At 44.2% G+C, this 127,434-nt stretch overlaps 2 protein-coding genes and 1 long non-coding RNA gene across 7 annotated transcripts in view; 2 read left to right on the plus strand and 1 right to left on the minus strand.

Moving 5' to 3' along the window:
• Positions 1 to 24,359, plus strand: part of LOC139569802 (kinesin light chain 1-like) — a 126,965-nt gene extending 102,606 nt beyond the window's left edge. Inside the window, exons 8-13 of the mRNA XM_071391160.1 lie at positions 16,058 to 16,231; positions 21,229 to 21,322; positions 22,047 to 22,099; positions 22,264 to 22,331; positions 22,675 to 22,794; positions 24,074 to 24,359. Coding sequence (XP_071247261.1) covers positions 16,058 to 16,231; positions 21,229 to 21,322; positions 22,047 to 22,099; positions 22,264 to 22,331; positions 22,675 to 22,794; positions 24,074 to 24,272 — 708 coding nt within the window. The 3' untranslated portion in view covers positions 24,273 to 24,359. The remainder of the gene's footprint in view (positions 1 to 16,057; positions 16,232 to 21,228; positions 21,323 to 22,046; positions 22,100 to 22,263; positions 22,332 to 22,674; positions 22,795 to 24,073) is intronic.
• Positions 24,360 to 42,275: 17,916 nt separating this feature from the next.
• Positions 42,276 to 43,643, minus strand: LOC139570606 (uncharacterized). The gene is made up of 2 exons (XR_011674126.1): positions 43,502 to 43,643; positions 42,276 to 43,268 (listed from the first exon to the last, which is right to left on the minus strand). It is a non-coding gene; the product is annotated as an uncharacterized lncRNA (long non-coding RNA).
• A 12,936-nt stretch (positions 43,644 to 56,579) lies between these two features.
• Positions 56,580 to 121,178, plus strand: LOC139570607 (serum response factor-like). Of its 5 annotated transcripts, none has more exons than XM_071392610.1 (8): positions 56,580 to 57,699; positions 82,875 to 83,141; positions 110,424 to 110,667; positions 113,419 to 113,571; positions 114,192 to 114,293; positions 114,557 to 114,778; positions 115,180 to 115,281; positions 116,170 to 121,178. In XM_071392610.1, exons 1-8 carry the CDS (start codon positions 56,989 to 56,991, stop codon positions 116,178 to 116,180), a joined length of 1,812 nt encoding a protein of 603 aa, XP_071248711.1. In that variant the 5' UTR covers positions 56,580 to 56,988; the 3' UTR covers positions 116,181 to 121,178. The 5 variants fall into 5 exon arrangements, with proteins under 5 accessions (XP_071248711.1, XP_071248708.1, XP_071248712.1 ...); XM_071392607.1 differs by having other exon boundaries at positions 115,180 to 115,256; XM_071392611.1 differs by having other exon boundaries at positions 114,557 to 114,736.
• Positions 121,179 to 127,434: the final 6,256 nt, after the last annotated feature.

The raw sequence follows: 127,434 nt of genomic DNA on the forward strand, positions 1-127,434 counted from the left end.
GAGAGAGAGAGGTAGGGGTAGAGAGAGAGGTAGGGGGTAGAGAGAGAGAGAGAGAGGGGGTAGGGGGTAGAGAGAGAGAGAGAGAGGTAGGGGGTAGAGAGAGGTAGGAGGTAGAGAGAGAGAGAGGTAGGGGGTAGAGAGAGAGAGGTAGGGGTAGAGAGAGAGAGAGAGAGGTAGGGGGTAGAGAGAGAGAGAGGTAGGGGGTAGAGAGAGAGAGAGAGAGAGAGGTAGGGGGTAGAGAGAGAGTGAGAGAGAAAGGTAGGGGGTAGAGGGAGAGTGAGAGAGAGAGGTAGGGGGTAGAGAGAGAGAGAGAGGTAGGGGGTAGAGAGAGTGAGAGAGGTAGGGGGTAGAGAGAGAGAGAGAGAGGGGTAGGGGGTAGAGAGAGAGAGAGGTAGGGGGTAGAGAGAGAGAGAGAGAGAGAGAGAGAGGAGGTAGGAGGTAGAGAGAGAGAGAGGTAGGAGGTAGAGAGAGAGGTAGGGGGTAGAGGTAGAGAGAGAGGTAGGGGGTAGAGAGAGAGAGATAGAGGTAGGGGGTAGAGAGAGAGAGGTAGGGGGTAGAGAGAGAGAGAGGTAGGGGGTAGAGAGAGAGAGAGAGAGAGAGGTAGGGGGTAGAGAGAGAGAGAGAGGTAGGGGGTAGAGAGAGAGAGAGCGAGAGAGAGAGAGAGAGAGGTAGGGGGTAGAGAGAGAGAGAGAGGTAGCGGGTAGAGAGAGAGAGAGAGGTAGGAGGTAGAGAGAGAGAGGTAGGGGTAGAGAGAGAGAGGTAGAGAGAGAGAGGTAGGGGGTAGAGAGAGAGAGAGAGAGAGGTAGGGGGTAGAGAGAGAGAGAGAGGTAGGGGTAGAGAGAGAGAGAGAGAGAGGTAGGGGGTAGAGAGAGAGAGGTAGGTGGTAGAGAGAGGTAGGGGGTAGAGAGAGAGAGAGAGAGAGGTAGGGGGTAGAGAGAGAGAGAGGTAGGGGGTAGAGAGAGAGAGAGAGGTAGGGGGTAGAGAGAGAGGTAGGGGGTAGAGAGAGAGAGAGAGGGTAGAGAGAGAGGGGGTAGAGAGAGAGAGAGAGGGTAGAGAGAGAGAGAGAGGTAGGGGGTAGAGAGAGAGAGAGGTAGGGGGTAGAGAGAGAGAGAGATAGGGAGTAGAGAGAGAGGTAGGGGGTAGAGAGAGAGAGAGAGAGAGGTAGGGGGTAGAGAGAGAGAGGTAGGGGGTAGAGAGAGAGAGGGAGAGGTAGGGGGTAGAGAGAGAGAGGTAGGGGGTAGAGAGAGGTAGGGGGTAGAGAGAGAGAGAGAGAGAGTAGGGGGTAGAGAGAGAGAGAGAGGTAGGGGGTAGAGAGAGAGAGAGAGAGAGGTAGGGGGTAGAGAAAGAGAGAGAGAGGTAGGGGGTAGAGAGAGAGAGAGAGAGGTAGGGGGTAGAGAGAGAGAGAGAGGTAGGGGGTAGAGAGAGAGAGAGAGAGGTAGGGGTAGAGAGAGAGAGAGGTAGGGGGTAGAGAGAGAGAGAGAGAGAGAGGTAGGGGGTAGAGAGAGAGAGAGAGGTAGGGGGTAGAGAGAGAGAGATAGGGGTAGAGAGAGAGAGGTAGGGGGTAGAGAGAGAGGAAGGGGGTAGAGAGAGAGTGAGAGAGGTAGGGGGTAGAGAGAGAGAGAGAGAGAGAGGTAGGGGGTAGAGAGAGAGAGAGAGGTAGGGGGTAGAGAGAGTGAGAGAGGTAGGGGGTAGAGAGAGAGAGAGAGAGGGGTAGGGGGTAGAGAGAGAGAGAGGTAGGGGGTAGAGAGAGAGAGAGAGAGAGAGAGAGAGAGAGAGAGGTAGGAGGTAGAGAGAGAGAGAGAGGTAGGAGGTAGAGAGAGAGGTAGGGGGTAGAGGTAGAGAGAGAGAGGTAGGGGGTAGAGAGAGAGAGATAGAGGTAGGGGGTAGAGAGAGAGAGAGGTAGGGGGTAGAGAGAGAGAGAGGTAGGGGGTAGAGAGAGAGAGAGAGAGAGAGAGGTAGGGGGTAGAGAGAGAGAGAGAGCTAGGGGGTAGAGAGAGAGAGAGCAGAGAGAGAGAGAGAGAGGTAGGGGGTAGAGAGAGAGAGAGAGGTAGCGGGTAGAGAGAGAGAGAGAGAGGTAGGAGGTAGAGAGAGAGAGGTAGGGGGTAGAGAGAGAGAGGTAGAGAGAGAGAGGTAGGGGGTAGAGAGAGAGAGGTAGGGGGTAGAGAGAGAGAGAGAGGTAGGGGGTAGAGAGAGAGGTAGGGGGTAGAGAGAGAGAGAGAGGGTAGAGAGAGAGAGAGGGTAGAGAGAGAGAGAGAGGGGGGTAGAGAGAGAGAGAGAGGTAGGGGGTAGAGAGAGAGAGAGGTAGGGGGTAGAGAGAGAGAGAGATAGGGAGTAGAGAGAGAGAGGTAGGGGGTAGAGAGAGAGAGAGAGGTAGGGGGTAGAGAGAGAGAGGTAGGGGGTAGAGAGAGAGGGAGAGGTAGGGGGTAGAGAGAGAGAGGTAGGGGGTAGAGAGAGGTAGGGGGTAGAGAGAGAGAGAGAGAGAGAGGTAGGGGGTAGAGAGAGAGAGAGAGGTAGGGGGTAGAGAGAGAGAGAGAGAGGTAGGGGGTAGAGAAAGAGAGAGAGAGGTAGGGGGTAGAGAGAGAGAGAGAGAGGTAGGGGGTAGAGAGAGAGAGAGAGAGGTAGGGGGTAGAGAGAGAGAGAGAGAGGTATAAATAAATATTCCTCACCAAGAGATTCATTATTCACAGAAATGACTACATTTATTCCAAATTTTAACTTATTAAACCCAGAGGAAAAACTAAAAATACTCATGGGCGAAGGAGCAATGGCTCCTCTTGCAGCCAAATATGTATTTGCCTGCCATAGCCTGAGGGACACTGAATAATAACATCTGCATAGTAAGCAGTAACTTACTTATTATGACTGTTATTGTTTTTACTGTTATTGTTATTAGTATTATTATTGTTGTTTATCATTCCAAATAGTAATGGTATGGGTGGTAATGGTAATGATAGCAGTTTAATGATGGTGGTGGTGGTAGTGGTGCATTACACCATACATAACATTCGACTATTGACTGTTACCATTTTATTGTTACTATTTTTATATTTAATTTTGTATTATTATTTACTGCCATTCTATATTATTATTTGTCATTGTTTTAATTGTATTACAATGTATATTGTATACATTGTTGCTTTGGCAATATTGACACAATGTTTTTCATGCCAATAAAGCAGCTTGAATTTGAATTTGAATTTGAGAGGTAGGGGTAGAGAGAGAGAGAGGTAGGGGGTAGAGAGAGAGAGAGAGAGAGAGAGAGAGATAGGGGTAGAGAGAGAGAGGTAGGGGGTAGAGAGAGAGAGGAAGGGGGTAGAGAGAGAGAGAGAGAGGTAGGGGGTAGAGAGAGAGAGAGAGAGAGAGGTAGGGGGTATAGAGAGAGAGAGAGAGAGAGAGAGGTAGGGGGTAGAGAGAGAGAGAGAGAGAGAGAGAGAGAGGTAGGGGGTAGAGAGAGAGGGAGAGGTAGGGGGTAGAGAGAGAGAGGTAGGGGGTAGAGAGAGAGAGAGGTAGGGGGTAGAGAGAGAGAGAGGTAGGGGTAGAGAGAGAGAGAGAGAGGTAGGGGTAGAGAGAGAGAGGTAGGGGGTAGAGAGAGAGAGAGAGAGGTAGGGGGTAGAGAGAGAGAGAGAGGTAGGGGGTAGAGAGAGAGAGAGAGAGGTAGGGGGTAGAGAGAGGGAGAGGTAGGGGGTAGAGAGAGAGAGGGGTAGGGGGTAGAGAAAGAGAGAGGTAGGGGGTAGAGAGAGAGAGAGAGAGAGAGGTAGGGGTAGAGAGAGAGAGAGAGAGGTAGGGGTAGAGAGAGAGAGAGAGAGAGAGGTAGGGGTAGAGAGTGAGAGAGAGAGAGAGGTAGGGGTAGAGAGTGAGAGGTAGGGGGTAGAGAGAGAGAGGTAGGGGGTAGAGAGAGAGAGAGGTAGGGGGTAGAGAGAGAGAGAGGTAGGGGGTAGAGAGAGAGAGAGGTAGGGGGTAGAGAGAGGGAGAGGTAGGGGGTAGAGAGAGAGAGAGGGGTAGGGGGTAGAGAGAGAGGTAGGGGGTAGAGAGAGGGGTAGGGGGTAGAGAGAGAGGTAGGGGGTAGAGAGAGAGAGAGGAAGGGGGTAGAGAGAGAGGTTGGGGGTAGAGAGAGAGAGAGAGGTAGGGGGTAGAGAGAGAGAGGTAGGGGGTAGAGAGAGAGAGAGGTAGGGGTAGATAGAGAGAGAGGTAGGGGGTAGAGAGAGAGAGGGGTAGGGGGTAGAGAGAGAGAGAGAGAGAGAGGTAGGGTGTAGAGAGAGAGAGAGAGAGGTAGGGGGAAGAGAGAGAGGTAGGGGGTAGAGAGAGAGAGAGAGAGAGGTAGGGGGTAGAGAGAGAGAGAGAGGTAGGGGGTAGAGAGAGAGAGAGAGGTAGGGGGTAGAGAGAGAGAGAGAGAGGTAGGGGGTAGAGAGAGAGAGGTAGGGGGTAGAGAGAGAGGTAGGAGGTAGAGAGAGAGGTAGGGGGTAGAGAGAGAGGTAGGAGGTAGAGAGAGAGGTAGGGGGTAGAGAGAGATGTAGGAGGTAGAGAGAGAGGTAGGGGGTAGAGAGAGAGAGACAGAGAGAGGTAGGGGGTAGAGAGAGAGAGACAGAGAGAGGTAGGGGGTAGAGAGAGAGGTAGGGGGTAGAGAGAGAGAGGTAGGGGGTAGAGAGAGAGAGGTAGGGGGTAGAGAGAGAGAGGTAGGGGGTAGAGAGAGAGAGGTAGGGGGTAGAGAGAGAGAGGTAGGGGGTAGAGAGAGAGAGGTAGGGGGTAGAGAGAGAGAGAGGTAGGGGGTAGAGAGAGAGAGGGGTAGGGGGTAGAGAGAGAGAGGTAGGGGGTAGAGAGAGGTAGGGGGTAGAGAGAGAGAGAGGGTAGAGAGAGAGAGAGAGAGGGGGGTAGAGAGAGAGAGAGAGGGGGTAGAGAGAGAGAGAGAGGGGGTAGAGAGAGATAGAGAGAGGGGGTAGAGAGAGAGAGAGAGGTAGGGGGTAGAGGTAGAGAGAGAGAGAGGTAGGGGGTAGAGGTAGAGAGAGAGAGAGAGGTAGGGGGTAGAGAGAGAGAGAGAGAGAGGGAGAGAGAGGTAGGGGGTAGAGAGAGAGAGAGAGAGAGGTAGGGGGTGAGAGAGAGAGAGAGAGGTAGGGGGTAGAGAGAGAGAGAGAGAGAGGTAGGGAGAGAGAGAGAGAGAGAGGTAGGGGGTAGAGAGAGAGAGAGAGAGGTAGGGGGTAGAGAGAGAGAGAGAGAGGTAGGGGGTAGAGAGAGAGAGAGGTAGAGAGAGAGAGAGAGAGGTAGGGGGTAGAGAGAGAGAGAGAGGTAGGGGGTAGAGAGAGAGAGGGGTAGGGGGTAGAGAGAGAGAGAGGTAGGGGGTAGAGAGAGAGAGGTAGGGGGTAGAGAGAGAGAGTAGAGAGAGAGGTAGGGGGTAGAGAGAGAGAGAGAGAGAGGTAGGGGGTAGAGAGAGAGAGAGAGAGAGAGGTAGGGGTAGAGAGTTAGAGAGAGAGAGAGGTAGGGGTAGAGAGTGAGAGGTAGGGGGTAGAGAGAGAGAGGTAGGGGGTAGAGAGAGAGAGAGGTAGGGGGTAGAGAGAGAGAGAGGTAGGGGGTAGAGAGAGAGAGAGGTAGGGGGTAGAGAGAGGTAGGGGTAGAGAGAGAGAGGTAGAGAGAGAGAGAGGTAGGGGGTAGAGAGAGAGAGGTAGGGGGTAGAGAGAGGTAGGGGTAGAGAGAGAGAGGTAGAGAGAGAGGTAGGGGGTAGAGAGAGGTAGGGGGTAGAGAGAGGTAGGAGAGAGAGAGAGGGGTAGGGGGTAGGGGAGAGAGAGAGAGGGGTAGGGGGTAGAGAGAGAGGTAGGGGGTAGAGAGAGAGGTAGGGGGTAGAGAAAGAGAGAGGTAGGGGGTAGAGAGAGAGACAGAGGTAGGGGGTAGAGAGAGAGAGGTAGGGGGTAGAGAGAGAGAGAGAGGTAGGGGGTAGAGAGAGAGAGAGAGAGAGAGAGAGGTAGGGGGTAGAGAGAGAGGTAGGAGGTAGAGAGAGAGGTAGGGGGTAGAGAGAGAGGTAGGGGGTAGAGAGGGAGAGAGGTAGGGGGTAGAGAGAGAGAGGTAGGGGGTAGAGAGAGAGGTAGGGGGTAGAGAGAGAGAGGGGTAGGGGGTAGAGAGAGAGAGAGGTAGGGGTAGAGAGAGAGAGAGAGAGAGGTAGGGGGTAAAGAGAGAGAGAGAGAGGTAGGGGGTAAAGAGAGAGAGAGAGGTAGGGGGTAGAGAGAGGGAGGTAGGGGGTAGAGAGAGAGAGGTAGGGGGTAGAGAGAGAGAGAGGTAGGGGGTAGAGAGAGAGAGAGGTAGGGGGTAGAGAGAGGTAGGGGGTAGAGAGAGAGAGGTAGAGAGAGAGAGGTAGGGGGTAGAGAGAGGTAGGGGGTAGAGAGAGAGAGAGAGGTAGGGGGTAGAGAGAGAGGGGTAGGGGGTAGAGAGAGAGAGAAGTAGGGGGTAGAGAGAGAGAGAGGGGTAGGGGGTAGAGAGAGAGGTAGGGGGTAGAGAGAGAGAGAGGTAGGGGGTAGAGAGAGAGGTAGGGGGTAGAGAGAGAGAGAGGTAGGGGGTAGAGAGAGAGAGAGGTAGGGGGTAGAGAGAGAGAGAGGTAGGGGTAGAGAGAGAGAGGTAGGGGGTAGAGAGAGAGAGGGGTAGGGGGTAGAGAGAGAGAGAGAGAGGTAGGGGGAAGAGAGAGAGGTAGGGGGTAGAGAGAGAGAGAGAGAGGTAGGGGGTAGAGAGAGAGAGAGAGAGGTAGGGGTAGAGAGAGAGAGAGAGGTAGGGGGTAGAGAGAGAGAGAGAGGTAGGGGGTAGAGAGAGAGAGAGGTAGGGGGTAGAGAGAGAGAGAGAGGTAGGGGGTAGAGAGAGAGAGAGAGAGAGTAGGGGGTAGAGAGAGAGAGAGAGGGGGGGTAGAGAGAGAGAGAGGTAGGGGGTAGAGAGAGAGAGAGGTATGGGGTAGAGAGAGAGAGAGAGAGGTAGGGGGTAGAGAGAGAGAGAGAGGTAGGGGGTAGAGAGAGAGAGAGAGAGAGGTAGGGGGTAGAGAGAGAGAGAGAGAGAGAGAGAGAGAGAGGTAGGGGGTAGAGAGAGAGGTAGGGGGTAGAGAGAGAGAGAGAGAGAGTAGGGGGTAGAGAGAGAGAGGTAGGGGGTAGAGAGAGAGAGAGAGGTAGGGGGTAGAGAGAGAGAGAGAGGTAGGGGGTAGAGAGAGAGAGAGAGGTAGGGGGTAGAGAGAGAGAGAGAGGTAGGGGGTAGAGAGAGAGAGAGAGGTAGGGGGTAGAGAGAGAGAGAGAGAGAGAGAGAGTAGGGGGTAGAGAGAGAGGTAGGAGGTAGAGAGAGAGGTAGGGGGTAGAGAGAGAGGTATGAGGTAGAGAGAGAGGTAGGGGGTAGAGAGAGATGTAGGAGGTAGAGAGAGAGGTAGGGGGTAGAGAGAGAGAGACAGAGAGAGGTAGGGGGTAGAGAGAGAGAGACAGAGAGAGGTAGGGGGTAGAGAGAGAGGTAGGGGGTAGAGAGAGAGAGGTAGGGGGTAGAGAGAGAGAGGTAGGGGGTAGAGAGAGAGAGGTAGGGGGTAGAGAGAGAGAGGTAGGGGGTAGAGAGAGAGAGAGGTAGGGGGTAGAGAGAGAGAGGGGTAGGGGGTAGAGAGAGAGAGGTAGGGGGTAGAGAGAGGTAGGGGGTAGAGAGAGAGAGAGGTAGAGAGAGAGAGAGGGGGGTAGAGAGAGAGAGAGAGGGGGTAGAGAGAGAGAGAGAGGGGTAGAGAGAGATAGAGAGAGGGGGTAGAGAGAGAGAGAGAGGTAGGGGGTAGAGGTAGAGAGAGAGAGAGGTAGGGGGTAGAGGTAGAGAGAGAGAGAGGTAGGGGGTAGAGGTAGAGAGAGAGAGAGGTAGGGGATAGAGGTAGAGAGAGAGAGAGAGAGGTAGGGGGTAGAGAGAGAGAGAGAGAGAGGTAGGGGGTAGAGAGAGAGAGAGAGAGAGGTAGGGGGTAGAGAGAGAGAGAGAGAGAGGTAGGGGGTAGAGAGAGAGAGAGAGAGAGGTAGGGGGTAGAGAGAAAGAGAGAGAGAGGTAGGGGGTAGAGAGAGAGAGAGAGGTAGGGGGTAGAGAGAGAGAGAGAGAGGTAGGGGGTAGAGAAAGAGAGAGAGAGGTAGGGGGTAGAGAGAGAGAGAGAGAGGTAGGGGGTAGAGAGAGAGAGAGAGAGGTAGGGGGTAGAGAGAGAGAGAGAGAGGTAGGGGTAGAGAGAGAGAGAGGTAGGGGTTAGAGAGAGAGAGAGAGAGAGGTAGAGGTAGAGAGGTAGAGAGAGGTAGGGGGTAGAGAGGTAGAAAGGTAGAGAGAGGTAGGGGGTAGAGAGAGAGAGAGAGAGAGGTAGGGGGTAGAGAGAGAGGTAGGGGGTAGAGAGAGAGAGAGGTAGGGGGTAGAGAGAGAGAGAGGTAGAGGTAGAGAGGTAGAGGTAGAGAGGTAGAGAGAGGTAGGGGGTAGAGAGAGGTAGGGGGTAGAGAGAGGTAGGGGGTAGAGAGAAAGAGAGGTAGGGGGTAGAGAGAGAGAGAGGTAGGGGGTAGAGAGACAGAGAGGTAGGGGGTAGAGAGAGAGGAGAGAGGTAGAGAGAGAGAGAGAGGTAGGGGGTAGAGAGAGAGGTAGGGGGTAGAGAGAGAGAGAGAGAGAGAGGTAGGGGGTAGAGAGAGAGAGAGAGAGGTAGGGGGTAGAGAGAGGTAGGAGGTAGAGAGAGAGAGAGGTAGGGGGTAGAGAGAGAGAGGTAGGGGGTAGAGAGAGAGAGAGAGAGGTAGGGGGTAGAGAGAGAGAGAGGTAGGGGGTAGAGAGAGAGTGAGAGAGAGAGGTAGGGGGTAGAGAGAGAGTGAGAGAGAAAGGTAGGGGGTAGAGAGAGAGTGAGAGAGAGAGGTAGGGGGTAGAGAGAGAGAGAGAGGTAGGGGGTAGAGAGAGTGAGAGAGGTAGGGGGTAGAGAGAGAGAGAGAGAGGGGTAGGGGGTAGAGAGAGAGAGAGAGAGAGGGGTAGGGGGTAGAGAGAGAGAGAGGTAGTGGGTAGAGAGAGAGAGCGGTAGGGGGTAGAGAGAGAGAGATGTAGGGGGTAGAGAGAGAGAGAGAGACAAGGCAAGAAGGGCCTTCTATGCCATCAAAAGGAACATAAATTTCAACATACCAATTAGGATCTGGCTAAAAATACTTGAATCAGTCATAGAGCCCATTGCCCTTTATGGTTGTGAGGTCTGGGGTCCGCTCACCAACCAAGATTTCACAAAATGGGACAAACACCAAATTGAGACTCTGCATGCAGAATTCTGCAAAAATATCCTCCGTGTACAACGTAGAACACCAAATAATGCATGCAGAGCAGAATTAGGCCGATACCCACTAATTATCAAAATCCAGAAAAGAGCCGTTAAATTCTACAACCACCTAAAAGGAAGCGATTCCCAAACCTTCCATAACAAAGCCATCACCTACAGAGAGATGAACCTGGAGAAGAGTCCCATAAGCAAGCTGGTCCTAGGGCTCTGTTCACAAACACAAACACACCCCACAGAGCCCCAGGACAACAGCACAATTAGACCCAACCAAATCATGAGAAAACAAAAAGATAATTACTTGACACATTGGAAAGAATTAACAAAAAAACAGAGCAAACTAGAATGCTATTTGGCCCTAAACAGAGAGTATACAGTGGCAGAATACCTGACCACTGTGACTGACCCAAACTTAAGGAAAGCTTTGACTATGTACAGACTCAGTGAGCATAGCCTTGCTATTGAGAAAGGCCGCCGTAGGCAGACATGGCTCTCAAGAGAAGACAGGCTATGTGCACACTGCCCACAAAATGAGGTGGAAACTGAGCTGCACTTCCTAACCTCCTGCCCAATGTATGACCATATTAGAGAGACATATTTCCCTCAGATTACACAGATCCACAAAGAATTTGAAAACAAATCCAATTTTGATAAACTCCCATATCTACTGGGAGAAATTCCACAGTGTGCCATCACAGCAGCAAGATTTGTGACCTGTTGCCACAAGAAAAGGGCAACCAGTGAAGAACAAACACCATTGTAAATACAACCCATATTTATGCTTGTTTATTTTAACTTGTGTGCTTTAACCATTTGTACATTGTTACAACACTGTATATATATAATATAACATTTGTAATGTCTTTATTGTTTTGAAACTTCTGTATGTGTAATGTTTACTGTTAATTTGTATTGTTTATTTCACTTTTGTATAATATCTACCTCACTTGCTTTGGCAATGTTAACACATGTTTCCCATGCCAATAAAGCCCCTTGAATTGAATTGAATTTAATAGAGAGAGAGGTAGGGGGTAGAGAGAGTAGAGGTAGGGGGTAGAGAGAGAGAGAGAGGTAGGGGGTAGAGAGAGAGAGAGAGGTAGGGGGTAGAGAGAGAGAGAGAGGTAGGGGGTAGAGAGAGAGAGAGAGAGAGAGGTAGGGGGTAGAGAGAGAGAGAGGTAGGGGTAGAGAGAGAGAGGTAGGGGGTAGAGAGAGAGAGAGAGGTAGGGGGTAGAGAGAGAGAGAGAGGTAGGGGGTAGAGAGAGAGAGAGAGGTAGGGGGTAGAGAGAGAGGTAGAGGGGTAGAGAGGTAGGGGGTAGAGAGAGAGAGAGGTAGGGGGTAGAGAGAGAGAGAGGTAGGGGGTAGAGAGAGAGAGAGGTAGGGGGTAGAGAGAGAGAGGTAGGGGGTAGAGAGAGAGAGAGAGATAGAGGTAGGGGGTAGAGAGAGAGAGAGAGAGAGAGGTAGGGGGTAGAGAGAGAGAGAGAGAGGTAGGGGTAGAGAGAGAGAGAGAGAGGTAGGGGGTAGAGAGAGAGAGGTAGGGGTAGAGAGAGAGAGAGAGAGAGGTAGGGGTAGAGAGAGAGAGAGAGGTAGGGGGTAGAGAGAGAGAGAGGTAGGGGGTAGAGAGAGAGAGAGATGTAGGGGGTAGAGAGAGAGAGAGAGAGAGAGATGTAGGGGGTAGAGAGAGAGAGAGAGAGAGATGTAGGGGGTAGAGAGAGAGAGAGAGGTAGGGGGTAGAGAGAGAGAGAGAGGTAGGGGGTAGAGAGAGAGAGAGAGAGGTAGGGGTAGAGAGAGAGAGAGAGAGGTAGAGAGAGAGAGGTAGGGGTAGAGAGAGAGAGGTAGGGGTAGAGAGAGAGAGGTAGGGGGTAGAGAGAGAGAGGTAGGGGTAGAGAGAGAGAGGTAGGGGGTAGAGAGAGAGAGAGAGGTAGGGGGTAGAGAGAGAGAGAGGTAGGGGGTAGAGAGAGAGAGAGAGGTAGGGGGTAGAGAGAGAGAGGTAAGGGGTAGAGAGAGAGAGAGAGAGAGAGAGGTAGGGGGTAGAGAGAGAGAGAGGTAGGGGGTAGAGAGAGAGAGGTAGGGGGGTAGAGAGAGAGAGGTAGGGGGGTAGAGAGAGAGAGGTAGGGGGGGAGAGAGAGAGATGGAGGGGAGGGAGGGGGCAGAGAGGTAGCGAGGGAGGGGGCAGAGAGAGAGGGGTAGCGAGGGGGGAGAGAGAGGTGGAGAGAGGTAGCGAGGGGGGATGTAGGGGGCAGAGAGAGAGGTAGGTAGGGGGCAGAGAGAGAGGTAGGTAGGGGGCAGAGAGAGATGTAGGTAGGAGGCAGAGAGAGAGAGAGAGGTAGGTAGGGAGGAGAGAGAGAGAGGGAGGGGGCAGAGAGAGAGAGAGAGGTAGGGAGGGAGGGGGCAGAGAGAGAAAGGTAGGGAGGGGGCAGAGAGAGAGGTAGAGAGGGAGGGGAGAGAGGGAAGGGGCAGAGAGAGAGGTAGGGAGGGGGAGAGAGAGAGAGAGAGAGAGTTAGGGAGGGGGGAGGGAGAGAGAGGTAGGGAGCGGTAGGGGGCAGAGAGAGAGAGGTAGGGAGGGGCAGAGAGAGAGAGGTAGGGAGGGGCAGAGAGAGATGGGGGGAGAGGGAGGGAGGGGGCAGAGAGAGATAGGGGGGACAGAGAGATTGGGGGAGAGGGAGAGAGAGGTGGGAGAGAGATAGGGGGGGAGAGAGAGATAGGGGGGGAGAGGGAGGGAGGGGGCAGAGAGAGGTAGCGAGGGAGGGGGCAGAGAGAGAGGGGTAGCGAGGGGGGAGAGGTAGCGAGTGGAGAGAGGTAGGGGGCAGAGAGAGAGGTAGGTAGGGGGCAGAGAGAGAGGTAGGTAGGGGGCAGAGAGAGAGAGGTAGGTAGGGGGCAGAGAGAGAGAGAGAGAGGTAGGGAGGGGGCAGAGAGAGAGAGAGAGAGGTAGGGAGGGGGCAGAGAGAGAGAGAGAGAGAGGTAGGGAGGGGGCAGAGAGAGAGAGAGGGAGGGTGGGGGCAGAGAGAGAGAGGGAGGGGGCAGAGAGAGAGAGGGAGGGAGGGGGCAGAGAGAGAGGGAGGGAGGGGGCAGAGAGAGAGGGAAGGAGGGCGCAGAGAGAGAGGGAGGGAGGGGGCAGAGAGAGAGAGAGAGAGAGGTAGGGAGGGGGAGAGAGAGAGAGAGAGGTAGGGAGGGGGGAGAGAGAGAGAGAGGTAGGGAGGGGGGAGGGAGGGGGCAGAGAGAGAGAGAGGTAGCGAGGGGAGAGAGAGGTAGGGAGGGGGGAGAGAGAGAGGTAGGGAGCGGTAGGGGGCAGAGAGAGAGCGGTAGGGGGCAGAGAGAGAGAGGTAGGGAGGGGCAGAGAGAGAGAGGTAGGGAGGGGCAGAGAGAGAGGGGGGTGAGGGAGGGAGGGGGCAGAGAGAGACAGGGGGGACAGAGAGATTGGGGGAGAGGGAGAGAGAGATAGGGGGGGAGAGAGAGTGATAGGGTGGGAGAGGGAGGGAGGGGGGAGAGGTAGCGAGTTGAGAAAGGTAGCGAGTGGAGAGAGGTAGGGGGCAGAGAGAGAGGTAGGTAGGGGGCAGAGAGAGAGGTAGGTAGGGGGCAGAGAGAGAGAGGTAGGTAGGGGGCCTAGAGAGAGAGAGAGGTAGGTAGGTAGGTAGGTAGGTAGGGAGGAGAGAGAGAGAGAGAGAGAGAGAGAGAGAGAGAGGTAGGGAGGGAGGGGGCAGAGAGAGAGAGAGGTAGGAAGGGGGAGAGAGAGAGAGAGAGAGAGAGAGAGAGAGAGAGAGAGAGAGAGAGAGAGAGAGAGAGAGAGAGAGAGGTGGGGAGGGAGGGGGCAGAGAGAGAGAGAGGTAGCGAGGGGAGAGAGAGAGAGGTAGGGAGCGGTAGGGGGCAGAGAGAGAGAGAGGTAGGAAGGGGGAGAGAGAGAGAGAGAGAGAGGGAGGGAGGGGGCAGAGAGAGATAGGGGGGACAGAGAGATTGGGGGAGAGGGAGAGAGAGATAGGGGGGAGAGAGAGTGATAGGGTGGGAGAGGGAGGGAGGGGTCAGAGAGAGGTAGCGAGGGAGGCGGCAGAGAGAGAGGGGTAGCGAGGGGGGAGAGGTAGCGAGTGGTGAAAGGTAGCGAGTGGAGAGAGGTAGGGGGCAGAGAGAGAGAGGTAGGTAGGGGGCAGAGAGAGAGGTAGGTAGGGGGCAGAGAGAGAGAGAGGTAGGTAGGTAGGTAGGTAGGTAGGTAGGTAGGTAGGTAGGTAGGTAGGTAGGTAGGTAGGTAGGTAGGTAGGTAGGTAGGTAGGTAGGTAGGTAGGTAGGTAGGTAGGTAGGTAGGGAGGGAGGAGAGAGAGAGAGAGGTAGGGAGGGGGGGGAGAGAGAGAGAGAGAGGTGGGGCGGGAGGGAGGGGGCAGAGAGAGAGAGAGGTAGCGAGGGGAGAGAGAGAGGTAGGGAGCGGTAGGGGGCAGAGAGAGAGAGGTAGGGAGGGGCAGAGAGAGAGAGGTAGGGAGGGGCAGAAAGAGAGAGAGGTAGGGAGGGGCAGAGAGAGAGAGGTAGGGAGGGGGGAGAGAGAGAGAGGTAGGGAGGGGGCAGAGAGAGAGGTAGGGAGGGAGGGGCAGAGAGAGAGGTAGGGAGGGAGGTAGGAGAGAGAGGTATGGAGGGGGGAGAGAGGGAGGGTGGGAGGGGGCAGAGAGAGAGGGAGGGAGGGAGGGAGGGAGGGAGGGAGGGAGGGAGGGAGGGAGGGAGGGAGGGAGGGAGGGAGGGAGGGATGGGGCAGAGAGAGAGAGCGGTAGGGGGCAGAGAGAGAGAGCGGTAGGGGGCAGAGAGAGAGAGGTAGGGAGGGGGGAGAGAGAGAGAGGTAGGGAGGGGGCAGAGAGAGAGGTAGGGAGGGAGGGGCAGAGAGAGAGGTAGGGAGGGAGGTAGGAGAGAGAGGTATGGAGGGGGGAGAGAGGGAGGGTGGGAGGGGGCAGAGAGAGAGGGAGGGAGGGAGGGAGGGAGGGAGGGAGGGAGGGAGGGAGGGAGGGAGGGAGGGAGGGAGGGAGGGAGGGAGGGAGGGGGCAGAGAGAGAGAGGTAGGGAGGGATGGGGCAGAGAGAGAGAGCGGTAGGGGGCAGAGAGAGAGAGGGGTAGGGGGAGAGAGGTCATAAGGGCGTTCCTTCTTGCTGACAAGCTCTCTGACCTCACTCGGGGAGTGGCTACTTAATGTGCAAAGGACATGATTAGAAGTTTTCTCTTATGACTCCTAAAATCACATTACTAGGACATCTACTTTGTGCATGACACAAGTAATTTTCCCAACAATTGTTTAAAGACCGATTATTTAACTTATACGTCACTGTATCACAATTCCAGTGGGTCAGAAGTTACATACACTAAGTTGACTGTGTCTTTAAACAGCTTGGACAAGTCCAGAAAATTATGTCATGACGTTAGAAGCTTCTGATAGGCTAATTGACACCATTTGAGTCAATTGGAGGTGTACCTGTGTATGTATTTCAAGGCCTACCTTCAAACTCAGTGCCTCTTTGCTTGACATCATGGGAAAATCAAAAGAAATCAGCCAAGACCTCTGAAAAAAAATTGTAGACCTCCACAAGTCTGGTTCATCCTTGGGAGCAATTTCCAAACGCCTGAAGGTACCACGTTTATCTGTACAAACAATAGTACGCAAGTATAAACACCATGGGACCACGCAGCTGTCATACCGTTCAGGAAGGAGACACGTTCTGTCTCCCTAGAGATGAACGTACTTTGGTGCGAAAAGTGCAAATCAATCCCAGAACAACAGCAAAGGACCTTGTGAAGATGCTGGAGGAAACAGGTACAAAAGTATCTATTTCCACAGTAAAACAAGTCCTATATCGACATAACCTGAAAGGCCGCTCAGCAAGGAAGAAGCCACTGCTCCAAAACCGCCATAAAAAAGCCAGACTACGGTTTGCAACTGCACATTGGGACAAAGATTGTACTTTTTGGAGAAATGTCCTCTGGTCTGATGAAACAAAAAGGGAACTGTTTGGCCATAATGACCATCGTTATATTTGGAGGATGAAAGGGGAGGCTTGCAAGCCGAAGAACACCATCCCAGCCATGAAGCCCGGGGGTGGCAGCATCATGTTGTGGGGGTGCTTTGCTGCAGGAGGGACTGGTGCACTTCACAAAATAGATGGCTTCATGAGGTAGGAAAATTATGTGGCTATATTGAAGCAACATTTCAAGACATCAGTCAGGAAGTTAAGCTTGGTCACAAATGGGTCTTCCAAATGGACAATGACCCAAAGCATACTTCCAAAGTTGTGGCAAAATGGCTTATGGACAACAAAGTCAAGGTATTGGAGTGGCCATCACAAAGCCCTGACCTCAATCCTATAGAACATTTGTGTGCAGAACTGAAAAAAGTGTGCGAGGAAGGTGGCCTACAAACCTGACTCAGTTACACCAGCTCTGTCAGGAGGAATGGGCCAAAAGTCACCCAACTTATTGTGGGAAGCTTGTGGAAGGCTACCCGAAACGTTTTACCCAAGTTAAACAATTTAAAGGAAATGTTACCAAATACTAATTGAGTATGTGAACTTCTGACCCACTGTCAATGTAATGAAAGAAATAAAAGCTGAAATAAATAATTATCTCTACTATTATTCTGACATTTCACATTCTTAAAATAAAGTGGTGATCCTAACTGACCTAAGACAGGGGATTTTTACTAGGATTAAATGTCAGGAATTGTGAAAAACTGAGTTTAAATGTATTTGGCTAAGGTGTTTGTAAACTTCTGACTTCAACTGTACATTTAATACTGTATTGACATTTGTGTTTGCAAAACAACATAGAAATACAGATATGTGTTTGTCCCTCTCAGGTACTGGGCAAGGACCACCCAGATGTTGCCAAGCAGCTGAACAACCTGGCCCTGCTGTGTCAGAACCAGGGCAAGTACGGAGAGGTGGAGTACTACTACTGCCGCGCCCTGGAGATCTACGAGTGCAGACTTGGTCCCGACGACCCCAACGTGGCAAAGACAAAGAACAACCTGGTGAGAACTACTGGGCAACACCTGGGTGGTGTTCATTAGGCACCAAACGTTTATTCTATTGTGTGTCCCAATGAGAACAGCCCTGCTTTCATACTAACTCACTCTGTGGGGGTAATGTCCTGTGTTGTGTTCAGAACAGAATTATCTACGTTTAGCTTGTGAGAATAGCTACTGTGCCTTGTGTGCATAGTAATTCACCTATAAAAAAACACCCACATAAGCCATGTGTGGATTAGTTTGAACTTGCATGTTTGGTTAGTCAGGATTTCTGTGTCACTACATTAGTTCAAAATGAAATACACATGCGCTGAATACGACAGCTGTATACTTTACCGTGAAATGCTTACTTACGAACCCTTTGCCAACAATGCAAAGTTAAAAAATAAGAACAGTTTTCAAGAAAGGAAATATTAACACAAGTAACATAATGAGACTATATACAAGGAATACCGGTACCGAGTCAATGTGCAGGGTTACGAGATAGTTGAGGTAATCAAATCAAGTTTATTTTATATAGCCCTTCGTACATCAGCTAATATCTCGAAGTGCTGTACAGAAACCCAGCCTAAAACCCCAAACAGCAAGCAATGCAGGTGTAGAAGCACGGTGGCTAGGAAAAACTCCCTAGAAAGGCCAAAACCTAGGAAGAAACCTAGAGAGGAACCAGGCTATGAGGGGTGGCCAGTCCTCTTCTGGCTGTGCCGGGTGGAGATTATAACAGAACTATGCCAAGATGTTCAAAATGTTCATAAGTGACAAGCATGGTCAAATAATAATCATGAATAATTTTCAGTTGTCTTTTCATAGCCGATCATTAAGAGTTGAAAATAGCAGGTCTGGGACAGGTGGCGGTTCCATAACCGCAGGCAGAACAGTTGAAACTGGAATAGCAGCAAGGCCAGGCGGACTGGGGACAGCAAGGAGTCATTACATTTACATTTACATTTACATTTAAGTCATTTAGCAGACGCTCTTATCCAGAGCGACTTACAAATTGGTGCATTCACCTTATGATATCCAGTGGAACAACCACTTTACAATAGTGCATCTAACTCTTTTAAGGGGGGGGGGGTTAGAAGGATTACTTTATCCTATCCTAGGTATTCCTTAAAGAGGTGGGGTTTCAGGTGTCTCCGAAAGGTGGTGATTGACTCCGCTGACCTGGCGTCGTGAGGGAGTTTGTTCCACCATTGGGGTGCCAGAGCAGCGAACAGTTTTGACTGGGCTGAGCGGGAACTGTACTTCCTCAGAGGTAGGGAGGCGAGCAGGCCAGAGGTGGATGAACGCAGTGCCCTTGTTTGGATGTAGGGCCTGATCAGAGCCTGAAGGTACGGAGGTGCCGTTCCCCTCACAGCTCCGTAGGCAAGCACCATGGTCTTGTAACGGATGCGAGCTTCAACTGGAAGCCAGTGGAGAGAGCGGAGGAGCGGGGTGACGTGAGAGAACTTGGGAAAGTTGAACACCAGACGGGCTGCGGCGTTCTGGATGAGTTGTAGGGGTTTAATGGCACAGGCAGGGAGCCCAGCCAACAGCGAGTTGCAGTAATCCAGACGGGAGATGACAAGTGCCTGGATTAGGACCTGCGCCGCTTCCTGCGTGAGGCAGGGTCGTACTCTGCGAATGTTGTAGAGCATGAACCTACAGGAACGGGTCACCGCCTTGATGTTAGTTGAGAACGACAGGGTGTTGTCCAGGATCACGCCAAGGTTCTTAGCACTCTGGGAGGAGGACACAATGGAGTTGTCAACCGTGATGGCGAGATCATGGAACGGGCAGTCCTTCCCCGGGAGGAAGAGCAGCTCCGTCTTGCCGAGGTTCAGCTTGAGGTGGTGATCCGTCATCCACACTGATATGTCTGCCAGACATGCAGAGATGCGATTCACCACCTGGTTATCAGAGGGGGGAAAGGAGAAGATTAATTGTGTGTCGTCTGCATAGCAATGATAGGAGAGACCATGTGAGGATATGACAGAGCCAAGTGACTTGGTGTATAGCGAGAATAGGAGAGGGCCTAGAACAGAGCCCTGGGGGACACCAGTGGTGAGAGCACGTGGTGCGGAGACAGATTCTCGCCACGCCACCTGGTAGGAGCGACCTGTCAGGTAGGACGCAATCCAAGCGTGGGCCGCGCCGGAGATGCCCAGCTCGGAGAGGGTGGAGAGGAGGATCTGATGGTTCACAGTATCAAAGGCAGCCGATAGGTCTAGAAGGATGAGAGCAGAGGAGAGAGAGTTAGCTTTAGCAGTGCGGAGCGCCTCCGTGACACAGAGAAGAGCAGTCTCAGTTGAATGACTAGTCTTGAAACCTGACTGATTTGGATCAAGAAGGTCATTCTGAGAGAGATAGCAGGAGAGCTGGCCAAGGACGGCACGTTCAAGAGTTTTGGAGAGAAAAGAAAGAAGGGATACTGGTCTGTAGTTGTTGACATCGGAGGGATCGAGTGTAGGTTTTTTCAGAAGGGGTGCAACTCTCGCTCTCTTGAAGACGGAAGGGACGTAGCCAGCGGTCAAGGATGAGTTGATGAGCGAGGTGAGGTAAGGGAGAAGGTCTCCGGAAATGGTCTGGAGAAGAGAGGAGGGGATAGGGTCAAGCGGGCAGGTTGTTGGGTGGCCGGCCGTCACAAGACGCGAGATTTCATCTGGAGAGAGAGGGGAGAAAGAGGTCAAAGCACAGGGTAGGGCAGTGTGAGCAGAACCAGCGGTGTCGTTTGACTTAGCAAACGAGGATCGGATGTCGTCGACCTTCTTTTCAAAATGGTTGACGAAGTCATCAGCAGAGAGGGAGGAGGGGGGAGGAGGGGGAGGAGGATTCAGGAGGGAGGAGAAGGTGGCAAAGAGCTTCCTAGGGTTAGAGGCAGATTCTTGGAATTTAGAGTGGTAGAAATTGGCTTTAGCAGCAGAGACAGAAGAGGAGAATGTAGAGAGGAGGGAGTGAAAGGATGCCAGGTCCGCAGGGAGGCGAGTTTTCCTCCATTTCCGCTCGGCTGCCCGGAGCCCTGTTCTGAGTCATCATGTCCGGTTTGCCGTGACGTATGGTCCTAGGGCTCAGGTTCTCCGAGAGAGAGAAAGAAAGAGAGAACGAGAGAATTAGAGAGAGCATACTTAAATTCACACAGGACACTGGATAAGATAGGAGAAGTACTCCAGGTATAACCAACTTACCTGAATATTTTCCTTGGTGCCCCGACTTCCTAGTTAATTACAGTTACATGATTAAGTAGTTTAATCACGTAATAATAATTACAGAGAATTTTTGATAAAGATTAATCTTCAGTTTAATGATACCAAAGACACGACTGTACTCAGTAATGTGTTGTCTTGGATTTGCCCCAATCATAACACTTTGTATTCAAGACAAAAAGTGAATTGCTAAGCCACATTTTTTGCAGTATTACTTTAGTGCCTTGTCGCAAACAAGATGCATGTTTAGGAATATTTTTATTCTGTACAAGCTTCCTTCTTTTCACTGTCAATTAGTTTAGTATTATGGAGTAACTCAAATGTTGTTGATCCATCCTCCGTGTTCTCCTATCGCAACTCTTAACTGTTTTATAGTCACCATTGGGCTCATGGTGAAATTCCTGATTGGTTTCCTTCCTTTCCAGCAACTGAGTTAGGAAGGACACCTGTATCTTTGTAGTGACTGAATGTATTGATACACCATCTAAAGTGTAATTAATTAATTAATAACTTCACCATGCTCAAAGGGATATTCAATGTCTGCTTGAAAAAAAATAATGTATCTACCAATAGGTGCCCTTTGTGAGGCATTGGAAAACCTCCCTGGTCTTTGTGGTTGAATCTGTGTTTGAAATTCACTGCTCAACTCAGGGACCTTAAAGATAATTGTATGTGTGGGGTACTGATATGAGGTAGTCATTCAAAAATCATGTTAAACACGATTATTGCACACAGAGTGAGTCCATGCAACTTATTATGTGACTTGTTTAAGCACATTTTAACCCAGACCATGTTTTGGCTTGCCATAGCAAAGGGGTTGAATACTTATTGACTCAAAACATTTCAACTTCTAAAAACATAATTATGCTTATGGAGTATAGGCTATTGACACACAATCTCAATTTAATCAATGTTAAATTCAGGCTGCAACGCAACAAAATATGGAAAATGTCAAGGGGTGTGAATACTTTTTGAAGGCATTTGGAGTATTCAGACCCCTTTTTCCATATTTTGTTACGTTACTGCCTTATTCTAAAATGGATTAAATAAAACAAATTTGTCATCTATCTACATGCAATACCTGATAATGACAAAGCAAAAACTGTTTTATAGAAATGTAAGCAAATGTATTAAAATTAAAAAACAGATACCTTGTTTCCATAAGTATTCAGACCCTTTGCTTTGAGACTCGAAATTGAGCTCAGGGTGCATCCTGTTTCCATTTATTATCCTTGAGATGTTTCTACAACTTGATTGGAGTCCACCTGTAGTAAATTCAATTGATTGGGCATGATTTGGAAAGGCACACACCTGTCTATATAAGTTCCCACAGTTGACAGAGCAAAAACAAAGCCATGAGGTCGAAGGTATTATCTGTACTGTTCCGTGACAGGATTATGTCGAGGCACAGATCTGGGGAAGGGTACCAAAAAATGTCTGCAGCATTGAAGGTCCTCAAGAACACCGTGGCCTCCATCATTCTTAAATGGAAGAAGTTTGGAACCACCAATACTTTTCCTAGAGCTGGCCGCCCGGCCAAACTGAGCAATCAAGGGAGAAGGGCCTTGGTCAGGGTGTTGACCAAGAACCCAATGGTCACTCTGACAGAGCTCCAGAGTTCCTCTGTGGAGATGGGATAACCTTCCAGAAGGACAACCATTTCTGCAGCACTCCGCCAATCAGGCCTTTATGATAGAGTGGCCAGACGGAAGCCACTCCTCAGTAAAAGGCACATAACAGCCCGCTTTGAGTTTGCCAAAAGGCACCTAAAGGACTCTGACCATGAGAAACAACATTCTCTGGTCTGATGAAACCAAGATTGATCAATTTGGCCTGAAATCCAAGCATCACGTCTGGAGGAAACCTGGCGTGATGCTGACGTCTGGAGGAAACCATGATGCTGCCACCACCGGTGAAGCATGGTGGTGGCAGCATCATGTTGTGGGGATGTTTTTCAGCGGCAGGGACTGGGAGACTAGTCAGGATTGAGGGAAAGATGAAAGGAGGAAAGTACAGAGAGATCCTTAATGAAAACCTGCTCCAGAGCACTCAGGACCTCAGACTGGGGCGAAGTTTCATCTTCCAACAGGACAACGACCCTAAGAACACAGCCAAGACAATGAAGAAGTGGCTGAATGTCCTTGAGTAGCACACCCAGAGCCCGGACTTGAACCCGATGGAACATCTCTGGAGAGACTTGAAGATAGCTGTGCAGCGACGCTCCCCATCCAACCTGATAGAGCTTGAGAGGATCTGCAGAGAAGAATGGGAGAAACTCAAATACAGGTATGCCAAGCTTGTAGCGTCATACCCAAGAAGACTCAAGGCTGTATTCACTGCCAAAGGTACTTCAACAAAGTACTGAGTAAAGGGTCTGAATATTTATGCATATGCGATATTTCTGTTTTATTTTTTTATAAATGTGCAAAAATGTATAAAAACCTGTTTTTACTTTCTCATTTTAGAGTATTTTGGGTAGATGTTATATTTTAATTTAAATCCATTTTCGAATAAGGCTGTAGCATAACAGAATGTGGAGGAAGTCAACTGGTCTGAATTCTTTCCGAATGTACTCTGCCAGGTCAGGCTGACCACAAACAATCTTTGTACAGAACACTCCTGTTTCATTTTTGCAGCTGAGAACAAAATCATCTGGATGCACGGTGAAGAGAGGGAGGAGATGAGCAAGGTGGGTTGTGTGTATTTACCTATGTTCTCATGTATCCTTAAGGCCATACTAGGTGGAGCTCTGTAACACATCTGTATACCAGTCGGAATGTAGTAGTTCCTGTCTGAAGTTCCACTCTCATAATTGACCACTCCCACTCTCCATCTCTCTTTAATTACTTCCAGGGCAGGCACAGAGACAACAACCCGTACGGCGAGTATGGAGGCCGGTATAGAACCTGCAAAGTCAGCAGGTGAGCCACGAGTTGTGCTGACGTAGAGACAAAGTCAGTCATTAGTGTGGCCCCTATTCAAATTGACATTATGACACTAAGATTATGTATTTCAAAGGCTTCAGGATATTAGGCCAATTGAATGGTGCCAATTACGCATGGAGCTATTTAAAGAGATTCATCAAGTTCTTTCAAAATATTTTACCCTGAAATATTATCCACATCAGTCCTTGCAGCAAAAATAGAGAACCTGTTCAATATCGTTGAACATGACATGGCCTCTGTTTAAAACCATTTGTGCCTGCTGTTATCAGTATGAGTGACCACTCACTCAGTGACAACTGCTGTGTCTGTCTACCTGCAGCCCTACAGTGAACACCACTCTGAGAAACCTGGGGGCTTTGTACTGCCGACAGGGCAAGCTGGAGGTCGCAGAGACCCTGGATGAGTGTGCCGTGAGTTCACGCAAGCAGGTACATATACAGTGAGCACCTTAAAGTATTGGGACAGTGAATTTTGTTGTTTTGGCTCTGTACTCCAGCACTTTGGATTTGAAATGTTACAATCACTACGGAGTTGTAGACTGTCAGCTTTAGTATTTTCATCCATATCGGGTGAACCGTTTTGAAATAACAGCATTTTTTTTGTACATATTCCCCCCATTTTAGGAGACCAAAAGTATTGGGACACATTCACTTATGTGTATTAAAGTAGTAAAAGGTTAAGTATTTGGTCCCATATTCATAGGTCCAATACGCGATGACTACAAGCTTGTGACTACACATTTGTTAAATGCATTTTCTGTTTGTTTTGGTTGTGTTTGAGATTATTTTGTGCCCAATAGAAATTAATGGTAAATTATATATTGCCATTTTGGAGTCACTTTTGTTGTAAATAAGAATAAAATATGTTTCTAAACACTTCTACATTAATGTGGATGCTACCATGATTACAGATAATCTTAAATTAATCGTAGATAATGATGAGTGAGAAAGTTAACGGCATAAATATCATACCCTCCCAAAAATGCTAACCTCCCCTGTTATTGTAATGGTGAGAGGTTAGAATGTCTTGGGTATGATATTTGTGCGTGTAACTTTTGAATGAATGAATGAATCTCATGCTTCCTGTTTCCTTTCTCTACCTTGCTTTGGATGCAGAGCAACATAGTAAGTGGTTTTAAGTCTAATAGGTAGTCTCACTAGAGTCTCCATGTGTCCCTCCTAACATCACTCCCATGTAACTGTCATTGTAGTGTCCATGTCTCTGTAGTGGCTTCCTATTGCATTCATTGTCTCCATGCTCCAGCAAATGTCTCAACAGAGGCAGTGGAACAAAACATATAAACATAACATAATTCCACAGCCCCTATGTACTAGAACAGTAGTATTCAAAGTCTGGGTTGTGACAAACTTGAGTACAGATTATTCATATTTATTTTGATAAGAAATGAAGGTTACTTGTTGATGTAAAAATATACAAACTGATTTGGGGTGGGGTTGCAAGAAATTCTTGGGGAAAAAAGGGGTCCCTGCTGAAAAAGTTTGAATACCGCTGTACTAGAATATATCCGGACTTCAGATATGTTTGTGCTGCCTTGCCAACGCCTATGATCAACATGACAATGACCATAACAGTTGGGTATACATCCCTAGAATTCACTAGCTCGTGACATCTTCAAGGTTAGTAGTCTCTAAAGGGCGTGTGCTTGTTTATGTCTGTCTGCTTGCTCGTGTATGTGTGCACTTGTCCTTCCCCCAGAGCATAGACCCCATCCACCAGATGCGTGTGGTGGAGATCTTAAATGATGGCGAGGGGGACAGGGAGAGACGGAGGATTAGGGACAGCCTGTCCAGCGTTAAGTGCGAGAGCGGCTCCGAGACCGGCGAAAAAGTGAGCGTGGAGTGGAATGGGGTGAGTACAAATCCACTTCAACTTATTCAGTCCCCTAAACTCCAGTGACCTTAGTGATGGACATAGCAGTCATACAGACTACACTGCTGAGTTAATGGTCTGGTACAGTAGGACACCCGCCCTAATCCTCAACATTGCACAATCCCTTGCTGTTTCTAACATGGTTGTGTACTGTTAGGTTCTTAGTTTTCAGAGTAAACAACTCACGGCCACTACATTTACATTTAAGTCATTTAGCAGACGCTCTTATCCAGAGCGACTTACAAATTGGAAAGTTCATACATATTCATCCTGGTCCCCCCGTGGGGAATGAACCCACAACCCTGGCGTTGCAAGCGCCATGCTCTACCAACTGAGCCACACAGGACCACAGTAGAGAAGCTTAACCAAGTTTAATTCTTCCCAAAAGGTCGTTGCAGTTGTAATTCAGACAAAATGTTCTCACCATCACAAGTATATATTCCCCACTTTGGACACTCCTCCTTCTCTCCAATCCTTACATCTTATGGTTCGACAGGAAGAGGGTAACAGGATAATATAACCATTATTTCTCCCTTCAGGGGATCTGACCTGACCTCAACCCCCCCCCCCCCCCTTCGCCTAATCCACAGATGTCCTCTCGTATCACCTATCGCACTCCCGTGACTCTCTCCCGTCCACCCAGGACATTCCACATCCACTCTGTCTTTCTACAGATCTCACTCCTTTATGTACTATGCGTCTGATCTATCATGTCTTTAATATCACGATGTTCAAAGTTTAGCCCGAATCCAACAGTACCAATTCGCCGCACTTTTTCCAAAGTGTGTACTTGCAAACCTGTACATGGATTTACAAGGATTGTTGTGAAAGTATTAGCTGGAGGGAGTTGTCACCATCGTTAAAACCATGAGAGGGAGGGTACTCACACCTGGAGCGCACATTTCGGGTGATGCATGAAACATTTGGACGCTGACAGAGTCATCAGTACTAAAGTATGTGTGCAAGGAAATTAAGGCTGTTCACTCCTGGATCTGGAGCAGCATCTATAAGAAATTGTTTTCCAGTTAGCTATACTGTATCAGTCCACCAGCTCTGTATTAGTGCCCTGTCATCACTAAAGTGTCAGCTGGAAATCCTTTTTGAAAAGGCAAAAAGCTGATCGAATGTCCTGGCATACCCTGTTGTGTAACTTCTTTTCATTTAAATACTGGCTTTTGTATGTGTTCCATTTTTTTGGGTGGTGCTTGTATATTATTATATTATTATTATATTATATAATTTCTCGTTTTAATGTCTGAGAGTTGTTAAATGTCGCTGATGTCGCTTGTTAAAGAAGAGAGACACTAATGGCACAGGTTCACTCTGGGGCATCTTGTAAAGGCAGAATCCTATTTTTTTCAGAATTCACAAGGCACTACTGTTTGGCCTGTATAGGGAAATAAGGTGCTATTTGGGACTCATTTGGGACGCACCCAACTGATCCTTCCAAGAGATACCCAGACTGTGCCTCATCTCACTAACGCACCCAGCCACCTCTTGCTACCCCCCTCCCACTCCAAACACACATGTTCCGCCACTGCTAGCCTGCGAGGCTCACCTTTTAACACGGGACATGCCATGTTAAACAGTCTGTTATATCTGGAGTATTTCTCCTGTCTTATCCGGTGTCCTGTGTGAATTTAAGTATGCTCTCTCTAATTCTCTTTCTTTCTCTCTCTCGGAGGACCTGAGCCCTAGGACCATGCCTCAGGACTACCTGGCATGATGACTCCTTGCTGTCCCCAGTCCACCTGGCCGTGCTGCTGCTCCAGTTTCAACTGCTCTGCCTGCGGCTATGGAACCCTGACCTGTTCACTGTGATTACTATTATTTCACCATGCTGGTCATTTATGAACATTTGAACATCTTGGCCATAATCTCCTCCCGGCACAGCCAGAAGAGGACTGTCCACCCCTCATAGCCTGGTTCCTCTCTAGGTTTCGGCCTTTCTAGGGAGTTTTTCCTAGCCACCTTGCTTCTACACCTGCATTGCTTACTGTTTGGTGTTTTAGGCTGGGTTTCTGTACAGCACTTTGATATATCATCTGATGTAAGAAGGGCTATATAAATACATTTGATTTGATATTCAGTTGGTTTGAAATGCAGTACATTACCCATTAACCACCGCTGTGCTTTGGCTGATTCATGTGTCCTCATATCTTTGAGGTTATTTTATGTTCTTATAATCCTTTTCTTGATCTTTTAAAGAAAGGTACAGTGTGTATTTGTTAAATTGTGTATGATGGCAAAACATTTTTTTTGCTTGCTATCAAGAGTCTGAACACAATTATTCTGATAAAAAAAAAAAGATTTAACATTTGCCAAAATCCAGTCTCCTATAGGAATTGTGTGTACCTAGTACCATATGATCAGACCTTTCACATAGGCCCAGAAGCAGAGCTTAGTGTTCTCGCCCATATGGGTGCGAGGCATAGCCAGGAGCCCATCCTGTACGTAAAATCTTACTCAGTATGGGCAATCGATACCTGATTTCCAAGTGGAACATGTACAGAGAATATAGCTTTTTAATATCATTTTTATCTACTATGATGAACACAAGATTGTATTAGGCTACAAAAATTCTTACTTGCAAGTCCTGAACTATTTAGCTACACATAACATATACTGTAGCTATATAGCATAACCATGCATTAAATAATACGCACAGACAAATGTCAAAATTGTATCACAAATAGCATTGAAAATTGAATCTGCAGTAGGGTGGAACGGCACCACTGGCTGCCCCACGATTATGGATCAGCTACTCTTCCTGGGGTCCAGCAAAATGAAGGCAGTTTATACAGTTTTAGAACATTACAATACATGCACAGATTTCACAACACACTGAGTACCCTCAGCCCCCTACTCCACCAATACCACATATCTACAGTACTAAATCCATGAGAATGTGTAGTGCGTATGCTATTTTGTGTGTGTGTGTGTATGCATGTGTCTGTACCAATGTTTGTTGCTTCACAGTCCCCACTGTTCCATAAGGTGTTTTTTAAATCAAATTTTACTGCTTGTGTCAGTTACTTGGTGTGGAATAGAGTTCCATGTAGTCATGGCTCTATGTAGTACTGTGTGCCTCCCATAGTCTGTTCTGGACTTGGGAACTGTGAAGAGACCTCTTGTGGCATGTCTTATGGAGTATAAATGGGTGTCCGAGCTGTGTGCCAGTAGTTTAGACAGACAGCTCGGTACATTCAACATGTCAATACCTCTCATAAATAAAAGTAGTGGCCTCTCATTCTTAATTGGAAGAAGTTTGTAACCATCACAACTCTTCCTAGAGCTGGCCACTCGGCCAAACTGAACAATCAGGGGAGAAGGGCCTTGGTCAGGGAGGTGACCAAGAAACCAATGGTCACTCTGACAGCGCTCCGGAGTTCCTCTGAGATGGGAGAACCAGAAGGTCAACCATCTCTGCAGCACTCCACCAATCAGGCCTTTATGGTAGAGTGGCCTGGCGGAAGCCACTCCTCAGTAAAAGGCACATGACAGTACACTTGGAGTTTGCCAAAAGGCACCTAAAGGACTCTCAGACCATGAGAAACAAGATTCTCTGGTCTGATGAAACCAAGATTGAACTATTTGGCCTGAATGCTAGGTGTCACATCTGGAGGAAACCTGGCACCATCCCTACGGTAAAGCATGGTAGTGTGGGGATGTTTTTCAGCAGCAGGGACTGGGAGACTAGTCAGGATCGAGGGAAAGATGAACAGAGCCAAGTACAGATAGATCCTTAATGAAAACCTGCTCCAGAGCGCTCCGACTGGGGCGAAGGTTCACCTTCCAACAGGACAACAACCCTAAGAACACAGCCAAGACAACGCAGGAGTGGTTTCGGGGAAAGTCTCTGAATGTCCTTGAGTGGCCCAGCCAGAGCCCGGACTTGAACCCGATCAAACATCTCTGGAGAAGCCTGAAAATAGCTGTGCAACGGCGCTCCTCATCCAACCTGATAGAGCTTGAGAGGATCTGCGGAGAAGAATGGGAGAAACACCCCAGATACATGTGTGCCAATCTATTAGCGTCATACGCTGGAAGACTCAAGGCTGTAATCGCTGCCAAACGGCTTCAGGAAAGTACTGGTAAAGGGTCTGAATACTTGTGTAAATGTGACATTTCAGGTTTTTTTTGTAATAAATTTGCAAAAATGTCTATCCTTTTTTTGCTTTGTCATTATGAGGTATTGTGTGTAGATTAATGAGGGGGATCAAACTAATAAATTTTAGAATAAGGCTGTAATGTAACAAAATGTGGAAAAGGTCAAGGGGTCTAAATCCTTTCCCGAATGCAATGTACCATGCAAATAAAGATCTATTCTATTTGAATTTAAGAGTAGTCAATACTGCAGTGCAGATTTGGCCAAAGGCACATCTCCGTTAGGATAACCTGAATAGGTTAAGGATTGGGTTTAGTTAGATGATGCCCCACCTCAGAGCTTTTAATCCAATGTTTGTTAGTGTTTCTTTCTCTTTCCATCAGGCCTAAGCCACATCAAGATTATTGCTCCATCCTTTTCTCTCTTCTCTTCTACCACGAAATTAAAAGTTCCTCCTCTACCATTCCTCATGTCCTCGGCAAGACTGCTCCTTGATGTCACCTCTGTCCCTCTACTGACAACCGTTGGGATGTTTGGTTTCCTCTATCTTCTCTCTTTTCACCGTTTTCATTCACTGACCCTGTCTCGTCAGAATTTTCTCTCCCTATTCCCCATAACACGAAGTCATGCCTATCTTACATACTCTTCTCTCCCTTCTAACATCCATCTGCAATATTGAGCTGTATTCCACTGTATTTAATTATGACATGATAGAAGGGGTCAGAGTTTGGAAAAACGGTTACCCGTGGGGAGCACAGTAGAAAATACCAGAATGGTATTGGACAATCTGTGTCTATGTGACCTGCAACTGCTCCCGTCAACCTTAACATCTGCCCAAAACCCCAGTCTATTACCATGACAACACCTGTCCCGTCACAACATAGCTGAGGTTTGACTGTCTGCATCTCAAGTCTCCCTTCAGGATTTCACTGTTGCTTTGTGTTGGAGTCATATACACACATACACACCCAGGACAGTAAGCAGCTGACATGTGAAAATAGTCTGTGATCAAATACAACATTTCTTGGAGTCTGCAGTTGACAAACTTGGTACCTGTTTTTTAGCCATAGTAGTATCTTCTTATTGAAAAATGCAGTTTTATTTGCTTCTTTAAAGTAAGTTGAATCATTTTTTAAATGTATCCATATGCCTGAGATCAATGAACTGAGCAGTTTTAAAGAGGTATTGTAATAAATGCTTATGACTTTGTTATATTACATTAGGTAGGCTAACGCCGATGACTTTGAGTTGTCAAGCGGGGATGTAGTGGATTCAAACTTGTCCTGTTTTTATATATTTATTTTTCTTGTTTACATAACTTGTATTACTCTTGCTGTGTCTTGACGGCTGAAGAAAGCAGGGGTGTTCTAACTTACTATACTACCGGTATGTGGCGTTACTGTATCATACAGTAACCGCTGCCTGTGTCTTGGTGGATTAATACACACTGCAGCATTTTCAGCCTGTGAATAATATAGCGGCTTTAATGAACCATTTTTCACAAAAGAAAACTGTCATTGCGATCTTCAAAATTACCCTGTGGCTTGTGTTCTTATTGGCTAGACTGCTCTCCCTTTTCTGACGCATAGCGTTTTACATACTGTAGGCCTACTGCTTACCATGCACAGGTTACGTTTAAAAAGGGAATAGTGACACATGATCAAATGGTTAAAGGCTACTGTAACAAGACAACCAACAACATTATCAAAACATCCTCGTCCTCTGAGACCAAGGATAAGTTAGTGACTTGATGGGCTCTTCATTGCCCTTAATATATAGCCTTTGAATGATATGTTGGTGTTGAGATTGTATAGGACAAATTAGTGTTGCTGTTTGAGAACATATTAATCATAGTATTTGTGTGTGAACACTTTAATGGAATATGTTGCCTTATGTCAGAGTTTATTACAGGTGAACATTGTCCATAGTTAGTGCTCCCTCAAGGCCAACTTAAGTGTTCAACCAACTAAATTTAGTAATTTCCACATTATACTTAAGTGTATTAATGATATTCATGGCTTTGATAAGTGCTCTCATCACATTAGGCGTTTGAAATGTCCTTTGCATTGATTTTCCATTCCTAACCATGAAGCATACTGTTAAGAATACAAGCAACACTGACAAAAGAGGGAGGGAAACGACAATGTAATTCACGTAATTCTGACAATATTTTTGAGTTATAGTGGAATGCTGCTGGTTTATTTAACCTGTCTGTAATTGATGTTATGTAGCGTGAACTTCCGTTTCCTAGGGCAGAAGTAACCTCCATGGCAAGCACTGTCTTAGAATGGACTGCATAATATTGACCATTTATTCTTGCAGTGTGATGATTGTTGCATCAACACTTGTTGGTATTCTCAAATAAAGTTTTTCCTTTTGAAGTGTCATTTCTCTCGGTACCTCTTCCAGATCATGAAAAGCTTCCACACCTGCAAGTTGTGGTGTAAAAAAATATATAAAGTTATTGTGCCCTCTGCTGGCCACTTTGATATACTGCCATCTCTATTTAGAACATTCAGAAACATACTTTTTGAGTTTGGATGGCCACATCAAATGTATTTCTAAAGTTATTTTTTTGAATCAGCAGGTGTCACAGGGTCAAATAATAGTCACAGTGGTTATAGAGGGTGCAACAGGTCAGCACCTCAGGAGTAAATGTCAGTTGGCTTTTCATAGCAGAGCATTCAGAGGTTGAGACAGCAGGTGCGGTAGATACTGGAGGCTGAGACGGGGGTCTCGGTACACAGTGGCCCTGTCCGGCGATACCTCCAGACAGGGCCAACCAGATGGGTATATAACCCTATTCACTTTGACAAAGATCAGCCCCCACACCACTTGAGCGATATCACCAACTTACTACCTTGAGAAGGCTGAGGATAGCCCACAAATATCTCCAACGCACCAGCCCGAGGGGGCGCAAGACCGGACAGTGACTCAACCCACTCAAGTCGAGTATAGTGAAAAAGCCTGGCACAACGTGACGCACCCCTCGGGACGGCATGGAAGAGCAATATTAAGCCAGTGACTCAGCCCCCATAATAGGGTCAGAGGCAGAGAATCCCAGTGGAGAGAGGGGAGCCGGCCAGGCAGACAGAAAGGGCGTTTAGTCACGCCAGTGCTTTGCCGTTCACCTTCGCACCCCTGAGCCAGACTACAGTCAATCATAGGACCTACTGAAGAGATGAGTCTTCAGTACAGACTTAAAGGTCGAGACTGAGTCTGCGTCTCTCACATGGATATTCCATAAACATTTAGCTCTATAGGAGAAAGCCCTGCCTCCAGCTGTTTGCTTAGAAATTCTAGCCTGCGTCTCGTGATTTTAGTGTACGTATTCTGCCCTTGAGTTGCGTTCCCATGCAAAACTAGACATGTAGCTAACAACTAAGTCTTCAATAAAACTCCCAAGGCGTGACTTTTCTTGAATTATTATATTGAAAACGTTTATGTTGTGAAACTGCAAAATACAGAAAATAATATACTTTAGTATTCAATTCACACCGACATACTGTAGCTGTACATTATACATTTAAAGTTGCATAAATACAAAGCACGTGCTAAGGTACCATGCATCTGGCATGATGCCAAACCATATAGCTAATTGTTACTCATATGGTAATTGGCTAACTCCTTTCATTACTCTAATAATGTACAACCATCTATGTAGAATAACAAAGCATATTACACTAGAAACAGTAACAAAACTACAGTATTGTATATTTTACAATTTGTTTGCATGACGCACGAGCAAAGTAATACAGCTAACGGCATACATGAAAGGCATTGCAATTTGTGTGAGTAAATGCAACCAACCAACATTGATATGTAAGCAACTCTATCAATAACAAGATTATCATCACTAGCTAAATGCTTGAATCGAACTTACAAACAAATATTTTCCAAGGCTGAAACATGACAAGAAATAACTACACTGAAAGACCTGCACCGTAGCGTAACTGCTTCTATGCGTGCAGAACGAATTCTCTTCTTCCTGTTTGCGTAGTCTTTCTAAGTACCAGAAAGCTACACTAGGGGGTGAATAACACCATGGAACACAAAGAAAATACATCTTAACCATTGTAATAAAATAATCTGTTACCTCCTAACAGGATGGCAGCACAGTACATGTAGTACATGTACGGCAGGACCACAACGAAGAGATAGGTAGGAGCAAGTCCATGTAATGCTTTGTAGGTTAGCAGTAAAATCTTGAAGTCACCACTAGAGCCACTAGAGCCAGTGGAGAGGCTAGCACTAGAGTAATATGTGACCTGTTTCAGAAAACTAGGCATATGTCGCGGGTCACTACTTAACATGAGAGCCATTTGAAAGTTTTTAAATTTTTTTATTCAAAATGCGAATTTTGGTAGAAATGCCTTCATTGAACCTGGTTGGTTAGCTACCTGCAGATTCATGCAGGGTAGTACCATCATGAGTTGGGATTATGGTTAATTGTTTCGCTAGCTAGCTACATGTCTTTAAAAAAGACTCCACTATGCAAGTGTCCATTAATTGAATGTCTCTGAGACAACTGTTAGCTTCGGTGCTTGACTGCTGCTGTTAGGACAGAACGCTCGGATCAACCCTTAAAAGAGATTGGTGGAGCTAAATCTTAATAAGAGGGTGTGAACGATGCTGAATGGGTGTAAACAAAGAAGAGCTCTCCAGTAGGTACCGAAATACTCAAAGACCATTTTTTCAAAAGTGAGGTTCCAAATTTATCAACTTTCAAAGCATAATTACTTTCCCATTGTTCCTCAAATGCAGTGTATAGAGTGTACCATTTTGTATCTCTGAGTCTCTGCTTTCATCCAATGTAAAAAACACAATTTCAAATTTTGCTACATAAGACCGAATCAAGGCGGTCGGTCACATATAATACTTTTTGGGGGTTCTAATCAAGATTCTAGCAGCCGTATTTAGCGCTAACTGAAGATTATTTAGTGCTTTATCTGGAGAGTAGAGCATTGCAGTATTCTAATCTAGAAATGACAAAAGCATGGATTAGCTTTTCTGCATCCCTTTCTGCATCCTAACAAAAAGTAAATGATTTTTGCAATGTTACGAAGATGGAAAAAAAGCTGCCCCTCAAATATTCTTCATATGTTTGTCAAAAGAAAGATCAGGGTCCAGAGTAATGCTGAGGTCCTTCACAGTATTTTTTATTTGAGACAACTCCAACCAAGATTAATTGTCACAGCACATCTCTTTGTTTCTTGGGACCTAGAACTCTGTTTTGTTCGAGTAAAACATTTTTTTTTTATTGCCTTCATCCTTATGTCTGAAACACAGGCTTCCAGGGTAGGTAATTTATTTAGTTTTTAAAATGTATTTGTATTTATTTTATATACATTTTCTGGGTCAAGGTTTGGCTTTTTCAGGATTAGGCTTTATTACTGGCACTTTTGAGTTGGCTACACATCCAGAAGATAGGGAGCCGTTTATTATGTTCAACATAGGAGGACCAAGCACAGGAGTAGCTCTTTCAGTAGTTTAGTTGTAATAGGGTCCAGTAGGCAGCTGGAAGGGTTAGAGGTCATGACTACTGTATTTTTGTGAATGTGTCGAGAGATACAGGATTCAAAAACTTTAGTGTCCATTGATACTAGGTCCTGGCAGTTTTGTGCAGACTCAGGACAACTGAGCTTTGGATAAATACGCAGATTCAAAGAGGAGTCCGTGATTTGGTTTCTAATGATCATGATCTTTTCGTCGAAGAAGTTAATGAATTCATCACTGCTGAAGTGAAGACCCTCTGTTAGGGAATGCTGCTTTTTAGTTAGCTTTGCAACACGATCAAAAATAAATGTTGTATTGTTTTTATTCTCCTCAATTGGGTTGGAAAAGTAGGCTGATCGAGCAGCAGTGAGGGCTTTTCAATATTGCACGGTACTGTCTTTCCAAGCTAGTCGAAAGACTTCCAGTTTGGTGTGGCGCCATTTCCATTCCAATTTTCTGGAAGCTTGCTTCAGGGCTCGGGTATTTTCTGTATACCAGGGAGCTAATTTCTTGTGACAAATGTTTTTTGTTTTTAGAGGTGGTCCAATAGTCCCGGATTATTAGGAAAAACATTTTTATCCACAATATTTATTCCACGGGACAAAACTAGATCCAGGGTATGACTGTGGCAATGCGAAGGTCCGGTGACATGATGAACAAACCCCACTAAGTCGATGATGGCTTAGAAAAACTTTTGGAGTGGGTCTGTGGATTTTTGAATATTACATTTAAATTTAATTTAATTGAACATCATGTATAATGGCATGACCTGTGTTTACGTGAGCATCAAGATCAGGCTTCAGATGGGCCTATTATGTAGGACAGATGGAAGTGATGCATGGATGGATGGATGGATCGACAGGTGGAGCCTCTCTAGACCATAAACAGGTTGTTATACCCCGGGTACAAGAAAGACTTATTGTCATATCTAGGAATGTGACGTGATATCACAGAATACTAGCAGAAATGAGAAGTGAATATTGTGAAGTGTGAATAGGGTCACAAATAGTTTGAGAATTTAGGTATGAGTTACACTACTTAGATCAATGAGACAATAACCCTACATAAACCAGTTTGGCCATTGCCTTTGGGTATAATAATTGGGTGACTACTCATATCATACATAACACAAAGGAAATTGAATGTTTGCTTAATTTCAGTTTATGTGACAAAACAAGCAAGTATAGTGTAGAGAATCATTGTACCATTTAAACCGCTGTGAAATATATTTTCCATAACCAAAAATATTGTATTTTCAGCTGTTTGAAGCTTGTTTACTAAACCGAAAGTAAAAGACACAAAAACGAAACTTAAAAACGGAAAACACAGAAATGTCTAGCGCACATAGAACAGAGCTACTGCTTATTAAACTTGCTTTCAATTATTTATTTATTTAATTTAACTTTTATTTAAACAGGGAGTTACATGTACACATTACAATAATAACAGAATATTAAAACATACACGTGTATAAAACAATATAATTCCGCACACAATTAACAAAAGTAAACATTTAATAAAAGCAATCACATTCAACTACATAGAGGTCCTCAATCAATAATTTAAACTGCCTGAGGGGCACCAGTACATCTAGCTGCAGTGAACTCTGCATATTGTTCCACAAATTAGAGGCAAAAAAACTAAATGTGGATTTTCCTAAATCTGTAGAGACTGAAGGGATCTCTAGTGTCATCCATTACTGTTGACGGTTTTAGTAACTTATTATTCTTATCTTAATTAATGAAGTTACATATGGAGGGAGTTTCTGTAACATTGCTTTGTAAATAAATAAGAATGCAGCTTTCTTTTTACAGACAGAGATGTCCATCCCACATTTTTATACAGACTACAATGATGAATCCTAAAATTGTCCCTTGTGATAAAACGTATTGCGGAATGGTAGACTGCATCCAAGGGTTTTAAAACAGAGGTTGCCGCATGCATGTAAACAATATCACCTAAATCCAATACAGGGAGAAGCGTTGCTTGAACAATCTTTCTCCTATTTTTAATACTAAGGCATCATTTATTTCTATATTTAAAAACTATCTTAGCTTCTTAGTCAGATTTTTTTTATATGCGTTACGAAGGATAACTTGTCATCAATCCAGACACCCAGGTACTTATATTGAGAAACAAGCTCAATTTGGACTCCATTTATTGCGCAAATGTGCAGGTCCTCAAGGTCAACATTTCAGGACCTAGAGAACAGCATGAGCTTGGTTTTACTTGTATTTAACACTAATTTAAGTGATTTCTGAATTGATTCAAAGTCATGCTGAAGTTCACGAATGGCCTGCTGCACTGAGGTGGCACAGGAATACAAAACTGTGTCATCTGCATAGAGATGAATGCTACAAGAATTAACTGTTTTTTCTATGTCATTAATATACAAAGTGAACAATAACGGACCCAAAATCGAACCCTGAGGAACACCTTTTTGGATTTCAAGAAATTCTGATTGAACCCCATCTACAGTGGCTTGCAAAACTATTAACCCCCCTTGGCATTTTTCCTATTTTGTTGCCTTACAACCTGGAATTAAAATTGATTTTGTATCATTTGATTTACACAACATGCCTACCACTTTGAAGATGCAAAATATGTTTTATTGTGAAAAAAAACTGAACTTAAGCGTGCATAACTATTCACCCCCTCCCAAAGTCAATACTTTGTAGAGCCTCCTTTTGCATCAATTACAGTTGCAAGTCTCTTGGGGTATGTCTCTAAGCTTGGCACATCTAGTCACTGGGATTTTTGCCCATTCTTCAAGGCAAAACTGCTCCAGCGCCTTCAAGTTGGATGGGTTCCGCTGGTGTACAGCAATCTCTACAGCAATGCGTCACCATACCCAAAGGAGCGGTGACCTCCCTAATTAACCCTGACCCTAATGGTCGACTATCTAAGGCATGAACGGGGAAGGGCACATCCACGGGAACGATGGGGGTCCCTAAACTATGAGCTAACGCTCTATCAATGAAATTCCCAGCCGCACCTGAATCTACGAGCGCATTATGCTGGGAATGCGGGGGGAAAACTCAGGAAAAGTGACAGACACAAACATATGTGCAACAGAGGACTCTGGGTGAGAATGGTGCCAGCTCACCTGGGGTCATCCCAGAGCGTAATTACAGGTTGTAATGCAACAAAATAGGAAGGGGGATGAATACTTTTGCAAGGCACTGTACCTTACCTGTACTTACCTCATGAAGGTGGGGCTATCAATTAGCTAAGACAGGCTATGTAATATTTTTTTTTAAATTTAACCAGGTAGGCTAGTTGAGATCAAGTTCTCATTTACAACTGCAACCTGGTGATAAACTTTTGTTATTCCAGTCTCCTGGTGTAAATAACACATCCCCTTTCCCAGACTTGTTCTGTGGTACTAAACCAGGGAGTCTTGTGTCCTCTAATGTTACATGGAGCTATTGGTTAGTTTGGTTAAGAGGGGAGACATAGGCTCACAAAGAAAGCAGATGTCTTAGCAAGGCTCCATGATCAACTATCACTGCGGTCTGTAGTCATTCCTGATCCAACTGTCACTCAACAAGCACCTCATGGAAGCCTATAGTGCTGTTTATACACTCTTAAATGATAACATGTTCAGTGGTTCCTCATTTAAAAGTTGCGTAATACTGCAGTACAGCGTCCAGGTATTCTTCGATTTGTCGCAATCCTTGCCGTTACTGCTCCTTTGAACCACCAGGGGGCATCTTAGAGCACATCTGCTTCAAATAGACATCCTGATAATGTTATGGACATCCATATGCTTTGGGTGCGTTTAAACATTTAGTTTATTGTAATTCATCTTAACAGAATAGAAATTAGCCTGAAAAGTTTTAATAAAGTAGAATGATGTTCTTATACCTACATGACAGGGTTTATTCAAAAGCAAAACAATGGCCGTTGCATCTTCCTCCTTGCTATAAATCATAAAGGAATATAATAATACCTGGGTTCGAGTCCAGGCTCTGTCGCAACCGGGAGACCCATGGGGTGGCGCACAATTGGCCCAGCGTCGTCCGTGTTAGTGGAGGGTTTGGCCGGCAGGGATGTCCTTGCCCCATTGCGCACTAGCGACTCCTGTGGTGGGCCGGGCGCAGTGCGCGCTGACTCGGTCGCCAGGTGCACGGTGTTTCCTCCAACACATTGGTGCGGTTGGCTTCCGGGTTAAGTGGGCATTGTGTCAAGAAGCAGTGCGGTTGGGTTATGTTTTGGAGGCTCTCGACCTTCGCCTCTCCCGAGTCTGTACGGGAGTTGCAGCGATGGGACAAGACTGTAACTACCAATTGGATACCAACCAAGAAATTGGGGAGAAAAAATAAGAAAATAAAACAAGTTTCAGTAAATTATTTTTGGTAGCATTTCTATGTTGAAGATGAACAAGTAATTGGGTGCATTTTTCCCCTTATTCCATACAGTTCGCTTAATTTTTATAATATATTACGCTTCATCTTTCTCGAATAAGTTCCTCCATTTCTTTTTGTTTTTACTCTCACTTAATCTTGGGGCGGCAGGTAGCCTAGTGGTTAGAGCGTTGGGCCAGTAACCAAAAGATTGCTAGATTGAATCCCCGAGCTGACAAGGTAAAACTCTGCCGTTCTGCCCCTGAACAAGGCAGTTAACCCACTGTTCCTAGGTGGTCATTGTAAATAATAATTTGTTCTTAACTGACTTGCCTAGTTAAATAAAGGTTACATTTTTTAAAATCTTTGTCTTTGCTTTTTTTTTTTTACAGATGAGTATTGTATTGCATGGCACATTTAAGTGTCCCATACAATAAGGGGATCTGCTGTACCTACACTACTGTTGAAAGAAAGCACGTGTTTTGACCATTAAAATAACATCAAATTGATCAGAAATACAGTGTAGACATTGTTAATGTTGTAAATGACTATTGTAGCTGGAAACGGCAGATTTTTAATGGAATATCTACATAGACGTACAGAGGCCCATTATCAGCAACCATCACTCCTGTGTTCCAATGGCACGTTGTGTTAGCTAATCCAAGTGTATCATTTTAAAAGGCAAATTGATCATTAGAAAACCCTTTTGCAATTATGTTAGCACAGCTGAAAACTGTTGTGCTGATTAAAGAAGCAATAAAACTTGCCTTCTTTAGACTGGTTGAGTATCTGGATCATCAGCATTTGATTACCGGCTCAAAATGGCCATAAACAAAGAACTTACTTCTGAAACTCGTCAGTCTATTCTTGTACTGAGAAATGAAGGCTATTCCATGCGAGAAATTGCCAAGAAACTGAAGATCTCATACAATGCTGTGTACTACTCCATTCACAGAACAGCGCAAACTGGCTCTAACCAGAATAGAAAGAGGAGTTGGAGGCCCCAGTCCACAACTGAGCAAGAGGACAAGTACATTTGAGTGTCTAGTTTGAGAAACAGACGCCTCACAAGTCCTCAACTGGCAGCTTCCTTAAATAGTACCTGCAAAACACCAGTCTCAACGTCAACAGTGAAGAGTCGACTCCGGGATGCTGGCCTTCTAGGCAGAGTTGCAAAGAAAAAATCACATATCAGACTGGCCAATAAAAATAAAAGATTAAGATGGGCAAAAGAACACAGACACTGGACTGAGGAACTCTGCCTAGAAGGCTAGCATACCGGAGTCACCTCTTCACTGTTGACGTTTAGACTGGTGTTTTGCGGGTACTATTTAATGAAGCTGCCAGTTGAGGACTTGTGAGGCATCTGAACAGCCGCTCATTCGAAATAATTGCAATTTACATATTTACAATTGTATGCCTTTGTTGTCTCTCTGTTAAAATCGCTGGTCCGTCTGCTGGAGAGTCAGTCGACAGAAAATCTCTGGTTTGTCCACCAGAGATCAAAGTATTTTGAAGTTGTAGCTTGTTCACTTTGTTCTGGAAGTGTCTGTTATAATTGATACGTCAGACATACCAATGGTCATTTGATTGGGATATGTTCTCCAGAATGGATCATGAAGAATACTACCCGGTGGTTCTCGGTCACGTTTCCCAGACTAAAGTACTTAAACAGCTGCAGACTGAATGTTCCTGTGTAGTTTTCAGTTTTGTAGATTTCTTAACCATTCGTGACGTTGGTTCAACACCGTCTGCCTGCTTGGTCTATGGAGTAGTAGCCATTTCAACGTGGGGACTCCCGTCCCTGCATTTTCTTGACTAAATGTACATTTTGTCACAATTTCTATTTTTGTCATTATGTCTGTGCTCACGTGGGCATGGCCACCGACTTTAATTAACACTTCATATGAAAAACAATCCTCTCATTTAGAAGGCTAACGTCACATTACATCTTCTCACAATTAGTCTCATATTTAATCATATCAGTTCCCCAACATTTGGATGTAAGTCTGGTAATGGGGAAATATGCACATTCAGGGATACAGTTATGTTGTTCTTCCATCTTTAGTTACATCACAAATTATTAACAAATTCGACAGGATTGTTCTTTAAATACCCATGGACCATTCCAAATGTTTGGATTACAGAAATACTGTTTAATTATTCAACCTTTTGACGTTACCGTACTGCAACGTTTCTCTCTGTGTTAACAAAGGGATTTAACTTCCATTTCTGAGAGTGGGAGAGAGAGTTTTCCTGCAGGTATATATGACCGTTGTAAAACTGTGGAGAGAGAGAGAGAGAGAGAGGGGGCACCTATGATCCTCCCCAAAGGGCAAGTCATGACATGTTTTATATTATATAATAATATATGCCTAGGACCTCACTTGGTGAAGTCCACAGGACTGAACATTTACGAATTCAACAACCATGTCTCAGTCACTAACAGATGTAGTCATGGATGGTAGTAACTTTACAATTCACTCAAAAATCTAAGGCACTCTGAGAAATTATATTGGAGGCGTGGCTTAGTGAGGGCATGGCTTTCAGATAGTTACTGTTGTCCACCTGTGAGTGGAAGTGTTGTACCAGTTTTAGAGGTACATTTTTCCCACTACAAGGAACACATGGCTTTTTCACTGTGGTGTTACTATATAAAGGCAAAAAGCATTATTTTGAACTAGTGGAGAAATGTACTATCTGAGGTATGAACTTGGGTACAATTATGTACATATAACTAAAAGTACAAAGGAGGACCTTGCAGGGTACCACCTCAGTGACGAGTGGTTGTTCCCTTTTAGGAGCAAATCTAAACCATTATTTCTGAGAGTGCAAGTGTGACAGTGTTTCCATTCGCAGGTAGTAGCTGGCTTTTGGCCTATAGAAAATGTGAAAAGCCGATAAATAAAATGAGCACCTGTCAATTGTCTTGGAAGAAGAAAAAATAACATTATAAAATAATGCTTTTTAGCCTATTCATTGATGGAAATATCAGTCGATGGACATACATTTGACTGGTCATGTTTATCAGTCTATTGGTACATTTGCATAATTTAGTGGAATTAAATTGCTGCGTGTGTAGGCTACAGTATATTCCTTGTATCTTATTTATCACATACATACAGCATACAGATACAGAGCCTTTGAGTGGAAAAGCTGTCTGACAGCACTAGAGCTGCTGCTGCAGCATCTCAAATGGCAATGGAAGGCAGGCTTCATCAGCGCGTCACACATCACTTTGCAATGAGCTGGAGGCAGTAGGCTATGCATTTTGAAAAAATATACTTAATTGTTTGAAACCTGAACGTTTTATTACATATGAGGCATGTCTTACCTTGATTCAAAGTAGCCTATTAGATCTCCTCGCTTTCTACATGTCTAACGGATATTTTCATCTCTGTCACATGAAACCTCGCTCGCATGTGCTGTGCCCTTTTGACAACAATGATTTCTGCTTATGTATTATGGAACGAACATTCAGGTCTCTTGTGGCCTTGGGTGCAATGCTGTGCTTATAATGTGACGTAATAATAGTTTATCATCATTTTAAGCTAAAACGTCTGATCAGTTGCATCAGCCTCATAGCTTTTAAAGTTTTAGATTTTTATGTAGCCTAGGCCTACTGGTTGTATGAATTCGGGTTCTATCTACCCACAACTGTCAGAGTCTGTTTGGAATAGGCTATTTCTTTCTCAACAAGCTGACCAATAGAATCGGTCAACTTTTCTACAATGGAGGATAGTAGATTGAAATAGGCTAGTGATTCTTCTGTTTGTTACTCGTCTTGTTGGCTGAGAAAGTAAATGTGGACACTTATTCTAACATCTTCAAAGTGCACATCAGAATTCGGTAAGAAGGACCACACATCGTTGCATCCTCGATGTTCTGTTAACCTTTTCACACATACCAACAAACGGGTGTGATCATTCTACAGTGGTCCCTGCAGCGTATGTTCAAACCAGTGTGATTAGAAAGATTATTATTCAAACCAGTTTCAATTGACGCAACAGTCTCAGTATTTGTGCTAGCCAGTTTTTTTCCACAGAAACATTTTGAATAAACACATTCCTTAAAAATGCATGTCCTGAATGTGACCAGTTTATTTTTGGATGCAATGTTCAGACATTCACAGAAATAGAGACAGCATACACAATCATCCAAACCGGAAAATGTAGGCTGCACTAGTCCTAGCGCTAACTGAGGAAAGATTGACCTAACACAAGCGGTCATATTTAGAGAACACTCAGCTGATAGAAACCACAATATAAATGAGCTAATAGCAATTACTATTTATAATTCATCACGTCACGGTTGAGCTCAACATTGATCTAAATAATTGAGTAAAACACTTTCTAGAAATCAAAAGTCATCCGACGATGGGTAGTTTATGCGTGTCGCCATGTTTGTTTTTTCGCAATCAACCAAAGATAATAAAAGGAGACTAGATGAATTTGGTCTGTTGGCATGATGCATGTTGAAGGGGGTGTGTCGTCTACGACTCAAGATGAGTGAACCATTCCTTCACCTCATTATAACATCTTTGGTTTGACTGATGTCTTCACGTGACACCCAGAATGCAGTGTATAATGTCAACAAACATGGCGCCACACATAGTTGGCAAATAGCTTAGCATTAGCTCATTATAATAATCAGTACAACAAAATACCCCAAAAGCATTTTACACACATCATAGGTGTCCATTACAATCTATGCAATAATCTAAACCAAAAAAGTGTGGAACAAATCAAAATATATGTTATATTTGAGATTATTCCAAGTAGCCACCCTTTGCCTTGATGACAGCTTTGCACACTCTTGGAATTATCTCAACCAGTTTCACCTGGAATGCTTTTCCAACAGTCTTGGAGTTCCCACATATCCTGAGCACTTGTTGGCTTCTTTTCCTTCACTCTGCGGTCCAACTCATCCCAAACCATCTCAATTGGGTTGAGGTCGGGGGATTGTGGTGGCCAGGTCATCTGATGCAGCACTCTCCTCCTTCGTCAAATAGCCCTTACACAACCTGGAGGTGTGTTGGGTCATTGTCCTGTTGAAAAACAAATGGTAGTCCCACTAAGCGCAAACCAGATGGGACCGCGTAGTAGTCATTGGTTACTACATGATTCCATATGTGTTATTTCATAGTTTTGATGTCTTCACTGTTATTCGACAATGTAGAAAATAGTAAAAATAAAGAAAAACCCTTGAATGAGTCGGTGTGTCCAAATATTTGACTGATAATTTACATACATACGGTATGCTACAGTAGAAACGACAACACGACATACAGAAAATAAGGCACTTACTTTGATAGGAACTCACACATGTCCAAAGTTATTATTTGTAAAGAAAGCAACAATGCGAGCACCAGTCAGAAAATCAGCCAGTTTAGTGCAAGACTGCGCAACTGTCTGCATACTTGATGTGCGTAAAAAATGGGGAAGGGCTCTCCTCGAAGAGGGAAGTTTGTCCGGCATAGTAAAGCCTCAAACAAAAATACTGAAATGGGCTACTTCTATGTGAATTAATGAGGCGGAACACACCTCAATTCAAACTGTTGTTAGAAAATACAACTTTATCGAAAATAATTGGAAATTGACATGTTGAAAACAGCCTAAAGAAAATTAGCAGGCAGCGCGTGTTAACTATCCTGTTGCTTAACAATCACAATTTGGAACAGTGGGTGCATTCTGATTTCACTTGCATAAAACAACTCACGCTGGGGCGACCGTTAGAGATATTTGGAACTCACTGGTGAAAAGGTTAATATTAATTGCCATAATTAATTACGATAATTCTGTCATTCTGAGCACCTGTGGGTGCACGCCCTAATCAGGTTACGCACCAAATGCATATGGGTCCGGGAGAATACTCAAATGTCCTGTAAAACCCTGAAGTGTGAGCTCCCAAGCCGAACCACAGAATTATGGGTAACAAAATATCCATTCAAACCTTTCTACCAAAGTGGTAGCTGAAAATGTTATCTGTTTAGAGAATTCGTACCGAATGGATTTTCTAGAGAGATGGTTCATGGTAGTGGTATCACAACTAATTGAGCAATTTAATCACACAACTTTTGTATTAATGTGTACAATTCTTTATAATGTACTGTATATATAGGTGAGTTCCTGAGGTCATTCATTCTTAGCTGTGCGCTGAGATGTATTGTTGCTCTCATGGAAGATTCTCAGCAGAGAACAAGTGGTTCTTGTTAGCAACGAGCAGCGGAAAAGAGACTAATTACATTTAATTTGAGTACTCGAATAGATTACGTTACTAACCTTGAAACATGCCTCTAAGTGTATTATATTTATTGTTATACTGCTGTTTAAAAAAAAAAATTACACTTGATTCTCTATTTTTCTCATTTTTTTTCTTTTTCGGTTTCCTTGGAAATAGGGAGATCTGAAACAGTTCTTGAGAATCTACCAAAGCAAAGATGAGACAATCAAGTCTCAACCTATCAGCACAAAGACCAAAGTAAGTAGCATTCACTACATGTTGGATGCAATTTGCTCATTTAATTTGAAAAACAAGCACACAACACAATCATTATGCTCTGTTGGAAACCTTATGTGCCAGCTGGAGGGTACACAGGTGTCTGCATTTTGATGCAAATTAGTCATTTTTTCTCTGTAATTGGATTGCTTTGTCTAATAGGGTTTATAAAAGCTGTCTAAAGCCCCATGTAAAACCTGCCTGATTCATGCCATTCTGGATCTGAGTTGAGCAGCTTTGTATTATATGCCAATGCCCTTTCTGTCTCTCTCGCTCTCTCTGTCTACCCAGGTATCCATCTGTGCCCAGGTAGCTCATGGGATGGAGCATATGTCCAATCACCGCTTTGTTCACAAGGACCAGGCTGCCCGTAACTGCCTGATCAGCAGCCCACGCAGTGTCAAAATCTCAGCTCTCAGCCTCAGCAAGGACGTTTACAACAAGTAAGAGATGGGGCCTGCCACGTGTAGTGACGGTCCATCATGTGAAAAGAAAGTATAGCACATTTGTACTAGGATAATGTATGCAGCCTTGGTTAAGCATAAAGTCAAGACAAAATAGTAACATCATGCACATAATTAAACTCTCGACATTAGCCTGTTTGTCTGACCCTCTATACATGTGTCGGTCTGTCTGCAGTGAGAGTACTACCACTACCAGCAGGTGTGGATCCCCCTGCGCTGTTTACCGGCCGAGTCTGTTTTTGAGGATGACTTCTCCACCAAGTCAGAGGTCTGGGCCTTCGGGGTGCTCGTGTGGGAGGTGTTTAACCACGGGGAACTGCCATACACCAAACTCAGTGATGTTGAGGTGCTGGAAGGTTTGTATAAATCAATATACATTTTGAAATGAAGTACTTTGACTAGTGCAATTTACCAGACTACATAGTGCCCACCAATCTTTGTAATCCAATGGCTGAGCAATCACTGTTCAGAAGGGGGGGCTTTAGATCACTACTGGCTCTAAGCGAACGAGTGAAGTGCATTTGGAGCAATACTAGCTGTATCCAAGGCTCAGCCAATCATTCACATAACAACAGAATGCAGCACCGACTGGAGAGAAGAGACAACCAACTTGCTAGTTACAGCATCAGCGCGCACTCTGGAAAGACAGCAGAGAGTGGAAAGGGAGTTTGCCAGTTACAGCAGCGCGTCCCCTGAATGATAATGAAGAGGTAGGTGAAAAGCCTGACGATGGGGGTGAGATGGTGATGAAGCTACTTCATGAGCTGTAACCGAAAAACTGGCATTTGGAAAGTTTGTGGTGAGGGAGCAAGTGTGGTGGAACAATAATTGTTAGCATCTTGCTAACTGGATCAAATTATCCGTTAGTTAGCCTGAGAACTGTTGAGCAACATTAGCCAATTTAGCTGACAAAGTAATTAAGTTTATGGTGTGAAAATTAGCTGGCTAATAAAGTCAGACAGCTAGTTGACGTTACAACAGATGAGCTAACGTTAGTAACCTAACCAATTCCTTCTAGTATTAACTGGTATACGACTCCTTGCCGTTCCTCAAGTTATAACGTTTGTTGCTTACTGGACCCTGGCAATCTGGAATGTTAACTAGCTAACGAACTAACTACTATCTATGAACTAATATTTTCCCTCTATAGTATGTGGTTCATTTCAGAATGAGAGAATTAGGTGAAAATGAGGCGTTGCTTGTTAAACAAGTGGATTCAGGGATGAAGTGGAGCTGGGCTTGGCTTAAGCTGGATGCCACTATGGAGGTGAAAGGAACACCACACTTTTTCCTATTTCTCACTTTTTCAATACAGTGGATAGAAAGGGGTATGCCAGGTGTACTCTCTGCCTGAAAGAGATCAATTATGCCAACAACGGGTCTCATGCTCTGCTGCTAGCACATTGTAGAAAACATGTCCACAGGCAGAAAGTGTACAATGTAATAACGTGCAGTGTAGCCCAAAGTCATTGCTTTTGTCTTGTTGAACTTGACATAGCGTAACACTTGTGAGTGGGGATTATAAAACATTTTACACAGTGAACGTTATTTTTGTTGATGCACTTGATCGATGTCTACATATAGTGGCCACTATAATAGAGCAAAAATATAATGCTTGTTTCATTCTATTTCTACTTTAAGATGTTTTTTTCCCCAATTGCAATATTTAGATGTACAGTGGGGCAAAAAAGTATTTAGTCAGCCACCAATTGCAAGTTCTCCCACTTAAAAAGATGAGAGAGGCCTGTAATTTTCATCATAGGTACACTTCAACTATGACAGACAAAATGAGAAAAAAAATCCAGAAAATCACATTGTAGGATTTTTTAATGAATTTATTTGCAAATTATGGTGGAAAATAAGTATTTGGTCAATAACAAAAGTGTATCTCAATACTTTGTTATATACCCTTTGTTGGCAATGACAGAGGTCAAATGTTTTCTGTAAGTCTTCACAAGGTTCACACACACTGTTGCTGGTATTTTGGCCCATTCCTCCATGCAGATCTCCTCTAGAGCAGCGATGTTTTGTGGCTGTTGCTGGGCAACACGGACTTACAACTCCCTCCAAAGATTTTCTATGGGGTTGAGATCTGGAGACTGGCTAGGCCACTCCAGGACCTTGAAATGCTTCTTACGAAGCCACTCCTTCGTTGCCCGGGCGGTGTGTTTGGGATCATTGTCATGCTGAAAGACCCAGCCACGTTTCATCTTCAATGCCCTTGCTGATGGAAGGAGGTTTACACTCAATCTCATGATACATGGCCCCATTCTTTCCTTTACACGGATCAATCGTCCTGGTCCCTTTGCAGAAAAACAGCCCCAAAGCATGATGTTTCCACCCCCATGCTTCACAGTAGGTATGGTGTTCTTTGGATGCAACTCAGCATTCTTTGTCCTCCAAACACGACGAGTTGAGTTTTTACCAAAAAGTTATATTTTGGTTTCATCTGACCATATGACATTCTCCCAATCTTCTTCTGGATCATCCAAATGCTCTCTAGGAAACTTCAGACGGGCCTGGACATGTACTGGCTTAAGCAGGGGGACACGTCTGGCACTGCAGGATTTGAGTCCCTGGCGGCGTAGTGTGTTACTGATGGTAGGCTTTGTTACTTTGGTCCCAGCTCTCTGCAGGTCATTCATTAGGTCCCCCCGTGTGGTTCTGGGATTTTTGCTCACCGTTCTTGTGATCAATTTGACCCCACGGGGTGAGATCTTGCGTGGAGCCTCAGATCGAGGGAGATTATCAGTGGTCTTGTATGTCTTCCATTTCCTAATAATTGCTCCCACAGTTGATTTCTTCAAACCAAGCTGCTTACCTATTGCAGATTCAGTCTTCCCAGCCTGGTGCAGGTCTACGATTTTGTTTCTGGTGTCCTTTGACAGCTATTTGGTCTTGGCCATAGTGGAGTTTGGAGTGTGACTGTTTGAGGTTGTGGACAGGTGTCTTTTATACTGATAACAAGTTCAAACAGGTGCCATTAATACAGGTAACGAGTGGAGGACAGAGGAGCCTCTTAAAGAAGAAGTTACAGGTCTGTGAGAGCCAGAAATCTTGCTTGTTTGTAGGTGACCAAATACTTATTAATATCTATAGTATTAATAATACGTCTTATCTGCTATGTGTATGTACCCCCTAGTGCCAAGGCTGCGAGGGCTGCTGCCCAAGTGGCTGACTGTCCACCAACATGCTGCAAAAAATATTGACTGGCTTTCATCAAGCTGCCCACTCAAGAAAAAGCTTCAAACTGTAACCAGTACAGTCAACCTACCAGGGTAGTTAAACAGCACAGAAATGATATCATGTATTGATCACATATTTACTAATGCTACAGAAATGTGCTTGAAAGCATTATCCAGATCTATCGGATGTAGTGATCACAATATAGTAGCCATATCTAGGAAAACCAAAGTTCCAAAGGCTGGGCCTAATATAGTGTATAAGAGGTCATACAAGAAGTGTTGCAGTGATTCCTATGTTGTTGATGTAAAGAATATTTGTTGATTTGACTCATTGCGCTATAAGAATGGAGTGAATGAGTTAAATCACATTGACCTGTACATTCTGTCTCCCAAGTCTAACCTCCCCTGTCTCTCCCCTCCACTCTTCTCTCCCCAGGTCTGCAAGCAGGCAAGATTAAGCTGCCCGTGCCCAAGTTTACAAGCTCATGTGCCGCTGCTGAGCCCCCAGTCTCAAAGAGAGCCCCTCCTTCAGTGAGGTCGTCAACGCCCTGGGGGAGCTGTCCTCTGACAGTAAAGCCTGAGAGGAGGACAACTGACCCCACCCCACCTCCATCTCTGCCCCCCCTCCCAAATGAACACAGAAATGCTGGATTCTGAGTCACACAGATTTCAGGGATGAGGGGGGTGGCAAGGAGTTATTATTTCTAAGGACGTGTGGATAAGAAGAAGATAATACGTTTATACCCTTTTGTGTGAGGAGGAGTGCCAGGAGTTTACATTTGCCTTAATTGCAGCATGGAAGGCATGCCCCGCTGACGCTGTCCCTCTTTGCTCATGTGGTTTCACTGTGCCCATGCCTGGCATGGGTCTCTCAGGGTGTGTCCTAGAGACGCTCTCCCTCTCCTCTATGACCCTGCAGCACAGGAACCATAAGAACTACAGTGCCTCTCCTTGCCTACCAGGACCTCAATCTACCAACCCTTAAATCCCCCCAACTAATCCAGGAGGAGAATTTAAACTACTTTTGTCCAGCAGGGGGCACATTGTATGTGCTGCACTGGACTCACCACCTGAATGCTGTATGTACAGTACCGTGAACTTATTTGCCCCCTTTCTAATTTTCTCTACTTTTGCATATATATTTATATATTAGATATTTTTTTTTACAAATGTGTACTTTTACTGCTTTTTCTCCCCAATTTCGTGATATCCAATTGGTAGTTACAGTCTTTTCCCATTGATGCAACACCCGTACGGACTCGGGAGAGGCGAAGGTCGAGAGCCATGCGTCCTCCAAAACGCGACACTGCTTCTTGACACACTGCTCGCTTAACACGGAAGCCAGCCGACCAATGTGTCGGAGGAAACACCGTCCAGCTGGCAACCGTTTTCAGCTTGCAGGTGCCCGGCCTGCCACAAGGAGTTGTTAGATTGTAATGGGACATCCCCAAACCATCACACTACCACCACCATGCTTGACCTTTGGTATGAGGTTCTTACTGTGGAATGCAGTGTTTGGTTTTCGTCAGGCATAATGGGACCCATATCATCCAAAAAGTTATACTTTTGAATAATCTGTCCAGGTGCTTTATGGCAGGTGCTTTATGGCAAACTTCACTCAACTTTTTGGATGACATGGGTCCCATTATGCCTGGCGAAAACCAACCACTGCATTCCACAGTAAAAACCAATAGTCAAGCATGGTAGTGTGATGGTTTGGGGAAGCTTTGTTGCCTCACGACCTGGACGACTTGCCTTAACCTGTCTAGGACTGGGACCCCGTTCCGCTAGCGGAACCCCTCGCCAACAGCCAATGAAATTGCAGGGCGCCAAATTTAATCAACAGAAATCTCATAATTCAATTTTCTCAAACATACAAGTATTAGACACCATTTTAAAGATAAAATTCTCGTTAATCCAACCACAGTGTCCGATTTCAAAAAAGCTTTTCGGCGAAAGCAGAACATATCATTATGTCAGGTCAGCAACTAGTCACAGAAAGCATAAAGCGATTTTCCAACCAAAGAGAGGAGTCACAAAAAGCAGAAATATTGATAAAAGTAATCACTAACCTTTGATATTCTTCATCAGATGACACTCCCGGGACAACATGTTACACAATACATGTATGTTATGTTCGATCAAGTTCATATTTATATCCAAAAACCCCAGTTTACATTTGGCTTTGCCTCCAAAACATCCCGTGAATTTGCACAGAGCCACATCAAATCACAGAAATACTCATAATAAACATTGATAAAAGATACAAGTGTTATCCACAGATTTAAAGATATACTTCTCCTTAATGCAACCGCTGTGTCAGATTTCAAAAGATCTTTACGGAAAAAGCAAACCATGCAATAATCTGAGTACGGCGCTCGGATGACAAATCAACCCAAAGAGATATACGCCATGTTGGAGTCAACATAAGTCAGAAATAGCATTATAAATATTCACTTACCTTTGATGATCTTCATCAGAATGCACTCCCAGGAATCCCAGTTCCACAATAAATGTTTGATTTGTTCCATAAAGTCCATAATTTATGTCCAAATTCCTCCTTGTTGTTAGCGCGTTCAGTACACAATCTAAACTCACAACGCGCAGGCAGGTCCAGGCAAAAATTCAGACGAAAAGTCATATTACAGTGCGTAGAAACATGTCAAACGAAGTAGAGAATCAATCTTTAGGATGTTTTTAACATAAATCTTCAATAATGTTCCAACCGGAGAATTCCTTTGTCTTCAGAAAAGCAATGGAACAGAGCTCGCTCTCACGTGAACGAGCATCACGAGCTCAAGGCATTCTGGCAGACCTCTGACTCATTCCCCTCTCATTTGGCCCCACTTCACAGTAGAAGCATCAAACAAGTTTCTAAAGACTGTTGATATCTAGTGGAAGCCTTAGGAAGTGCAAAATGACCCCATAGACACTGTTTATTCAATAGGCCAAGAGTTGAAAACCTACAAACCTCAGATTTCCCACTTCCTGGTTGGATTTCTCTCAGGTTTTCACCTGCCATAGGAGTTCTGTTATAGTCACAGACATCATGCAAACAGTTTTAGAAACGTCAGAGTGTTTTCTATCCAAATCTACTAATAATATGCATATATTAGCAACTGGGACTGAGTAGCAGGCAGTTTACTCTGGGCACGCTTTTCATCCAAACGTGAAAATGCTGCCCCCTATCCACAAGTTAATAGAAGGAACCATGAATGTTGCTCTGTGACAAAGAATTCTACAGGAGAATGACAGGCCATCCTTATGTGAGCTGAAGCTGAAGCGCAGCTGGGACATTCAAGAAGACAATGATACAAAATCAAATCTACATGTAAATGGCTAAAAAGCTAAACAAATTAAGTTTTGGAATGGCCTAGTCAAAGTCCAGACCTAATTCCAATTGAGATGTTGTGGCAGGACTTGAAACGAGTAGTTCATGCTTGAAAACCCACAAATGTCGCTGAGTTACAGCAGTTCTGCATGGAAGAGTGGGCCACAATTCCTCCACAGCGATGGGAGAGACTGATCAACAATTACAGGAAGCGTTTGGTTGGAGTCATTGCACCTAAAGATGGCACAACCAGTTATTGTGAGTAAGGGGGCAATTACTTTTTCACACAGGGGAATTGGATGTTGCATAACTTTGTTAATTAAATAAATAAAACAAGTATATATATTTTTTTGTAAACTCAGATTCCCTTTATCTAATATTTGGTTTTGGTTGAATATTTGATAACATTCAGTATCAAAAATATGCAAAAATATAGAAAATCAGAAAAGGGGGCAAATACTTTTTTACGGCACTGTAGTGTTTCAGACTTGGAATTGCAGCCTCTAATGTGTGCCACTGATACTGTTGTTTGAACTTGTTCTGATATCTGTTGAAGAGGCAAAAATCAGGATGGAAGCACAAATGAACAAGGTTTCGCATGAAGGTTTATACTATTAACATTTTTACTTTATTTTATAGTCAGTTACACATTGTGTCTGGCGAACTCAATGGATTGACTTGTCTGGTTGAAATATGAACTTATTATTATTATTTATTATTTAGAGTGAGTGAGTTTTATTTGTGTGCACTTTTTAATCTCTTCTGAGCATGTCATTTGAACTCTGAAGTGCTCAATGGTGACCAACATTGATGGAATTTACCATATAATAGACCACATATTACATATATAACCATGCTATCACTGTTGCAGTCTGTCATTACAACATAACCTGGAACGCTGTCTCTTCAGAGGTCCAATCACAATACCCCTTATTTTCTAGCTGGTCCAATGATTTTGTGCAATGTTGCACATTCCACCAGGCGATGTGTACGTAATGTAGAAGCCATGCACTAACTTCACTTAAGAATATGCCTTTTTATTACTATCATATTGTAGAAGGATGTACTTATGGGAACTTTTTTATTTATTTTGAAGGTCCTGTCTTTTTTAACCATCTTTTTTCATTAAAAGATACTTTGATCTCTTAATGCAGTTGCATATGTATTCAGTATCTTATGATACATTTCAGTAATGCAGTCAGTATGGTTATACATATGTTATTACAAAGAAGAGTCTGACTACAAGTCACCAATGCTCTTCAAGGGACTCTTAAGTGCCTGGTAAATGAAGGATAATTAGCTGTTTTCCCTCCTTCCCTTTACACAATATCTAATAAAAATGTAATGGCCTTTTTTGTTTGTAAAGACCTTGCTTTTTTAGAATGGTTTTTAGTGCGAAATTGTTTTTTGTTTTTTATGAAGGCTATGTGCTCACACTTAGGCCTGTTTTTGAATCCGCTTCAGCTAATTGCCACAGTAACCACAATGTATACAAGCTGCTACCAATAAAGTTTCATGTGTTTTTAAACAAGGTGTCTCGTCTTTCTAATTTCTGTGTTACATAGAACTCATTCTGATTGGCCCCATACACACTCAAGTTGTGAAACTGATGTGCTACACGTTTTGCATGTACACTCTTAGAAGAAAAGGTGCAATCTAGAACTTAGAAGGGTTATTTGGCTGTCCCCATAGGAGAACCCTTTGAATAACCCTTTTTGGTTCCAGGTTAGAACCCTTTTGGGTTTCATGTAGAAACTTTTCTCTAGTAGTGTATGGTTGTGATACAATGGAGTGTTTTTCTGTACAAAAATAAGTACACTAGTGTTGTGGAGATGCCACACAATGGCTGTACATGTTTTGTGCAGACTAACCCTCCACTGTGTCACAAAAATATCAGTTGTGCCACAACCATTGTGTCGTGCATGAGTTGACCAACATCAATGTATGTGTACAGGGCCATGTCGACTGGAGAGATTGGAGATACTGAAGAGCCAGCAGTGTAAGGAACTTTGTAGAAGTTAAAGAAAGATTGTTTGACAAATGCCCCTCTGAGACTTTAGGGACGTGTCATTGTAGGCCTGTACTCTGTGGGTCTATAAGAGCTGTGTTGTCTCTGATGTGTGTTTACATGAATGGACGGTCACACAGGATCGAGGCTGGAGGCAACAGGATCTTGGGCTGACACAGAACTTTACACAGAACTTCACAGCCCCATGATGTTGCTACCTCTTCCTAGAAGGACAGAGCTTGAAAAAACAGGTAATGAGAGCCTAAGCAGTGTATAGTCCAGGCTATTAATGTACAGTACCATTCAAAAGTTTGGACACACCTACTCATTCAAGGGGTTTTCTTTATTTTTACTATTTTCTACATTGTAGAATAATAGTGAAGACATCAAAACTATGAAATAACATATATGGAATCATGTAGTAACCAAAGGAGTGTAAAACAAATCAAAATGTATCTTATATTTGATATTCTTCAAAGTAGTCACCCTTTGCCTTGATGACAGCTATGAACACTCTTGGTATTCTGTAAACCAGCTTCATGAGGTAGTCACCTGGAATGGATTTCAATTAACAGGTGTGCCTTGTTAAACATTAATTTGTGGAATGTATTTCCTTCTTATTGCTTTTGAGCCAATCAGTTGTATTGTGACAAGGTAGGGGTGGTATACAGAAGATAGCCCTATTTGGTAAAAGACCAAGTCCATATTATGGCAAGAACAGCTCAAATAAACAGAGAAATGATAGTCCATCATTACTTTATGACATAAAGGTCAGTCAATCCGGAACATTTCAAGAACTTCTAAAGTTTCTTCAAGTGGAGTCGCAAAACCCATCAAGCGCTATGATGAAACTGGCTCTCACGAGGACCGCCACAGGAAGGGAAGGCCCAGAGTTACTTCTGCTGCACGGGATACATTCATTAGAGTTAACTGCACCTTAGATTGCAGCCCAAATAAATGCTTCACATAGTTCAAGTAACAGACACATCTCAACATCAACTGTTCAGAGGAGACTGCGTGAATCAGGCCTTCATGGTCGAATTGCTGCAAAAGAAACACAACTAAAGGACACCAATAATAAGAAGAGACTTACTTGGGCCAAGAAACACGAGCAATGGACATTAGACTGCTGGAAATCTGTCCTTGGTCTGACGAGTCCAAATTTGAGATTTTTAGTTTCAACCGCCGTGTCTTTGTGAGACGCAGAGTAGGTGATCGGATGATCTCCACATGTGTGGTTCCCACCGTGAAGCATGGAGGAGGTGTGATGGTGTGGGGGTGCTTTGCTGGTGACACTGTCTGTGATTTATTTAGAATTCAAGGCACACTTAACCAGCATGGCTACCAAAGCATTCTGCAGCGATATGCCATTCTATCTGGTTTGCGCTTAATGGGACTATAATTTATTTTTCAACAGGACAATGACCCAACACACCTCCAGGCTGTGTAATGGCTATTTTACCAAGAAGGAGAGTGATGGAGTGCTGCATCAGATGACCTGGCCACCACAATCACACGACCTCAACCTAATTGAGATGGTTTGAGATGAGTTGGACTGCAGAGGGAAGGAAAAGCAGCCAACAAGTGCTCAGCATTGTGGGAACTCCTTCAAGACTCTTGTAAAAGCATTCCTAATGAAGCTAGTTGAGAGAATGCCAAGAGTGTGCAAAGCTGTATCATCTGTATACCACCCCTACCTTGTCACAATACAACTGATTGGCTCAAACGCATTTATAAGGAAAGAAATTCTACAAATTAACTTTTAGCAATGAATTTCCACCTGTTAATTGAAATGTATTCATGTGACTACCACATGTAAGCTGGTTGAGAGAATACCAAGAGTGTGCAAAGCTGCCATCAAGGCAAAGGGTGGCGACTTTGAAGAATCTCAAATATATTTTGATTTGTTTAACACTTTTTTTGGTTACTACATGATTCCATATGTGTTATTTCATAGTTTTGATGTCTTCACTATTATTCTACAATGTAGAAAATAGTAAAAATAAAGAAAAAACCTTGAATGAGTAGGTGTGTCCAAACTTTATTTAAAAAAAATACAGTTAAAAAAATCTTGGGGGGGGGGGGACTGATATGGGAGAGCTAGTTGGACTCATGCTTACAAATACTTTTTCCATTGAGTATTTGCATAGGTATAGAGGGTATTTAGGTGTAATACTGTGATCCTACTGTGCTCCCAATATTCTGTTGCCTGTGATATGTAGGCCTACTGCTTATCATTAATGATGACATTGACCCTTGATTGGCCTGATTTATTCTACAATGATCTACTGGGCTTGTTGTCCATGGCCATCGATTGAAGGTTATTTGTGTAAGGAGGAGTGTTAATGATCTCTAATATGTAAAGTAATAACATTTTATTACTAAGTATTTAACAACATCCAATGTCGCTCATTCTAACAAGATTATGCCAAAATGATTTAGGCTATTACCATCAGATAAAGTATTTATCAAAATTTGGAACATGTAATGTTCAAATTCAATCTGCTTTTGAATTATTTTCTAAATGTGATATTTTAGATAGTACCACCATTTATTTAGCTATAGTAAATTCTAAGACCCACTATCCTGTTCTTAGGCACAACACGTTTATTATTGTCTATAACACGTTTATTATACTATTATTATACCCCTTAATTTACTGTCTTGATACAAATTAAATACTATGCTGCTTTGAGGGCATGCATGTTTTGATATTTCAATATCTCAACGCATGACCACATTGACGTCGTGTACAGCGCAACCATTTTGGTATTTATTCTAATAAACATGCTCTATTGACCAATGGTAGCTCTACTGAGAACCTCATCGGCCAATCCGTAGACGACGCTTTGACTCGCCAAATAAGGAGAGACAACTCCATAAAAGGAAACATTGTATCACTTTATAAGGAGGAAAGTAGTTCTTGGGTTGTAATATTAGTCCACTATCTGATACATTATTTCAAAAGGCATCAGGTTTGTGTGCAAATGCACGGCTAAAATACTGATATCCGATTAAATATTTGCAGCGTTTGTGCATTGAAGGCGGATACCGATGACACTTGAAGCGTTTAAGGTGTGAACTACATGACATGGCGGAGTAATAACTAATGCGCTCTACGCTTTTTCCTTTTTGAGAAATTGCTCGGAGTTTTGGAAATAGAGGAGGTTGAGCCAAGCTGTACCGGGCTGAAGAGTCCTAGGGGCAGCATCACTTTTGAAAGTTTACGTTGGTGGTTTCAAACAGACGCCAATTTCGCAATGTCCTCATTTTCGCTGTTTGTTTACCTTTTTGGTGGTTGGGTTGCATGAGCTGTGCCGTAATTTTACTAACACGCGCTCCAGCAGTCGGCTGGCGATTTCAGAGACCGGGTCCTCTAAATAGAATGTTACCAAGCCAGGCTGGATCAGCACCATCTGGAAACGGATCAGCGTCTGTCAGTGGTAACACAGGTCACGGTTCTGTGGTTATTGGGAGTGGAATTCGCCCCGTGTTGGTCAGAGCAGTGCAGACGACAACTGGGGTCAGCGACAGCACCGGTGCGGTTGGGATGTTGGGGGGCAACGGTCCAGAAGTGGGTCCAAGAGGTGGGGCAAGACCAGTGAGCGGGACGGGACTGACGACTCTACAGACCGCCGGCCATGGAGGCATCGGAAGTCTGAATACGGGAGTTGGGGTTCACGGAGGCAGCCGGTACGACCCAGACAAAAAGTGTGCGCCCATGGGGTGCAGTGGGTCAGACGCTGATTCGGACTCGGGGGATGATGACGACATGATGGGATCAATCAGAGACAACAGAAGAGGTGTAAAGCGGGAGAGACTGGAGATGGAGGCTGCGGTGACAGGGCAGGGGACTGGGGTACCACCGGGGGCTTATGGTTTAGTCCCCGGAGGTGTTGCTGGCGCAAAGCCGGGGAAGAAGACACGTGGACGTGTAAAGATAAAAATGGAATTTATCGACAACAAGTTGAGGCGATACACAACTTTTAGCAAGAGGAAGACAGGCATAATGAAGAAGGTGAGTAATCACAGTGAAAATTCCAGCTGTTGCATCTCTCATCACACGTGACACCCAGGTGTGATGGGACACTCATAGAGGATATTTAGGTGTAATACTGTGATCCTACTGTGCTCCCAACATTCTGTTGCCTATGATATGTAGGCCTACAGCTTATCATTAATGATGACATTGACCCTTGATTGGCCTGATTTATTCTACAATGATCTACTGGGCTTGTTGTCCATGGCCCTTGATTGAAGGTGATTGAAGGTGATTTGTGTAAGGAGGAGTGTTAATGACCTCTAATATGTAAAGTTATAACATTGTATTAGTGTGTCCACTCCAAAGTGTTACTTGGGCATGCATGATTTTGCATAGTCTATATACAGGCTGAAACTAATGCCTGCAAAATCGTGTAAATGATCCTTACAAGCCAGAACATTGAATAAAATTATACGTGAACTTACTCCCGGGTGTCTGTGTGGTTTGTCCTTCGGCTGCTTGACATTTTTGACAAAATATCCACAAGAAAGTAGGCTATTGTTTTACCGACCTTTTTGAAGAGCACCAGGTATAATTAGGTTTATATTGGATATTTGGTTCTCTCAAATAGCTTTTGAACCAAGCGCTCCATGACAATGAATCAGTAGAGGATGGAGAACAATTGATGTGAATTTTAAATGTTTAATTTGGATTTCAATGTTATAAAAAAAAAAGTGAATTGTTCTTCATCCTCCCCTGATTCAGAATATTAAATGTTCATTGTCATGACATGCTTGGTTCCATAGCTATTGACGAGAACTGATTTATCCAATATGAAACTAAATTTACCTCGTTGTGGAACTGAACCATATATCTACAGGCTCTCTAAAAAGTCTAGTAAACAATACTTTCCTGTGGATATTTTATCTCAAATTTCGAGCAGCTGAAGGACAAACCACACGGTAGAGTAAGTTAAAATGCAATATTATTAAACATTCTGGCTTGTAAGGAACATTTACACCACAGGAGGTTGGTGGCACCTTAATTGGGGAGGATGGCTTGTGGTAATGGCTGGAGTGGAATGGTATCAAAGACATGGTTTCCATTCTATTCGCTCCGTTCCAGACACTATTATGAGCCGTCCTCCCCTCAGCAGCCTCTACTGATTTTAAACGATTTTGCAGACATTAGTTTCAAGCTGTGTGTATACTAGGCTTGGGCGGTATCCAGATTGTCATGTCAACCGTGTGCCATCCTGGGATATTCTGTAATACTGGCAATGAACACAAGGGGCACAACAAGTACATATAAAATCCCATAGCACTCTCTGACAAACTGTTAGCAGGGCAGATATCCCAGCTCATAAAGTGACTTATAAATGCTACTGACAGTTTGCTGCACACACAAAACAAATATTAGACCACAAGTCTCTTGATCCAGTTGGGGGGATTCTCTGCTGTTACCAAGAAGAGCTTGATTGCAAGAAGCTAACCACTTAGCTAGCTAGATAACTAATTACTAAGTTAGCAAACCAAATGCACAACTGTAGAGCATTTAGCACATTTTAGACAGTTAATAGTTATAAGATTAGGGATGTCATGACATCAAATGTTCAGGCTGCTGCACAGACCCTATGGACGCTATCCCATAATGACAGTAAAAACATGTTTTTATACATTTTTGCACATTTATTGAAAATGAAATACAGAAATATCTAATTTACATACAGTACCAGTCAAAAGTTTGTACAAACCCACTCATTCAAGGGTTTTTCTTTATTTTGAAGATTTTCTACATTGTAGAATAATAGTGAAGACATCAAAACTATGAAATAACACATATGGAATCATGTAGTAACCAAAAAAGTGTTAAATAAATCAAAATATACTTTAGATTATTAAAAGTCGCCACCCTTTGCCTTGATGACAGCTTTGTCCACTCTCTGGATGACCTCAACCAGCTTCATGAGGAATGCTTTTCCAACAGTCTTGAAGGAGTTCCCACATATGCTGAGCACTTGTTGGCTGCTTTTCCTTCACTCTGCGGTCCAACCCATCCCAACCATCTCAATTGGGTTGAGGTTGGGTGATTGTGGAGGCCAGGTCGTCTGATGCAGCACCAACACTCTCCTTGGTCAAATACACAACCTGGAGGTGTGAGGTCATTGTCCTGTTGGAAAAACAAATGATAGGCCCACTAAGCGCAAACCAGATGGGATGGTGGCAAATTCAATTGTTTGGGCATGATTTTAGAAATAAACACTTGGAAGGTCTCACAGTTGGCAGTGCATGTCAGAGCAGAAACTTTACCATGGGATGATCTCTGAGATATAATTGTGATGAGGCATATATGTGGGGAAGGGTATAAAACATAATTCAGAAATTGAAAAAATACGGAACTACCCAGACTTTGCCTAGAGCTGGAAGTCTGACTAAACTGAGTAACTGGTCAGGGAGGTGACCAATGACCACTCTGACAGAACTACAGAGTTCTTCGCTGAGATGGGAGAACCTGCCAGAAGGACAAGTCTCTACAGAGAATGGCCAGATGAAAGACACTCCTGAGAAAAGGGCACATGACAGCGCGTCTGGAGTTTGCAAAAAGGCACGTGAAAGACTCGGATCATAAGGCGACAGAACAATGACCCCAAGCATACAGCCAAAGCAATGCTGGAATTGCTTCAGAACAAGAATGTGAAAGTCCTCAAGTGGCCTAGCCAAAGCTCAGACTTGAATCCCATTGAACCTCTGTGGAAAGATTTGAAGATTGTTATTCATGCTGCTCCCCATCTAACTTAACATTGCTTGAGAAAATCTGCAAGGAAGAATGGGAGAAGATCTCCAAATCCAGATGTGCAAAGCTGATACAGACATACCCAAGATGACTCAGAGCTTTCATCGCAGCCAAAGGTGCTTCTACAAAGTATTGTCTCAGGGGTGTGAATACATATGTAAATGAGATTTCTTGACCGACAATGCTGCAACATGAAGGCTGCTTGGCCTAAGGTGGAGGAGTCCTACGCTCACATCACAACCATTGGCTGTGCTGCTCATGCATTGAATCTGCTCCTCAGGGACATCATGGCACTGAAAACAATAGATACACTCTACAAGAGAGCCAAGGAAATGGTTAGGTATGTGAAGGGTCATCAAGTTATAGCAGCAATCTACCTCACCAATCAAAGTGAGAAGAATAAGAGCGCCACATTGATGCTGCCCAGCAACACCCATTGGGGTGGTTTTGTCATGTTTGACAGTCTCCTGGAGGGGAAGGAGTCTCCAAGAAATGGCCATATCAGTCTGCCGATATGGACAGCCCCATCAAGAGGATCCTCCTAGATGATGTATTTTGGGAGAGAGTGGTAAGCAGCCTGAAACTCCTGAAACCTATAGCAGTAGCCATTGCACGGATTGAGGGAGGCAATGCCATCCTGTCTGATGTTCAGACTCTGGTTGCAGATGTAAGAGACGAAATCCGTACTTCCCTGCCCACTTCACTGTTGCTCCAAGCAGAAGAAACTGCAGCTCTGAAATACATCAAAAAGCGTGAAGACTTCTGCCTGAAGCCCATACACGCCGCAGCGTACCTGTTGAACCCCAAGTATGCTGGCGAAAGCATCCTGTCTGGTGCAGAGATCAACAAGGCCTATGGTGTCATCACTACTGTGTCTCGCCACCTTGGCCTGGATGCGGTCGAGGTTCTTGACAGTCTGGAGAAGTACACTTCCAAGCAAGGGCTTTGGGATGGAGATGCAATATGGCAGTCGTGCCAACATATCTCATCAGCCACCTGGTGGAAGGGACTTTGTGGATCTGAGGCTCTTTCCCCTGTTGCCTCCATCATCCTCCAAATCCCATCAACATCAGCCGCCTCAGAGCGCAACTGGTCCTTATTTGGGAACACACACACACACACCAAAGCACGCAACAGGCTGACCAATACAAGGGTTGAAAAATTGGTGGCTATCCGGGCAAATTTTAGGCTTTTTGAGCCTGACAACGAGCCATCCACAACAAGGTTGGAAAGTGACAGTGAAGATGAGGCCACAGTCTGATGTTCAAGAGGTGAACAATTTAAGGAGGTCCAGGGAGAAGACATGGAAGCCTGAGAGGAAGACAACCAAAGCTTTAGATTCTAGACTATCATTTTATGTTGAATTTTATGTTGAAAATGTTATTGTGAGATGCGATGGATCATTCAATATTCCCTTTCTTTTGTTGTTCAGTGAAATCATCCCATGTGAAGAGTCTTTTCATTTAATTAAAGTTACATTTCTAACTAAGTTGTTTTATTCTAACTAAGTTGTTTTTATCTATTGGAAGGATTAAATAATTTGCAATTATGTCCACTGATAAGGTAAAAGGTTTATGTTTCTGTCTTCATATGATATGGTAAATATATCCAATGCAAAATTTTTTAAATGGTATTAATATTAATTTGCATATGTTTCCGTTAATTCCCACGGAAAGTTTCCACCTCTGACTATTCCCCAAAATGTGCAACCCTAGTCAAGAGGTATGAATACTTTCTGGAAGCCCCTGTATATTACGCTACTTTCCATGATGTGTGTCTACAGAAGTGGACGTTTTGATCACATCAAATTGGGGGACTGGTTATCCTTTTTACCGCAGATTCGTGATGTTAGTATAAAAGTTTTAGTCAACATAGTGACACAATCAATTGCTTAACATTGATCAATGTATTTGGTTTTGTTGAGTTGATCAAACGTGCTGGAACTTAGAACGCAGCTCTAAAAACAATTCTCAAATGGTACTGGATAATTCTGGGGGAGGTCTCTATAAAAGTTGTTGGCCACACACCAATACGGAGTTGACAGTCAAACTATCACTTAAATAGCAGCCAACTGTTGTCACTGTTAGTATCCTGTGGCGGTTCGTGATTCATTGAAGTTGACTAACAACACTTTTTTTCCCTTTTCCATGATGGCAGCCTCCCGAAATCAACGTCCGCCATTCCAAAATATAGATGGAAGCCTTCTACAATTTGTCAGCTAACCAACCATGTATAGGTTATTCCAAGTTTCAGTGTGGCCTTTGAATAATTTTAGTTTAAACAGCGCTACACTCCAAATGTTTGCCCACTGTACTATTGATTTCTGCGTAATATCGATGGAAGTGATTTAACAAAAGTTTTGGGTTAAACTTTCCATATTGGTGAGCCACTTGATTCAAAATGCAACACTTCAAAATGTAGCTTGCTGTCTTATACAAATTGTCCTCTAACCAGTGATGTACAAAATTCTTTGAAGTACTTTAAATGATGTCTGCGTGTTGTAGTGTTCCCTTGGCTATCCGAAAATAAATAAAAAACAATAAGATTGTGCTGTCTGATTTGCATATTATAAGCAATTTGAAATTATTTATACTTTTTGATACTTAAGTATATTTTTGCAATTACATTTACTTTTGATACTTAAGTAGTATTTTTCTGGGTGACTTTCACTTTTGCTTGAGTCATTTTCTATGAAGGTATCTTTTAATTTTAGTCAAGTACATTTGTGTACTTTTTCCACCACTGCCAAATTCCGTGTGGTTTTTGAGCTGTGTTCGTTTTAACACCCCCCCCCCCCCCCCCCCCGCCGTGCAATTTGATTTCAATGTGATAAGAGTGATTGACAAAAGTGTTGCGCTCCTCTTTCAGTTTTGGTGACCCCGTATGAGAATGCAACATTCTAAAATCTAGCTAACTGTTCGTTTTAAACAAATACAAGCAATATGATTACTATTATTGCACATGTGTAGGTTGTCGTCAACAGGAAGCAGCGACCGCATCAATGTATATTCTTAAGTTAAAAATGAACTTTCAACATTTAATTTCCAATGATATTGTACTTAATCAGGTAAAAACTGCTGAATGAGCTCAAAATCTTGTTGTGATTTTATTTTGATTTACCAGAAATCACCCAAACTGGTTTGCCCTGCCTAATACGATATCGCAAATATTTAGCTGTGAATTCCATACTGTAACTAGATCAGTGTGTGGTGCACAACAGTGAGTGAGTTACTCACAAGGCTCCGGTCTCTCGTCGTTGTGTGCTTGTAAACAAACGTGACTAGGGACTATCTCTAAGCCTCATAATGTGACTGTTGAAATAAAGAACGTTATCTGCTTTATCTCCTAACGTATTGCACAAGTTGACTGCAGGTATTTAATTTAAAAGTAGCTACAAATATTAAAAACTTCAAAACCATCCCGTGGCTATTTCCAAGTACCCCAGTATACCGTCCAAGCCTAGTGTGTGTGGGTGGGTGTGTATATACCAATTAATTGTGTGTGTGTGTTACAGCCTGATTAATCAGACTAGATGTTGCATTGCTTGATGTGTATGGGGCATCATCAAGTCCTGTGAGTCTGTAAAACTCCTGAGCGGCGCAGCGGTCTAAGGCGCTGCATCTCAGTGCAAGAGGCGTCACTGCAGTCCCTGGTTTGAATCCAGACTGCATCACATCCGGCTGTGATTGGGAGTCCCATAGGGTGGCGCACAATTGGCCCAGCATCGTCCGGGTTTGACCGGGGTAGACCGTCATTGTAAATAAGAATTTGTTCTTGCATGACTCGCGTAGTTAAAGGTAAAAAAAAAAACATTGCACCTATAGCAGGGATCATCAACTAGATTTAGCTGCGTGCCATTTAAAAAATGTAATAAAACATTCAAGAGTGGCTGGTTAGGGGGATGGAACATAAATACAAATAATTTGTAGACTGCAAATTGACAGCAAGAAGCCCAAATGGATATCATTCAATCATTTCAAACTTTGCATCCATTTGTATACGATCACATCTCTCTATTATGCATGGAAAATACTTTGGAATAGATTTCAAAAATTATAATCACTTAGAGCTTGTTTTTAGTCTTATGTCCAACAATTAAAAAAATATATTTTTGGAGGGCGCCGCCTCTGCCAGTTGGGGAGCCCTGACCTATAGGCTACACCAACACTGACCAAGAATGTCATCATGAGGTAGACTTCAACTTCCCTGTACAATATCCTTCCCTTGTGTCACTTTGACTTAACCCGTGGAAGGCCCAATTCAACCCAAAATCCCACAGAATTTGCCATAATCTGATGTAATAAGACTCGCAGACATAATGTGTAAAGAACCAAGTGGGACATGCCATCTCTGTCCTGGCACTGAGTGACTGGAAGTCACAACATTCATGTCTGGCTTTGTGTTTTAAAATAGACTAGAGCAACTGACATTTCTATTTATAACCACAACGTCACCTCCACTATACATCTCTGTGTCTGGTAGGCATAGTTGCACTAACACACTTTTAATCTAAATGTAGAAATAGTATATTCTTAGCAAACTATTTTCAACTTGCATTTTTTCACATTTTCAAAGAGCAGTTTGTGCTCAGTATGTTTTAATGCTTCTCATTCAACCTTTTTAAAGTAGCTATTTGTATTTACTATCGATCCCCATTAGCTTAAAATGGTGTGAACCAAAGCAGCAGTTACACTTCCTGGGGTCCAGCAAAATGAAGGCAGTTTATACAATTTTAAAAACATTAAAATACATTCACAGATTTCACAACACACTGTGTGCCCTCAGGCCCCTACTCCACCACTACCACATATCTACAGTACTAAATCTATGTGTATGTATGTTATCGTGTGTGTATGCATGTGTCTGTGCCAATGTTTGTGTTGCTTCACAGTCCCCGCTGTTCCATAAGGTGTTTAAAAAAAAACTGTTTTTAAATCGAATTTTACTGCTGGCATGAGTTACTTGATGTGTAATAGAGTTCCACGTAGTCATGGCTCTCTCTGTAGTACTGTGTGCCTCCCATAGTCTGTTCTGGACTTGGGGACTGTGAAGAGACCTCTTGTGGCTTGTCGTGGGGTATGCTTGCGTGTCCGAGCTGTGTGCCAGTAGTTTAGACAGACAGCTCGGTGCATTCAACATGATAATACCTCTAATAAAAGTAGTGATGAAGTCCACTTTCAGCCAGGAGAGATTGACATGCATACTATTAATATTAGCTCTCTGTGTACATCCAAGGGCCAGCCGTGCTGCCCTGTTCTGAGCCAATTGCAATTTTCCTAAGTCCTTTTTTGTGGCACATGACCACACGACTGAACAGTAGTCAAGGTGCGGCAAAACTGGGACCTGTAGGATCTGCCTTGTTGATAGTGTTGTTAAGGCAGAGCATGGCTTTATTATAGACATACTTCTCTCCATCTTAGCTACTACTGCATCAATACGTTTTGACCATGACAGTTTACAATCTAGGGTTACTCCAAGCAGTTTAGTCAACTTGCTCAATTTCCACATTATTTATTACAAGATTTAGTTGAGGTTTAGGGTTTAGTGAGTGTTTTTGTTCCAAATACAATGCTTTTAGTTTTAGAAAAATTTAGGGCTAACTTATTCCTTGCTACCCACTCTGAAACTAACTGCAGCTCTTTGTTGAGTGTTGCAGTCATTTCATTCGCTGTAGTAGCTGTAGTAGTGTAGTAGTGTTGAGTCATCCATATACATAGACACTCTGGCTTTACTCAGTCAGTGGCATGTTGTTAGTAAAAATTTAAAAACGCAAGGGGCCTAAACAGCTACCCTGGGGAATTACTGATTCTAACTGGATTATATTTGAGAGGCTTCCATTAAAGAGCACCCTCTGTGTTCTGTTAGACAAGTAACTCTTTATCCACATTATAGCAGGGGGTGTAAAGCCATAACACATGTTTTTCCAGCAGCAGACTATGCTCGATAATGTCAAAAGCTGCACTATAGTCGAACAAGACAGCCCACACAATCATTTATCATCAATTTCTCTCAGCCAATCATCTACTGCGCAAGCTTCCGACATACCTCACTTCTTTGTTGTTGAAGAATAGAGACATGAGTTACAAAACACATTCGCAGTGTTGGTTAACTCATGAGGTTCTTCGGGTCTCCACCAAATTGTGTAGATCCGCTTTTAGTTTTGATGTGCCCTACTGCTGGAACAATCTGCAGATCTCTTTGAAATGGGATGTTCTGGTGCTGCTCAAGCAGTTTAGGGTATTAATTGAAGACCTGGTAGCTGAGAGATGTAGAGATGTTATCCATGATTTGTATGTTTGTGTATTTTAACTGTTGCTTGTATTCTGTAAAATTGTAAAATGTAGGGCTCCCTTGTAAAATAGACCTTTGTCTCAATAGGACTCCCTGTTGAAATAAAGGTGTACATTTTTAATTTATTTAAATATTTTACAATTCATATGTCTGAAGCAGATCAATGCTTTGTTGAGACAGCAGTTCTCCAACTGTTATCTTTTGTGAGCGAGAACAGTTGTCTCAACAAAGTGCTGACCTGCTTCAGAGTCCCATGCAGTGCAGACATTCTTTTTAAAGATTGTGTCATCAAAATAATTGCAATGCCACTCTTTGCATTGTTTGATCTTTGTAAAAAGGTTGAGTTCTGACTGATGAGCAAGTCCCTGCCTTGCTTGTGCTTGTTTCCTTTTGGCATCCTCCACTGTTGCTGTGGAAACTGAGGTTTCTGTATATTGTACAGTAGGCAGCAGCATGACTGGTTGTCAAAACCAGAGTGCACAGAACAAAGTATGACAGCATTCAGCAGTTTGTTTCAGATCTCTGAGGGTGCAGGCCAGGGCAGTGTAAAATGGTTGAAATTAATGGATTTCTAGATCTGAAATCTGCCTCTGGTTCAGAAAAGGATCTGCAGGCTCATTCAAAGGCATGTCAAGCCTGCACACCCTCTAGCAAGTCTATTTCTTTACTACTGCTCAAAATGTTCATGCCCCTGAGCTTTAATGTATAGATAGATCTGAATGACTGTTCATCACCACAGTGCTAATTTGTGTGACTGCCTCAATGGAGCCACATGCCCCAAAGCTTTACATGTAAATCAAATACAATTTTATTAGTCACATGCGCCGAATACAACCGGTGTAGACCTTACAGTGAAATGCTTACTTATGAGCCCCTAACCAACAATGCAGTTTAAAAAAATGTAATAAGAAATAAAAGTAACAAGTAATTAAAGAGCAGCAGTAAAATAACAATAGCGAGACTATATACAGGGGGGTACCGGTACAGAGTCAATGTGTGGGGGCACCGGTTAGTTGAGGTAATATGCACATGTAGGTAGAGTTATAAAAGTGGCTATGCATAGATGATAACAACAGAGTAGCAGCAGTGTAAAAGGGGTGGGGGTTGAAATGCAAATAGTTTGGGTAGCCATTTTATTAGATGTTCAGGAGTCTTATGGCTTGGGGGTAGAAGCTGTTTAGAAGCCTCTTGGACCTAGACATGGCGCTCCGGTTCTGCTTGCCGTGCGGTAGCAGAGAGAACAGTCTATGACTAGGGTGGCTGGAGACTTTGACCATTTTTAGGGCCTTCCTCTGACACCCCCTTGTATAGAGGTCCTGGATGGAAGGGAGCTTTGCCACAGTGATGTACTGGGCCGTACGCACTACCCTCTGTAGTGCCTTGTGGTTGGAGGCCGAGTAGTTGCCATACCAGACAGTGACGCAACCTATCAGGATGCTCTCGATGGTGCAGCTGTAGATGATTTTTGAGGATCTGAGGACCCATACCAAATCTTTTTAATCTCCTGAGGGGGAATAAGTTTTGTTGTGCCCTCTTCATGACTGTCTTGGTGTGCTTGGACCATGTTAGTTTGTTGGTGATGTGGACACCAAGGAACTTGAAACTCTCAACCCCGTCGATGAGAATGGGGGTGTGCTCGGTCCTCTTTTTCCTGTAGTCCACAATGATCTTCTTTGTCTTGATCACGTTGAGGGAGAGGTTGTTGTCCTGGCACTACACGGCCAGGTATCTGAGGCTGTCTTGTCGGTGTTCAGGACTACCACTGTTGTGTCATTGGCAAACTTAATGATGGTATTGGAGTCGTGCCTGGCCATGCAGTCATGAGTGAACAGGGAGTACAGGAGGGTACTGAGCATGCACCCCTGAGGGGCCCCTGTGTTGAGGATCAGCTATGCGGATGTGTTGTTACCTACCCTTACCACCTGGGGCAGCCCGTCAGGAGGTCCAAGATCCAGTTGCAGAGGGAGGTGTTGGTCCCAGGGTCCTTAGCGTATTGATGAGCTCTGAGGGCACTATGGTGTTGAACACTGAGCTGTAGTCAATGAACAGAATTCTCACATAGGTGTTGCTTTTGTCCAGGTGTGGAGTGCACTAGTGATTGCATCATCTGTGGATCTGTTTGGGCGGTATGCAAATTGGAGTGGGTCTAGGGTTTCTGGGATAATGGTGTTGATGTGAGACATGACCAGCCTTTCCAAGCACTTCATGGCTACAGACGTGAGTGCTACGGGTCGGTAGTCATTTAGGCAGGTTACCTTAGTGTTCTTGGGCACAGGAACTATGGTGGTCTGCTTAAAACATGTTGGTATTACAGACTTGGACAGGGAGAGGTTGAAAATGTCAGTGAAGACACTTTCCAGTTGGTCAGCACATGCTCACAGTACACATCCAGGTAATCCGTCTGGCCCTGCGGCCTTGTGAATGTTGACCTGTTTAAAGGTCTTACTCACATCGGCTGCAGAGAGCGTGATCACATAGTCTTCCGGAACAGCTGGTGCTCTCATTCATGTTTCAATGTCATTTGCCTCGAAGCGAGCATAGAAGTAGTTTAGCTCGTGTGGTAGGTTTGTGTCACTGGGCAGCTGTCGGCTGTGCTTCCCTTTTGTAGTCTGTTATGGTTTGCAAGCCCTGTCACATCCGACGAGTGTCAGAGCCTGTGTAGTATGATTCGATCTTAGTCCTGTATTGATGCTTTGTCTGTTTGATGGTTCGTCTGAGGGCATAGTGGGATTTCTTATAAGCTTCCGGGGCTTCCCGCTCCTTGAAAGTGGCAGCTCTAGCCTTTAGCTCAGTGCGGTGTTACCTGTAACCCCAACCATAAGCCATGGATATGTACATACGGTCACTGTGGGGATGACGTCATCGATGCACTTATTGATGAAGCTGATGTGTGTACTGATGTGATGTACTCCTCAATGTCATCGGAGGAATCCTGGAACATATTCCAGTCTGTTCTAGCAAAACAGTCCTGTAGCTTAGCATCTGCTTCATCTGACCACTTTTTTATTATTATTTAAGGCCAGAAACAGAGCATACAGTGCCTTCAGAAAGCATTCACAACCCTTGACTTTCTCCACAATTTGTTGTTACAGCCTGAATAAAAAAAGGAATTTCTGTGCCACTGGCCAATAGATAATACCCCATAATGTCAAAGAGGAATTATGTTTTTAGAAATGTCTACAAATGTTTTGAGTCAATAAGAAATGTTTTGAGTCAATTAGTATTCAACCCCTTTGTTATGGCAAGCCTAAATGTTTTTTTTTTATTTTTTTTAATATTTTTATTTATTTAACCTTTTTAGCTTGGCTAGTCAGTTAAGAACAAATTCTTACTTACAATGACGGCCTGCCAAAAGGCCTCCTGTGGGGACGGGGGCCTGGGATTAAAAATAAATACAGTATAAATATAGGACAAAACACACATCACAACAAGAGAGACAAAAAAACACTACATAGCGAGAGACCTAAGATGACAACATAGCAAGGCAGCAACACATGACAAAACAGCATGGTAGCAACACAACATGGTAGCAGCACAAAACATCGTACAAACATTATTGGGCACAGATAACAGCACAAAGGGCAAGAAGGTAGAGACAATAATGCATCACACGAAGCAGACACGACTGTCAGTAAGAGTGTCCATGATTTGAGTCTTTGAATGAAGAGATTGAGATCAAACTGTCAAGTTTGAGTTTGCTGCAGCTCGTTCCAGTCGTTAGCTGCAGCGAACTGAATAGAGGAGCGACCCAGGGATGTGTGCGCTTTGGGGACCTTTAACAGAATGTGACTGGCAGAACGGGTGTTGTATGTGGAGGATGAGGGCTGTATGTGGAGGATGAGGGCTGTAGTAGTTATCTTAGATAGTGGGGAGTGAGGCCTGAGAGGGTTTTATAAATAAGAACCAACCATTGGGTCTTGCGACGGGTATACAGAGATGACCAGTTTATAGAGGAGAATAGAGTACTGTGATGTGTCCTATAAGGAGCATTGGTGGCAAATCTGATGGCCGAATGGTAAAGAACATCTAGTCGCTCGAGAGCACCCTTACCTGCCGATCTATAAATTATGTCTCCGTAATCTAGCATGGGTAGGATGGTAATCTGAATCAGGGTTAGTTTGGCAGCTGGGGTGAAAGAGGAGCAATTAAGATAGAGGAAAGTCTAGATTTAACTTTAGCCTGCAGCATTGATATGTGCTGACAGTGCACCGTCTAGCCATACTCCCAAGTACTTGTATGAGGTGACTACCTCAACCTCTAAACCCTCAGAGGTATTAATAACACCTGTGGGAAGAGGGGCATTCTTCTTACCAAACCACATGACCTTTGTTTTGGAGGTGTTCAGAACAAGGTTAAGGATAGAGAAAGCTTGTTGGACACTAAGAAAGCTTTGTTGTAGAGCATTTAGCACAAAATCCCGGGAGGGGCCAGCTGAGTATAAGACTATCATCTGCAAATAAATAGATGAGAGAGCTTCCTACTGCCGGAGCTATGTTTTTGATGTAAATTGAGAAGAGCGTGGGGCCTAGGATTGAGCCTTGGTGACAGGCAGTGGCTGAGACAGCAGATTTTCGGACTTTTTACACTGCACTCTTTGGGAGAGGTAGTTAGCAAACCAGGTCAAAGACCCCTCAGAGACACCAATACTCCTTAGCCGGCCCACGAGTGGAATGGTCTACCGTATCAAAAGCTTTGGCAAAGTCAATAAAAATGGCAGCACAATATTGCTTAGAATCAAGGGCAATGGTGACATCATAGAGGACCTTTAAGGTTGCAGTGACTCATCCATAACCTGAGAGGAAACCAGATTGCATACCCCAGAGAATACTATAGACATCAAGAAAGCCAGTCAGTTGATTATTGACAAGTTTTTCCAACACTTTTGATAAACAGGGCGAAATAGAATAATAAATAAATAAATAGAATAATAAAGGATGAACCGTGGCTGCCTTCCAAGCAATGGGAACCTCCCCAGAAAGGAGAGATGGGCTTGGCGATGATAGGGATAGCAACCTTAAAGAAGAAATGGTCTAAACCATCTGACCCAGATGTTTTTTGGAGGTCAAGTTTAAGGAGCTCCTTTAGCACCTCGGACTCAGTGACTGCCTGCAGGGAGAAACTTTGTAGCGGGGCAGTGGAAAAAGAGGGAGAGGCATCGGGGAAAGTCGCATTAGAAGGGGTGGGAGATGAGGAAATGTTGGACGGGCAAATAGGAATCCTGACTTAATGAAGTGGTGATTAAAGAGCTCAGCCATGTGCTTCTTGTCAGTAACAACAACATCATCAACATTAAGGGACATGGGCAGCTGTGAAGAGGAGGGTTTATTCTCCAGGTCTTTAACCGTTTTCCAGAACTTCTTGGGGTTAGACCCACAGAGGGAGAACTGCTCCTTAAAGTAACTAACTTTGGCCTTCCGGATAGCCTGAGTGCACTTATTTCTCATTTGCCTGAAGGATAGCCAGTCAGCCTGAGTATGCGTGTGCTGAGCCTTTCGCCAAATGTAATTCTTGAGGTGGAGTAACTCTGCAACATCACGGTTGAATCAGGGGCTGAACCTATTTTTAACATTTTCTTTATGGGGGCGTTAACAATACCACTGAAAATATCAAAAAAGAAGGGCCAAGCGTCTTCGACAGAGGGAATCAAGATGATTCTATACCATTTTCCCTAGGGCAGTTCATGAAGGAAGGCTTGCTCATTAAAGTTTTTTAGCAAGCGTCTATGACAAATCAGGACAGGTTGTTTCACTGAGCACCCATTACGAACACAGGCTGTAAAACAGTGATCACTAAGGCTATTACAGAAAACACCAGACTGATGCCTATCAGGATTATTTGTGAGGATAACATCGAGGAGAGTAGCCTTGCCTGGATGTTTGGGGTCATACCTTGTGGGATTGGTAATAATCTGATAAAGATTTAGGGAGTCCCATTGCTTTAGGACTTGGTCAGGTGGTTTAAGTATGTCACAGTTTAGGTCACGAAGCAGGACAAATTCAGACTTGGTGTAAGGGGCCAGGAGAGAACTTAGGGCAGGTAGGGTACAGGCCGGTGCTGATGGAGGACGATAGCACCCAGCAACAGTCAACAAAGAGCTATTTGAAAGTTGAATTGTTAAAACCAGCAAATCAAATTGTTTGGGGACAGACTTGGTGGAGACAACTGAGCACTGAAGGTGATCCTTGGTAAAGATTGCCACTCCCCCACCTTTTGGAAGATGTGTCTTGCCGGAAATAGGTTATAACCAGAAAGGTTAACCTCAGTATTCAAAACACTCTTTCTTAACCACGTCTCCGTAATGACCAACACATATGGATTGGAGCTGTGAACCCACACTTTCAATTGATCCATTTTAGGTAATACTTTTCTAGTGCTAATGTGCAGAAAACCCAGGCTTTTACGAGAGCAGAAATCAGTGAAGCAGATATCAAAGCACACGTCAGAATTGGGGCTAGCAACAGTAGATGGGCCAGGGTGTACATGCACATTTCCAGATATCATCAATAGTAATACAATCAAGGCACGGCATAGGACAGGAGTAAACATTTGCCACTCAGTGTTAGTCCTGTGGGTGAAAACAGCTTGTTGATATTAGAAGTCGAAGGCAAGCTAACGGGTGGGCCACAAACGGCCAAATAATGGCTCAGTACAACAGTGGTGTGCTGAATTGCATCTCGGAACACACAACTAGTCAACCTTTGTCACAGATGGGCTATTGCAACAGACGACCACACCGGGTTCCACTCCTATCAGCTAAAAACAAAAAAGTGGCGCCAGTGGGCACACGATCACCAACACTCGTCAATTGAGGAGTGTAAAAACATATCAAGTGGGTAAAACGGTATGTAAACATTTATTAAAGTGACCAGTGTACACAGGGCAGCAGTCTCTAAGGTGCAGGGTAGAGTACAGGGTGGTAGATGGCTAGTAACAGTGACTAAGGTTCAGGGCAGGGTACTAGATGTCTTCATGGGTCTGGGTGGAACTGATATACCCAAGACTCGACCTGGCTCGATTGGGTTTGGCTCTGAAATTCTAACTTTGGTCTCGGGTCTATGTAACTACAGCTGATAGACCCGACCACGGCTCCACGGCTCTGCTAATAAGGTGAATTTATTGACGTATAGAAGGCCTAGCCAACATCTATAAAGACTTATTCATTAACCAGAAAAGCAACTTAGCAGATAAACATATTTTTTTGTCACCCGGGTCCATTCTGGTCTAGACCCGGACCCGTTAGACCCGACCAGTACCCTATGTCGAGTTGTCCTCGGGTCCATTCAGGTCTGATTATTCTCTGGTCCGTCCAGGTACCCATTTTTGTTATTTTATTAAAAACAATTGGGGGTCCATTCAGGTCAGTTCTGATTGTCCTCGGGTCTAACTTTTTGGACCCGTGAAGACCCCTGCAGGGTACTGGGCGTAGGCCGGCTAGTGGTGACTATTTAACAGTCTTATGGCCTGGAGATTGAAAAACAGCTTCTGTCTCGGTTCCAGCTTTGATGCACCTGTACTGTCTCCTTCTAGATGGTAGTGGGGTGAACAGGCCATTGCTCGGGTGGCTGAGGTTCTTGACGATCTTCTTGGCCTTCCTGTGACACTGTGTGCTGTAGATGTCCTGGAGGGCAGGCAGTGTGCCCCCGGAGATGTGTTGGGCTGACCCCACCAGCTTCTGGAGAGCCCTGCGGTTCTGGGCGGTGCAATTGCCATACCAGGCGGTGATACAGCCCGACAGGATGCTCTCAATGATGCATCTGTAGAAGTCTGTGAGTGTCTTAGGGGCCAAGCAGAATTTCTTCAGCTTCCTGCCTCCTTATTCAACATGCTGTCTGTGTGAGTGGACCATTTCAGGTCCTCAGTGATGTGCACGCCAAGAAACTTGAAGCTTTTCACCTTCTCCACTGCTGCCCCGTCGATGTGGATGGGGGAGTGCTCTCTCTGCTGTCTCCTGAAGTCCACGATCAGCTCCTTCATTTTATTGACATTGAGAGGTTATTTTCCTGGCACCACTCTGCCAAGGCCCTCCCGTCCTCCCTGTAGGCTGTCTCGTCAGCCAATTTGATGATTGAGTTGGAGAGGTGCGTGGCCACACAGTCATGGGTATCAGAAGTAAAATTACAGGCAAACTGGCATGCTACTGGGCCTTTCTAGATCTTAAACTGTCGAGTAGATCCACGACTGATCCAAATGGAATGAAACATTCAAATCACTGGGCTTTTGCACCGTTATTCAAATGACATTTTCACTGCAGGTTAGAGTAGAATTTTGTACTCCCTTATAAACAATAATGCAATTATTCATTGCAGTGTGGTGTTGTAGGCTAGTCTAGGCAGGATAATTGTATTGTCCCTCAAGATCAATAGGGAAGCTTGTTTGTAAACAAAGTAAAAGTAAACAAACACTATACAAAACATTTGTTAAAACTATAATTTTGATATCATGTATGGTCAGTCTGTGCATCCAAATCTCTGTTTCTGAATTTAATTGGTTACATTTCTCCAGCTCCATCACGCTTTTTACTGAAACAACAGGGGCGAGGAGGCTGCTTTGTTATTGTTTCAACTGTTGATTGCCTCTCTAAGGAATACATTTGATGTATTATCACTTAATTTCATGTTATTTTTATGAAAATGACAGTCACTAAGCTATTTTAAACATGACTATGGATTCATTACATCTACATTGGCAGCCATTCTGAATTCCGCTTCCTGCCTAAAGTTTACAATGAACAAGGCTTCTAGGATGTTTTCATATCACAATCGCCATTGCACTACACGCTGCCCTATCCCACCTTGACAAGTGTAATACATATGTGAGAATGTTGTTAATCGACTACAACTCAGCCTTCAACACCATAGTGCCCTCCAAGCTCGTCACTAAGCTCAGAGCCCTGGGTCTGAACCCCTCCCTGTGCAACTGGGTTCTAGACTTCCTGAGGGACCGACCCCAGGTGGTGAAGGTTGGCAACAAAACTGCTCCACCACGCTTATCCTCAAAACGGGGGCCACTAAGGGGTATGTGCTTAGTCCCCTTCTGTACTCCCTGTTCACCCATGCTGCGTGGCCGCACAAGATTCCAATACCATCATTAAGTTTGCTGACAACACAACAGTGGTAGGCCCGATTACCAACAACAACAAGACAGCCTACAGGGAGGAGGTGTAACCTCAATGTCAATAAAACGAAGGAACTAAGGAGACTGCAGTGAGCATGCCCAACGGGGCCGCAGTGGAGAGAGTCAAAAGCTTCAAGTTTCTCACTGAGGACCTGAAATGCTCCCTCCACATCGACACCGTGGTGAAGTCGCAACAGCGCCTCTTCAACCTCAAGAGGATGAAGAAATTCGGCTGGGCTCCTAGGACCCTCCAAAACTTCTACAGATGCACCATCGAGAGCATTCTGTCGGGCTGCAGGGCTTTCCAGAGGATGGGTAGGTCAGCCCAACACATCACCGGGGGCACACTGCCTACCCTAAGGACATCTACAGCACCCGGTGATACAGGAAGGCCAAAAAGATAATCAAGGACCTCAGCCACCCGAGGCCCGGCTTGTCACACCCTGCTACCAGACTGAGACCGTACAGGTGCATCAAAGCTGGGCCCATCAGACTGTTGAACAGTCATCACTAGCCGGCCTCCGCCCGGTTCCCTGCCCTGCACGTTAGACACTGTCACTAGCCGGCTACTGCCCGTTACTCTACCATGTATTTTTGTCTACTGTCATATGTCTATATAGTCATTGAACACTGATTAATTATTGTTGTTCTGAAATCGTTTCTGTAGTTGGAAACAGATAAGAGTAGCATTCGTGCAACATTGTTTTATTGATTTTATTTTCTCTGAGAAATAAAGCTAATTGATTACAGTTTATATGTACATACTGCATTCTCGACATAACTCATCCTATATAAACACTGCCATAGATACCTTTTCTTACTTGTATATTGTCCATACTGTCTATACACACCACATATTAGTATTCCAGACTCTGACATTGCTTGTTCTGATATTGCTCATTCTGATACTTGATAGTTTCTTTTTTGGGGGGGGGGGGGATTATTTGTGTATTAGTATTTGTACAGCTTTTTTTGTATTGTACTGTTAGACACTTACTGCACTGCTGGAGCTAGGAACACTAGCATTTCGCTGCACCTGCTTTAACATCTGCTAGTCTGTGTACGTGACAAACTTTGATTTGATATGTCACTAAATGTCATGCTTTTATCTGTTGCATCATACTTGCATACATTTTCTTCTGGTCAAATACCAGCTATTATGGCAACCATTTGGTATTTTTGCAATAACTCGTTTCCTGGTGAAGTTTGAAATGGGCACCCCTTCTGGGATGTTTTCATATCGCCTGAAGAATGTTTGTACCAAATTTCATGCTTTAATCCACCACGTAATGTTTTTTTTTGCTCAGGCCCTGGACCATAAAGCAAACAAGCTAGAATGACAGAAGGTACAAATAGGAATGAACAAACTCCCCCTTCCCCATTTTCAACACTATGTAGTTATCAAGCCGTGCACTTGGGTATTGGCCAAGCCACCCTGACACACACACACACACACATATAGCCCTGGTATGGCTGAGACAAGCTGACCACACAGTTCTTGGTACAGTAAGACATCCTCTGTCATTGAATTATGGATCAAATCCATTGGAAGTGTTACTGAGCGCTGCATACTCTATGCACTCCATTTCTAAGAATATTTCCGCAGGGCCCACTGAAGCTGAATAATAAAATGGTTAAGTGAACCACAGGTCTCATCTTCGCTGCTTTTCAGAGCATGCATATATTTCCAGAGGCTGGCTGTCTTTGATTCGTTCATTAGACACATCAGCTCTAGAAGTGAAGCCTGCACCGCTGGCCTAGCAAGTGTGACAGACCCACAGAAAGAGTGTTGGAAGTGTCTCATACACTCCTTGCCCCTCTATTTATTTTCCCCTTTTTCCCTCCAATTTCGATCTTGTCATCTCCCTGCAACTCCCCAATGGGATCCGGAGGCGAAGGTCGAGTCATGCATCCTCTGAAACATGACCCACCAAACCAAACTTATTAACACCCGCCCGCTTAACCCGGAAGCCAGCCACACCAATGTGTCGGAGGAAAAACTGTTCACCTGGTGACCAAAGTCAGCCTGCAGGCGCCCAGCCCGCCACAAGGAGTCGCTAGAGCAAGATGAGCCAAGTATAGACCCCCCCAACCAAACCCTCCCCTAACCCGGATTATGCTGGGCCAATTGTGCGCCGCCCTATGGGACTCCCGAACACGTCCGGTTGTGATACAGCCCAGAATCAAACCCGGGTCTGTAGTGACACGATGCAGTGCCTTAGACCGCTACGCCACTCGGGAGGCCCTTCTACCTTTATTTCATGTAGAGTTGCATTTCACTCCTGCCAAACGATGATTAGATGAGTAGCTTCAGCATTGTCCAATTGCTACATTAAATGAATGCAGGGCATCATATCTGAAAATGAGAAGACAGGCTAACAATGAACAAAGTAACACGTTGCCACACTTCCAAACCTTGTGATGTCTGAAAGTTCCTTGAAAGCTAGAAACCGGTAAGTTCCTTGAGAGAATGTAACTTAAAGTAACTATTGATACGTTTGATGCGAGTTCTGTTTAATAGAAATGTCTCATGTAGTAATGGCACTGTAGTTTAACAGTATAGGTCCTATGATTTCACATAGGCTATTTGATAAAGGTAAAGAAGCGATTGTTGGTTGTGTGAATGACATCCATCCTCTAGTCCTCCTTCCTACTCTGCATTTCTGCCAGAATGATACCCTGTGGCTAGCAATGAAATCATTCATCAGCCAATGGAAATTGTATTCATTAAGGTGATGGTAATAGTACTCTACATCTCTCTCATTTTCTCCCTTTCTCTCTGAAAAACGTGCCACCAGAAGCATCCTACACTTTACTGATCACTCAAGTAAATCAAACGGCTCTCTTAGGGAGTTCACAAGGTTCACTCCAAGTGCAACAATAAGTCTGTGTGAGAATAGCTCATGGTGTGGGTTGCATATCTGATGCAAGACCTGTGCTGTATTCGTGGAACACTACACAACTGGCTTTGTGTGGTTAGAGTGTCCACCCTGAGTTTGGATGGTTGGGAGTTCGATCTCTGATCGAGTCATACCAAAGACCAAAAATGGGACCTGTTGTGTCCCTGATTGGCACTCCGTATTAAGGAGATAGATTGGGGGTAAGGCCCTGTGATAGACTAGTGTCCTGTCCAGGGGGTGTACTTGTACATCAAGCTGCCTCACGCTACAGAAACAGGAGAAAGGCTCCTCTGTGTGTGTGTGTGTGTGTGTGTGTGTGTGTGTGTGTGTGTGTGTGTGTGTGTGTGTGTGTGTGTGTGTGTGTGTGTGTGTGTGTGTGTGTGTGTGTGTGTGTGTGTGTGTGTGTGTGTGTGTGTGTGTGTGTGTGTGTGTGTGTGTGTGTGTGTGTGTGTGTGTGTGTGTGTGTGTGTGTGATGTCTGGTGTAATGTATGACAAGGCGGGACAGCTCATGTTCTAATGTTTCACAGCTTGTGAGAGGAGTCATTGCTCATGTGCTCTATTTAAGATCTACAGTGCCTTTGAAAAAATATTCAGACCCCTTGGCTTTTTCCACAATTTGTTACGTTACAGCCTAAACATTTTCCTCATCAATCTATACACAATACCCCATAATTACAAAGCAAAAACAGGTTTGCTAATTTATTAAAAATAAAAAACTGAAATATCAGGTTTACATAAGTATTCAGACCCTTTACTCAGTACTTTTTTGAAGCAGCTTTTGGCAGAGTTTGCAGCATCGAGACTTTTGGGTATGACTCTACAAGCTTGGCTCACCTGTATTTGGGGAGTTTCTCCCATTCTTCTTCTCTCTCAAGCTCTGTCAGGTTGGATGGGGAGCGTTGCCTTACAGCTATTTTCAGGTCTCTCCAGAGATGTTCAAGTCCGGGCTCTGGCTGGGCCACTCAAGGACATTCAGAGACTTGTCCCTAAGCCACTCCTGCGTTCTCTTGGCTGTGTGCTTAGGGTTGTTGTCCTGTTAGAAGGTGAACCTTCAACCCAGTCTGATGTCCTGAACACTCGGAGCAGGTTTTCATCAACAATCTCTCTGTACTTTGCTCCATTCATCTTTGCCTCAATCCTGACTAGTCTCCCAGTCCCTGCTGCTGAAAAACATCCCCACAGCATGATGCTGCCACCACCATGCTTCACCGTAGGGATGGTGCCAGGTTTCCTCCAGAGGTGACACTTGGTATTCAGGCCAAAGAGTTCAATCTTGGTTTCATCAGACCAGAGAATCTTGTTGCTCATGGTCTGAATCCTTTAGGTGCCCTTTGGCAAACTCCAAGTGGGCTGTCATGTGCCTTTTACTGAGGATTGGCTTCTGTCTGGCCACTCTACCATAAAGGCCTGATTGGTGGACTGCTGCAGAGATGGTTGTCCTTCTGGAAGGTTCTCCCATCTCCACAGAGGAACTCTGGAGCTCTGTCAGTGACCATCGGGATCTTGGTCATCTCCCAGACCAAGGCCCTTCTCCCCCTAATTGCTCAGTTTGGCCGTGAGGCCAGCTCTAGGAAGAGTCTTGGTGGTTCCAAACTTTTTCCATTTAAGAATGATGGAGGCCACTGTGTTCTTGGGGACCTTCTTCAATGCTGCAGATATTTGTTGGTACCCTTCCCCAGATCTGTGCCTCGACACAATCCTGTCTCTGAGCTCTACGGACAATTTCTTTCACCTCATTGTTAGTTTTTTTTTCAAATCATGTCCAATCAATTGAATTTACCACATGTGGACCCCAATCAAGACATATAGACATCTCAAGGATGATCAATGGAAACATGATGCACCTGAGCTCAATTTAGAGTCTCATAACAAAGGGTTTGAATACTTAAGTAAATAAGGTATTTCTGTTTTTTGCTTTGTCATTATGGGTTATTGTGTATAGATTGCTGAAATGTATTTTTTTTTAAATCTGTTTTTGAATAAGGCCGTAACGTAACAAAGTGGAAAATGTCAAGGGGTGTGAATACTTTCCGAAGGCACTGTACATGGTTATTACCACTCCCCCTTTCCTTTCTCTCCCTACAAACCAAGACACCCATCGCAAGGAACGCAATCATTCTCACAATATCACACTCTATTCTTGGACCTTTTATCTCATGATATTTTAGCTACATTTGTGCTATACAGTGGGGAGAACAAGTATTTGATACACTGCCGATTTTGCAGGTTTTCCTACTTACAAAGCATGTAGAGGTCTGTAATTTCTATCATAGGTACACTTCAACTATGAGAGACGGAATCTAAAACGAAAATCCAGAAAATCACATTGTATGATTTTTAAGTAATTAATTTGCATTTTATTGCATGACATAAGTATTTGATACATCAGAAAAGCAGAACTTAATATTTGGTACAGAAACCTTTGTTTGCAATTACAGAGATCATACGTTTCCTGTAGTTCTTGACTAGGTTTGCACACACTGCAGCAGGGATTTTGGCCCACTCCTCCCTACAGATCTTCTCCAGATCCTTCAGGTTTCGGGGCTGTCGCTGGGCAATACGGACTTTCAGCTCCCTCCAAAGATTTTCTATTGGGTTCAGGTCTGGAGACTGGCTAGGCCACTCCAGGACCTTGAGATGCTTCTTACGGAGCCACTCCTTAGTTGCCATGGCTGTGTGCTTCGTGTCGTTGTCATGCTGGAAGACCCAGCCACGACCCATCTTCAATGCTCTTACTGAGGGAAGGAGGTTGTTGGCCAAGATCTCGCGATACATGGCCCCATCCATCCTCCCCTCAATACGGTGCAGTCGTCCTGTCCCCTTTGCAGAAAAGCATCCCCAAAGAATGATGTTTCCACCTCCATGCTTCACGGTTGGGATGGTGTTCTTGGGGTTGTACTCATACTTCTTCTTCCTCCAAACACGGCGAGTGGAGTTAGACCAAAAAGCTCTATTTTTGTCTCATCAGACCACATGACCTTCTCCCATTCCTCCTCTGGATCATCCAGATGGTCATTGGCAAACTTCAGACAGGCCTGGACATGCACTGGCTTAAGCAGGGGGACCTTACGTGCGCTGCAGGATTTTAATCCATGACGGCGTAGTGTGTTACTAATGGTTTTCTTTGAGACTGTGGTCCCAGCTCTCTTCAGGTCATTGACCAGGTCCTGCCGTGTAGTTCTGGGCTGATCCCTCACCTTCCTCATGATCATTGATGCCCCACGAGGTGAAATCTTGCATGGAGCCCCAGACCGAGGGTGATTGACCGTCATTTTGAACTTCTTCCATTTTCTAATAATTGCGCCAACAGTTGTTTCCTTCTCACCAAGCTGCTTGCCTATTGTCCTGTAGCCCATCCCAGCCTTGTGCAGGTCTACAATTTTATCCCTGATGTCCTTACACAGCTCTCTGGTCTTGGCCATTGTGGAGAGGTTGGAATCTGTTTGATTGTGTGTGGACAGGTGTCTTTTATACAAGTAACGAGTTCAAACAGGTGCAGTTAATACAGGTAATGAGTGGAGAACAGGAGGGCTTCTTAAAGAAAAACTAACAGGTCTGTGAGAGCCGGAATTCTTACTGGTTGGTAGGTGATCAAATACTTATGTCATGCAATAAAATGCAAATTAATTATTTAAAAATCATACAATGTGATTTTCTGGATTTTTGTTTTAGATTCCGTCTCTCACAGTTGAAGTGTACCTATGATAAAAATTACAGACCTCTACATGCTTTGTAAGTAGGAAAACCTGCAAAATCGGCAGTGTATCAAATACTTGTTCTCCCCACTGTACGTCCAGAGTTCACCAGATAGGTATTTTTAGACTTGCAGTGTGTTTCTTGGCTAGTTGGCTGCAATTTCAACCTGTTATCTGTGGGTAACCCATCAAGAACTATGTTTTCCTATTCCAATTAAGTCTTGTCTGTGTTGGTAAGGAAAGTTTTAAACAATTTGTTTCAGTTATTAAGAACATGGTGGGATGTCAGCTTACTTTGTTTATTTTGGCACATTCCTCAGAGACTGATGTTGATGCTCATGCTAAACTGAAGCTGATATGGATGTTGAAACTGATATTAGATATTGATGCTGATTCTCTCCCTCCCTGCCATGACAGGCTTATGAGCTCTCCACGTTGACAGGCACCCAGGTCCTGCTACTGGTGGCCAGCGAGACGGGCCACGTCTACACGTTTGCCACGCGGAAGCTCCAGCCCATGATCACCAGCGAGACAGGCAAGGCCCTCATCCAGACGTGCCTCAACTCTCCGGACTCCCCGCCCCGCAACGACCCCTCCACTGACCAGCGTATGAGCGCCACAGGCTTCGAGGAGACGGACCTTACCTACCAGGTGTCTGAGTCGGAGAGCCTTGGGGAGACCAAGGTGAGTTCTGCTGCTGCTCTTCACCATAAGGACCAGGGTCGTATTCATTAGGCACCGAACATTAAAAAAATGGACTGAAACAAGGAGGGAGTACATGAACTTGACCAATAAAAAATGCTCATTTTCATTTTCCGTTGCAAAACTTTTTGCTACAGAGTGCCCTAATGAAAATGACCCAGAACAAACTGGCTTTGGAACAGAAACAGAACACATCTGCATGTTCTGCTCATCAGTTTACCTGTAATGTACGTGCTGTCCGGTTCCCAAGTGTTTACAAAGAATGGCATTGCTATTTTTTGTGTGTGTACTGTTGTCTGTATTTCAATGCTAAAGGAATACAGTAATTGCAGTCAACATAGCCGCTTACTTAAAAAAGATATAGCACCAGAGTTACTATAATAGATGCTCAGTCAAATCCTCCCAGAATTTGACAGCCAAGCACAGCAGAGGAGAACTAGACTAGTTCATCAGATTCACATTCAGTTATGGAAACTCAGCTTACTGGTATGTATACAATGAGCTGCGGTTTGTCACCGGTTTTAAACCTTTGTGTCAAACTCAAGGCAACCTCTTTTGGCTTGTTGCTCACGGCTTTGTTTGATTGTCTACTAAATATTTTTTATTGGCTCAAACAGCCTGGTTACGTCTCTTGTGGCAGGAAGCAGGGGTGTAAAGACAGACCAAAGTAGTGGAACACGAAACCGCTCAACAGAATGGATTAGAAGTTATCTTCACTCTACCTCGCTGAACTTGGCACAGAAACGCTCTCAAACCCCTGTCTATAAACCTGTAGGTCAAGGCAGGTCGGGGTTGTATTATGAGAAATGTACAGCCGGTTGTATATGTATGTGTGGATGTTTTTTTTTATAGTATGATTTATTCATGTCGTCCTATAATGTCTATAATACCATACATATTTTTTTATATTTTAGAATAAAAGTTTTAGTTTTTTTGCATGCTGATCCAGCATGAGCACTTCACTGTAGTTCCTCACTGTATCAGTGGAAGAAAGGTTTTTCATGAGAAACTCAATATTGCTATTCTAATTGTGCAGTGATATACTTGATACTGTTCTAAAAAAGTAGTAGGCTTTGTGATGTGCAATGGAAAGAGATTACAATGTTTTAAAGCCATTTGGACATTCTTTATAGTTAGATGTGCTTCGTTACCCAATGGAACACCGTGGTGCTGTTGCTCACATAGTCACGTGCTAGCCACCAGGATTTCCTCCACTGTTGACTTGATTTAAGTACACTCCTTTGAAGAGGACCTCCTTTGAAGAGGACCATACACTATGTGCTCATTTCATGTTTTCACAAGCCAGTTACTTGCTGTCTACCTTGAGGATGGTGATCAACCTTTGGGTTGTTAAGTCACTAATGCCCGCTTCACTCATTGGTAAAAAAAAAAAATGGATTCTGCCTCCAAGGCCATATATGGTATGGTTTCCCTGCCTGTTCTCTTGGCTGAGGCTCCTCACATTCCTTATAAGCTGCAGCTGTCTTTGGAGTTCTGCAACAGTGATGTGGTGGTGGGTTGTATGTACAATTGAGTAGGGGGATGGGGGGGTGTAGATAGGGATATATTATTTAAGAAGACCGATGGAATGGAAACATTTGGCTGTTATCAGTGATATGTCCCCTTGGATGTCATTTGTCATTGAGACTGTGGATGGTTGGTGATGGGGCCTTGTGCAGTTATTGTGTGGAAGATCAGTGTGTGAGAGAGAGAGAGACTCTTGAGCATGGTTTCATTGTAAAGGCAATCCAAGTTTAATACATGTGGGGGATCAACACTCGTATTGTTAGACCCTGGCAGATGGTTACTGTAGCCATGATGAACTCTGGATCCTTTTGCTTTAGTTTTCAAGGCTGCTGCTTTATGCTTCCCTGAAGTCTCTAGATACCATTGGTCTTGAGAACAGTATGTCATACATACTGTAGAAACTAGTCTAAACATTCACCTTTTGGTCTGGTTGGTGGAGGGAGAGGGGGGAGATGAAGGGAGGGACGGGTGCAAGGTGAAGCAGAAGAGTTAGGTCAGCAGCACCCACGTGACAAGATGCAGTCGAGCCATGCTGCGAACATCATGTGACATTTGGAAACCTGTCGTAGCCTAATGATGTGTGTACTACTGTACATCATATGATTACTTTCAATAGGTTTTCTCTGCATCTGTCACTTCTGTCTCTGTTAGTGGGATGAAGTAAGCTACTCAAGACACTGATCTAAGGCAAGTGTTGTTTTTCCTCCGTAACAGTTATGGTTAGGATTTTGGGGAGGGTAAACTGATCCTAGATCTGTGTGTAAGGGTAGCATCCTAGTGACACCATGCCCCCTCTCTTGCACTCCCTCCCTCCCGCTCTCTCTGCCTGGCTGCTAGTACTGTCGTAGTTGTAATTGGGGTGGTTTTACTTGTTCCCAGCGGTTGTTAGTGCAAATCGTGTTTCCTCACCACCACTCTTGTAACATTGTTGCATTCTTCTCACCAGAGCTCCCACACAAAGACACCACTAGGCCAGAGAATGCCAACTAAGATTTAAAATGTTTGTTTTTCTAGATATTGGTGATCAATTAGTTCAGTTGTACAATAATTGCCACTCAGGGATGAATAATATTGAATTATAATGTTCTCATTATTCAAATAATTCAAAGCTTAATTTTCTCTATTTAGTCCTCATTCCCCATTGTAATGAATCAGGTCTGTTATATTATTCCCGTCGATGGAAAACTGCTGTAGGTAAATATAGTTTTTCTACTTCTGCTCTCCCACCACTGTGCCACTGTGTCTCTCTGGACACAAGGTGCGCTTTGGCTTTGGAGGGCTGCAGCAGGGCAGGGGGCATTCTGTGACAATTGAGTGTCATTGAGATAATGGAAAGTTAATTTACTCAGATATGCAGCCTTATCACAAGGTTACTCCTAAATAGGGAGTCTGTGACACATTTAGTGGAAGTGGGTGGATGGGGGGAAGGTGAGCGCAATGTGTCGCTGTGCAAGAGAGGGAGGGCTGTGACATTATGTTACCCCCCTTTTTATTTTACAGCGAGCAAGTGGACAGGCCAGCTGCCATTGGCTGCACCTCCTCCACTTGGGCTGCCTTGCCTTTTTTAGAAGTCCCCCAAAAGGAGCTGTGAATTCCATGTTGCTGGCAGGGTGCCAGTGCGTGAGTTTCGGAGCCAGCAAATGGGAGATTATTAGGGGGACAGACAGCTACCAGTGAAGTTGTAGCTAGCTACAATGGGCACTCAAAGGAGAAAAGGGGCTGAAGTAGTGGTGGGCTGCCAGTTGTCACCTTCATTTGGGATTTATTTAACCTCCCATGAATACTGAATCATCTCACAAGCCCCCAATGGGGGGGACCCATTCTCCTTTCCCTTCACTTTATCTATCATCACAACATTACTTATAGTTGAAAAGAATTGTCACCTCAGTTAAATAGAAGAACGAGCACAAGGACAGGCCATTGTTTGTATGTGTGTGCGCTGTGCGTGCGTGCGTGCCGTGTATGTGTTACGTGGAAATTTGACCATGTCTGTGTGTGTAAAAATTATTGGTAATATCTCTCCTGGCTTAAGTAGTATAATAATGTTCCTCAGATGTAAGAGGGAATTTAAGTACATGCATTCTCACTGGAGGGGGCAGACAGATACATTATCCCAGAGAGGATCCATCCATCCATAACTCCTGTCCCAACTAGCACATCCGTTTTATTTATTTTTACCCCGAACAATACATTTGGACGTACTTTGTTAAATCCTGTTGCTGCTCCATTATATTAAGTGGAGTGTTTCTCTGCGTCAGTGTTTTTCTCTGCGTCAGTCTTGGTTTCCTTAGAGATGGTTGCAAGTGCTGGAGATGAAGTAAAGGAGTAGGGGGTATGGGGACTGAGGTTCCATTAGTGACTAAGCTTCTCTCACCAAGGTCCCATGGAGAAATGACAAAAGCATATAGTGCACCCTTGATAAATAAATGCAGCTGTGTGACATGAGTAGTGTTTTTTTGAATGGCAGAAAGAGACAGGTTTCAGGTAGTGAATACTACTGGAGGAGAGTTTCAAGAAAATGTAACGCTGCTCTCGTAGAGTTGGCTCCCGTAAGTGGAATCTTTATGTCAAGGACAGATGTTTTCTTCTGTACCACCGGACTGAAGGAGTAACTTGAGTGCACTGTGGTAGGCTACATTTAATACACTGCTAGCCTGGCTTGCAGCCTCAGAGCTCGTTGCTTTGGGGAGAGACTAATGCAAGGCTGCAGGTTCCCTGCGGGCAAAAGCCTGGCATAATGTAATATTTTGATTTGATATTTTGTTGAGTTATCAACCAATGTAAATTCTACCTGAAATAAACCAACCCCTGAAATCCTGTAGTTGAATTGTGGTTGAAATCTGGTTCAAATTAGTGTATTTCACCACTTTTTAGTGTTTTCAACCAAAAATATAACTGATGTTCAACATCAGTATGTTGAAAAGAAACTTGGTTTAACATATTTTTTCCCAGGTTGGTCTGAACCAAAAGCCAATGCAGATGTTATGGTTCAATCGACCTGTGGTGAGGAATTCAGAGAGAGTAGAGGCAGAGGGAGATGGTCAAACAAACATGTTTGAGGAACAATGATAAGTCGGCCATAGAGATAGCGTGGCTGAACTGACAGAGTATTAGTGCCAGGTAACTGATGCCAATATTTGACTTACTTTGATTCAGTCACATCCCATTTCCTGCTCAGACAAAGGACTATGGAAAATGTGATCGCGTCATGTTGATAATGATGTGTCTTACAGCATGGTCAGCTGCCCTATAGTAAATTTGAGTATTTTCAAATAATGTGGCCGAATCAACTACTTCTATTTAAAGTATTTCAAAGTATTTTCAAATAGCCTACTTGTTTCCAAATAAGTTTAAAATACCCCTAGGACCAAACAGCAATGTTGTAGTACTCGAGTCCGGGCTTGAGACAACATTTTGAGTGTCTTGTCTCTGTGTCAGATACATTTGTACTTGGTCTTGACTCTGTCTCCGACAGTGAGGACTCATAATCTCTTACAGAGACCAGCGGAGTAAAACACTCTTAATTATCAGCTTCCATTCAGTAAGTGCATAAAACCGCTTCGCCATGGCCAAATATATACACTCCTTTCTTGAAACATTAATACCTGCAGTCTTTATATCTATTATAGACATGTTTGTGCAATGGCGAACCTATTGGACCTAGGCCTTCAGTGTGTGACAGGTTTGTGATGCTGAAAGTACAGCAACGGTAATACCAACACACTCCTGTAGGAGAGTGCACTTTTTGTAAAACACAAAGGGCCAGTGGCGTAGTGGAGGCTATACGCAGGTGCCGTGTACCCACTTTTTTTTTTAAATGGGCGTTGCTTATACGCACTTCTTAATCCCTACTGATGTTTATCAAAGTAGTGTGGTGGAGGTATACGTCTTATCAATTATGTAGTACAATAGAGAAATCATGCACAAACCTACACAATTGCAAAGCAACACATAGCCTAGTTTCAGCTGAACATCATCTGCAGGCAGCAAGAGCACACAGCTCTCAACTGGTTTTGGCATGGGACAGCTCACAGACTAATGTTTTTTTGTAAAAACTGTCCCACCAATTACAAGTCAAAATGTGATTGGTTGAGTCCACTGTCACTCCAAAATGTTGCCCTAATACAGTTGAATGGCAGACGCCTTCTATATAGCTTCTGATGGCCAAGCCAATTGTTGACTTAGCTAGTTAGATTTATCTCCCCAGAGACCACTAAAGAAAAATCCTGATTGGATTTTTTTTCTCTTCAGTGTTAACCCTTTCCTTTCCAACAAAAACTGAAGAGGGGTAGTAATAATTTGTTGAGTGGCTCTATTTTCCCCCAGCATGCATTTTTCCAACATTCTGAATGTCTAAAGAATCCATATGTTTTTCTGAAATATGAACACAGAAATACTGGACATTTTGAACTCTTATTATGGTGGCGATTTGACAAAATTACAATCATGGTCTTGAATTGGACTCGCATTTTTCTGGTCTCTGTCTTGACTCGATCTTGGACCCCTTGTCCCCCTCCTGCTCGACTCTGTCTCCCTTTCTTGGTCTTGAATCGGTCTTGCTTTAGGTGGTCTTGAACACGACACTGCCAAACAGACCTGGGTTCAAATGCATGACTTTTTTAAATATTTGTATTTGAAAATACACTTATCTGTGCATTTCAGTATTTTCAAATACATGCCAATACTTTCCTAATGTATTTCCAAATAGTTTCCAATATTCGTCTACTTGTACTTTCAAAGAACATTTTTCAAAATACTTACATCGAAACGTATGTGAAAGTAATTGAAATACTTAGTGGTATTTGAATCCCAGGTCTGTACTGAAGCAATGTCCGCCCGGAGATTGCAAGGTTGGTGGACTTTAAAATTGGGACCCAATGTCCCTCTGTTTGGCATTGGGGGTAAGGCCCTGAGACAGACTAGCATCCTGTCCAGGGGATGTACTTAATCAAGCTACCTCACACTTCAGAAACAGGAGATTCACTCCTGCCCTATGGTTCGGACAAGGCTTACTTACTGCTACTACTGAAGAAGGATGCGTTTGAGTTTCACAAGATGCGTTTGAGTTTCACAAGTCTTCTCATACCACTCATGTCAGACCAAAGGGCTACGAAATTACATCTATTCAGGCTGTGGCCAGTGGCTCTTCACGCCGGCTGGCCTCCTGCCCTGTCGTCCCAGCTGGTGTGGAAAGGGTTAACTCCCCTCCCGAGGTGCTTGGGTTACCCCCCCTCCCACCAGCTGTCTACTGCCCCCTCAGCTGTTCATACACTCACCCTTGTCCTCTCTCTGTCCCCTGTCCCAACCCTGGCCCTCATGGCCCTCCCTCCTGAATACCTCAGACACTCCTCACACCCTCACTCCCACCCCGTGGTCTTGCCGGCTAACAACTGGTCCTCACCCTGTCACTCTCTCCTTTTAGCCCCTGGCAAAAGCACTATAGTAGTTATTCATTTACCAGAGCATTTTGGGCTATTCCTCTCGGGTCGATATATCTCTGTTGATTTGATGTGATTGAACCCAAACACCAGAGGCACGGTGTTCTCTTGTCTAGACCTACTGTTATCCTATCCCACACACACAGACATACATGCACATAAATAATGGCCATATGATAGACACACAACTGTGATTACATGATATGATGGCACATATTGGTTAGAGAAAATTATGTATAAATCAACCAATTTTTGCTCTCTAGTAACCTCGACCACAGGCTCAATTGCTACCAAGCCGGCTGCAGACGAGATAAGCTCTCTAGTAGAGAAGCAGCACAACCCACCTCTCACGCCCCCTCCCCTTATGCTGTTTAACTAGAGAGGGAAAGGACCTTGGCCTAGTAGAGCTCCCTTTCTCTGTGTGGATTATAGACTTGTGGTTTGGAGAGGACGGACACTGCTCTGCTTTGCATTTGTGCCTTGCTTATGCTGCTCCCTTCTGTCTGTTTGGCAGTCAGGAATACTCATTTGTCTAGTCTCTGATAAGGAGCATGTTTACAAATGATTAATGTCTGGTAGTGGACACTACTCATATACAATGCGTTTTGGTATGTAGATTATATTCTCAATGGAAATATTTGAGAATAGATGTCAGTTATTGAACCTCTACAACAGGATTTTGTGATAGGAAAATAAGGTATTTTGGGGCTGTCTGCGACATGGGACTGTGGGTTTATGTTGGTGTGTGTGTGGGTGGTTGCAAGCACGTGTGTCTCGCCCACGTGTGTGTGTGTGTGTGAGAGAGAGAGGGGAAGGCCTTATCAGTAAAGCTTCTGTAGTCCATGGTGCATCCAGTACCTCTCACCCACTCAATCAGTCACATATAAAAACCAACAGGGGTGTTACTCAGGTTTGCTGCTCCTGCAGTAGCCTGCACTGATCACGAATCAAATGTTATTCGTCACATGCTTCGAAAACAACAGATGTGGACTAACAGTGAAAAGCTTACTTACTTATGGGCCCTTCCCAACAATGCAGAGAGAAATAAAAAAGATAAATAATAGAAAAGTAACATGCATAATAATAAAAAAAGTAATAATAGATATACAATGAGTAATGATAAGTTGGATATATACAATGGGTACAAGTAACGAGTCCATTTGCAGGGGTACAAGATAATTGAGGTAGTTATGTACATATAACTAGGAATCAAGTGACAGATAGTAAACAGTAGCAGCAGCGTATGTGATAAGTTAGTGCAAAAAGGTTCAATGCAGATAACAAAATAGCTACCCGGACTAACTATTTAGCAGTATTATGGCTTGGGGGTAGAAGCTGTTCTAGGTCCTTCTGGTTCCAGACTTGTAGTACCGGTTGGCGTGCGGTAGCAGAGAGAACGGTCTATGACTTTACAGTGTGATGCTTACTTACAGTTAAAGTCGGAAGTTTACATACACTTAGGTTGGAGTCATTTAAACTCGTTTTTCAAACACTCCACAAATTTCTTGTTAACCTGTCTAGCCCCGGGGTTCAGCTAGCGGAACTCCTCCCACATTCCACTGAAAAGGCAGAGCGCGAAATTCAAAAAATATTTTTGAGAAATATTTAACGTTAATGTGTGAAAAAGTCCAATACAGCAAATGAAAGATAAACATCTTGTGAATCCAGTTAACATGTCCGATTTTTAAAATGTTTTACAGCGAAAACACCACGTATATTTATGTTAGCTCACCACCAAATACAAAAAAGCACAGACATTTCTTTCACAGCACAGGTAGCTTGCACAAAACCAACCAAACTAACCAAGAACCAACCAAACTAACCAAGAAACAACTTCATCAGATGACAGTCTTATAACATGTTATACAATAAATCTATGTTTTGTTCGAAAAATGTGCATATTTGAGGTATAAATCAGTTTTACATTGCAGCTACCATCACAGCTACCATCACAAATAGCACCGAAGCAGCCAGAGTAATTATAGAGACCAACGTGAAATACCTAAATACTCATCATAAAACATTTATGAAAAATACATGGTGTACAGCAAATGAAAGACAAACATCTTGTGAATCCAGCCAATATTTCAGATTTTTTAAGTGTTTTACAGCGAAAACACAATATAGCATTATATTAGATTACTACAATAGCCAACGACACAACAGCATTGATTCAAGGCAACAGTAGCGATAGCGACAAAACCAGCAAAAGATATTAATTATTTCACTAACCTTCATAAACTTCATCAGATGACAGTCCTATAACATCATATTACACAATACATATATGGTTTGTTCGAAAATGTGCATATTTAGAGCTGAAATCCGTGGTTATACATTGTGAAAATGTAGCAACTATTTTCCAGAATCTCCGGATATATTTCTGACACTCACCTATTCTGACCAAATAACTAATCATAAACGTTACTAAAAAATACTTGTTGTACAGCAAATGATAGATACACTAGTTCTTAATGCAATCGCCGTGTTAGAATTCTAAAAATAACTTTAGTACGACATGCAGCTTACGTTATAGCGAGAGAGCGCCCAAAATCTGGGCGGAAACTAATAGTAAACATTTTCGACAGAAATATGAAATAACATCATAAATGGGTCCTACTTTTGTTGAGCTTCCATCAGAATCTTGCACAATGGGTCCTTTGTCCAGAACAATCGTTCTGTTTTAGAATGTCCTTTTTCCCTCTCGAATTAGCAAGCAAAACTAGCCAAGTGGCGCGAAGCTGTCCATCGTGAACAAATGCAGAGAACGGAACAAGCCAAAACTCCCGAAAAAAATTCAATAATCTGATAAAACTATATTGAAAAAACATACTTTACGATGATATTATCACATTTATCAAATAAAATCAAAGCCGGAGATATTAGACGTCTATAACGAATGCTTTTCAGAAGCCAATACTGATGACCTTTCTGCGCCTTCCTGAACAAAGGAATTTGGGGTCATGTCATTCCAAGCTCTCTCTTTTGACCATAGATATACCTAGAAACCCCATTTCACCTCTCACAGCCTATTGACATCTAGTGGAAGGCGTATGAAGTGCATGTATACTAATAGATTTCAAGCAAATTTATAGGGAGGCCCTGGAACAGAGCCTCGATTTCAGATTTTTCACTTTCTGACAGGAAGTTTGCTGCAAAATGAGTTCTGTTTTACTCACAGATAAAGATATAATTCAAACGGTTTTAGAAACTTGAGAGTGTTTTCTATCCAATAGTAATAATAATATGCATATTGTACGAGCAAGAATAGAGTACGAGGCCGTTTAAATTGGGCACGATTTTTTCCCAAGGTGAAAATAGCGCCCTCTATCCTCAACAGGTTAACAAACTATAGTTTTGGCAAGTCGGTTACAACATCTACTTCGTGCATGACACAAGTAATTTTTCCAACAATTGTTAACAGATAGATTATTTCACTTATAATACATGTATCACAATTCCAGTGGGTCAGAAGTTTACATACACTAAGTTGACTGTGCCTTTAAACAGCTTGGAAAATTCCAGAAAATGTCATGGCTTTAGAAGCTTCTGATAGGCTAATTGACATAATTTTTGGCAATTGGAGGTGTACCTGTGGATGTATTTCAAGGCCTACCTTCAAACTCAGTGGCTCTTTGCTTGACCTTATAGGAAAATCAAAAGAAATCAGCCAAGACCTCAGGAAAATAATTGTAGAACTCCACAAGTCTGCTTCATCCTTGGGAGCCATTTCCAAACGCCTGAAGGTACCACGTTCATCTGTACAAACAATAGTACGCAAGTTTAAACGCCATGGGACCACACAGCCGTCATACTGCTCAGGAAGGAGACGCGTTCTGTCTCCTAGAGATGAATGTACTTTGGTGCGAAAAGTGCAAATCAATCCCAGAACAACAGCAAAGGACCTTGTGAAGATGCTGGAGGAAACAGGTACAAAAGTATCTATATCCACAGTAAAACAAGTCCTATATCGACATAGCCTGAAAGGCCGCTCAGCAAGGAAGAAGCCACTGCTCCAAAACTACCATAAAAAAGCCAGACTACGGTTTGCAATTGCACATGGGGACAAAGATCGTACTTTTTGGAGAAATGTCCTCTGGTCTGATGAAACAAAAATAGAACTGTTTGGCCATAATGACCATCGTTATGTTTGGAGGAAAAAGGGGCAGGCTTGCAAGACGAAGAACACCATCCCAACCGTGAAGCACGGGGGTGGCAGCATCATGTTGTGGGGGTGATTTGCTGCAGGAGGGACTGGTGCACTTCACAAAATAGAATTATGAAAAATGATGTGGATATATTAAAGCAACATCTCAAGACATCAGTCAGGAAGTTAAAGCTTGGTCGCAAATGGGTCTTCCAAATGGACAATGACCCCAAGCATACTTCCAAAGTTGTGGCAAATGGTTTAAGAACAACAAAGTCAAGGTATTGGAGTGGCCATCACAAAGCCCTGACCGCAATCCTATAGAAAAGGAATGGGCCAAAATTCACCCAACTTATTGTGGGACGCTCGTGGAAGGCTACCTGAAATGTTTGACCCAAGGTAAACAATTTAAAGGCAATGCTACCAAATACTAATTGAGTGTATGTAAACTTATGACCCACTGGGAATGTGATGAAAGAAATACAGGCTTAAATAAATAATTCCCTCTACAATTATTCTGACATTTCACATTCTTAAAATAAAGTGGTGATCCTAAGTGACCTAAAACAGGGATGTTTTACTAGGATTAAATGTTAGGAATTGTGAAAAACTGAGTTTAAATGTATTTGGCAAAGGTGTATGTAAACTTCCGACTTCAACTGTACATGCCCTTTCCCAACAATGCAGAGTTAAAAAGTAAGAAGAATTAGCAACAAAAAAAAGGAAATATCAACACAAAAAAATAACAAGGCTATACAGTATACAATGAGTACCGGTACCGAGTCGATGTGCAGGGGTACGAGGTAATTGAGGCAATATGTACATGTAGGTAGGGATGAAATTGACTAGGCATTTAGGATAGATAATAAACAGAGTAGCACCCGTGTATGTGAAGAGTGTGTGTGTGTGTATGTTGGAATGTCAGTGTAGTATGTGCGAGTGTTTGGGTAGAGTCCAGTGAGTGTGCATAGAGCCAGTACAAGAGTCAGTGCAAATAAATTTACTGGGCCATACGCACTACCCTCTGTAGCGCCATGCAGTCGGATGCCAAACAGTTGCCGTACCAAGCGGTGATGGTGTAGCTGTAGAACTTTTTAGGGATCTGAGGGCCCATACCAAATATTTTCTGCCTCCTGAGGGGGAAGAGGCGTTGTCGAGCCCTCTTCACGACTGTGTTGGTGTGTTTGGACCGTGATAGGTCCTTAGTTAGGTGGACACAAAGGAACTTGGCGCTGTCGACCTGTTACACTACAGCCCCTTTGATGTGAATGGGGGCGTGTCCGGCCCTCCGTTTCCTGTAGTTTTCCTTTGTCTTGCTGACGTTGTTGTAGAGGTTGTTTTCCTGGCACCACATGGCCAGGTGTCTGACGACCTCCCTGTAGGCTCTCGTCGTTGTCGGTGATCAGTCCTACCACCGTTGTGTCCTCGGAAACCTAATGATGGTGTTGGAGTCGTGCGCGGCCACGGAGTCGCGTGTGAACAGGAAGTACAAGAGGGGTCTAAGCACGTACCCCTGAGGGGCCCCAGTGTGGAGGGTCAGCGTAGCGGATGTGTTGTTGCCTACCCTCAGCACCAGGGGGTGGGCTGTCAGGAAGTCCAGGATCCAGTTGCAGAGGGAGGTGTTTAATCCCAGGGTCCTTAGTTTAGTGATGAGCTTGGAGGGCACTATGGTGTTGAACGCTGAGCTGTAGTCAATGAACAGCATTCTCACGTAAGTGTTCATTTTGTCCAAGTGGGTAAAGGCAGTGTGGAGTGCAATCACTAAAAACAGAGATCACCCGAAAATAAATATTAGAGACTGTTAAAACATTCGCAGTGAAAATCACCAGGAATTGACGGCTTTCCCATAGAAATCTATTTAACATTTTGGCACAAAGTAGCTCCCCTATTTACACAAATGACACTCAATTCAGTGCTTCCTAGTTCAAACCGTTATTTCAGTTATATTAAAACCAGGACAATCTGGAGATTTTGTGATAATAAAATGGCAAAAGCCTTACCAGACTTGATACATATCAATCAAACGGGGTTTATTAAAAATAGACACTTACAAACAAGAACATGATTCAGTTTAATACGCTAAGAAACAAGATATATAGATTCATCAATAGGCTTTCGACCGTCTTGAATGGCCTTTTCTATTCAAAACTTTGGAATCTTTTAACTTTCCAGCTGAAATAATACATTTTATAAAAAATATTAAATACATTTCCTTAAGCAAAAATATACAAAATAATACATCTGATGCAATTGCTTTAGAAAGGGGCACACGACGGGGATGTCTCCTCTACCCCTCCTGTTTGCACTGGCAATTACATTTACATTTAAGTCATTTAGCAGACGCTCTTATCCAGAGCGACTTACAAATTGGTGCATTCACCTTATGACATCCAGTGGAACAGCCACTTTACAATAGTGCATCTAAATCTTTTAAGGGGGGGTGGGGTGAGAAGGATTACTTTATCCTATCCTAGGTATTCCTTAAAGAGGTGGGGTTTCAGGTGTCTCCGGAAGGTGGTGATTGACTCCGCTGTCCTGGCGTCGTGAGGGAGTTTGTTCCACCATTGGGGGGCCAGAGCAGCGAACAGTTTTGACTGGGCTGAGCGGGAACTGTACTTCCTCAGTGGTAGGGAGGCGAGCAGGCCAGAGGTGGATGAACGCAGTGCCCTTGTTTGGGTGTAGGGCCTGATCAGAGCCTGGAGGTACTGAGGTGCCGTTCCCCTCACAGCTCCGTAGGCAAGCACCATGGTCTTGTAGCGGATGCGAGCTTCAACTGGAAGCCAGTGGAGAGAGCGGAGGAGCGGGGTGACGTGAGAGAACTTGGGAAGGTTGAACACCAGACGGGCTGCGGCGTTCTGGATGAGTTGTAGGGGTTTAATGGCACAGGCAGGGAGCCCAGCCAACAGCGAGTTGCAGTAATCCAGACGGGAGATGACAAGTGCCTGGATTAGGACCTGCGCCGCTTCCTGTGTGAGGCAGGGTCGTACTCTGCGGATGTTGTAGAGCATGAACCTACAGGAACGGGCCACCGCCTTGATGTTAGTTGAGAACGACAGGGTGTTGTCCAGGATCACGCCAAGGTTCTTAGCGCTCTGGGAGGAGGACACAATGGAGCTGTCAACCGTGATGGCGAGATCATGGAACGGGCAGTCCTTCCCCGGGAGGAAGAGCAGCTCCGTCTTGCCGAGGTTCAGCTTGAGGTGGTGATCCGTCATCCACACTGATATGTCTGCCAGACATGCAGAGATGCGATTCGCCACCTGGTCATCAGAAGGGGGAAAGGAGAAGATTAGTTGTGTGTCGTCTGCATAGCAATGATAGGAGAGACCATGTCAGGTTATGACAGAGCCAAGTGACTTGGTGTATAGCGAGAATAGGAGAGGGCCAAGAACAGAGCCCTGGGGGACACCAGTGGTGAGAGCACGTGGTGAGGAGACAGATTCTCGCCACGCCACCTGGTAGGAGCGACCTGTCAGGTAGGACGCAATCCAAGCGTGGGCCGCGCCGGAGATGCCCAACTCGGAGAGGGTGGAGAGGAGGATCTGATGGTTCACAGTATCGAAGGCAGCCGATAGGTCTAGAAGGATGAGAGCAGAGGAGAGAGAGTTAGCTTTAGCAGTGCGGAGCGCCTCCGTGATACAGAGAAGAGCAGTCTCAGTTGAATGACTAGTCTTGAAACCTGACTGATTTGGATCAAGAAGGTCATTCTGAGAGAGATAGCGGGAGAGCTGGCCAAGGACGGCACGTTCAAGAGTTTTGGAGAGAAAAGAAAGAAGGGATACTGGTCTGTAGTTGTTGACATCGGAGGGATCGAGTGTAGGTTTTTTCAGAAGGGGTGCAACTCTCGCTCTCTTGAAGACGGAAGGGACGTAGCCAGCGGTCAGGGATGAGTTGATGAGCGAGGTGAGGTAAGGGAGAAGGTCTCCGGAAATGGTCTGGAGAAGAGAGGAGGGGATAGGGTCAAGCGGGCAGGTTGTTGGGCGGCCGGCCGTCACAAGACGCGAGATTTCATCTGGAGAGAGAGGGGAGAAAGAGGTCAGAGCACAGGGTAGGGCAGTGTGAGCAGAACCAGCGGTGTCGTTTGACTTAGCAAACGAGGATCGGATGTCGTCGACCTTCTTTTCAAAATGGTTGACGAAGTCATCTGCAGAGAGGGAGGAGGGGGGGGGGGGGAGGAGGATTCAGGAGGGAGGAGAAGGTGGCAAAGAGCTTCCTAGGGTTAGAGGCAGATGCTTGGAATTTAGAGTGGTAGAAAGTGGCTTTAGCAGCAGAGACAGAAGAGGAAAATGTAGAGAGGAGGGAGTGAAAGGATGCCAGGTCCGCAGGGAGGCGAGTTTTCCTCCATTTCCGCTCGGCTGCCCGGAGCCCTGTTCTGTGAGCTCGCAATGAGTCGTCGAGCCACGGAGCGGGAGGGGAGGACCGAGCCGGCCTGGAGGATAGGGGACAGAGAGAGTCAAAGGATGCAGAAAGGGAGGAGAGGAGGGTTGAGGAGGCAGAATCAGGAGATAGGTTGGAGAAGGTTTGAGCAGAGGGAAGAGATGATAGGATGGAAGAGGAGAGAGTAGCGGGGGAGAGAGAGCGAAGGTTGGGACGGCGCGATACCATCCGAGTAGGGGCAGTGTGGGAAGTGTTGGATGAGAGCGAGAGGGAAAAGGATACAAGGTAGTGGTCGGAGACTTGGAGGGGAGTTGCAATGAGGTTAGTGGAAGAACAGCATCTAGTAAAGATGAGGTCGAGCGTATTGCCTGCCTTGTGAGTAGGGGGGGAAGGTGAGAGGGTGAGGTCAAAAGAGGAGAGGAGTGGAAAGAAGGAGGCAGAGAGGAATGAGTCAAAGGTAAACGTGGGGAGGTTAAAGTCGCCCAGAACTGTAAGAGGTGAGCCGTCCTCAGGAAAGGAGCTTATTGAACCACTTGCAGAAATAATTAGACAGGATCTAAACGTAACAGGTATTGGTAAACATGAATATAAACTCAACTTAATTGAGGTGATCTCCTGATATACCTGACCAATTTTGAAAACGCAATGACCCCCTTGATAAGAATATTTTTATCTTGTCTACATTGAGTTGCCTGAGTGCACACCTGTAGCGTCACGGTTCGTTTGATTGTTTGTTGTTTTGTTAGGTCAGTTTCGATTTATTAAAAATATGTGGAACTCTACTCACGCTGCGCCTTGGTCTTATCTTTACGACGATCGTGACACCCAGGGCTTTTATTAGCAACATATAGTTAAATGCATTAAAGTGGAACAATTGGGTACATATTAAAGATGTGCATGCTCATCCCCAGAATATTTTCACATGTCTATTTTCAAAGGATAAAGCTAAGAACAGTAACAACTTCATAGTTAAGGACACTATAACAATATGGAAGAAAACAAAACGTATTCTACAAGAACCAATATCACTCCCTAAAAACACAATCCTATGGAACAATCCTTGGATAGCTTTTCAGAATTCACAGATAAATTGGTCCACATGGGAAACTGAAGAAACCGTAAATTACTTGGTAATATATTTATTCCATGATAGAATTAAAAAGCAATTTTGGACTAATGTAGATATTTTCAAATACAGTAGATGCAACTTAAGTTTCATATCAAGACATTTTTATTTGAAATCTTTTGGACATCAGAGCAAACTTGAGGGAATCCTATTTCAGTTAGAAAAGGATATTCATATGATAAGTAAGATATACAAAACCTTGCAGAGAGCCTATCCAACAGAAAATATCTTAGAACAAAAATTATAAACTATTGGAACCAAGACTTAAAAATAACTAATTGAGGGGATGTTGGAACATAACCAACAAAATTACAGTTAATGAAAATGTACGCTTAATCCAGTATAAATGAATGTATCAAATATATTACACGAGACAAAATTCACATTCTACAGCACGGAACGGCAGAGTAATTTCTGAAGTGTAAAACTAATAACCACTCAATAATCCATGCCTTCTGGGAATGCTATAAAGTCCAAAAGTTATGGGTGGAGTTCGAAAGTTGGCTGTTAGAAGTATTACAATGTAAATTAAATTTGTATCCATCTGTCTGCATATTTCAAGACCTGGTATATCAGGGTCCAAGGAAATACTGATGGGTTGGACGATACTTTTCTCGTCAATCATCTTGAAATAATGTATACATAAAAACTGGAAATTAACTAATACTCACATTTTAACACAATGGAATGGTCAAATGCTTTATTATCAAAATGTTGAAAGTGCGTAGGCAACGGAGAAAAAAAAAATTGTGCCGTTTTAGGCCATGTGGCTGAGAGTGATGCGGGCGCTGGGTCTTGGCAGGGGTGATGTTGTGGATGAAATCAAATCAAACTTTATTTGTCACATGCGCCGAAGTGTAGACCTTACAGTGAAATGCTTACTTAAAAGCCCAACAGTGCAGTTCAAGAAGAGTTAAGAAAATATTTACTAAATAAACGAAAGTAAAAAAGAATAAAAAGAAACACAATAACAAGGCTATATACAGGGGGCACCGGTACCGAGTCAGTGTGCGGAGGTACAGGTTAGTCGAGGTAATTTGTACATGTAGGTAGGGGTGAAGTTACTATGCCATAGATAATAAACAGCGAGTAGCAGCAATGTACAAAACAAGTGGGGGGGAGGGTGGGTGTCAATGTAAATAGTTCGGTGGCCATTTTATTAATTGTTAAGCAGTCTTATGGCTTGGGGGTAGAAGCTGTTAAGGAGCCTTTTGGTTCTAGACTTGGAGCTCCGGTACCGCTTGCTGTGCGGAAGCAGAGAAAATAGTCTGACTTGGGTGGCTGGAGTCTGACAATTTTATGAGCTTTCCTCTGACACCGCCTATTATATAGGTCCTGGATGGCAGGAAGCTTGGCCCCAGTGATGTACTGGGCCGTACACACTACCCTCTGTAGCACCTTACGGTCAGATGCCGAGCAGTTGCCATACCAGGTGGTGATGCAACTGGTCAGGATGCTCTCAATGGTGCAGCTGTAAAAAAAATTAGGCTCTAGGGACCCATGCCAAATCTTTTCAGTCTCCTGAGGGGGAAAAGGTTTTGTCGTGCCCCCTTCACGACTGTCTTGGTGTGTTTGGACCATGATAGTTCGTTGGTGATGTGGACACCAAGGAACTAAACTCTCGGCCCGCTCCACTACAGCCCCGTCGATGTTAATGGGGGCCTGTTCGGCCCGCATTTTCCTGTAGTCCACGATCAGCTCCTTTGAGGGAGAGGTTGTTGTCCTGGCACCACACTGCTAGTTCTCTGACCTCCTCCCTATAGGCTGTCTCATTGTTGTCGGTGATCAGGCCTACCACTGTTGTGTTGTCAGCAAACTTAATGATGGTGTTGGAGTCGTGTTTGGCCACGCAGTCGTGGGTGAACAGGGAGTACAGGAGGGGACTAAGTACACACCCCTGAAGGGCCCCAGTGTTTAGGTTCAGCATGGCAGACGTGTTGTTGCCTACCCTTACCACCTGGGGGCGGCCCGTCAGGAAGTCCAGGATCCAGTTGCAGTGGGAGGTGTTTAGTCCCAGGGTCCTTAGCTAGACCCAATAGACCAGAGGGTAGAGGTGGTTTATTTACGCACAGACGAGTTTCATCAGGGTGCCCGCACATCGGCTTCTATATTGCCGTCTGTTTCTCTTCCGAGTGTTGGGGATTAGGGCCTGGTCTGGGTTGAGCAGTATGTCCTGTGCTGCTGACCTGTTGAAGTGGAAATCTTCATCCAAATCCAGAAGCTTTTTTCTGTCATAGGACATTTATTTCTTCTGCATTCAGCGTGCAGTTTGCTCTGCCTTCCCTATTTTTTGGTAGTGTTGTCTGTCTTATATGAATGACAGTGGCAGTATGAAATCAAACTTTTAGGGGCAGTTTCCTGGACACAGATTAAGCCTAGTCCTGGACTAAAAAGCATGTGCCTTCTCCATTGAGTTTGCTATTCAGTCCAGGACTCGGCTTAATCTGTGTCCGGGAAACCCCTCCCTCAGAGTTGAAAAGAATATAGATCCCAATGACAGTCCATCCATCCAGTGTGTGTTGTAATAATACTGATGTTAAGGATTTCTGAAATAGCCCTATCAACATGGTGTGTGGGTGGGTGTGTGTGTGATATGTAGCTTTTCTCTGCCTAATGCCTATCTCTCCTTGCAGCCCACTCACAACAATGTTTACTTGTTGTATACTAGGGTTGTGACGATACACATCACAATAACTCTTTGGTCCTTTTAAAAACCTGCTGTATGTAGAATATTGTGTCCTATAATTTGGAAAATAAATAAATGTGACTCTGGATGGAAACATAATGATGTTTGTTTCCAACATTAGGGCTGTTTCCAACATTAGGGCTGTTTCCAACATTAGGGCTGTTTCCAACATTAGGGCTTTTCCTAAAGGAGTTAAATCTGCTTCGTGTTTTGTTTCCTTGCCAGTATACTAATGAGTATCGTGATACAGGTATCATCCCGGCCCTATTGTATACCCTCACATAATCATGCTTATGTTTTGTTATTATGATATACACTATACTACCACTTCTTGCCAACTTATTACACAGCTTTGTTAAATAATTTGCATTCGTTATTTCTGTTTGTTGTTGGATTGGTATGATTCCACTCCGATGACAGAGAGACAATCAAGGCAAAACAATAAGGCTCTGTTAAAACATGTCATTAGTCCTATTATGCTGATACAAGCGGAGTACTTAACTTATTCGTGACAACTTTGACGTCCTGTAATGATTATTCCTGTTTGACACTACTTTTCCATCCACTGACATGCGTTTACACTGGAGTAAATGCTGTGGCATTGATGTCCAGTAGGCCTAAGTGCAGTAAGTGGTTGAGTTCCGATTCTCTTTAATGAGACGTGTGTACTGGACTCGTTCAATCCCCCCATGCATTTGATTGGTTCAAGCAAGGGGAGTGTACATGAAACTGTATTGACTGACATTCGGCTACGGACATGTTCAAGTGTGTAATTGCATCTTAGGACTGTCTCCGCTAAAAATAAAATGGTGGTCGACCAAGAGTAGTCTGTTCATTCGACCAATCGACTGTTCAATATTTTAAGATGTGTATTTTTCCATATATACAGTGCCTTCGGAAAGTATTCAGACCCCTTGACTTTTTTTCAAAAACCAAGCCATGAGGTCGAAGGAATTGTCCGTAGAGCTCCGAGACAGGATTGCGTTGAGGCACAGATCTGGTGAAGAGTACCAAAAAGCATTGAGGGTCCCCAAGAACACAGTGTCCTCCATTTTTAAATGGAAGAAGTTTGGCACCACCTAGATTCTTCCTAAAGCTGGCCGCCTGGCCAAACATAGCAATCGCGGGAGAACGGCCTTGGTCAGGGAGGTGACCAAGAACCCGATGGTCACTCTGACAGAGCTCTAGTTCCTCTGTAGAGATGGGAGAACCTTCCAGAAGGGCCTTGAGTTTGCCAAAAGAAACCTAAAGGACTCTCAGACCATGAGAAACACGATTCTCTGGTCTGATGAAACCAAGATTGAACTCTTTGGCCTGAATGCCAAGCGTCACGTCTGGAGGAAACCTGGCACCATCCCTAAGCATGGTGGTGACAGCATCATGCTGTGGGGAAGTTTTTCAGCAGCAGGGACTGGGAGACTAGTCAGGATCAAGGGAAAGATGAATGGAGAAAAGTACAGAAATATCTTAGATGAAAAACTGCTCCAGAACACACAGAACCTCAGACTGGGGACAAAGGTTCAACAGGACAACGACCCTAAGCACACAGTCAAGACAATGCAAGAGTGGCTTCGGGACAAGTCTATGAATGTCCTTGAGTTGTCCAGCCAGAGCCCGGACTTGAACCCGATCGAACATCTCTGGAGAAACCTGAACATAGCTGTGCAGTAAAACTACCCATCCAACCTGACAAAGCTTGAGAGGATCTGCAGAGAAGAATGGGAGAAACTCCCCAAATTTAGGTGTGCCAAGCTTGTAGCGTCATACCCAAGAAGACTCGAGGCTGTAATCACTGCCAAAGGTGATTCAACAAAGTACTGAGTAAAGGGTCTGAGTACTTATGTAAATGTCATATATTTTTTTGTAATACATTTGCAAACATTTCTAAAAACCTGTTTTGCGTGTAGATTGATGAGGTGGGAAAAAACTACTTAATTTTAGAATAAGGCTGTCATGAAGAAAATGTGGAAATAGTCAAGGGGTCTGAATACATACACACATACAGTTCAAGCCGTAAGCTTACATACACCTTAGCCAAATACATTTAAACTCAGTTTTTCACAATTCCTGACATTTAATCCTAGTAAAAATTGCCTGTCTTAGATCAGTTAAGATCACCATTTTATTTTAAGAATGTGAAATATCAGAATAATTGTAGAGAGAGTGATATATTTCATCACATTCCCAGTGGGTCAGAAGTTTACATACACTCAATTAGTATTTGGTAGCATTGCCTTTAAAATATTTAACTTGGGTCAAATGTTTCGGGTAGCCTTCCACAAGCTTCCCACAATAAGTTGGGTGAATTTTGGCCCATTCCTCCTGACATATAGAGCTGGTGTAACTGAGTCAGGTTTGTAGGCCTCCTTGCTCGCACACGCTTTTTCAGTTCTGCCCACAAATTTTCTATAGGATTGAGGTCAGGGCTTTGTGATGGCCACTCCAAAACCTTGACTTTGTTGTCCTTAAACCATTTTGCCACAACTTTGGGAGTATGCTTGGGGTCATTGTCCATTTGGAAGACCCATTTGCAACCAAGCTTTAACTTCCTGACTGATGTCTTGAGATGTTGCTTCAATATATCCACATCATTTTCCTCATCATGAAGCCATCTATTTTGTGAGTCTTGCAGCAAAGCACCCCAGAACATGATGATGCCACCCCCGTGCTTCGCGGTTGGGATGGTGTTCTTCGGCTTGCAAGCTTCTCCCTTTTTCCTCCAAACATAACGATGGTCATTATGGCCAAACAGTTCTATTTTTGTTTCATCAGACCAGAGGACATTTATCCAAAAAGTACAATCTTTGTCCCCATAAACAGTTGTAAACCGTAGTCTGGCTTTTTTTATGGCTGTTTTGGAGCAGTGGCTTCTTCCTTGCTGAGCGGCCTTTCAGGTTATGTCGATATAGGACTTGTTTTACTGTGGATACAGATACTTTGTACCTGTTTCCTCCAGCATCTTCACAAGGTCCTTTGCTGTTGCTCAGGGATTGATTTGCACTTTTCACACCAAAGTACGTTCATCTCTAGGACACAGAACGTGTCTCCTTCCTCAGCGGTATGACGGCTGCGTGGTCCCATGGTGTTTATACCTGCGTACTATTGTTTGTACAGATGAACGTGGTACCTTCAGGCGTTTGGAAATTGCCTGAAGATTTCTTTTGATTTTCCCATGATGTCAAGCAAAGAGGCACTGAGTTTGAAGGTAGGCCTTGAAATACATCCACAGCTACACCTCCAATTGACAAAAATTATGTCAATTAGCCTATCAGAAGCTTCTAAAGCCATGACATAATTTTCTGGAATTTTCCAAGCTGCTTATAGGCACAGGCAACTTAGTGTATGTACTTAGTGTATTCCATTACATTACATTTACATTAAATTTAAGTCATTTAGCAGACGCTCTTATCCAGAGCGACTTACAAATTGGTGCATTCACCTTATGATATCCAGTGGAACAACCACTTTACAATAGTGCATCTAACTCTTTTAAGGGGGGGGGGGTTAGAAGGATTACTTTATCCTATCCTAGGTATTCCTTAAAGAGGTGGGGTTTCAGGTGTCTCCGGAAGGTGGTGATTGACTCCGCTGACCTGGCGTCGTGAGGGAGTTTGTTCCACCATTGGGGTGCCAGAGCAGCGAACAGTTTTGACTGGGCTGAGCGGGAACTGTACTTCCTCAGAGGTAGGGAGGCGAGCAGGCCAGAGGTGGATGAATGCAGTGCCCTTGTTTGGGTGTAGGGCCTGATCAGAGCCTGAAGGTACGGAGGTGCCGTTCCCCTCACAGCTCCGTAGGCAAGCACCATGGTCTTGTAGCGGATGCGAGCTTCAACTGGAAGCCAGTGGAGAGAGCGGAGGAGCGGAGTGACGTGAGAGAACTTGGGAAGGTTGAACACCAGACGGGCTGCGGCATTCTGGATGAGTTATAGGGGTTTAATGGCACAGGCAGGGAGCCCAGCCAACAGCGAGTTGCAGTAATCCCAACGGGAGATGACAAGTGCCTGGATTAGGACCTGCGCCGCTTCCTGTGTGAGGCAGGGTCTTACTCTGCGAATGTTGTAGAGCATGAACCTACAGGAACGGGTCACCGCCTTGATGTTAGTTGAGAACGACAGGGTGTTGTCCAGGATCACGCCAAGGTTCTTAGCACTCTGGGAGGAGGACACAATGGAGTTGTCAACCGTGATGGCGAGATCATGGAACGGGCAGTCCTTCCCCGGGAGGAAGAGCAGCTCCGTCTTGCCGAGGTTCAGCTTGAGGTGGTGATCCGTCATCCACACTGATATGTCTGCCAGACATGCAGAGATGCGATTCGCCACCTGATTATCAGAGGGGGGAAAGGAGAAGATTAATTGTGTGTCGTCTGCATAGCAATGATAGGAGAGACCATGTGAGGATATGACAGAGCCAAGTGACTTGGTGTATAGCGAGAATAGGAGAGGGCCTAGAACAGAGCCCTGGGGGACACCAGTGGTGAGAGCACGTGGTGCGGAGACAGATTCTCGCCACGCCACCTGGTAGGAGCGACCTGTCAGGTAGGACGCAATCCAAGCGTGGGCCGCGCCGGAGATGCCCAACTCGGAGAGGGTGGAGAGGAGGATCTGATGGTTCACAGTATCAAAGGCAGCCGATAGGTCTAGAAGGATGAGAGCAGAGGAGAGAGAGTTAGCTTTAGCAGTGCGGAGCGCCTCCGTGACACAGAGAAGAGCAGTCTCAGTTGAATGACTAGTCTTGAAACCTGACTGATTTGGATCAAGAAGGTCATTCTGAGAGAGATAGCAGGAGAGCTGGCCAAGGACGGCACGTTCAAGAGTTTTGGAGAGAAAAGAAAGAAGGGATACTGGTCTGTAGTTGTTGACATCGGAGGGATCGAGTGTAGTTTTTTTCAGAAGGGGTGCAACTCTCGCTCTCTTGAAGACGGAAGGGACGTAGCCAGCGGTCAAGGATGAGTTGATGAGCGAGGTGAGGTAAGGGAGAAGGTCTCCGGAAATGGTCTGGAGAAGAGAGGAGGGGATAGGGTCAAGCGGGCAGGTTGTTGGGCGGCCGGCCGTCACAAGACGCGAGATTTCATCTGGAGAGAGAGGGGAGAAAGAGGTCAAAGCACAGGGTAGGGCAGTGTGAGCAGAACCAGCGGTGTCGTATGACTTAGCAAACGAGGATCGGATGTCGTCGACCTTCTTTTCAAAATGGTTGACGAAGTCATCCGCAGAGAGGGAGGAGGGGGGGAGGGGGAGGAGGATTCAGGAGGGAGGAGAAGGTGGCAAAGAGCTTCCTAAGGTTAGAGGCAGATGCTTGGAATTTAGAGTGGTAGAAAGTGGCTTTAGCAGCAGAGACAGAAGAGGAGAATGTAGAGAGGAGGGAGTGAAAGGATGCCAGGTCCGCAGGGAGGCGAGTTTTCCTCCATTTCCGCTCGGCTGCCCGGAGCCCTGTTCTGTGAGCTCGCAATGAGTCGTCGAGCCACGGAGCAGGAGGGGAGGACCGAGCCGGCCTGGAGGATAGGGGACATAGAGAGTCAAAGGATGCAGAAAGGGAGGAGAGGAGGGTTGAGGAGGCAGAATCAGGAGATAGGTTGGAGAAGGTTTGAGCAGAGGGAAGAGATGATAGGATGGAAGAGGAGAGAGTAGCGGGGGAGAGAGAGCGAAGGTTGGGACGGCGTGATACCATCCGAGTAGGGGCAGTGTGGGAAGTGTTGGATGAGAGCGATAGGGAAAAGGATACAAGGTAGTGGTCGGAGACTTGGAGGGGAGTTGCAATGAGATTAGTGGAAGAACAGCATCTAGTAAAGATGAGGTCAAGCGTATTGCCTGCCTTGTGAGTAGGGGGGAAGGTGAGAGGGTGAGGTCAAAAGAGGAGAGGAGTGGAAAGAAGGAGGCAGAGAGGAATGAGTCAAAGGTAGACGTGGGGAGGTTAAAGTCACCCAGAACTGTGAGAGGTGAGCCATCCTCAGGAAAGGAACTTATCAAGGCATCAAGCTCATTGATGAACTCTCCAAGGGAACCTGGAGGGCGATAAATGATAAGGATGTTAAGCTTGAAAGGGCTGGTAACTGTGACAGCATGGAATTCAAAGGAGGCGATAGACAGATGGGTCAGGTGAGAAAGAGAGAATGTCCACTTGGGAGAGATGAGGATCCCAGTGCCACCACCCCGCTGACCAGAAGCTCTCGGGGTGTGCGAGAACACGTGGGCAGACGAGGAGAGAGCAGTAGGAGTAGCAGTGTTATCTGTGGTAATCCATGTTTCCGTCAGTGCCAAGAAGTCAAGGGACTGGAGGGAAGCATAGGCTGAGATGAACTCTGCCTTGTTGGCCGCAGATCGGCAGTTCCAGAGGCTGCCGGAGACCTGGAACTCCACGTGGGTCGTGCGCGCTGGGACCACCAGGTTAGAGTGGCAGCGGCCACGCGGTGTGAAGCGTTTGTATGGTCTGTGCAGAGAGGAGAGAAGAGGGATAGACAGACACATAGTTGACAGGCTACAGAAGAGGCTACGCTAATGCAAAGGAGAATGGAATGACAAGTGGACTACACGTCTCGAATGTTCAGAAAGTTAAGCTTACGTTGCAAAAAATCTTATTGACTAAAATGATACAGTACTGCTGGCTGGTTAAGTAGGCTAGCTAGCAGTGGCTGCGTTGTTGACTTTGTTTGAAAGTGTAGCTGGCTAGGTAACCTCGATAACTGGCTAGGTAACCTCGATAACCTCGATAATTACTCTAAACTACACAATTATCTTGGATACAAAGACAGCAAAGACAACTATGTAGCTAGCTAACACTACACTAATCAAGTCGTTCCGTTGTAATGTAATAGTTTCTACAGTGCTGCTATTCGGTAGAAGTTGGCTAGCTGGCTAGCTAGCAGTGTTGACTAGGTAGGAGAACGGCGGCGCGGCGGACGAAAATAGCTGGCTAGCTAACCTCGATAATTACTCTAAACTACACAATTCCCACTGGAATTGTGATACAGTGAATTATGAGTGAAATCATCTGTCTGTAAACAATTGTTAAAAATTACTTGTGTCATGCGCAAAGTAGTCCTAACCGACTTGCCATAACTATAGTTTGTTAACAAGAAATCTGTTGAAAAACGAGTTTTAATGACTCCAACCTAAGTGTATGTAAACTTCTGACTTTAACTGTACATACGTACATACATACATACATACTGTTGGGTTCTTATTTTTCAGAGTAAATAACCCACGGACACTAGAGAAGCTTTATCCAAGTTTATTCTTCCCAAAGGTTCTGTACAGCTGAAAACAGACAGCAAAAGATTTCAGACTTCACAGTTTATATGCATCCTACTTAAGACGCTCCCCTTTCTCTCCAATCCTTACATTTTATGGTTCTACAGAAGCTAATAAAGAGGGTAACAGGATTCCAAACATTTATTACTCTCTTAAGATAATCTGTCCTCACCTCCTGACCTCAACCCCTCTTTCATCTAATACACAGATGTCCATCTGTCTCCCCTGTATCAACACATCGCTCTCCTCTCCTCCATCAAACACATTCCAAAGCCTTCTTTCTTCTGAGAACCATTAACTTCTAACATAAACCAGTCTCTTTAATTTCCTATCATTCATTTAATATCTCAATGTTCAAAGTTTAGCCGATTCCAACCATACATACATACATACATACATACATACATACATACATACATACATACATACATACAATATATTAAAGGGGGGAAATGGCTACCTGCTGAGAACATAGGGCTGAGAGTAAATCAATGGTAATTGCTTGGCTATGAACTTCCTCTCTACCCCACTTGCTCTAGTGAATAGTGCTGTCATGGGCTTGGTTTGTTCAATAAAATATGTCTGTCAGTAATTGAGTTAGTCAGTAAGTCCAGTGGATAAGAGCCAAAAAAACACAAAATGTTTGCACTTTCTGATGGAAGCATGAAACTGCTATTTTGACAGCCCCACTCATAATTCATATTTTCCCTCCTTTCCCAGGACCAGCTAAAGCCTGCGTTCACGGTGGCCAGTCTCCCGGGCACCACCAGTTCCCACGCGCCCACGGCCCCCACCACCTCCACCAGCATGCAGGTAAGCAGCGGGCCCTCCTTCCCAATTACCAACTACCTGGCGCCTGTCTCGGCCAGCAGCAACGTCAATGCCAACGGCACCATCCTCAAGACCACTGGTTCCTCCGGAGGGCAGGTCATGCAGCTGCCCAGCGGCTTCACCTTCATGTCAGGTAACTATAGCTATGCTATGCTATACTTTAATAAAAAATACTATGCTATGCTGTACTATACCATACCAGTCAGCATCCAGGGTCATGTTTTGACATTTTTTGCAACAGAAAATGAAAATGAGTGCCTATATTCTTCTGCTTGGTGGCTAAAGGAGAAAACTCACCAGACCAAATATTCGTCTGTACAGTAGGGGGCCATTCGTTAATGAACACAACCCATTTCTAAGGAGAAACTCATACCATTTAATGCAGTTTGTTTGTTTACTGGGATACATAGACATCATTCTCTACAATGGAGTTGGTGTTCACCGGGGTCAACTCTTTGTGACACTTGTGTACCATGCTTGTGTGTCACTCAAGAGTGTTAGTTCTTCACAGACCTGGGTTCAAATACTTTTTTAAGTATCTAAATTACTTTCACATATATTTCAAAGTAAGTATTTGGATATTTTTTCTTAAAAAATACAAGTAGTTGAATATTTGGAAATGTATTCGGAAATACACTTGGTAAGTATTGGCATGTATTTGAAAATACTCAAATACAGACAAGTACATTTTTTAATACAAACATTGAAATATTCCCATGCATTTGAACCCAGGTCTGTTTGGTCCTAGGGGTATTTCAATTGTATTTGGAAACAAGTATTTGAAAAAAGTTTCAAATAATATTTATAGGAAATATTTCAAAATACTTCAAATAGAAGTGTGTAATTCTGCTAAATGATTTAAAAATACTCAAACAGAAAATAAGTATGTAAAATACAAATACTTAAATAAGCGTGTATTTGAATCCAGGTCTGGTTGTCGACATACATTTTTTTTTGCTTTGTCATTATGGGGTATTGTGTGTAGATTGATGAGGAGGAAAAAATTATTGAATCCATTTTAGAATAAGGCTGTAACATAACAAAATGTGGAAAAAGTCAAGGGGTCTGAACACTTTCCGAATGCACTGTATAGCAAATCCTGTTACAAGGGGCACCTCTGTCTAGATAGATACTGTAGCTTTTCTGGCGCGATGTGATGTAATGAGGGGCCACGCCTGGTTCCTCAACACTGTCTGAGCCGGGGCTCCATGAAGTAGGACTAAATAATAATCTCAGCACTAGCTGCCCAATATTCATTGAATATTCATTACTAATTATAGGGAGAGCTCGGCAGCCCTCTCCACGATGGCCATTGTGTTGGACCTTCCAATTATTCCTCTATTACAATGGAAATCAAAGGCAGGAGCTGCTGAGCCCATAGATGTAGACGTTTCCTTCCTGGATACTGGTGTTTTGTTATACATGTAAAACATAGCCAAACTGAGAGGACTTCCTGGAGATGTGAAATGCGCCATAAGTTAAACAGTTGATGTGGAGACGCAAGTCACGCTACTACAACGAACCACCTTGAGGTCATAATTGCTACCAAAGGTGCTTCAACAAAGTACTAAGTACCTATATAAATAAGGTATTTCAGTTTTTTGTTTAAAAAAATAAAAAACATTATAAAAAAAAAACATAATAACTTTGTCATTATAGGGTATTGTGTATAGATTTATGAGGAACATTTTTTATTTAATCAATTTTAGAATAAGGCTATAATGTAACAAAATGTGGAAAAAGTGAAGGGGTCTGAATGCTTTCCGAATGCACTGTATATCGCATACCAGGCGGTGTCAGAGGAAGGCCCTAAATATTGCCAAAGACTCCAGCCACCCTAGTCATAGACTGTTCTCTCTGCTACCGCACAGCAAGCGGTACTGGAGCACCAAGTCTAGGTCCAAGAGACTTCTAAACAGCTTCTACCCCCAAGCCATAAGACTCCTGAACATCTAGTCAAATTGCTACCCAGACTATTCACATTGCTCCCCCCTCCCCTCTCCACACCACTGCCACTCTCTGTTTTCATCTATGCACAGTCACTTTAATTAATTAACTCTACCTACATGTACATACTACCTCAACTAACCGGTGCCCCCGCACATTGACTCTGTACCGACATCCCCTGTATATATTGTTATTTTTTAATTTCTCTTATTCTTATCTGTATTTTTTTTAACTGCACTGTCGGTTAGGGGCTCGTAAGAAAGCATTTCACTGTAAGGTCTACCTACACCTGTTGTATACGGCGCATGTGACTAATACAATTTGATTTGTATATATTCTGGTTCAGAGTTTTGAAAACTTTGTAATATAAGCTGGCTGTCGCCTTTATCAAGGAGTCTTTGATTTTGTATATTTGCATAGCCATGAATTCATTGTATTACTCTCACTGGAATATTGATATTAAAATAGGTAAAATCAGTACAGGAGGTCCAGGTCTCTTACAACTATGCAATACTGGGCAATAACCACCTTAGCTTAGAAAGTCTTATGTCATGTAGTGGTGCAGTCACTGACGGTAAGGTATTACCCTTGTTGTTGTTGGGTGAAGTCTGTATGTAGTGACAGTGTGGCTGAAGCTGTAGCTAGTTGAGGTAGCAGATCTTTCTTCCCATCTCTCTTTTCTCTCCCATTATGACAGCAGGCTGAAGGGCAGCTTGGGAGCCTCTCTCTCCCTTTCCCCCACTCTCTTTGCACCACCTGTCTGGTACATGACCAGTGCCAGGTGGAACAACATACTACTTTAAAAAAAAAAACTCTGTTGAAATCTCAAACCCTAATAGCGCAACTAAAGAACCTGTCGATGGACCATATGACCAAGTGTGGCTATGCAACACCCTCCCCCTGTTTAACTCTTCCTTTTCTCCTCTCCATCCTGCAGCAGGCACTCCGCTCCCCCCCGGCACCCCCACCATTCCTCTCAGCCAGCTGCACCAGCACTCCTTGGCCATCCAGGGACAGACGCTCACCTCATCGCAACTGACACAGCAGGGCCAGCAGGCCGTCTTCCGCTTTCCCACTGCAGTCTCCCTAGGTCAGTCAGTCTGTCGAGAGAAAATAAGAGACTAGTCTGTGTCTGCCTGGAGACTAGTCTGTCTGTTGAGAGAGAAGTCTTGCACACCGTTAGAGCCTGGCGCAGTCCAGTCAGTGTGGTGCTGGGTGTAAGATGTGCGCTACAGAAACACAGGGCCCTTTTCCTCCCCTTCCTATATCAATGGGTAAGCAGGCATCCCGTAGCTCTGTAAGACAAGGCCCCGGCCCCAGTTGTGTTTTTTGAGATTCATGGGATGATATGTCTTGAGGGCTTTATAAAATACATTTGATTGTAAGAGGGGGGAATTGGGTTACTACATATTTCCAAAAAGAGCTAGTATTTATCTTTCATTTGTGCGGATGTAGTTACTCATGTTCTGATTTGTGCGCCGGGAAAGAATAGGGAGACTAGTCTGTCTGTGGCTGCAGAGGGGATGTACAATGGATAACAGGCATGAGGCAGGCATGAACTTTAGCTGATTATACGTAGGTGTATGAAACCATGTCCAAAACTGTATGGGTCGAACTTGTAATATTCTTATAATTTATGTGTTCTGACATTAAGATAGAATAGTGTACAGGTGAGTGAGCAGGTGTTTGGTGTTGCCTGTTCTCCTCCAGGGGGAGGGATGACCCAGCAGCTGCAGGCCATCCAGGTGCACCCCACCACACATGCCAACGACAGCAGCTCGGAGATCTCCCAGACCTCCTCTGTCTCCACTGGTAACTATCCTTTGATTAACACAGCGCTGTAAAACTCTGGTTATGTGTGAGAAGCTGTAGCCATAGTCTAACTTAACCCTAACGTATCTCTCTGAGTGAGCTGAGTGGGTGGAAGGTTGTAGTCTACAATACTGTTATGAGGAGTCAACTATGGTTGAACAGAATGGACTTTATCCTCAGTGATACAGTGCCATCTGGTGGGCAATGTCTCTTATAAACTCATCTTTCTTTGTCTCACACACTTTCTTTTCTACTCCTTCCAGCGACCATCGTCACATCGTCAGTGCCCACATCTATGGCGGGTCACATGATGTACACCAGCCCCCATACAGTGATGTATGCGTCCACGCCCACGCTGACCGATGGTGGCCTGGCTGTGCTCAACACCTTTTCCCAGGGCCCCTCGGCCATGCAGGTGTCCCATGGACAGTGCCAGGACACAGGTGAGACCACGCTAGACTACAGTAGGCTACGCTGGGACACAGGTGAGACTACATCAGTCATGGGTTAATGGGGGACACCAGGGAGGGGGAGGTTGATTGATGTATGAATTAGACCTGGGTTCAATTAGTATTTTTTTCTTTACAATATTTTTAGTTGGGCAGATTGAGCTTGGAACTTTCAAAATGCTCCCATTCCAGGCAGGCTCAATCAAGTGCTCAAAAGATGAAAACGCATACTATTTGAACCCAGGTCTGTTATGAATATAGCTACAGTCAGGACGTTGATTATGACAGGCTAGTGAGTTTGACCCTGACCAAAAGTGGGGTGGTATACCTTACACACTATGCACATAGTGTCTGTATATATATTCAGTGATAAAATGTTAGTTTAGATGAGAGTGCTGTGTTCTTCATGTTGTTTGTGTCCGTCTCTCTCTGGCTAGGTGCTGTCCCTCAGGTATTCCTTACGGCACCCTCGGGCACCATGCAGATCCCAGTCTCGGCAGTGCAGCTACACCCAGTACGGCAAGACCTACATTTTACAAGTGAAACTCTCATATTCTATCTGCAACCAGCATGCCACTGACCTGCACTAATGCATCCGGACAGAGCACTGTCTTCTCACTGTGGAGGGATAGGGTTTGGCCTGCCTCCTGTACTGTTACTGTATGTGGATGATATAGTCCTATGACATTTGGACAACACGTGTGACACAAGCAAAACCATATGTTATTTGGAAGACTTGTTTTGTTACTATAATTGAGAAAGTCATGCAAGATTGAGATTGTTTTTGTTTGTGAATGACTCAAGTTTAGGAACAGAATATAAGCCATTGTGTTTCAAGAGCCCTAGTTAGAGTACAATAGTGACACTGTAACAACACAAATGACCAAACTTGTGCAAAGTGATTCTTTTAGAAAAGGCTTTCTTATCTAAAAGAGTTTATTTAAGTTAGTAAATTTCATGTCAATAATTTGGTGCTTATACGCAGCAGGGTTGGAGTCTATTCCATTTCAATTCCAGCCAATTCAGGATATTCTCTTAAGTGAATTAAGATCAAATTCGTATTTACAGTGAAGGCCTGGCAAGAGGCAAAAGGGACTGAAAAACACAACAATGTTAGACAAAACGGACAACACAGACCGAAGAAACTGGCAACAGCACAAATACAGCAGCAAAAAAACAGTGTATGTGTGCAGGCGTGCGGGTGGTATCAATGCTTTTCAATAAGGAAAAATTGTCATTTGAATTTGGTTTAATTCATGAATTTACAGGAATGGAATTGAAATGAAATTGACCTTAACCTTGTTAGGCAGTAGTATTGTGTGACAGAAGTCTACTCAACAATCACAAATTAAAGCATGCAAAGTGGAACCGTGCTGAGCGTAGAGGTCTTCAGTGGCGCATGCTGACGTTGATGTGTTGTGTTGCAGATGGTGATTAGTCAGAAGTCGAGGCACAGCAGCAGTAACCTGACAGAGCTGCAGATGGTCAACCTGGACACCACACAGAGTGCTAAGAACGACTGACAGACAAACGCATGAAAACCGGCCAAATAGACAAAGACTCTCTATTTATTGATGCCTTAGCACTTCATTTTACACCTCTGTTGCTTTACAGTACAATACTGTAAGTAAACAGTCCATTCGGAAAGTATTCAGACCCCTTGACTTGTTCCACATTTTGATACGTTACAGCCTTATTCTAAAATTGATTCAATTGTTTGATTCAATTCAACAGTCTACACACAATAGCCCACAATGACAAAGCAAAAACAGGATTTTAGAAATGTTTACACATTTATTACAAATTAAAAACTGAAATATCAAAAGTTTGGGGTCACTTTGTAATTTCCTTGTTTTCCATGAAAACATACATGAAATGAGTTGTAAAATGAATAGGAAATATAGTCAAGACGTTGACACGGTTATAAATAATGATTTTTAATTGTGTCCTTCAAACTTTGCTTTCATCAAAGAATCCTTTTGCAGCAATTACAGCCTTGCAGACCTTTGGCATTCTAGTTGTCAATTTGTTGAGGTAATCTGAAGAGATTTCACCTCATTCTTCCTGAAGCACCTCCCACAAATTGGATTGGCTTGATGGGCACTTCTTACGTACCATACTGTCAAGCTGCTCCCACAACATCTCAATATGGTTGCGATCCGGTGACTGTGCTTGCCACTCCATTATAGACAGAATACCAGCTGACTGCTTCTCCCTAAATAGCTCTTGCATGGTTTGGAGCTGTGCTTGGGGTCATTGTCCTGTTGTAGGAGGAAATTGGCTCCAATTAAGCGCTGTACACAGGGTATGGCATGGCGTTGCAAAATGGAGTGATAGCCTTCCTTCTTCAAGATCCCTTTTACCCTGTACAAATCTCCTACTTTACCACCACCAAAGCACCCCCAGACCATCACATTGCCCCCACGATTCTTGACAGATGGCGTCAAGCAGTCCTCCAGCATATTTTCATTTTTTCTGCATCTCACGAATGTTCTCTGTGATCCGAACACCTCAAACTTAGATTCGTCTGTCCATAACACTTTTTTCCAATCTTCCTCTGTCCAGTGTCTGTGCTCTTTTGCCCATCTTAATATTTTATTTTTATTGGCCAGTCTGAGAGGTGGCTTTTTCTTTACAACTCTGCCTAGAAGGCCAGCATCCCGGAGTCGCCTCTTCACTGTTGACGTTGAGACTGGTGTTTTGCGGGTACTATTTAATAAAGCTGGACTTGTGAGGTGTCTGTTTCTCAAACTAGACACTCTAATATACTTGTCCTCTTGCTCAGTTGTGCACTGGGGCCTCCCACTCCTCTTTCTATTCTGGTTAGAGCCAGTTTGCGCTGTACTGTGAAGGGAGTAGTTCACAGCGTTGTACGAGATCTTCAGTTTCTTGGCGATTTCTCGCATGGAATAGCCTTAATTTCTCAGAACAAGAACAGACTGACGAGTTTCAGAAGAAAGTTCTTTGTTTTCTGTCCATTTTGAGCCTGTAATCGAACCCACAAATGCTGATGCTCCAGATACTCAACTAGTCTAAAGAAGGCACGTTTTATTGCTTCTTTAATCAGGACAACAGTTTCAGCTGTGCTAACATAATTGAAAAAGGGTTTTCTAATGATCAATTAGCCTTTTAAAATGATAAACTTGGATTAGCTAACACAATGTGCCATTGGAACACAGGAGTGATGTTTGCTGATAATGGGCCTTTGTACGAGCTATGTAGATATTCCATATCTATATTATATTCAATACAAAATCAGCCGTTTCCAGCTACAATAGTCATTTACAACATTAACAATTTCTACACTGTATTTCTGATAAATGTTATGTTATTTTAATGGACAAAAAAGTAGCTTTTCTTTCAAAAACAAGGACATTTCTCAGTAACCCCAAACTTTTGTATGGTAGTGTAACTATTCAGAATCTTTACTCAGTACTTTGTTGAAGCATCTTTGGCAGTGATTACAGCCTCGAGTCTTCCTGGGTATGACACTACAAGCTTGGCACACCTGTATTTGGAGAGTATCTCCCATTCTTCCCCACAGATCCTCTCAAGATCCTCCCATTTTCCCCATCCAACCTCTGTCACAGCTATTTTCAGGTCATACCATTTTCAGGTCTCTCCAGAGATGTTCGATTGGGTTCAAGTCCGTGCTCTGGCTGGGCCACTCAAGGACATTCAGAGACTTGTCCCGAAGCCACTCTTGCGTTGTCTTGGCTGTGTGCTTTGGGTCGTTGTCCTGTTGGAAGGTGAACCTTCACCGCAGTCTGATGTCCTGAACACTCTGGAGCAGGTTTTCATCAACAATCTCTCTGTACTTTTCTACGTTTATCTTTGCCTCGATCCTGACTAGTCTCCCAGTCCCTGCCGCTGAAAAACATCCCCACTGCATGATGCTGCCACCACCATGCTTCACCGTAGGGATGGTGCAAGGTTTCCTCCAGAGGTGATACTTGGCATTCAGGCCAAATAGTTCAATCTTGGTTTCATCAGACCAGAGAATCTTGTTTCTCATGGTCTGAGAGTCCTTTGGGTGCCATTTGGCAAAGTCCAAGTGGGCTGTCATGTTCCTTTTACTGAGGAGTGATTTCAGTCTGGCCATTCTACCATACAGGCCTGATTGGTGGAGTGCTGCAGAGATGGTTGTCCTTCTGGAAGGTTCTCCCATCTCCACAGAGGAACTCTGGAGCTCTGTCAGAGTGACCATTGGGTTCTTGTTCACCTCGCTGACAATGGCCCTTCTCCCCTAATTGTTCAGTTTGGCTGGGCGGCCAGCTCTAGGAAGAGTCTTGGTGCTTCCAAACTTCTTCAATTTAAGAGTGATGGAGGCCACTGTATTTTTGGGGACCTTCAATGCGGCAACATTTTTTGGTTCCCTTCCCCAGATCTGTGCCAAAAAAGGTCCCGAGATCCTGTCTCAGAGCTCTACAGAGCTCATGGCTTGGTTTTTGTTCTGATAATTCACTGTCAACTGTGGGACCTTATATAGACAGGTGTGTGCCTTTCCAAATCATGTCCAATCAAATGAATTTACCACAGGTGGTCTCCAAGTTGTAGAAACATCTCAAGGATGATCAATGTTAACAGGATGCACCTGAGCTCAATTTCGTGTCTCATAGCAAAGGGTCTGCATATTTAGGTAAATATGGTATTTCATTTTTTTTTTTCAGTTTTCGCTTTGTCATTATGGGTTATTGTTTATAGATTGATGGAAAATGTTTATTTTATTCGTTTTAGAATAAGGCTGTAATGTAACAAAATGTGGAAAAAGTCAAGGGGTCTGAATACTTTCCGAAAGCACTGTACACACGCACGGAAGGGTGTGTGTTGTTAACCCTTGTATGTTAGTAGATGTTTGAAAAAACATATGTATTCATTCACTAAAGCATAGGAAGGAATTGAGGTTTCACTACATCCCCTTTTCTATTGGGTGTTTTTTCTTTTTGTTTATCTTTTTTTGGAAGATCTGTAAGTAATTGCCATGTGAACACGATGCAGGTGCTGCAGCTTCACACGTCAGCCAAAGATACATTAATTGTCTGAATGTTTGTGCGTTTGTGTGTGGGGTTGCAAGAGTGGGATTTATAAATGGGTGGGGAATGCAGGACATTGAGGTTAAAGACATTTGGAAATGTACATAATTATTTTTTAAATTGAATCAAATTGTATTTTTAGCCTGTTTGTGCGATGGCATGTAGTTGTTTTCTATTTAGTTGTTTTGTGTGTGTGTGTATATATATATATATATGCAACTAATTTGCATATAAATAAATTATTTACACACTATGTATGTAAATTAATGTAATATTCGTGCATATTATGTTGATTTATATATGCGGATGGGAATTGACATCCAGAACAATTTATTATTTTCAAGTCGTGCAAAGACGCTGGATATTTGTTGACGTTTTCCATTTTGACATCTGAGGGGTATTTCTTAAAGCAGGATTAACGAGTTGGCTAAACCTTACTAAATAAAAGTCTGAAACAGCCACTTACTGGACTTCCTGCTTGATCTGTAATGAGTAGTATTTTGATTTCAATAACTATTTTTACATTAATTTATGAATCTTGAAAAGTAGGATAAACTTGAAACGGGCATGATAAAAATGTATAATATAAATAATGAGCTTGTTAGATAATGTAATGATCCTGCGTTGTGAAATACAAACCAGCTTGTGCCAAACTGACAATGATAGTGGTGAAGAAGTGCATTTTCCCTTGTGACGAATTCTTTCTAGAGTGATCCACAATGACCCCTTGCCTTGCTGAAGGACTGCGTCTACTGCTGCCTGTATGGCCATGTAGGCTACTGTTATGTTCTCTAATCAGGGCAGATGTGAGCAGGACACTGGCAAGCTCCTGTGTAGAGGTATTCACAGGTCCAAAAAGTTGGACCCGGACCCGAGGGCAATCAGAACCGACCAGAATGGACCCGATAATTAAAAATAAATGGGGACCCGGATACGAGAACAATCAGACTGAACCCGAATGGACCAGAGGACAACTCGACCTAGACCCGACCGGAGTACCACTGAAGTATCCCATGTGCATTTTACCAGTAAGCATATGGTCTCGTGAGTCTTTTCAAGTACCCCCTGTGGCTAGGCCAAGTACCCCCAGGAGTCCTTGTACCCCTGGTTGGGAACCACTGCTATAGGCTATGCAGAGCAGTGGTCGCATCTATCAGCTGTAGTTACATAGACCCGAGACCCGATAACAATTAAACAGGACCAGAGGGACAAGTTAGAATTTCAAATCCGAACCCAATAGGGCCCGGGGCGGGGTTCTGGTATATTGGGCCCACACGGACCTGTGACCACCTCTACTCCTGTGCCGTTTAAGAGTTAGACATAATGCCAAGATAAAACGCTGACATTTTCAATGGTTTTCTGCTATTCTCATAAACTGAAATAAAAAGGGTCTATCCACGTTCTATAGGTGTCACTACTGTATGATGGGTTTGTTAGTGTCCTTTTAACCACACCTGGGTTCAGGTATTATACATAGTATCTTTCAAATACTTTAAGCATTTGCGTTAGCCTGTCTGGAGTGCTAGGTGGGAGTGCTTTGCACTTTTGGGACTTTTCTATTGGTTCCATCGCAACAGGCAAGCTCCCTCAAGCACAACTTAAGTATTTGAAATGACTTCAAATAGTGTTTGGACCCAGGTCTGCTTATACAGTAACATGGTTAATCAATCAGTCTGTCATTGTATTGCCTCTGGACCATTTACATTTCATAGCCAAAAGTAGGTCGACATCCCTTCAAATTAGTGGATTCGACTATTTCCGACACACCCATTGCTGACAGGCGTATTAAATCGAGCACACAGCCATGAAATCTCCATAGACAAACATTGGCAGTAGAATGGCCCGCATTGAATAGCTCAGTGACTTTCAATGTGGCACCATCATAGGATGCCACCTTTACAAGTCAATTCATCAAATATCTGCCCTGCTAGAGCTGCCCGGTCAATTGTAAGTGCTGTTATTGTGAGGTGGAAAAGTCTAGGAGCAACAACGGCTCAGTTGCTAAGTGGTAGGCCACAGAAGCTCACAGAATGGGACCTCCGAGTGCTGAAGCGTGTAGCGCATAAAAATCGTCTGTCCTCAGTTGCAACACTCACTACCGAGTTCCAAACTGCCTCAGCACAAGAACGGTTTGTCGGGAGCTTCATAAAATGGGTTTCCATGGCCGAGCAGCCGCACACAAGCCTAAGATCACCATGCGCAATGCTGAGCATCGACTGGCGTGGTGTAAAGCTCGCCGCCAATGGACTCTGGAGCAGTGGAAACGCGTTCCCTGGAGTGATGAATCACGTTTCAACATCTGGCAGTCCGACAGACTAATCTGGGTTTGGCGGATGCCAGGAGAACTCTACCTGCCCGATTGTATAGTGCCAACTGTGAAGTTTGGTGGAGGAGGAATAGTCTGGGGCTGTTTTTCATGGTTCGGGCTAGGCCCCTTAATTCCAGTGAAGCGAAATCTTAACGCTATAGCCAATGACATTCTAGACAATTCTGTGCTTCCAACTTTGTGGAAACAGTTTGAGGAAGGCCCTTTCCTGTTTCAGCATAACAATGCCCCTTGTGGACAAAGCAAGGTCAAGATCGGTGTTGAAAAACTAGACTGGCCTGAACAGAGCCCTGACCTCAACCCCAATTGAACACCTTGGGATGAATTTGAACGCGGACTGTGGGCATAATCGCCCAACATCAGTGCCCGACCTCACTAATGCTCTTATGGCTGAATGGAAGTAAGTCCCTGCATCAATGCTACATCATCTAGTGGAAAGCCTTCCCAGAAGAGTGGAGGCTGTTATAGCATCAAAGGGGGGACCAACTCCATATTAATGCCCATGATGTTGGAATGAGATGTGGACACCGGCTCGTCAAACATACCATGGAGTGTACACAAACTATACTGGTATTTGCTTGTATTTGTTTAACTGTGTTGAGGAAAAATGTTTTAAAGAGTACTTCATAAAAGTATACATTTACTGTCAACCCAAAAACAAGTATTAAAGAAAGCGGTTATATCCATCACTTCATAGTATTTATTTGGAGAAAGTATGGTGGATTGGGTGTAGTGAAAGCACCATTTTATTTTTCTATAACACAATGCCTCTTTCATAAGTGTGGGTTTATGTTTACATAAAGGGAATTTAAACATCTTTATTCTGCAAACCATCACAAGAGCCTTGGCCCTTACCTTATACTGTATATTGAAACTGTCATGTTTTTCTCCCATCCCACAAATTTGTTTCATCAGTCAATGGAGTCTTGATGAAGTCCGTTTTTTATTGTGTATGGACTGGGCTGACGATCTGTTGAGCAGGGTCATGCAATGCTTTGATTTTATTTTCCTGAAGTTGCAAAGACCAGGATCCGATCCGGTCGCGTTTGTAGACTGTATGTTACAGGCACTTACGGTGTTTGCAGAGATCGCATTCAAGGTAAATGCTGCAGATGTTGGCTCAATTGGAGAAAATAATGAAATGCTATAGCGTGGTTTTGGATTGAAACCCGTCCAAAGTCTCTTGTGCGTTAGAAGTTGACACACTTGTTATATCAGATACTCAGGTCCCTCCAATGGTTCTTAAAAACATAAGAATAGTGCATTTTAAAGGGGATTATGAATAAATGGAATGTGCAGTCCACTCAGTCATGGCAAAATATAAAATGTTTGTTTTAGTACTTTTGAATCTAAATGTAATAGTATATGTCCAAAACGTTTGTAATAAAAACCGAATTAAACCTTTTGAATGTATTTTGTCCATAATCCCACATAATATGATTCAGCAATAACAACCAAACAACCTGATGAAAGCGCTCTTTATTGGGGACGGAAAATGTTAGCCATAATATCCTGTATGATTTATAATACACACCGAAAAGTAGCAGGCATACAGCAGAAATGGCAGATGCGAGTAAAGATGTGATGTGCATGAGAGAAACTGTAGAAAATAACCCACCCATCAGCGATAGTCACCTTCGACACTGATCATAAGCATCGAGAGGCACGATGAGGAATGAGCATGCAATTTCTTACATTTAAATAGCATTGCACTAATCACTGAAGAAATCATACTGGTCATCAAACCAATTAAAAAAACATACCCAATTTCACTCCATGTTAAGCAGCAATGGAGGTTTTAACGATTAAATGCAGCAAAGATTTTTTTAATCAAAGATCTACAGTGATTGGTCTAAGGTGATACATAACAGGAAAGGAAACAAAATAAGTTGGCAGACAAAGAAATACACTGCTCAAAAAAATAAAAGGAACACTAAAATAACACATCCTAGATCTGAATGAATGAAATATTCTTATTAAATACTTTTTTCTTTACATAGTTGAATGTGCTGACAACAAAATCACACAAAAATTATCAATGGAAATCAAATTTATCAACCCATGGAGGTCTGGATTTGGAGTCACACTCAAAATTAAAGTGGAAAAACACACTACAGGCTGATCCATCTTTGATGTAATATCCTTAAAACAAGTCAAAATGAGGATCAGTAGTGTGTGTGGCCTCCACGTGCCTGTATGACCTCCCTACAACGCCTGGGCATGCTCCTGATGAGGTGGCGGATGGTCTCCTGAGGGATCTCCTCCCAGACCTGGACTAAAGCATCCGCCAACTCCTGGGCAGTCTGTGGTGCAACGTGGCGTTGGTGGATGGAGCGAGACATGATGTCCCAGATGTGCTCAATTTGATTCAGGTCTGGGGAACGGGCGGGCCAGTCCATAGCATCAATGCCTTCCTCTTGCAGGAACTGGTGACACACTCCAGCCACATGAGGTCTAGCATTGTCTTGCATTAGGAGGAACCCAGGGCCAACCGCACCAGCATATGGTCTCACGGTACCTAATGGCAGTCAGGCTACCTCTGGCGAGCACATGGAGGGCTGTGCGGCCCCCCAAAGAAATGCCACCCCACACCATGACTGACCCACCGCCAAACCGGTCATGCTGGAGGATGTTGCAGGCAGCAGAACGTTCTCCACGGCGTCTCCAGACTCTGTCACGTTTGTCACGTGCTCAGTGTGAACCTGCTTTCATCTGTGAAGAGCACAGGGCACCAGTGGCGAATTTGCCAATCTTGGTGTTCTCTGGCAAATGCCAAACGTCCTGCATGGTGTTGGGCTGTAAGCACAACCCCCACCTGTGGACGTCGGGCCCTCATACCACCCTCATGGAGTCTGTTTCTGACCGTTTGAGCAGACACATGCACATTTGTGGCCTGCTGGAGGTCATTTTGCAGGGCTCTGGCAGTGCTCCTCCTGCTACTCCTTGCACAAAGGTGGAGGTAGCGGTCCTGCTGCTGGGTTGTTGCCCTCCTACGGCCTCCTCCACGTCTCCTGATGTACTGGCCTGTCTCCTGGTAGCGCCTCCATGCTCTGGACACTACGCTGACAGACACAGCAAACCTTCTTGTCACAGCTCGCATTGATGTGCCATCCTGGATGAGCTGCACTACCTGAGCCACTTGTGTGGGTTGTAGACTCCGTCTCATGCTACCACTAGAGTGAAAGCACCGCCAGCATTCAAAAGTGACCAAAACATCAGCCAGGAAGCATAGGAACTGAGAAGTGGTCTGTGGTCACCACCTGCAGAACCACTCCTTTATTGGGGGTGTCTTGCTAATTGCCTATAATTTCCACCTGTTGTCTATTCCATTTGCACAACAGCATGTGAAATGTATTGTCAATCAGTGTTGCTTCCTAAGTGGACAGTTTGATTTCACAGAAGTGTGATTGACTTGGAGTTACATTGTGTTGTTTAAGTGTTCCCTTTATTTTTTTGAGCAGTGTACAAGTCCTGTATACCTTCACAAATCAAACACAAAAGAGAGTGCATCCTGTGTAACAAACAAACCCAAGCAGTGAAACAATTGTCTATTTTTAAAAGTTGTCATTGAGAACCAGTGTGAAGTAAGGCATTGTTGTATTTCCCTGTCAGTGTCTTCAGAAAAGGAGCAGTGCTGACAGCTAAGAAATCATTACGGATGGGAAGAGAGAGCCTGGTTCCAGATCTGTTTGGGCCGTTTTCCCAATTCCTATGGTAATTTGCGTGACAATGGCCGTAGGAGTTGGCCAGACCGCACAAACTGATCTGGGACTATGCTAGGAAAGAGGCTGCTTTCCTCATTACTATAAATGATATGCATGCGTTTACACCCAGCAGCAGGTCCAGAAAAGTTTTTCTTCTATTAAAATAGAAAGGTCACTGCTACACTATATATACAAAAGTATGTGGATATGGCCATTTCAGCCACACCAGTTGCTGACAGGTGTATTTAATCGAGCACATAGCTATGCAATCTCCATAGACAAACATTGGCAGTAGAATGGTCTTACTGAAGAGCTCAGTGACTTTCAAGTGGTACCGTCATAGGCTCCCACCTTTCAAAAAAGTCAGTTTGTCAAATTTCTGCCATGTTAGAGCTGCCCAGGTCAACTGTAAGTGCTGTTATTGTGAAGTGGAAACGTCTAGGAGCAACAACGGCTCAGCAGCTAAGTGCTCACAGAACGGGACCGCCGAGTGCTGAAACGCGTAAAAATCCTCTGTCCTCAGTTGCAACACTCACTACTGAGTTCCAAACTGCCTATGGAAGCAACGTCAGCACAACAACTGTTTGTCAGGAGCTTCATGAAATGGGTTTCCATGGCCGAGCAACTACATACAAGCCATCACCATGCACAATGCCAAGCGTCGGCTGCAGTTGTGTAAAGCTTGCCGCCGTTGGACTCTGGAGCAGTGGAAACGGGTTCTCTGGAGTGGTGAATCACGCTTCACCATCTGGCAGTCCAACGGACGAATCTGAGTTTGGCGGACGCCAGGACAACGTTACCTGCCCGAATGCAGTTTGGTGGAGGAGGAATAATGTCTGGGGCTGTTTTTCATGGTTCGGCCTAGACCCCTTAGTTCTAGTGAAAGGAAATCTTAATGACATTCTAAACGATTCTGTGCTTCCAACTTTGTGGCAACAGTTTAGGGAAGACCCTTTCCTACTGGAGCAACGTCCATACAGAAATGGTTTGTAGAGATCGGTATGGAAGAATTTGACTGGCCTGCCCAGAGCCCTGACCTCAACCCCATTGAACACCTTTGGGATGAATTGGAACGCCGACTGTGAGCCAGGCACAACTGCCCAACATCAGTGCCCGACCTCACTACTGCTCTTGTGGCTGAATGGAAAGCAAGTCCCAGCAGCAATGTTCCAACATCTAGTGGAAAGCCTCTTCCACCAGAAGAGTGGAGGCTGTTATAGCAGCAAATGGGGGACGATCTCCATATTAATACCCATGATTTTGGAACGTTCAACGAGCAGTTGTCCACATATTTTTGGTCATATTGTGTACATCCTAATTATTTTTGGGTTTATTAAAAACATATTAACAGTACTAGTCAAAAGATTGGACACACCTACTCATTCATTTTTATTTACGTCAAAGTACCCACCCTTTGCCTTGATGACAGCTTTGCACACGCTTGGAATTCTCTCAACCAGCTTCACCTGGAATGCTTTTCAAACAGTCTTGAAGAAGTTCCCACATATGCTGAGCAAGTAGAAAGAGGAGGAAGGGAAGCGCTACTAAGGTACACAATAGTACATTTTGGTAGACAGAAGGTACTCTTTGGTAAAAGGGGTGAATTGGTCATCAAAAAGGAGGACCAAG

Source organism: Salvelinus alpinus, chromosome 3, assembly GCF_045679555.1.
Source record: "Salvelinus alpinus chromosome 3, SLU_Salpinus.1, whole genome shotgun sequence".
Taxonomy (NCBI): domain Eukaryota; kingdom Metazoa; phylum Chordata; class Actinopteri; order Salmoniformes; family Salmonidae; genus Salvelinus; species Salvelinus alpinus.

What these genes read in the sequence shown, in the direction of transcription:
- LOC139570607 (XM_071392607.1), top strand. Translation starts at nt 56,989, where the DNA reads ATGAGCTGTGCCGTAATTTTACTAACACGCGCTCCAGCAGTCGGCTGG. An exon ending in AGACAGGCATAATGAAGAAG is followed by an intron (nt 57,700 to 82,874) that starts GTGAGTAATCAC and finishes CTGCCATGACAG; the next exon opens with GCTTATGAGCTCTCCACGTT. An exon ending in TAGGCTACGCTGGGACACAG is followed by an intron (nt 114,779 to 115,179) that starts GTGAGACTACAT and finishes CTCTCTGGCTAG; the next exon opens with GTGCTGTCCCTCAGGTATTC.